The 144,179-nt window shown below is 35.3% G+C and overlaps 2 protein-coding genes across 5 annotated transcripts; one reads left to right on the forward strand and one right to left on the reverse strand.

Moving 5' to 3' along the window:
• Positions 1–19,019: 19,019 nt before the first annotated feature.
• TENT5D (terminal nucleotidyltransferase 5D) lies at positions 19,020–94,106 on the reverse strand. 4 transcript variants are annotated; one of them, XM_074277591.1, is made up of 5 exons: positions 90,428–90,606; positions 86,170–86,237; positions 82,135–82,187; positions 35,929–36,079; positions 19,020–20,403 (listed from the first exon to the last, which is right to left on the reverse strand). In XM_074277591.1, the coding sequence occupies exon 5, from the start codon at positions 20,381–20,383 to the stop codon at positions 19,211–19,213; it is 1,173 nt and encodes a 390-aa protein (XP_074133692.1). In that variant the 5' UTR covers positions 20,384–20,403; positions 35,929–36,079; positions 82,135–82,187; positions 86,170–86,237; positions 90,428–90,606; the 3' UTR covers positions 19,020–19,210. The 4 variants fall into 4 exon arrangements, with proteins under 4 accessions (XP_074133692.1, XP_074133695.1, XP_074133694.1 ...); XM_074277594.1 differs by lacking the exons at positions 35,929–36,079; positions 90,428–90,606 and adding an exon at positions 94,004–94,106; XM_074277593.1 differs by lacking the exons at positions 35,929–36,079; positions 90,428–90,606 and adding an exon at positions 91,240–91,351.
• Positions 90,890–116,049, forward strand: LOC141548587 (charged multivesicular body protein 1B2). Its single transcript, XM_074277595.1, has 8 exons — positions 90,890–91,085; positions 104,442–104,539; positions 108,776–108,922; positions 110,648–110,716; positions 110,811–110,918; positions 112,931–112,974; positions 113,216–113,288; positions 114,046–116,049. Exons 1-8 carry the CDS (start codon positions 91,070–91,072, stop codon positions 114,088–114,090), a joined length of 600 nt encoding a protein of 199 aa, XP_074133696.1. The 5' UTR covers positions 90,890–91,069; the 3' UTR covers positions 114,091–116,049.
• The last annotated feature ends 28,130 nt before the right edge of the window (positions 116,050–144,179 follow it).

Below are 144,179 nucleotides of genomic sequence, written 5' to 3' on the forward strand. Positions count from 1 at the left end.
CTGTTTGTTGCTAGAATGGAGGATTTCTCCTTTATGTTTTGTTTAGACAAAACCCTCCATGTCAAATTTCGTGTCCCTTTGGACATTTAGAGTTCATGTTTGTGGGTTGGTTTGAGTCAGGAGGAGTGATGACAAGAAGTGTGATCCCATGGCCTCTCCAGGGGGAGCATCTTGGGATAGATCATACATGTCCCAATCGACTGACCACAATGGCTTGAAAGAAACATACACAGAAGGAAGGATGTCACAAAAGAGCAACATGCTCCATGGTGGATAGAGATCGAAGAGGGATTCAGTATCTCACTGCCAGGCAACCAGCTCCAGCTCAGCTTGAGTGAGAACTGTGGGTCAGAATGTGGGCTGCAAAGCTTTGTTAGCATCACCTGCTGGTGGCCTGTCTACCTGTTCCCTGAAACAGAATGGGGAGGTCCCCAAATTGAGACCAAAGATTCTTAGCCTGTGAATCCCTCCACTCTTTCCCACCTTGAATTTGTAGACAAGCTTTGGTCTTCTTAGACATATTCAATTCAGTTCAACATTCTTTAAGATCAACTGCCTGATATATAGAAGGCCCCATACAGAATGTGTTTGGCTCTAACTTTTCCAGTGTTCTATTTACTTCTTTGACTTCTTTATCATTTATTTTGTGGTTTGATTTATCTAATTTTGAGAGTGCAAGGTTGACATGGATTTATTTTGTATTCTGCAACTTTGCTAAAATTATGAATTGTTTCTAGTAGTTTTTTTAGTTGATTATATAGGATTCTCTAAGTATATCATCATATCATCTGCAAAGAGTGATAATTTGGTTTACTCATTACCTACTCTAATTCCCTTAATCTCTTTTTCTTCTCTTATTGCCAAAGCTAACATTTCTAAAACAATATCGGATAGTAATGGTGATAGTGGCAACCTTGTTTCACTCCTAATCTTATTGGGAATGATTCTAGTTTATTCTCATTATATATGATGTTTGCTGATAGTTTTATATAGATGATATTGATCATTTTAAGGAAACTCCATTTATTCCTATACTTTCTCATGTTTTTAATAGGAATGAGTGTTGGATTTTATCAAAAAAAATTTTACATCTATTGAGATAATCATATGATTTTTGTTAGTTTTCTTATGCTAATGGTTTTCCTAATATTGAACCAGTCCAGCATTCCTGGTCTAAATCATACTTGGTCATAGTATTAATACACCTTGAGAAAACTTGTGTAATCTATTTGCTAATATTTTATTTAAGATTTTGTTATCAATCCTTCCTTAGGGAGATTGGTCTATTTCTCTGTTTTGATCCTACCTGGCTTACTACCAACATCATGTATGTGTCATAAAAAGAATTTGGTAGGATTCCTTCTTTCCCTATTTTTCCAAATATTTTGCACAGTATTAGAATTAATTGTTCTTTAAATGTTTGGTAGAATTCACATGTAAATCTGTCTGGCCCTGGAGATTTTTTTCTTAGGGAGTTGGTTAATAGCTTGTTCAATTTCTTTTCCTAAAATGGGATTATTTAAGTAATTTATTTCCTCTTCTGTTAATATCTGCAATCTATATATTTTTAAGTACTCATCCATTTCCCTTAGATTATCAGATTTATTAGCATACAGCTGAGCAAAATACCTCCTAATTATTGCTCTACTTTCTTCTTCATTGGTGGAAAGTTCACCTTTTCCCATTTTTTTATACTAACAATTTGATTTTCTTCTTATCTTTTAGTTTATTTTGTTAGTTTTTTCATAAAACCAACTCTTTTATTTACTAGTTTGATAGTTAAGTTTGATCAATCTCCCCTTTAATTTTCAGAATTTCAAATTCAGTATTTGATTGGGGGTTTTAAATTTGTTCTTTTTCTAGCTTTTTTAGTTGCAAGCCCAATTCACTGATCTTCTTTTTCTCTATTTTATGCAAGTAAGCATCTAGAGATATAAAAGTTCCCCTAAGAGTTGCTTTGGTTGCATCCCACATATTTTGGTATGTTGTCTCATTATTGTCATTCACTTGGATGAAATTATCAATTGTCTATGATTTGTTGTTTTACCAACTCATTCTTTAGAATCAGGTTATTTAGTTTCTAATTACTTTTTGGTCTACTTATCCCTGGCCATTTATTATATGTAATTTTCATTGTATCATGATCTGGAAAAGATGTATATATCATTTCTGCCTTTCTGCATTTGATTTTGAGGTTTTTGTCTTAATACATGGGTAATTTTTATGTAGTTTCCATGTACCGCCAGCAATAAAATATCCTTCTTTCTGTCTGCATTCGGTTTTTTACAAAGATCTATCATACCTAACTGTTAGGTTCTTACTAAGTGCTAATGAGATAATAAGATATTAGGTTCTCAGTTCTCATTTTTATGGAATTATTTTCCTCATTGAGCTTTTTTTTGTACCTCCTTTCCCAGTTGGCCAATTTGCTTTTTTTTAGGGCTTTTTTCTAAAATTGTATGTTTTTTGTCTTGCTTGATTTTTAAAGTCCCTTTGGAGCTCTTCCATGGCCTGAGTTGAATTCTTATTTTTCTTGGAGAGTTGGAATGTAGGATCTTTGACTTTATCATCTTCTGAATGTGTGTTTTTATCTTCCTTGTCACTATAACTTTCAATCATCAGATTTTTTGTTGTTGTTTTCTGCTCATTTTTCCAACCTATTACTCAGATTTTAAGTCTTTGTTAAAGGAGAGCTCTCTTTCCAGTATGGAGGGTGCATTGTCCCAAGCTTCAGGGGTTTTATGTAGCTGTTTTCAGAAATCCTGCTAGAAATCTGGCAGTGTTTTGTGCCCTGGAGCTGTTAGGTGTGTCCTCTGCCCCACTGTAACTGTCCAGTGCTGGCCTAAGTTGGGGCTGCACTGGGAATGAGTGCTGGGCTCCCACTCTACTTCCACAGCCCTTTTCTGATGACCTTCCAGGTCCTCCTTGGTGTCTCTGGGCTGAGAGGTCTGGAAGCCACCAGTACTGCTGCTGATTCAGAGATAAGGCTGGCCGAGGCTGGGCTGCACCAGGACTGCACACTGAACCTTTCTGCTGAGCTTCTAAGTTGCCTTCAGCTGGAAAATGTTTTACTCCATCTTTTGGATTAAAATTTGTTTAGAGACATCATTTAAAAATAATTTGAAGCAGTTTTGGGGAGAGCTTGGGCAAATTCCTGCCTTTATTCCACCATCATGGCTCCACTTTCCAAACAGAATATTTCAAATAGAGAAAATAACTAGATCATAGTGGACTCATATGAGACCATTTAGATAATTTATATGACTCCCTCAGCAGTATATAGCCTGAATATTTAGGTCAACTTATTATTATTATTATTATTAGTTAATCATGTCCATGACAAATGGCTATCAAAGAATCACCTCAAAATGTTAATATTTACTTGAAAGTAGGAATGCGGGTAGTGGATCATAACTATACATTTTGAGTATATAAGATTGGATTCTAATCCTAGTTGTGCTGATTACTCTATTCACTTCATCTGTAAAATGAGTCTAATAATAGCAACTACCTGCAATGGTCCGGTCTAGCTCCTCTGAAGGGCTCAGAATAAGTCCTTGTCAGGATAAGGAAAAGTCCTTGTCCCACGTTGTGGACGCCAATATGTAACATGCTGTTGTCTCCAGAAGCTGCCGATCGCTCTCTGGGAGGAGATCTGCTGTGTCAACTCAAATCTCTCGGACAGATTCTTCTTCCTGTAGAGAGCCGTTGTCTCCAGACAGTTACCGTTAACTCTTGTCCAGAGAAGTGATTTCCCTTCCTGCAGAGAGCCACGTCAAGCCTGGTCTAGAGCAAAGACTCCCTTTTCCTCCAGAGCTGCCCTCTTTAACCTCCCAGTGAATGGGCGTGGGATAATGCAAGGGCTTCTGGGAAGAACCACTTCAACCAATGAACTTGCTCCTCCCAAGCACACAAGCTCTTCCCCAGGAATTCACAAGTCAAACTCCCAGGAAAGGCCGGAACTAGAAAATTGTCAAGTACTGACTTAGCATTTAGTAAGAACCTAATATCTTATTATCTCATTAGCACTTAGTAAGAACCTAACACCTAACTTTTCTAAGATTCTATTTATCTGACTTTTTTTCTTGTTTATTTTGTGGTTTGATTTATGTAGTTTTGAGAGAGTCAGGTTGAGATCCCCTATTTGTATTGTGCTGTCTAATGCTCCTCACAGCTCTCTTAAATTCTTCTTTAGAAATTTGGATGCTATACCACTTGGTTCATATATGTTTAGTACTGATATTACTTCATTACCTGTGGTATTCTTTAGCAAGATGTAATTTCCTTCCTTATCTCTTGTAATTAGGTCTAGTTTTGCTTTTGCTTGATTTGAGATCAGAATCGCTACCCTTGCTTCTTTTTGACTTCAGCTAAAGCATAATAGATTCTGTTCCAGCCTTTTACCTTAACTTTGTATGTATCACTCTGTTTTAAATATATTTCTTGTAAACAACATATTGTAGGATTCTAGCTTTTAATATAATCTGCTATCCATTTCCATTTTATGGGAGAGTTCATTCCATTCCCATTCACAGTTAAAATGACTAACTCTGTGTTTCCGACCAAGTAATTTTCTCCAAGTTATATTTCTCTCTTTACTTTCACTTTTTCCCTCCTCCCCAGTATTTTGCTTCCAACCACCATATCCCTCAAATAGCCCTCCCCTTTCATAGCCCCTCTTCCTTTCTTATACCTTTCTCCTTGTACTTCTGTTCTTCCTTCTATTAGTATCCCTGTTTCCTTTCCCCTTTCCCCTCCTAGTTTCCTCTAGGGTGAGACAAGTTTCTGTGTAAAGCTAAATATGTCTGATATTCTTTCTCTGAGCCAAATCTGATGAGAGTAAGATTCACACAGTACTCATCCCTATCCCTTTCCCCCCTCAATTGTAATAGGTCTTTTTTTTTTTTTTTGCCTCTCCATGAGATGTACAATTTCTTACATTTTTTCAATTTTGGTTTTGTTTGATTCTTTTTTGGTGAACTTTTAAAAAAAATTTATTTATATTTTTGACAGTATATATGCATGTGTAATTTTTTTTATAACATTATCCCTTATATTCATTTTTCCAAATTATCCCCCGCCTCTACTCCCTCCCCCCGATGACAGGCAATCCCATACATTTTACATGTGTTACAGTATAACCTAGATACAATATATGTGTGTAAATACCATTTTCTTGTTGCACATTAAGTATTGGACTCCGAAGGTATAAGTAACCTGGGTAGATAGACAGTAGTGCTAACAATTTACATTCGCTTCCCAGTGTTCCTTCTCTGGGCGTAGTTGTTTCTGTCCATCATTGATCAACTGGAAGTGAGTTGGATCTTCTTTATGTTGAGGATTTCCACTTCCATCAGAATACCTCTTCATACAGTACTGAAGTGTACAGCGATCTGGTTCTATTCATTTCACTCAGCATCAGTTGATGTAAGTCTCTCCAAGCCTCCTGTTTTCCTCCTGCTGGTCATTTCTTACAGAGCAATAATATTCCATAACTTTCATATACCATTATTTACCCAACCATTCTCCAACTGATGGACATCCATTCAACTTCCAGTTTCTAGCTACAACAAAAAGGGCTGCCACAAACATTTTGGCACATACAGGTCCCATTCCGCTCTTTAGTATTTCTTTGGGATATAAGCCCAATAGCAGCAATGCTGGGTCAAAGGGTATGCACAGTTTGACAACTTTTTGGGCATAATTCCAGATTGCTCTCCAAAATGGTTGGATTCTTTCACAACTCCACCAGCAATGTATCAGTGTCCCAGTTTTCCCACATCCCCTCCAACATTTGTCATTATTTGTTCCTGTCATCTTGGCCAATCTGACAGGTGTGTAGAGGTATCTCAGAGTTGTCTTAATTTGCATTTCTCTGATCAGTAGTGATTTGGAACACTCTTTCATATGAGTGGATATAATTTCAATTTCATCATCTGAGAATTGTCTGTTCATATCCTTCGGCCATTTATCAATTGGAGAATGGTTTGATTTCTTATAAATTAGGGTCAGTTCTCTATATATTTTGGAAATAAGACCTTTATCAGAACCTTTAACTTTAAAAATATTTTCCCAATTTGTTACTTCCCTTCTAATCTTGTTTGCATTAGTATTGTTTGTACAGAAACTTTTTAGTTTGATGTAATCAAAATGTTCTATTTTGTGATCAATAATGGTCTCTAGTTCTCCTCTGGTCATAAATTCCTTCCTCCTCCACAGGTCTGAGAGGTAGATTATCCTCTGTTCCTCTAATCTATTTATGATCTCATTCTTTATGCCTAAACAATGGACCCATTTTGATCTTATCTTGGTATATGGTGTTAAGTGTGGATCCATATCTAATTTCTGCAATACTAATTTCCAGTTTTCCCAACAGTTTTTTTCCAAATAATGAATTTTTGTCCCTAATGTTGGTATCTTTGGGTTTGTCAAAGATTAGATTGCTATAGATGTACCCTTTTTTGTCCTTTGTACCTAATCTGTTCCACTGATCGACCGGTCTATTTCTTAGCCTGTTTGACTGATTCTTGATGTTTCATTGAGTCATTCCATAATATCTTCTGCTAGAAATTTATTACACTCAATATATTTGTAAGTTTTGTCACTCCAAAACCAATTCAGAGGTTTGATCTGGTGTTGATCTGAGGGATGCCAGGAAGAGTTTAGATAAATTCCTGTTTATTCTCTGCCTTCTTGGCTTCACCCCCTCCTCACTGTGCTGTATCTTAACCCAAGAATTTTCTTCTTTATGTGTTTGGTCTGTATTTTTTGTATTCCCCCAACACTTACCTTCTGGATCCTTTCCTCTTGCTCTTAGTTAGATTCCTCTGTTTGGGCCTTGAAGCTGACTCACCCTCTTTATTTTGGAAGATAAAAGAGTTTGATTCCCTGGGTTTCTGTCCTAGACATTCTCTTTGGGGACAGAATTAACCTCAGTTAAGTTTCAGTCTCTTTTATTATAAAATATAAGTTATATATATATAAAATATATGTGTGTGTATTTATTTATTTATTATAAGTAGCATGGCTATTTATCTTGACACCATACCCACTTCCTACTTGTACTCTCATCTTTTTCCTTGACATGAGTCAGTGTCTGCTACTTCTTGTGAGATCCGGAGGTATGGGGGTATTTGTATACAGTTACTATCATAGTGGGGTATCTCTATCCTGGGGGAGTCAGGCTCCACAGTTTTCAGAGCTTAAATATAATCCTGCTAGGGTGCATGGAGGGTTGATAGAGGAAGGACACTGAGTTTAAATCTACAAGTAAGTGTTAGAATCCTCCAGTTTTTTATTCATAAAGGATTTTATTTTATTGGAGGTTCCATCCCCTTCTTTTGTGGATTTAATTACACTACATCTAACATATATTTCCTTTGAAGTGGGCAGGGTGGAAGAAGTAACTAACCAACTATTTTGTGGACACCTCTGTAATTGTCTTTTGTGACCTTCCTGTTTGTATTCATCTATCTCCTTTCAAGTCTGTCCTTCACATATGTAGGAAGAATCTTTTTAACAGATATATCATTCTGATCTTATTCCTCGACTTCAAAGTTTAGAATAACTTTCTAATGCATACTGAATAAAATAGAAATGCCTAACTTGGGCACTCATACTTATATTTCCAGGTTTATCACAAACTAATCAGTTCCATGTCCTCCAGGTTTTCCTCTTATCTTTCCCCCTATCTTTGATCATGTAGCCCTCCATTCCTAAAATGGATTCCTTTCCCACTTTAGTCTAATAAAACCTTTCTCTTCCTTCAAGGTTTTCCTCAGGTGTCACATCCCCTGTGAAGCCTTCTCTTCCATTATCTCCTCCTCTTTTTTGTTCTTCCCTTCCAGATTATAAATGCTCTCTAGCTCTCAACTTTATCAAAACTCTTTGCCTCCATGTTTCCATTTTTCTCATCTTGAAAGGCCGCATGGCATAATGGATCCCATCCTGCTCCTGGAGTCAGTTGCTGCCTCTCATATTTGCCAGTTCTGTGATCATGGGCAAGTCATTTAAACTCCTTGATCTTCCATTTCCTCAGCTGTACAATGGGAATGTTTGTAGTGCTTAGCTCACAGAGCTTTTGTGAGATTCAAATGAGAATCTGTATAGTACACGCTTTAGAAACCTTCCAATTAATGTAACTGGAAATAAATTCCAGGTACTTACTTTCTTAGTACTTTTTAATATTACAGTTACTTGGGGACATGCCATTTCTTTGTATTATTAGATTGTAATCTCCTCAAGTACAAGGTCTATGTCTTATCTATCTTTATGTCCCTCTTTCCTAGTACCTAGAACCCTGAATACAATAGGTGATGAAATGATGGTGGCTGAATTGAATTTTGGGATTGAATGCAAAACACCGCTTAGGTTCCAAATGAAATGATCAGGAATAAGAGAAATGGCTTCAAGATGTTTCTGCTTTGGGGGGGAGCATACTTATTTTTTGATGAAATTTAAGCATACACTTCTTTTCCAAACATCCTGCTGAATTATACTGTTGGTAATGCTCATGGGGCTCTGAAAACAGCAACCATGGCAGCTGCCACCAGGGCCCCAAAGGTTAGGCTTCCTCTCTCATGGAAAGCAGCTGAACATATGGCCATCATAATGTTCTTGTTGTCTGGAGAAAGCAAGATTTACTCCACACCACGAATGTTAGGAAAATGTCTATGTAGGAAATTGGGGTGGGAGCGGGGTTTTTGTTTGTTTGCTTGTTGAAGGCAGGGGTGAACTCCTGCCAAATGGAACTGCAGCTGGGAAGCGAAGTGGACGTCGGAGAGAGATGCCCAGATGTCCATCATAGGACTTTCTCGCTAAGAGCCAAGGGCCGTTTCTGCCCTTTGCAGATCTGTCTGGTGAACATGTACTGCTACATGTGAAAGGGAAAGATATGATGGCAGATTTCAGGCCATATATAGGAAACCTTGCTTCCAGTTCTGTTTCTGCCCTTTGCAAAGCTTTGTAGTCCTATGAGATCATCTCCCCCTCTCTGAGCCTCAGTTTCCTCACCAGGAAAACGAGAACTAAAATACCATTTGCCCTCATATTCCATAGGATGTGGTGAGGAAAGCATTTCTCAAACACTACAGAAAAGGAGAATGGTGATGATGACAGGGATGACCAGCATGATGCTGGAATAAGTCAAACTTCAGTGAATGACCTGAAGACCTAAGGGAGTTTTGGTCCACAGATCAGGCAAGGCAACAGGAAGTTGCCCCTTTTGAATTGAATGGAGCCACTAAACAATTTCCTTGCTCTGCAGACATTTCACTAGCTTCCATGCCAACCCAATCTCTGGAGGAGCATAAACCTTTTCCTTTCCAGAACTACCACTTGGAGAGACCTGCTTTCTGGATTGGTTTTTACCTCAATGATCCACTACACCTAGTCCCGGGTCCCAGCCTTGCATCACTTTGCTCCCATGCTGAGAAACTTGGATCTCCTGCCTCCCTATTCCCACCTCACATAGACATCTTGATATTCAATTCTGGAGCCGGAAATCAAACCAGCTCTTATTATTCTGGGAAAGGGTGGCATTCAACTCTCCTAATGCCTCCAGTCACCACACCTGGAACTAGCTAAAACAAAATTATCTACCCCTTATATATGCTGTCTTCCGCCATTAAAATGTAAGCTCCCTCCTTAGAGCTAGCACAGTGCTTGGCACATACTGAACACTTAATAACAGCTAACCAATAGGCCCAGTAGAGCCACCTCAACCACTCCTTCCCATGCTTCACTGGGGAGGCTGGATTATTTTCTATGCTGACAGGGAACGAATGCTCCAGTTATATCTAATCAGAATCTCCACCCCAGCCCATTCCCTGCAAACCGACTTGTATGGCATACTGTTATTCTGTCCCATCTCACCATCTAGATAGCCCCCTTGCCCCCTCCACATAGTACACTTGGAGGAAGACCAGCGCTTTCCTTTCCCCCGAAATCAAATGACTCTCCCAGCTGGGGAGTAGAGACTGATCTTCCTTTGCTGCCAGAGGAAGGGTGATGAAGGGTGATCTCTAACTCTCAAGCTATTGACCTATCTGTCTCCTTCCTTTCATGATGAAATTCTTAGAAAAAGTGAAGTACACTAGCATTGACTTTCTCATCTCCAACTCAATTTGGCATCCTTTTATAATCTGCATTCGGAGAGGCTCTCTCCAAGGGTGATCTCTTAATTGCTAAATCTGATGGCCATTTGTCAGTTCTCAACTTTAACTCTTTAAAGCATTTGACAGGGTTGGCTTCCCTTCCTCCTGAATGAGTTTTTGAGACACTATTTGCTCCTACCTGGGCCACTCCTCCTCTTCTGATCCTCACCCCACCCTTTACATTTTGTCTTTTGTTTATATGTTGTTGTTGTTAGCCTTCTGTGTGTAATATAAACTCATGAAGGGCAGGCACTGTTTTCAAGTTTTCCTTTGTCACCCTGGCATGTTCTATAACAGGTGCTTAATATTTATTGAGCAGAGCCTAATTGACTCCTTTAGAATTTGTTCCCAAGTCCTCCATGCCTTGAACCTGATCTTCAAGTTCACCAAGAAGTAGTTAATTACTTTGGAGTACACTTCCTTTAGTTGCAAGCTAATGCAAGTCTTACCTTAGCAGAATGTGCCTGGTCATCTCTTAGGCAGAATGTGCTATTGGGGATCTTGAGTCAGGAAGATAATATAGCTGGAGATATCTTTTTGAAACCCAAAGTTCGGCCATCTTGCATCTTTGTGAGACAGCTCAGTTAATGAACCTGAGCTTTCCCCCTCCAGGGCCTGGCGAGCCAGCCAGCATAAGTAGGAGACACCTGGAATGGTGTAATCTGTGAGGTGTTTAGAAGGGGCTCCACCAGCCTTCCCAATGAATCTGAAATTCCCACTGTTAGGCTCTCTGGCCATGGGCATGTGAAAGGACTCACGGTATAGAAGTAGCCGTTTCACACATAAACATCTTTATTAAGATGATCTCGTTAACCCATCTTGTTAGGTCATCTCACTAACTCATTGGCAACCAGTGTCATCTAGTACAAAGTAGAGAGGGCTTTAAGGGACTGGCTTGCAAAAATGGAGGAGGGAAAGGTTTGGAGCATGAAAGCACTGGGCATTTGGGGGTGATAAGGGCTCTACTAACAAATCTGTAGAGAACAGAGTTCCAAAGACATTGCACTGAGGGCTGGCCCTGGAATGTCCTCCTCCCCCATTCCCTGTCCCCTCTCATTGCAGAGAGTAGGGATTTTTGTGTGAGGAACTAAGAACTCTCCAGTGGCTATGAAGTTTTTGAATGTCTTCAGAATGCTCATTATAGTAAAGATCACTCTCATGTGGAATATTTTCTTGTTTAATTTTCTTTTATTGTTTTGCTCCAACATTTGGAAGTTCCTGCTATTTCTTTCCCTTGCTATCTGCCTTGATGGAACCCAACTGAGTTTTCCTACAGTGCTTCTCTTCTTCACTACAGGAAAGAATGCTGGACTTGGAGCCGAGACACTTTTTACAACCGAACTCTGCCTTGTATCTTTGTACATGGTACATAATCTCTCTGGACTTCATCTGTAAAACAGGTGAGTTAAAATGACCTCACAGTAATCCTTAAGGTCCCTTCTGATTCTCCTACTCTATGATTTATATTTTCCTTCATGAAATCTGTACTGTCTTTCATGTGTCAAAATGTAGAAAACAATTGAAAAGCATGTGGGGTTCATTTCCCAAATGTACCAATTTACTGTCACAACTGCATTTAAAAAACATTATGTTTTAGTGGTTTCCAAGGCTCCTAATTGTGATTTTTAAAATATAGATTCTATAATGATATAGAATGAAAAAAAAAGATGAATGTGAAAGCAGCTAGGAAGAGCAATTTGTTTATCTAATAGTGTTTCATATGAAATATGATAGAAAATGAAATATACTGATTGTCATTATTCTAATGCTTTTAAATGCATTTGCCTCTTGGGCTCAGGGAATAAGAAGTACTCCTGCTGGGTTTTTAAGAAAAATGACCAGAATAAATTCAAGTACCTAATTTGGGATGTTACTGCAAAGAGCATTGGAGTCGCGTTTAGCTGGGAATGGCAAGTGTGGGCAGGGGTACAGGAAGAACCATGAACAAATGTGGTTCTGAAAGCCTCCAGGCCCAATGAGCACAGCAAATCCTTTAACAGAGAATTTCATTTTATGAGGGCCAGGGTTCCCTTAGCAAACGATCCCTATTTTGATGTCCAATATAATCAGTGGCGATATATTGCCCAATCCCGTGCTTCACTTTTATGAATAGAGGTGCATTTTCAACATGTCACCTTACTTTATTGTGTATTACATGCAGATTGTACTTTTGGTGGGAAATGCTGTCCAGGAGAACTACCATTGTTGTTGTTTTTTTTTTTCTGTTTGTTTATTTGTTTATTTTTTTGTTCTTAAAGGACACAAATGTTAAGATAAGGTTAAGATTTGGTTTTTCTTAAATACTTCTTTGGCATAGGGATAATATTAATGGCCTCCTTTGATATTACATAAAATGCTGAAACTGAATTGGGGGGGGTTGTATCAAAGTGGAGACTGTATCTAACTCTACTCAGCTTTTGTCACTCCAACGTGAATCCGTAACTAATATGTAAGAGAGAAAACATGATGAAGATGTCATTTGTAAAGGGTATTTCCAAACAGGATGACATTTAAGCTAGTCTTCAGTCTGTCATGTGAAGTACAGATTAGTATGGTGGAATTGGCAGGTTCTATATCCCCATACCCTTTGTCCTTCAAAATAAGCTTTCCGTGGTCCTTTTTTCCCCCTTTACAAGAAGACTTGCTGTAAACTGCTTGAGCAGATACCACGTTACAGCATTTGGGCTATTCACTTCTGATGTAGCTACCATCATGTTTATTGGACACCATTTGTGCTTTTGACAAACGTAAGATTAAATGAGTCCTAAGTATTGGTTATTTGGGTGAGCGAAGCAAATAAATAACACAAGTGTAAATCAAACCAAGTTTGGGAAGTAAATGTAACATGTGCCATTTATATAATTATGCTATGTGGAGAAGAATTATCTGTTGGTTAATCTATTATAAATGGTAAAATTAATTATTTAGAGCCATTAGACACTCAGAGGTCCGTTCCCCCGCTTATGTTCCCCACATCTGACTTCTAATGAAGTCAATGGGGATTTTGTCCAAATTCCAGGGGAGAGTTTTTCCTAAGTACTTTTCCAAAGACATTACACACATTTAATTGGTGGGCATTTGAAATAACAAGCATTTCATCCATTAAGTAGCTGACACATTGCTGCAATTTCACAGTGCTTTTATTTCAGAACTCATTTTAATACAATAACAGAGTCTCAACACAATTCACAGAAAAGCATAGAACACATCTAACCAAACAAGGGGTAAGTGCTATTAGATAAGAATATGCTTACAATGGTAGAAATTAGGTGTTTTGTTTTTTTTTAAATTGTGGTGATTTTTTTTTCACCACAAAAATGAGTTTTTGTATGACAACTTCTGTCAACAATGAAATAATACTTCCCAAAACAGAACATGCAATTCCTACTTAGATATAATAATCAGAAAATAGTAAAAGGACCACTCAAATTTTGATTATCATAAAGAATAAAACAAAAAGAACTAAATATCTTAGCCATCAGATTCTAAACATTTCATAATCACCTCACAGATGCTCTCTCCGGGATATCCACACAACTTTCTTTCACTTAAAGAATCATGGCAAACACTTGAAAACATTTCAAAATAATTGTAGTAAAAATGAAAAATTTGGCAACATAAACTACAGGATAAAGACACCTAAAAACCCTTATAAAGCTATATGAATGCGTTCTTTTAAACTATATGAATGCACTGCTCTTAAAACTATATGAATGCACTGCTCTCATCAACTGTTGTATATCATGTGAAAACACAGGTCTTCCTGATGTGACAATACAGAAAATCACAGGTCATCAGCAAACTCACTGAGGTTTCTGGGTAACTGATGTTTCTATCCCTTTTTATTCCATATAAACTATTCCTCACACTGTAATTATAACTCTCGTTTCCTGTATTTTCTTTAAGGTTAACCAACCTTAATCATCTCACTTCTTTACGTTGCTAGGTCCTTTGATATCCAAGACTAAATAAGCAGACCACGAGGAGCAGCACTTGGGTCACTTGTATAGTATCTTTGTGATCCGTCTTGATTAACATATGTGTGGATGGACTGTTTCAGCTACAGGGACTAAATCTGGGCCCCTTTTGCATCAAAAGATGTCCAACCTGTTTAATTTTTTGTACTCTTCTGAGAGCATATTTTATGTAGTTGTATCTCTTTTAACATTTAGCCTTTTGACACGACATTAAAGAGTAATAATGTGGTGTCTCAATTAGAAAAACAAAACTGCGACCACACAGGGCAGCTGTCCTAAATCAGAAACAAATATTCAGATTGAATTTGGTCACTTTGTCTTTATCTAGATGAAGCTGGAACTTCCAGGTACTGGGATGTCCCCCACACACACACACAAATAGGCTAGGCTGTCCAGAGTCAATTCAAACTTTGTTTCACTTCACTTTAGCATCCCATCACAGGCAAAAGCAAGTGTGTTTTTTCGGATGCATTTGAATTTTTTTTAAAGAGGAGCAGCAAAATGGTTTTTTTGTTTTGTTTTGTTTTTAAATTTATTTATTTACCAATTCTGAGCTCTCTATGTCACCTTTAGCTGTAATGTTAGTCATCTGTCAACTGGCATACCAAGCTATATCAACTGCATGCAAGTCAAGCCTGAAAATGTGGCCAGCAAACAAGTATAGCTCCTCCCCGGTTTGAGCAGGCTGAGGCAGAGCAAATTTAAGCAATGACAGAATATGGGCAATCTGAAGGCTCTCCTTTTAAAATACCTTGAACCCAAATGGACTACTGTTATAATCTGTAAAGGTACATTCGTTTTAAAAATAGTTTCATTCTGTGGGAAAGTTTATTTCAAAAATATTTTGTGAATTTTGACTTACACATCACAATTTTAATTCTAAACTAAATTTAGTTTTTTTTTAAATGTTTTAATTATTTAAAAAATAATTTTCTGAAATTTGCTTAAGATGCCAGCCCATTAACTCTTTCAACCCCTTCCCCTCAAAGTGCAATTTCACATCAATCTCAATTCTGGCATCTTTTTATTGAGCAATCAAATTAAGATATTTTCCTCCTTTAAAATGCCTAGAATTACTGCTTTATTCAGATTGAAAAGTACACATTCATCTTCAGAATTATAGTGAATTATATAGTGTGTGAATTATTAAGGCTATTGTCCAACAAGGGAAATTCTGAACAATCCGACCCCTCTTAAACTGGATTCTCCATCTATACCTGTGTGAAAATCTCTTTCAATGAATAAGACTGCCCTTCATATAATCAAAATCCTGCTTGACCCTAAGCAAGGATTGATGGTTAGTAGGCTAAGCATTAAGCACGATATAGATTTCTTTTAATTTTTTAAAGACACTGAGTGAGAATAAATGGAATTTCTCCACTCGGGGAGTGGTATCATTAATGTTGGCAGGTAGTAGGAAAGGTAAGAGTTCCTCATGTTACGAGAAGCAAAAATTATGAATGTTCAGTCTTGGGGTAAATAAGTGTCAACATGGAGGAAATTTAAAGATTATCTTAAAGATTTGGACACTTCTTTAGAGGTATTCTCATCAACTCAAGTAAATATGTGTTGGCTTTCATGGCTATAATGTACTAAATAAAGACATGCTTTTATGTTTCTAAAAATAAAAAAAAAAAACCTTCTCCGGCTCAGCTTCTGTTTTGGTATCTGTATTATTTACTCAAAAGATGATCATGTTTTTCACACTGAATTAAGATGGACTTAGGTTCATTTAAAAAGAATGATATTTGACCATTAAAGAGTTATGATTTTTTTTTTACAATCTCATATTTAAAGGGCTTTTGCGGTCATTGAGATAAAATAACTCCAACATAAAACAGATCTGGAGGAAACAGAGGTAGGGCTTACTCCATAAATTATCATTGTCTTTTGAAGTCTTATTTTTCTAGTAGAAATCATTGCCTTGGAGTTTTGGCTGTATGTGGGTCATAGGACTTATGTAATCCCTGTGGGAATGAAGAAAAGCATTCACGATAGCTCACTTATATTGCTTGATGCTCCTTCAAAGTACATACAAAAACAGGGTATTTTTCTTTGTTTCTAACACTTAATAGATCCATGAAATACTACACTGAACAGAACAACTCCTTGACAAAAAATGACTTCATACCTTTTATACCTCATCCTTCCCTGTGTGCATGTATGTGGTGGGTGGTTTTGATGTGTATCATGAGTTAAATTGTGGTAAGTAGTGTATCAGGATAAATTCTAGTTAGTCCCTTTCCTCAAAAGTCATCAAACTCACGTAAGATTGTTTTTTGTCATGAAGCATTTGAAAGCAATGCTGCCCCACTGCTGTAGCTCTTGTTCCATGTTGTAAAATGAACTCAGGTTACTTCTTAACCAAAAACACTTAATCATTTTTTATCCCAATTTTCTCTACATATTAGTTAAGGAAAGGTTTTTACATATAAGTAATAAATTCCACCCCGCCTCGGACACACATACAACTCTGCCAGATGATAATAGGTTTGAAAGTCATAAAATATAAGAACATTCTGGTACCAAGTACCCTATGTTTGTGGGCTACTAACATTGTTTTATCAAGTGAAATTCTACTACTAAACCAAGATGTTCTTTCAGATGGGTTTTCTGACAAGTCAATCTAACATAGTAAGCCTCAGCCTAGAATACATGCAAAGATGGTCATGGGTTGGGAAGTAACATTTCCCATTTCCTGAAATGGAATGAATTCTGTCCAATATCGAGCCAGAGTCTTGAATGATCGGTACTCCCTCAGGAGATCTGAAAGTCACTATTCAACTGTCTGAGTGAGAAATGTCCCAACTAATTTCTCAATGATCTGAAATAATAAGGCTTCCCAAAGCACTAGTTTACGCTGTATGAATTGCTTATACAGTAGGAGATTCTAATGTTCAACATATAACATATTAGGCAGATGGTTGGGCAGGGGAAACCTGAAAAAAAAAACAAGACCATTCACAATCCCCATTTAAAGATTGTCTCTCCATTAGTACCTTCTTTGTTTCAGGTGCAGGTTTCCACTTGACAGAAACTATGTAAATGCCAGTAAATTTTGTCCTCCAATGGAAAAGTACATTGCTGCCATCAAAGTCTCATAGAGAAGTTAATTTGCCAGGAGTAATCGTGGTCCCATCGATAACATCTTCAGCAGAAGATCTTGGGGATTCTTCTTTGTAGGCTGTAAGAAATTCGCATTAAGAAGCAGATAGATTCTTGACAGCTAGGTATACTCAAATACTTTCAAATGGTTAGGGTTCAAAGTGAAATGCTACTTGCAGATAACATATTCCCCCCTTCCAAGGCAATCAGGGTTAAGTGACTTGCCCAGGGTCACACAGTTAGGAAGTGTTAAGTATCTGAGACCACACTTAAACTCAAGTCTTATTGACTTCAGAGCTGGTTCTCTATCTACTGTATGCCACCTAACTGCCCCAGATAACATCATTTTTACTAACTCGTCATTATTATAATTCTTTAGATCTTGCCACAGAGAATTTTCATATGTGTTCTTGTCAAATGTTTCATAAACATATAATAAAACAAATGGCCCAATGATTTCAACTAAGAATATGCTAAGGGGAGAATATGACTTACTATCTTTCAATGAGAGTGAGTGTGTGTTAGTTGTGTAATGGTGTGAAAAATGTCAGATCTCAAAAATATTTAGTTGAAAATTACAGATGTGTGCACTTTGGGGTCTGGTACTAATAGAAAACAAAACCTTATTGAAATACTTAATAGTTTAAAATGAATATAAGATTTGTAAAAGAAAGGAGCATAATGAGTTTAACTGTATAACGCAATGTAAAATGGAGAACTCAGAATGCAAATCAGAAACAACAACAAAAAAAAAAAACTGTAAATCTTCTACTAGTGTTACATACATTCACCCTGGAGGATACCTTCAACTTCTCTGCATCTTCCCCCAGAATGTTGTTCCCAGGTGAATTAAGTATGTGAAGAGGGGGAAAAAAAAAACAAAAAAAAAATGTTATATCTCATAGGTAGATTTGCAAAAGATATATCCGATCAGGTAAGTAAATATCAGAGAATCCATCCTTTAGAAGGTCCACTTGTAGAATAAATTTCAGCGTTCAGGGGTAAACTGACACAGGGAGGTACTCAAGTGGCATGGGGGAAACTGATCTTTGGTAAAGACAAAAAAGAAACTCCAAATACTTCATTTCCTGTTCGTGAAGTCATCTGCTCCTATCCTATACAAATTTCTATCTCTAAGGAAACTGTAAATGCCACTATGAAAAAAATTTCCAAATGCCACAACCGTGGCTGGTGTCATTCCCTGTTTGCCACTTAGCTTATGTTTTAGTTGGACAATTATTTACAGAATGCTTCTGCATGTGGAATTTGTCATTTATCATTGAGAAAACCCAAATCACCTGCACAAGTATTCATCATATCTTTTGTACTGATGGTTTTTCATCTTTCCAGCCACATAGATTCGAAAAAGAATTTTGTCAACTCAATGATAAACGGAAATCTCATTTGTAAGATAATGAACAGCCCGATTTCTCAAAAAAGAACATTTGGACTATATAAGGTAGATTTGTGCATTTGACCCTATATTGATTCAAAGAAGATCCATGCTTGCTGCAGCCATCATCTTAGTATCTTCTGAATCTGGGATCTCTGAAATTAGGTAGTTCTATTTGTCAAACACTTGGAACATTTTCTTGACGTGGTAACTGAAAGGTTGAAGTCATACACATGGTTCTGGTAGTGTTTAATTAGGAAACTTCATGGCACCTGGCATCACTACGCATCTGTATTTGGAAACTAGTCTCTTCTTTTCCATCAAAGATGAAAACACTTCTGATTCATTTCTTAGGAACATTCAAAAGTCATTGTAAATGGTTAAAGTCACAGTTTTTTTTTTTTGTTTGTTTTGTAATTTGGTTTTTTTATTCTTGGCTGTCTTTATGGATGATAGATGATATAAATTGGGACTGATAGGAAATAACTGGTAAGCTGAAAAAAAAATCCTAAAATCAATGGGATTTGAAAACTTGCTTTCAGGAAGTCTTTATTTCAGCTGGTTCTCTGCTCTAATTTCACTTAACCCAGACCACCCTGCATTTGAATATGCAGGGGGTATGACTGGTAGATGAATGGATGTCCATGAGCCATGTAGTAATTGTTGAAATTTGTATCGGTGACATAGGGAGCAGGCTGGTAATAGCAGGTCACGTTGGCTGTGTTGGGAATGATGTTTTGTTCTCCAAGCACTTTTAGAGCCATGATGGTGATCATATTCAGGGTCTGTCTTCTTTCGTGTCCCATGAGGCAGACGGTGCTTTCGTTGACAACACCACGCAAGGTCATCAGGTAGTCATATTTGCTGTTATCTTCGCCTACGAAATGGTTATGCAGGTAGGACTCAATCTTCTTTTGTTGATCTGCCACATCAGGAAAATCAATGAAGAATCTGGAACACATGTAACGTTCCAGAGTTTTGATTTCGGTCTCACATGCTGGCTTGAAATCACGGACGAGTAGGTTGCTGTACTTGAGAAGGCCTCCACCTCTAATTTCTTCAGGATTTCTGGTGGAAATAAGCTTGCGGAGCAGATGATCCAGTGCTTCTTCGAAGTCTCCATACATGCTTTCGGCCACAATCACAGGGGAGGATTCTTCGGTCAATACATAATCGGCATCTCTGTAGACATCCAGAAGGTTGCTTAGGATTATCTGAAAGGAGTCGACGCTGAATTCAAATTGACGTCTGAGTGAATAAACAAACTTGAATTCCATATTCTTCCCAGTGTTGTTTGACAGAGAAATGAGACTCCAGCGATCATGTTCAGTGGAAACTTTCACCATCTTCTCAACATAAGCATCTTTCATGATCTGGACTGTGAGCTTTTCTTTACTGACGCCTTTTGGTAGGAAATCTTGCAGACAATTCAGAACAACTTCCTTGACAACGTGAAATTCATGCTCATCTAGATACGCAATACGAAAAATGATGTCGATATCTTTGTAAGTGGTTCCACACTGCCTTGCGAGGATGTGGCTAGCTGTTGAGCCATTCAGACGGATATCTTTGATGACAATTGCTTTTTTCTGGAGCTCATTTTGTACCACAAGGATGAAATCCTTGGTCTTCACATCCAGTGTTGGGAAATTTCCTCTTCCATGAATTGGTATTGCTTCGTTTAACACGTCATGTAGTAGTTTAACTTGATCCCAGCTGAGATAGCTGAATCTGCTCTCTAAGCTTTCAGCCATTGTTGTGTCTTTAGGGGTAACTAGAGATTAAAAAAAAAATTAAAAACAGGTTAGATTTAAGTAAGTTGTAGCATTATATTAAAAACTTGAAGGAAAAAAAAAGTAACTCCCATTACAGAAAATAAGTGTTACTTTGGGGCAGTAATAGGGATCTTAAATCTTAAAAGTGTGATTTTAAACTTGAATAGTAGTCACAATGAACTTATGAAAACCATTAAAATCCATTGATATATAGAAACAGCTAAATTTTCAAGACAATATTTGACTTCCAATAGATTTATAATTTATTGCTGGTGGTCTTCCTTGCACTCTCTCTTCAACTGGATTGATAATTTAGTTTATTTGGATGATGGTGTTCATCTAATTTGTGATATAGTAATAAAAGTATGCATTTGTGGCCCTCAAGTATTTTACAAACATTACTTATTCAGATAGAAATTCAATATGGTGACTCTACTAATGCTTGATTTCATAGGATAAAAAGTTCTAGGTAAAAAAAAAAGTTGAATCTCAGTAACACAAAAAGCATAAGTATTTATTTATACATAAGTATTTCAAGGATCCATCAGTTTGTAAGTACTCCCTACCAAAACAGCTCACAACCTTTCTGTGACTTGATCTTCAAGAGTTGCTCTGACTAAAAATTCATCACTTGAGGGCAGCCCTGGAAATGAGCTTATTGGAATTTAGGCTGGTCTCTGGTACAACAGTCTCAGAGAGTCTGTATTCAAACCTTTCTAGCCTGTTCGAACCTGCCATTTGGCAGATTCTGAAAACTCAGAACTTTTTGGAAGTGTGATACTCCTACCATTGTTGTACTAAACATAATAGGTATCCAATATGTATCTGTTGTCTGAACAAATGATTTCTACCTATTTGATGATGTCCTCCTTTCATAGGATGATAGATGAAGGACAAAGGTGTATTGTAAAAACAGTGTACAAAGAGTTGACCAAATCTGTCAATGCCAAGGATTTTTTACTCTTATTATTAGTAGGTAGTTTGAATAACTTAAAATGAATTACTAATATGTAGAATTTAGAGAATAGCCTTACTGCAAAGAATTCAAATGACTTTCACAAAAGCTAATCTTATTTATCTTTCCAACATCTGTAAGATAGCTAGAAAAATGACCTCCATTTTATGGAAAATTAAAAATGAAAGACAAAAAATTTTTAGACCCTTACAGTTATCAAAAAAAGGCAACACAAACACCAGCTACCTAAGCATTCAAAATGCTCAGTGCAGATGTGCAAGATGATCTCATGGAATTTCACAGGGGAGGGGAGGGGGGAGTATGCAATTAAATTTGTGTTATGTGTATGAACACCATGGATGCAATTAAATATAATTATACAATTAGGTAATTAGGTACAATTACAGTGATTACATGAATCTTCAAAGACTCTATTAAGCAGCCTGTGCCAAATAAGTCTACAAAAGTAAATAAAATGTACAGTTAAGCATGGAGTCTGAAAATTCAAACCACCAATTTGCCACAGGCTACCAAAAGCTTCCTTCTATCTTAAAGGCATAACCTGGGGCTGAGGCACTTTTAACCTGGGGCCTGGTTCACTCTTCTGACTATATATCCAAAGGGTAAGGAGTTTAAATGAAGCACATGAAAATGGTTATTTGGGCTATTTAGAATGATAGAAAAATCTGGCCATGTTCAAGACTGTTGTCCTTGTTGAATTTGAAGTCAGAAAACAGAAATTTGAATCCCGGTTCTGCTATTTATTACCTGGATGACTTGGGCAAATGACTCACTCTCTCTTTTGGGGCTTCACTTTCTCATTTGTAACTAATCTATAAGATCCCTTTGAATTCTAAATCTACGATCCTATCCCTGAACAAATATAGTATTTGAAACTAGGACATCTTTTAAGATCCTAAGTATTTTACAGATATGGAATTTATTAATGGCAGTACAATATAGTCTCTAAAGTGTCTCAAGATAATTTGAGAATGAGAAACCTTCCATTCTCTCTGTCTCTCTTCCCTCATATACATATATATACATATATATATATGTATATGTATATGTATATGTATATGTATATGTATGTATGTATGTATATATACACATACTTATTTATGTTGTCTCCCTCATTAAAATGTAAATTCCTTGAAGGCAAAGGCTTTGTGTCCTTTGTGAAGATCAATGAATTTCTCAAATAAAAGGTTCAGATATGTAAACAAAAAACATATTAATTGACTAAATAGCAAAAGACTCCAAAAAGATAGTTTTTTTTAAATGTTATTTCCTAGGTAATTGGCAGAAAGTGTAAAATAAAAATTGTAGAGATAATTTGCCCATTTTGGTTAGCCACGGTTCTTGGATTTGCAATACAAGCAAAATCCATACATTTCTTAAACTATAATTTTGTCTTAATATGCACATGGATTTTGTTCAATAAACTGTCACCCTGAAGACTGAAACATAGATATTTTCTAAGCCATGTGAGCAGAAAAAAGGATGAAAATGCTTTAGCAGTTTGTAGCTAAATTCCATTAATCTTCTCAAAGGTTATAAATGCCGCTCACTTTAAAAAACAAACAAACAAACCAACAAACCTTCCATCCCAACTCATGGATCAATTTTGTTATATTTCTTGGAAACTTTCGATTAAAAATCAGTAAAAAAAAACAATTTTATAAACTCAAAAGGTAAATTAACTTCCAGAAATAATAGAATAAAAATGACAGCATTAAGGGAATTGAAAAGCAGAATGTCCAGATTTTCTAAAATGATGATTTTAAACTTTCTTGCTCAGAACATACATTCAACTATATCGTAGTAAGTACTATTTCAATTTGATAATTACAAGGTCTAGCTTCTCTCTTGTTATAAGCAATGATCTTATAGCAGAAACTAGTTTTTCAATAAAATGATTCATACTGTTATTAGATTGGGAGCTAGACATGGAAAAACATATGATGAAAATTCATTTATTGTTCTGAAAGAGTTTTTGGCCAGGAGGAAAGCCGATGTAGAGAAGGGCCTGATTTCTTCTCTAGATCTGGAATCCTGATTGCTTCAGAAAACTGCCCCACCATCATTTTCACTCTTTTCATCTTCAATGTCCACATCTGCAGGGTCCTTCCCTGCTGCTTATAAACATGCTCAAGTCTCCTCAGCCATGTACCTCCCGCTGTCTCTTGGATATCTCAAAGTGCAGCTATTCTGACATACCACATTTCCAAAGATGTTAAAAGACAAAAGTATGAGTAGCTTTCTGGAGAGTACTTTACGCCTGCTTCTTGTCACCCTTAAGAAAACTACTCAACAATATGATAAAAAGGTTCATGTAATTTTAATGACACCCATATTTCATTATGGAGAATAAACTGATTTAATTTTAATTTTAAAAATCTTTTATAGGGCCATTTATTTTTTTGCCTTGAAAGGTAGCATGAAAGAGACATTACAATTCTGCCATGATCCCAAATCCTTTTTATTGGAGAAAAATAGAAATCAGTGCAAGTTTAGTTTTTAGTTCTTTAGACTCCTCCACATAGTTATCATGAGGCTCTATTCACTAAGCCCATCGTAATTATCAGGAATGAAATTTAAAGAGAACAAACTACATTTCAGCTATCAACTCTGAAAATATTTCCAAGAAATTACTGCAGAGGTTGAGATTTTCTGACTCAGACAATTCCCAAATGGGACAACTCCTACCATCGCACTGCCTTCTTAGATTCACCCCCTCACGTATTGTGAAGTATAAGCTCACAGGTTTCAGTTTGGATGAGGTGTTAAATAAAAGAAAACTTCAAGCAGCTCAAATTCATAATGGTATCATATTTTATCACCTACTTAGTTTAGAGAGCAGCAACCTGCCATAGCTTGAAGATGGGAATAAGATTTGAGTTTTGAGTTTTAAACACTTTTACTAACTAGCCGTAGTACTTGTGACAAATCATTTACCCTGTGTCTCAGTTTCTTTATCTGTAAAATTGGGCTCTAATTTTTAAAAAAAATACAAGCTTCTATCTGCCAGGAGAAAAGGGGTTTAGAAAGATTTTTGTACCCTCTATCACCCCCCCACTCTATGTTAGAACATGAACAAAGTTGGCAACCCTGAAATCTCAGGCCCAGTAAACATTTATAATTCTGATTTGTTTCTCCAGATTGTTCACTTTAGAACGAATTGTACAACTAAAAAAGCTTTAATGTATGGGTGGAAAATTTAAGTTTTAAATATGTGGTTTTTAGACTTATGTAGTGCTCACATAAATAAAAGACTTAATTTAATGGACTGAGAAAAACACATACTGTAGTTAGGTGATATGTACTGGTATTAATTAAACATTAGTACCCTACTTGAAATACAAACTGCCTTTTATATGCCTTGATTGAAATTAACACAAGTAAATGTAATTAGTCACTTTTTAAACACTACTACATCACATCTAAATTATTTGAATTGAATTTCAAAATCTTAAAAAAAGTATGGCCTTATTGTACTTAGCTAATCTATTCTTTGATCCTCAATCCACATCCGTCCTTCTGTCCAACAAAATTAAGCAATCATTAAATGTACTGTGCTAGGCACCAAGCTATTCGTGCTAAGCATTATATTGGTTTTTGTGGCAGAATAAAAAGTAAAAGATATAATTGTCTCTTCCCTCAAGTAGCTCACAATCAAGTAGATAAAGGGAATAAACATGAAATTATTAGAGAATGCTGAAATGTTATGTTTATGTATTTCAATTTACACGAGTTCAAAGAGGGAGTGCATAATTGTTCTACATTCTTCTTTTGTGGGAGAGGAGGGAGGACAAAAATGGCTACATAGAACTGAAAATAATATATATCCCTGGCTTTACAACAACGATGGTGCACTGCAATCACCAGGCACTTTACTCGACACTCATCAACTTGAGTTGAATACTCATTCATACATCAAAAATCTGCACCTCAGTAGTGTTTCCCCCTTGGGATGGGAATAACAACAGCGCACATTTTTGTGTCCTAATCAGAAACACTTCAAAGATACATCCTCCATAGCCAGCTGTTCTTTCATTAGGAGGAGATGTGGCTATCTTTGGCCCCTACTTGCATATTTTTGTTTTGTTTTTTTAATTTTCCCAAGGGGTATTTCTATTCTGAACTTCTGTTGCCTAGTATCAGTACAAAACAGAAGAGTCTCTAAGAGCCTCATTTCTTGATTTTTATACTTAGGGAAGCCTACTTGTGGAGCATTTCTCATTATTCAGTCTCCACTTTTGACTCTCTGGTGTTTTACTTGCTGAAGAAACAAGGTGTTATCTCTGGGCCCTCTGCTTCTAAATCTTCACCTTGAGAGTCTTGGACATTTTCATTGTTTTTGGGGAGAGGCAAAAAGGGAGGATGGCTTAGCTTCTGTCTGCTATCATTCAGATATGCGGAGCCGCTGCCCTCTGTTCACATGGCCTTGAGTCTTGTACAGAACACATGAGTCTGGGGCGGGAGTGGGGAATTCATAGGGAGGCTCCTCCAAAAATTCAAGAATGTGACAAGCAAAAGTATCATAAGTGTCCAATCCTAAGCACAATGGCTGTTTGTATAGTAGGCTCTTGATAAATATTTATTGACTGTGTCTGTGTGTGTACACACTCTTTAATACGAATATAGTCTTTGTGCTTGAACTCTCATCCACAGGAGTATGTTCTTTTATGTCAATCACACAAACAATCAGAACTCATGGCAGATTTAAGATTTACTTATCTGACTTATAATTTGCCTTTTGATGTGACTGCAAGCTCAGTATGAGCTGGCCATATGATATAGCAAGCAAAATGGTTAAAGTGACCTTAGGCTGCATTAAGAAGCATGGGGTCATGAGTTCAGAATGTCCCACTATTCTCTAGTCAGATCACATCTAGAATATTTGTATTGTACTTAGTTCTGGGCACCACATGAGGAAATTGGAGACTGTATAAGAAAGCAAGCAGAGTGCTAAAAAGCCTCATATTAATGCCAAATGAGAACTGAGGCTTATATACTCTGAAAAAGTAAGAGATATAGGGAAGCCATCTCTTTCTTCAAGTACTTGAAAGGCTGTCATATGTGGAACTTTATTAAACTTGTTCTACTTGGTCCCCAAGGTGTCAGACCCATAGATGAAAGTTACAAATTTTGACAACATATGGGAAAAATCCTGAAAAATCTGAGGTCATGAAGAAAAAGACTGGATGACCATTGATTAGGTATTTTATAGATTAGATTCTTATTTACATAAAGGGTAGATTAGATGCTCTTTGCGATTTTTGAGATACATTGAAATTCTGAGAGAAAAGTTTTAGTCCCCCAAGTAGGAGGAAAAATCTGACTAGATCTAATTTTACTTTTAAGACTGTTTTTAAATCTTAAAAAATACAATATTGAAAGTAATCCTAATTATAGTCAATTCTTAGTTATCTCATATATAGATAGTTACTTTTGCAATGATCTATGGTAGAATAGTTCAGTTCAGTTTCTTTTCAGTAGCCTCGTCTCGATTGTACAGTTGCTACGTGTCCTGGAAATGTTTATTGGCTGACTTGAGCTACAAATCCCAAAATATAACATCTTACCCACAAAGAACTTATATCCTGCTGATGAGGTACATCATGTATAAAGATAAGCAGATACACTCATCAGCTTTATTGAATAATCTAATCTAAATTTGCTACCCAGAACACAAAGACCAACTTCTGGTAAATGGGTAAGAAAAGAATACTAGTTTGTTACATGTTTTCTTTTCTATTAACAATACTTGGCTTTTAGTTAGTGTTCATAGCCCATTGGTGTGTGTTTCCTGAGCTAGTTGTGGATATGGATGTTTGTGGAAATGCAAAAATATTTTCAGAGGCTATAAGTCCTAATCCCAGCAAGAGCTCTTATTACAATGGCTCTATGACCCTATAACATGAACAATTTATCCCCAGAAAGTTAACAGTTTAAACAAAGCATAATAAATGAAATTACCTAACAAATTTTCCCTCAATATGACCACACACACACACACACACACACACACACACACATATATATATATATACATATATATATATATATATATATATATATATATATATATATATATATATATATATATATATATATATATATATATATTGCTGATCCTGCTGTCTGTCAATCATTTACCTCTGTCAGTCACCCTTTCCTTTCCTTCTTTAACACTGGCCATGATTCACATGGCTGAAGTAAACAGTGATGATGTGAAAAAGGTCAGGCTTTAGATCAACAGTTGCTACAACTTAAGTGAAAGTCTGGCAAATCAAGTCAATTTGCTGTTTTCATGTGAGGATATACAGAGATTGACCTGTAAGACTTGCTGTTTTGCCTTTTTTGGGGGGGGGAGGGGGGGCTGAGGCCATTGGGGTTAAGTGACTTGCCCAGGGTCACTCAGCTAGGAAGTGATTTGCTTTGTTTCTGGCAATCTAAGGACTGGGTGTCACTTCTACCTTAGGAGTGGGATAATTATGGCAGAAAACACAATTATGGTGTGATTACAATATTCTTTCTCAACCCTCAATCTTAATATCTATCTATATAGGAGAATTTTCTAGTCACCCATGGCCATTGGGCTATTATTTTTCTCTGTCTTTATTTATCTGTGCACTGTGCTTTCAGGGAGAATGTGAAAACACTTAGATTTACAATGGAAGGCCTTCTGCCAAATAATACCATTAATATGATGACAACAAAAAATAGGAACCATAATCTTGTCACTGATTAGAAACAAGAGCCAACCATGGGAAACTATAGGGGGCATAAAAGCAACAAGAGAATTCTTTTTGAAGAATCATATCTTAAGAGTAATCTCATTCACATAATAGCTATCCCCAGATCAGGCAGAAATCCTAGCAATAATTTAGTATGGAAACAGTGGTGATCAAGGCTCTGAAAAAATTTATGAAGGCAACTGAGTATTCTGGTCAGTCTTCCTGGCCAATAGTTTCACAAAAAAAGCTACATCCCTGCCATTTCTCAAAAGTGATCTTATAAAATTATAAAATTACTTCTTATGATGTAAAGAAAATTGCAAAAAAAGAATAAAATGTTATAAAGTTATCACTCAGAATCTCCCTTTCTTCACTTTGGTACCCAGCAAGCCACAGGACTGAAATAGGGCTTACAACATCTATGATTCTAGGACCAACATAAAAAAATTAGGTAGCAGGCCTTAAGGAAGATTAATGAGCATTGCTTTCCCCTATTCCCAATTCTTTTCTATTCCTTTTTTTGACTTCATGAGCCATTTTGTTCCCATGGCAGAAGGATGAATTTATATAGCTATAGGTACATACTTGGTCCATTGACTTAGTTGAGAAATTATAAAAAGGAGTATTATGGGTAGGATTAAGAGTGAATGGAATGGGTGAAAATTTTGAATCTACTGACATTTTGAAATGTAGCTTAAAAACTAATACAGATGATTTTAGGAGTTTGACAGCGAAGGGGAAGAAAAATACAATATAATAGTTTGAGGAATTGGCTAGATCACATGAAGGTATTTGGAATTTACTAGTTCACAACTTTTTCATTTTTAGTAAAACTTTCCTCTCTAAAGGTTTACCCTTGGTAACTTCATTTGCTTTCATGAGTTCAAGGATTGTCTCTATACAAATGACTTCTACATCTATCTATTTCCAGGACTTCATTCCCACACTCATCACCTGACTTGTTTGCTATTTACTACTAAATGTTTTGTTGACTTCTCAGTATGTCCAAAACAAAACTGCTTATCTTCCCCTGTAAATTCTGACATCAACTTCCCACCTTTTGTCTGGAGAATCACCTCCTTTTCAGTGTGCCAAGTTAAAAACTCTGGAATCAGTCCCTGACTCTTGCTTTCCTTTCACTCTCTCATTTATTACTGAGCTGCTAGATAATCCTTAACTGTACTTGGGCAAAATCTGGCTCCTTTTCTCTCCACTCACATAGCCAGTCTTTAAGGGCAAAAAATTGTTATTTTTTAAAATCTTTTTATTCCCAGTCACCAGCATAGTGTTGTTGTTGTTTTTATATAGTGGGTGTGGAATAAAATGTTTACTGCCATTGAACACTAATACCTCACAAAATCCTAGAACACATTTCAACTTGAAGTCAACCTTCACTTTTTTCTCACTCCCCCCATTCTGATCATTTCCAAATCTTGTTAATTCTACCTCCACATATCTTCAACATAAAGAAGATCCAACTCACTTCCAGTTGATCAATGATGGACAGAAATAACTACACCCAGAGAAGGAACACTGGGAAGTGAATGTAAACTGTTAGCGCTATTGTCTATCTACCCAGGTTACTTATACCTTCGGAATCTAATACTTAACGTGCTACAAGAAAGTGGTATTTACACACATATATTGTATCTAGGTTGTATTGTAACACATGTAAAATGTATGGGATTGCCTGTCATCAAGGGGAGGGAGTAGAGGGAGGGAGGGGATAATTTGGAAAAATGATTACAAGGGATAATATTATAAAAAAATTACTCATGCATATATACTGTGAAAAAAATTCTAAATAAAAAAATTCTACCTCCACAACAGATCACAAATAATAAATAACAGAATGGGGATTTAATACCGTTTATATAACAACATCTTATATAGAGGATGAAGCTAATATAAAGGAAAGAAATGCTTTTACAGATTTTTTTTAGCAGACACCATCTTCTCTCTCATAACTGAATGATATATTGAGAGGATATTAGATCCTTCTGTGCTTATTGGTTGATTGTAAGAAATATTTAAAGACTGCCCAAATAAGGTGCATTGAACACATTAAGATCATAGAACAATAAATGATATATGTTACCATAGGGAGAACTTTATTGAATCATTTGCTGTTTATCAACATGAAGTAAGGCAAAAAACAATAAGCAAAGGTGTCTATCAGTGTCATAAAGGATTGTCATATAACATTTCTAAGAGAAGGATTTTTTTTAATTAACAGTAATGACAAGGTTTCATAGGTTGATTTATAGGTGACAGTGTGCTTATTTCTTCCAGCTCCAGCACACTTTAAGATCTCTGCAACGAGATACATAATCACTTAACAAAGACTGTCTTAGTTATCATTGAAAAAAATAAAAATAAATGAAAAAAGTGGATGAAGACTCAGATTGCTCAGATTATGGCATGTAGCTAGACAGACAGCCTGTTCAGTTACCAGAACAGTATCCTGGATAGGAAATCTCAATGGACAATCAACTTGGCTCAGAAGTTTTAAAAGCAGAAACCAGTCTGGATAGATCACAATTAGGAAGCTTAACAGTATTTTCAAATTATCTTAAACTGTTTGTTGCTACCCATTTTAGGACCAATATTCTCTATAAACCTGTGGAGTATTGGAACACCACAATATCCAAAAAAATAAAACTTTTAGGCAACTCCAATGGAATCCAAATGGGAAGGTAATTGATGGCCTATGGTAGACTGTAGAACATTTCCAGTGATGGTGTGTGCATGAGAAATGATATCAAAAGCAACACTACATATTTGTATGATCAGAAAAGCAAGCAGGCAGGTCATGTAATCAGAGAAAGAGATAACAGAAAAAAATCCACCTGCTGCACTGGCATCCAGAAAATAGTAAAGGAACCAGAATAGACCTCCAGTACAATGGAATGAATCCTCTACAAAGAATTTACCAAAAGACATGAACAAAATTCACACAGGATAAGTAAGGGCATGGATTGGTCAGGAATTGCAATGATTAGAACACAGATGTATTAAAGTATCACGAGCCTCACTACTGTTATATGATTTTCTCTCCATAGATAGCTATTAGAAATTGATTAAGGATTTAGTTTAGATTTTTTGGGAATAGGGTTGCAGAAACAAAAACTTAATTATATTTGTGTCTCTAGTGATTCTGGATGAGTAAGAAATTTAAAATATCAAGGTACTATTTCAAAATGGCAACATAAGAAAATGTTGTTTTCTCCTTTTATTTATCTGGAATGCCATCTTAAATAGATCTTTCACAATAGTCACCTCAATTGCTGATGCTAATTTAGAATTAATAAGGATATTTCAAACCATGGATAATATCTATTATATCTATAACTATGATCATTACAGATGCATCCATCTTACAAAATAGGCATTTTCCTTTAAAAATCTATAAAATTTGTATTTGTCATAAATCAAATCACATTTTCTCAATGCATAAAAGTATAATTTTAGAGACTATCTTCATTTCTGTTCTACCACGATTTGTAGACATAAGTGATCATACATAAAAGTGAATCCCTGGTTCAACAGGCACTTTCAAGATGTTATATACATACATACAATATGCATATTTACATATGTACTTTAAATATACATATATGTCCACATTGTATATGTATATATGGACCATCCTTCTCCGTTGGAGGGGATAAGTGTCATGGCAACCCTGTCTCTTAACAAGAAAAGTCTCAACTAAGCCACCTGATTAGACCAAGCATTGTCCCAATTTGCCTCAGGACAAGACTCTACATGCCTAGATTTAAAGTACTAAATAAAAAGTAATTCATTTTCTACGTATGGCTAATTCTGTTGAAATTTGTCAGGCAAGAATACTACATACATACATAGAACTACATCTAAATATACACATGAGTATATGGCTGCCTATACATATAGTCACATACACATGTATACAGAATATCTTAACTCATCCATGTTGAGATCAGTAAGAGTAAAGGTGTTTTTACCTTTGCTGACATGAATGTGGTATGTTCACCAAGAGACAAAGCCCCAACACTGAACCAAGAGTGTGAGATATCGTCCAGAGGTCGGCTATACTGGTTTTTACTCTCTCACAAATAACGAGTATAGAGATGCATAAATTCAGGGAAATTAAGCCTCCTTGTCTTTGACTAACTCAAATCAGAGTCACTAAAGCATATACTGGGATATCAGGCCATCAATAAGTCAATCCCTGCAGGTTCAATGATAAACTGAGACAGAGTAGAAGTTTAACCATCTTCCCTTCACTATCACCTAAATTCCAAATCAGGCCACCATTTTGTAAAGCTCTGTAATCAGAAGAATATATACCATTTTGCGTTTTTTCTCTCTAAGGAAAAAGGTTGTCATGTCACATCCGTGGCTGGGCTATATAGAAAAAGCATATCCTTTTAAAAACCACCTAGTGGCATCAGGCAGAAAAGATATAGTGTTTCCCCACACTATCAGCTAAGAATAATAAGACAAAATCTTTTAACAGTCTACTATGACAGTATATACAATTTGAGCTGTAATATTGCAGACTTTCTTTGCATTCTTGTATATTTTTTAGCTAATTCGTGTCACAGAGATGGATATTAAAAATGGTAGAAGCAGTGAGTGCAAGAATGGAAGTGGTTGTTTTTTGTTTGTTTTGCCTAACAAGAGAGCTACAGAGCTTCATTTACCCTACTTCAGAGGAGGCAAATCAAAAATAGATATTCTTCTCAGTGTTTCTGATTATTAAAATAAAGGGTGTTGAAATAAATATTCTTTTCTCCTTTAACTTACCATGTCCTAAGGAATAATAAAGTACCTCAAGGTAATTCTCCAAGGCAGTAATCTCTTATAGATCACTGTTACCTTGAGTCTACAATAATTAGGTTTTTTATATATATATTTTCCTACATGTCTATCATATGATCTGTCGGGCATTAAACTGATGGATTGAATGATCATTATATAAGAAAATATGCCTCTTGTTGCATGAAGAGTCCTTTAAGTACATTAAGGACACACATTTAAAAGAGTCATAGATAAATACAAATAGATTTCATGTTAGTTTACTTACTCTTAAATTAGGAGTCTTTTGATGTTAAGATGCTGCACAAGCTTTAACCAGATACAGGTGTTTTCCTTGTGATTAGGCTGTGATAATGTCCAAATGCTATACTTGAACTTTTAATATATGTATAGTATTAAATGGAAACTAAAATCACACAGGACCAATTTTTAAAAATTCTTACTTAGAATCAAAGAGCTGTACTTTGATGGATAGAATGAATTTTGGTCACAGCAAAGCAAAAATAGATTTTTCTTGAATTAATCTATGGAGATAATTCTTTATTAAAAAAAATGAGTGCTGACACTGAGCTCTATGGACTTCTGATGAAGCATTTCTTTTATTTTAAGCTTTTTGTTTTTAAAACATATGCATGGATAATTTTTTCAACATCGACCCTTGTAAAATCCTGTGCTCCAAATCCCCCCCTTTCCCACCACCCCCTTCCACTAGTAATCCGATATATGTTAAACATGTTAAAATATGTTAAATCCAATATATGTGTACATAATTATGCAATTATCTTGTGATGAAACATTTCTTACAGATTCACAATATACCTACCAGTTCCTATGGATATACACTTATTCCTATTTTATAAATTGTTAGAAAAATTATCCTGAATAGAAGACATTTGTCATAATATAGTATCAAGTTGTTCTTTGTATGGATTTTATAAGGATTTTCTATATTTGAAGGATTTAATCACAAAGGCATATATCAAGTCAAAATCTGACAAACTACTGTTTGACTAGGCTAGTTGCCATTTTTAAGGAAAAGAATGAACTTTTCAAAGGAATGTTCTAAGTATATTTGCAAAGTCTTTTAAAATTTTTCATTAAAAACCACATTGTGCTTAATCACAATGTTCTGGCTTATAATCCTCCTTGACCTAAAGTACTTTTAAATAAAAAAAAAGTTGAAATAATCTGCACTGCTTAATTTATAATTAAAATGTAGCTATGTATTATTTGAAGAGTCTCACACAACAGAAAAAAAGGAAAAGAATGGGGTAGTCATAGCATTCATGCTAAGCTGTTATTTGCATACTTAAATGAAGCTTTTAATATCCTCTTGATGCAATTTTTTACATTAACTGGCCACTGTACTTAAGTCCTAGAACAGCACTTACACTACACAATATACTCTCATTTATGCCATATTCAATGGTGTTGTTAAAATAAGGTTACATACAATCTAAAGACTCAGAAGGAAGTTCGCAATATCTATTCACTTTCAAACATTAGTCATTTTCAAATTTGTTCTGAGGATTGAGTCACATCATTATTGAAGCTTAAACAGTTGCATTTTAGGTCAATTGCCAAAGTTCTTTCAATTACAATAAGGTTCATAAACAATACCCAAATAGATCATTTGACTTTTGTCCTAATGACAGAATAATAAATGTGTTCATCATTGTCAAGATATGGAAATCCCTCAAAAATTTACCCCTAGAGAATTGGGGGACTGAAATGAAAAATCTTTTTTATTTTTTATTTCCTTGAAAAATAATTTAACCCAATTTTGATCATTAAAAATGAAATTAACAGCAGACTCTTTAAACTAAAAATTACATGTTGCTCTTATGGAGCAAGCCTTTCTTTATCTTAGACCAAAAGATGATGAAAGTAAACATGGATATGTAAAAAGAAGCCTCTAGTCAGAACTTCAAGCACAATACACTTTCTACTCCAATATTTAAACCTGCTCCATCATTCCTTTCCCTTTATACCAGTAGATATATATATATATATATATATATATATATATATACACCAGTAGGTATTTCCAAATGTATATCTTAACCATCTTTCTAAGTGTAAGCAACCAGGAAATCTTGCAGACTTAGAATTTATCCACTTTTGTAACCCTTCAACTTGAACAATATGGAAGGAGAAGTAATATTTATTTGTGAAATTTCAAGACTTGGAGCAATGTCTCAATGAGGTCTTTAGATAGTGATCTAGGTGAACGATATGTCACAATTATGACTTCAAATAAGCATTATAACTTTTGAAAAATCTAAAAGATAGTTAAGAGGATAAACCTGCCCCAAATGGCAAGTATAGGATATTCAATTCAAAGGCTTATGGGGCACAAAGAAACTGAGAAGAGGCTGCCCTCCCCTGGCTGTAACTCACACCCTCCTAACCCCTAAAGTCAGTATAGAAATGTTAACATTTTTTTCCTCCTTAATGTCCCTCACTGCAAGCAAATGTAACAATTTTGCCTCCTATAAGATACCGCCTCTCTGCTAATTTTCCGTAGCATCAGATCCCTAGGATAGAGGAAGAAAGTACGAGCCAAAGAGGGTAATGAGCTCCACCTTTCAGTAGCTGTCCTATTCCAGACACATTTACCTCTTCCTAGAGGCTTTTCAAGTAGCAGAAAAGACAAGATTGTCCTCCCCCCGGTTAAAGGCACTGCTGAGGCCACCTACTCTTATAGCAGGAAAAGTGTCTCACAACTGAGGCTACCTGACTAAAATGAAATATTATGCGGGAGCCAAGATTCTACGTTCCTATAACAAACAGCAAATCGTAACGTTTTTCAGGCTTGAAAAACCTACAGTATCTCCACGTAAGAAAGTAATCCCGAAAAACTCAAAAGATCACGCGTTTTCAACAAACTGACAACTCAGATCATCCCTGTCAATACTACAAAAGAAGCTTACCCCTGGAAACTACTGGACACATCCAATACACTACACCCACAGCGCACGTACAGGCACACTGAGCTAAGAAGGAAGAAAGTAGACACTCACCCACACCGTCCAAAGAAGACCGAAGAGCCTGCTGCTGCTTTTCCACACACCAAGTCTTCCTCCTTTTTTCTCTCCTTACTACTCACTCAGAGCCTTCGCACAGGAGCTGGAGAGGGGAGATGCGACACCTTCCCGGCTCCTAGTCAGCTGCCTGGAATGGCATTCAGCAGCAAGATGGAATAAAGAGGAAAGAGAAGAGAGATGAGTAAGAATAGAGTAAAATTCTCCAGTCCCTTTCTGATGGTGTTTAGACAGACTGAGGAGTAAAAGTCAAGGAGAAAAAAAAGAGAGAAATAGGGAGTGAAAAGAGAGCAGGAATAAAGGAGAGAAAAGAAAGTAAGAAGCTGGGAGAGAGGGAAAAGGGTTCAAGAAATAGGGAGAGAGAAAACGCGCACCATGAAGCTGAGATGGGGAGACACCAGAGCTGTGGCCGCTGCTGCTGTCCAACTGCAGCCTAGTGCTGAAATGATTCTCACCAACACACCCCTCTGGTCCCCCTCCCGCCTCCCGGCTCATCCCCTTGTAGCGTAAAACCATCTCCATGGTAACATGTCGTCACACAATTTAAGGTGGTCTGTGGCAGAGAATCATTGTGTAAAGAGGTGAGGGGGAGAGGTAGGGGTAGACAGTAGGCCCAAGGGTAATACTACTTCTTGTGCCCCTTGCCCAGAAATCGATCTCCTTTTTTTTCCCCCAGGTTTCTCTTTAGTTGTTAACTTTTTCTGGTGGTTAAAGACAGCATTTACTTACTTCACATCAGAACAAAAACAAAACTATCCCATGCCTAAATATACCACTCACCCAAGCCCATTCCTAAAATAATTTCTCCCCCTTACACCTCTTCATATAAAATGTAAAAGTAAATTCAAGTTTATGCTTAGTCAATAGAATTCCCCAAACCAATACTTTTGGTGGTTGGGGGGGGGGTTGTTTGTTCTAAAATTAAATGAATAAACAAACAAACAAACAAACGCCATCCCAGGCTTCTCCTGAGTTGGTTGGCAAAGTTCAAATCTCAGTGTTCTCTAGTGCTATCTACTATTACCTCCCAAAAGTTAAAGTGGTCAAGCTGAGGGGAAAAATCCTTATAAAATAGCCTTGAATGCACCTTATATTTTTCAACCAACTGACTATAGATAGAGCAAGGAGAGATAAGCTCTCCAGCACTTAAAAAAGCAAGAAACGATTATTCCCTTAAGAAAATGAGGAAACGTGTCAATAAAAGGCTTGGAAGGTTTGGTAACCCAATGAATGGTATCTTTAATCATTCCCATTTCTGCCCCCTTTGACTTAAAAAAAAATCAACAACAACAAAGAAATCCCCTTTCATCACTCGAACCCATAATGGGCACATACTTTTTCATTATTAGTGGCAATTTAAAAGAAAAACTGTCTTTGAAAGCCAGTAATCTTAATAGCTCATTAAGCAGAATTGACTGAATGAAATCCATACATTATCTTGATATTAAATACATTCATTTTATTTTTGAACCTCCTTTATTTGCATGTAAGTGTTCAACTAGAGGTAAATAAAATGAGAGATAGTTTAATGTGCCCAGAGACCATGAAAAAAAAGGCACACATGTTTAGGAAAAGGATTAAGGGGGAAAAGAAGAAATTAGATTTGGTGTCACAATAACTCTTTGCAATGGACAAACCTGAAAGAAAAGGTTATGTTGATATTTTAAGCTACACTTACTTATGAATACGTAAGTGATTTTTAGTGTATATATTATGCTTTTTTGTACTTGTGGCCATCCTGTATAGTCTAGTGTTTTTAGTAAAACACAAAAAGATGAGCTTCATTTTATATTTTAGTAAGTCTACAATTCATGAGCTAAAAATTTAGCAGAATAATCCTAAATATATTAGACTACTTCTCTCATATTTTTCCCAAAAAGGAAAAGGATAAATTTCTAGTGGTATTCATGCTGGTATAGCATTTTTGACTAGTTTATTTCCAGGATTCATTTCTATTAAGTTCCTTCACTGGAAATGAAGTTAGAAACATTTTATAATCTACTAAAAGGTTAGGGACAGGTGACTACTTTCATGTAGGGAAGATTAAAAGAAAAATATGAAAATAATTACCAATGACAGATCATTGTATATTGACACACCAATTTCTTAATTGATTGTCCCAAGGAATTTTGTTAATCTCCTTTACCTGGAGGTCCAAATGAATATAACTTTCAGTATTGAATCACCATAATAGATATTCTATGTCTTTCAACTAATATAGTTCACGAGTCAGAAACTTAATTTCAAAAAGCATTTTTTATGTTTTATAGATTTGCTGACACGTTAACTTGTTTTGTATTTTACTAGTGCTAAGAGGAAAGAAGGGAAAAAGGGAAGGAGGAAGAAGGAAGGGAGAAACAGACAGAGACTAAGAGAGAGCTAGAGTGTGTGTCTATGTGAATCAGAGTGAAATCAGCACTGTTCAAAGGAAAGATGGCTAGATGTGGCGTTAGCAGACGTACATTTGAATCCCACTTTTGCTCTTTAATACTTAGGCAAGTCAGTCTCTCTGAGTCTCAGTTTCTCCTAGATAATATCTAAGTTATATTCCAGCTCCAAATCCTATTAAGATTCTATGTCTAATAAGTGCAGAGGAAGTTACACAGCTGGTAATACTAAAGATACAAACCCTGGGAAATAATTAGAGCTAGGAAGAATGATGAACAAATTCATGAATTAAGAGTCTTTTGGATACATCTAATATCAAGGGATGTAGTGTGATTAAAAACAGAAAGAACAAGGAACGTGGTATAGGGAAGATCCTGGAGATCATATAAAAACAGATGAAAGGACTAGGGATATTTAGTTGGAAAAGAGAAGACTTAGGGAATACATGATGATTATCTTCAATGACTTGAAGGGTAACTGCAAAGCGGTATCAGACCTGTTTGCTTAGTCCCAAAGAGCAGAATTGGAAGAGTGAGTAGAATTGCAAAAGGGGTGGATATAGTATTGATATAAGTAAAATCTTTTCCCAAATTAGAGCTATTCCAGAGTAGACTTAATTTATCTTATAATAAGGATGGTGAACACCCAGCCCTTGGACCATATAGGTCCCAGAAATCATTTGCTAAGGCAACTGCAAGCAATGATGAGCTGAAAGTTAGGCATGATGACTTCCTACTGCATCAGTACTACAAGTTGATCATTTTGTATGACCCAAGAATGGATGTTATAAATATCCAAAAGAACTTGGCAGAAAAAAGGTTCCCCACTCCTGTCTTAGGATGTAGTGGGTTCGTTCTCACTGGACATCTTCAATAGATAGATAATCACTATCAGGTGTATTGCTGAAAGTTTTCTTGTTCAGATACAAGTTGGACTAAATGGATTCTGAAGGTCCTTCCAACTCTGAAATTCTGTGAAGCTCGCCTCCAACATTTAGTATCTATGTGACAATAGGGAAGCCATTTAATCTTTCTGAGTCTCAATTTCCTCAGCTGCAGAATAAAGATAATATCCATACCACATACCTCACAAGGCTGTTATATCAAATGAGATTTTGTGTGGAAAAAGTTAAAGCACTATCCCTGCTAATACTGAACTGTACTGTTACAATGATACAATGCAACACTATTTAGTACATTAAATATTGAAAATCTCCAGCTTATCACCAGGACAGAATTCAAAACACTTTGCTGGGTATTAATTTTCTTATAAGTCATATGACATTTCTAAATTTAATCTCTGAAAATGAATGACAGTTGGAAATCAGGATGCATTTTCTATACAATCATTTATTTTTCCTTAAGAAATAAAGAATTTAAATAATCTTGTAAGTAGTCACTTTTCTTTCTAGGACAAGTGGTTATTGCTTAGTAGGGAGGGCTACCTTATTTTTTTAAAAGAAATTTCAAGTAATTATTTCTAAGAGAACAAGTTAAAATTTTTTCATCATTTCTGTAACTTAGTATTTCATTTTGGTTATGACAAAACTGATTTAAAGCTAGAAGGAGGTGTTAAAGATCAATTACTCCAACAGCTTATCAGTTTACAGTTAGGGAAACTGAGGTTTAGAGAAGTTAATCAGTGTGTTCAGGTTCACAAAAGATCTGCAGGATAAATCAAACAGGAAAAGGATTGGAACCCAGATAAGATTCTAACTACTCTCCTTAAATTACAGTATGCTACCATTCACTAAATCTTCAATTCTGTAGGACAGGGGTGGGGAACCTTTTTCTGCCAAGGACATTTGGATATTTATAATATCATTTGTGGGCCATACAGAATGATCAACTTAGAGAACTTGAGCAGCGGAAGGTTGTTTTATCTAGCTTTGAGCGCATCATCACCCACTGTTGCCTTTGCAAATGATTTTGCCGGGCCTTCTTTGGCCTGACATTCCCTACCTACCCCTACTGGTGGTGGTAGTGTTTGTCCTTCACTCTCGAAGCGAACCATATTAGGGAGGTGATGCTGTGACCTGCAAGTGAAGTGGATTGAAATGAGGAAGGCTAGATGAGGTCCAATGACTAGATACAGATCGGAATGACTGGAAATGGCCCTAAAGCACCCTATTATAAATAAGCTAAGGAACTTAAGCAGCCCACAGGAAGAAGTTAAGATATTTATTTCACACACAAAAAAAGGGAAAAAAATAGAATGTCAAGCTGTGACTGATTATAGAAATGGATTCTAGTAGCATTGTTTGGGTTTACATCTTCTCATTTACAAGCTTAAAAGAAGCCAAAGAAGTTTTTCATGACTCAAATAATATACTTGGGAAGAAAGTAAAGATTAAGACATAGAGAAGTGCAAATTGCAAATTCAGCCAGGTGATGTGAGTTGTCATCTCACCAGTATGAGGCCAAGTAGAACAGAAATAGCCAAGAACTGAGTCTGTTGATAGAAACCCCATTAATTTAATTCTAAATAACTCAATGCAATTGGTAAAGTAGAACACACTGGTGTTTTCTGTTCACTCTGGTTTCCTGTATGATATTACCTGATTTTCCGTTAATGTATGTAGTACTTAATGATTTAATTGTAAGCTGTTTTAGTATATAAAACACTATTTTAAAGGTGGGGAGGTGGTGCTAGAATTTCATAGCTTAATTTCTAATCAGGAAGCATTAAGTTTTCTCTCGTTGGATATCTTCAAGTAAATGTTAGATGATCTTTTATGAAGAAAGAGGATTAGGCAAGGATTTGACCTGCTACCCTCCAAGGTTTCTTCTCATTCCGAGATTCAGTTGGTCAATGATAGGATGGGCGAACAAAGCATAAACCACTCTCCTCATGGAGAAGCAATAACAATAGATGTTCCTTTTACCACTAAGGAAGCCCATCAAAAGCCAAAGTTTTGATGGCTGTAGTTATTCATTCTTTAATAATTTTCCAAGAGATGGTTCCCCTTCTGTTATGGCATTTTTAAATTTGCTCATATTCTTCAGCATTGCTGATCACCAAATAAGCTTCCACATCATCTTATCTGTATTAGACTAAATTTTGATAATTGCTCATGACCATCAGAACATCTCTGATCTTTCTCCCTTACCAAGCTGTGGAACTATTCTATGTCTTTTCCATTTATTATTCTTTCCTAACACAGTGCAACCTCCAAATCCTGGGTTGTTTTTTGTTGTTTTTTTTTGTTGTTGTTGTTGTTTTTTAATCAATTCTAGTTTTCATGCTCTGCTGGGTTCAGCATATCCTCCTTCCCATTTCTATTCACTGCCAATTCCCTGAGTTGCCTCTTCCTCCCAAGTGGCTGGGAAATGACCTCACAGTTGTTTCTAAGAAAGTAGTCATATGAGCCTTCTCATATAAATATAAAGGGATAAGGGAGAGAATTTGGAGCTGACAATAAAAGAGAAAGAGAGAGAGAGAGAGAGAGAGAGAGAGAGAGAGAGAGAGAGAGAGAGAGAGAGAGAGAGAGAGAGAGAGAGAGAGAGAGAGAGAGAGAGAGAGGGAGGGAGGGAGGGAGAGAGTGTCTTGCATTTTTATTGGGAAAAAAAGACAAGTTATGCTCACATTAGTATTAAAGTATCCACCATAAACTGCATTATTATTATGTTGGGTCTTTAGTTCAGTGGTTTTTGGTTGGTAGGTTGAAAGAGTAAGGTAGGACTTAAATAAAGGGGACCATGGAGCAGAATCTGGGAAATATGTTTCAAAGTATGGGGCTGGTGCTAGAAGGAAGAATCCAGTAACTTCTAATTAATTTAGACTAATACCTATATAATTTGAGGAAAGTTACTAAGTCCTTCTGGGCCTCAGTTTTCCTCCTCTAAAATATGAGGAGGTAGGACTAGGTAATCTCTAAATTCCATTCCAGTTTATAAATCCCTTATATATTTGCAGCAATAGCCATGTAATATCTTAATTAGCATCTTAATGAACAGCTAATTCAGGGAGAAAAAACATGACAAAGCTGCTTTCTTTCTAATGACTAGACTGCCCATTTGAGGAGAGAGAGTACTCATAGTAGAAAAGAAAGTTCCTGGGAATAAGAATAATTGGGATTAGGTCTAAAATAAAATAAGTTACCAATCCAAGATAGTCAATCTGGTACAGGATATGTGGTCACCCCTTTTAGATGGATAGTTAGACGGTAGGAGTTGGTTTGTGATAGAAAATGAATCAAGTTGTCATCACAAATCTTGTGTAGGCAACTGGCTGGAACAAACCTATCAGTTTCTCTCCTTTCTTCCTTCCTCTCTTCCCCCCTTTCTCACTCCCTTCCTTCATTCTTTCCTTCCCTCCTTCCTCTCTCTTTCCTTCTTTTTATTTAATCAATTTCTTCAACAAAGCTTATGGGAAAGAGTTTACACTTGTTTTCTTAGGTTTATGTGTGAAAACCTGCAGTAAGGATAGAATTTGCAAAAGTGTGGATTTAGATTTGATATAAAGGAAGAATTTCTGACAACTAGAACTATATAAAAATGGAATTAGTTGCCACTAGAGGTATGTATATATTCCCTCTAATTTAAGGTCTTCAAGCAGAGCCTGGATAGCCATTTGCCAGAAAAGTTGGAATGGAGACTTTAGGGGGAATAGGTGTTGAAGCAGATGATTCCTAAGGTTCCTTCCAACTCTAAAATTCTGTGATGTCATTTAGCATTCACCATATCCAATATCTATTGACTCTTCTAAAAGAAAGTACTTGGAATATACAGGTATTTTGTCTCTTGAGTAGCCTAAACTTTTGGACTTGTTCACTTCTGGATCTCAAAACATATTTTTCAACATACATTTTATTACTTACTTTATACTCACTTGCATACACCCTGAAATTTCTAAGCATCAAAGTATATGCAGACTTAATTTGAAGAATGTTCATAGAACTTCTCCTACCATTTCATTCTCTGCCTAAAATTCCCTTCCTCAACTTCATCTCCTATCTGCTTTCAAATAACAGCTATACCTTGAATAATAGATCTTTCCCAATTTTCCTTGCCTTCCCTTTCTATCTCCAACTGATCTTGTATATAACTTGTTTGAATATCATTGTTTGCTTGTTATCTCCATATCTGTAAACTCCTTAAGAGTAAAAGATGTCTTTCGTCTTTCTTTGTTACCCCCAGAGCTCATCAAGGTGCCTAGTACAGAACAGGTGCTTACTAAATGCTTGTTACCTTGACTTGACCCTGCATTGAATAATGATATTGTGAATTTTGGTTATTGCCATTATGGTTATCTATTCATGCTCCCTGTGAGAAATACAAACTTAAATGACTAAGTATACCATGAAATGATGTTTCTTGTTGCTTTAGGAACATAACAAAACCTTTATATATTTTGGCTTCCTTTATAACAAGAATGCCAAATTAGACATGATTTGTTTTTACTAGTAATTCTATGAGATGACAAATTTAGAGCTAAAAGGTATCTGAGAGATCATCTAGTCTAATTCCTTAATTTTTAAATGAAGAAATGGAATCTCAGAGACATTAGCCCAAGATCTTTACAAATAGTGGATATCAAAAATCAGATTTAAACCAACGTCTTCTTGGGACCAAGTCCAGTACTTTATTCACTATTCTTATTGGCCATTAAGCAAAAGGATACAGAGAATTAAGAAAATTTTATAGAGGTTTTAAGTTCTACCTCATAGTATTGTAGATGGAGAAAGAGAAGTTCATTTAGTACAGGAATTTCTAAACTGGGGATCACGATCCCCCAAAAGATGTATGCAGAGATTTCAAGGGAGTAATGAACTTGAATGGAAGAGATAGATATAGAGATATAAGTATGTCTGTATGAATATAGATATGCATGTAAACATATACAAATACATATATAAATTTTCACTAACCTCTAACTGAAATTTAGCATTTCCTTTATTTTGAAACATTCTGAGGATTCCATAGGCTTCATGAGACTGAAAAAGGGCCCACGATACAAAAAAGGTTAAGAATCTCTGATCTAATATAATTGTTTTATAAAGAAACTGAGACTAAGATAGGTAAAGTGATTTGCCCCATATCATGCAAGTGATAGAAGTTCCTCTGACTAAATTCAATGTTTTATAATGTACCTAATTGATTCTCCTTACTCCAAAATCATTTGACTAAGAGGATTTAAAGAAAATGATAATAAACTACTAAAACCTGGGAGATGATGGAGGTGTACCTAAATGAGAAAACAAACTTATTAAGAGTGGTTTAGATGTAAGTAAAAACTCCTTGACTTATAACAGCACTCCTTCAACACAATATGAATATAATAATAAGTCTATAAAACAATATAGACTACACATTCTAACTGTAAATTATAATGGAAACCACAATATGATAGAATAGGAGAACTTTTTTCAAAATCCAGCTTATTAATTTTGTACCTGCAGATAACCAAAAATTTAAATAAAAATCTCAATAAGTGGGAACCTCAGTTTTCTTATATGAAAAACTCAGATATTTAACCAGATGAAATCTGAGATCTCTTACATCTCAAATATATTATGCTCCCATAATTCTGTGAGCTTATGATTTGAAGTCTGAAAGAATGCTGATGTTGGTATTCCTGGCAGAAATAGAGGTCAAGATGATGTCAGTTTTGTTTTGTTTTGTTTTGTGTCGAAGTGGGGTGGTGAAAACAAGTTTGGTTCTAGTTTTTAACAGTACAGTGAATAGATTGTTGTTCCTATTCTTTAGAAAGAAGAATATCTAAATCAGCAGGAATTAACAACTGAGACATGAACTTTAATTATTACAAATATCAAGTTGCTAATTTTCTCAGGCAGCAAGTCATATACAGTTCTACAACTGAAACTGCAATATGAACTTTCTTACCTATTCCAACAATGTAGACCTTTTGCAAAAAGCTATTCTATTATTCAGTGTAGTATCCAGAGGCTTAAAAATCTATTTCTATCAAATAAAAAGTAAGCAACATATGGCACATAATATTTATTGCCTTTTTATTGCAATCAGGTTTCCATTTCACCAGAAACATCAGCAATCACAAAGTGTCTCCCAAGAATAAAAATAACAATGGCATCACATAAACATGCCTATATCTGTAATGAATCTGTAAATCTGATTTGAGTTTTTGTATAACTTGTGATTACTGGTTTCTACATTTTTTTCTTTGTAGAAATACTATATTTCACATTGATACAAAATGCTTTAGTAAAATTATCATGAGCTGTATTAACATGGTAGAAGCATTTTGGTCATCACATAAAATTTCAGAAATGAAAACAGCAAGAACAAGAGCAAGAAGGCAAAAGAAGGAAAAAATGGGTGAAAGGTCATCCAAACGGAAAATGCTGAAAATGAACATATTGAACAATTCCACTATTTGGATAAGTAAAAATACAGAGTTTAATTAGAAACAAGTAGAAACAGTGATATTTTCATTTACATCAAAGATACCAGTGAATCAATCAACAAATAACTGAACACAGGAATCAAAGTAGTTTGTCTGACACCAGATAAGTCAGGAAAAACACAGGTTTCTAAAGGTAGTAGCATCCGTTAGGAAGTTATGGTAATATTCCACATAGGAAAGCATAAACATTTTACCTAGGATGGTGATAGTGGAAGTATGAAACTTTATAAATAATAATCAATAGAATTTGATGATTAATATGCTATGGGTTTTAAGGGGAAGGAAGAGAATAAAAATCAAGGATGATTCACTTTCTCAATGTGGGCTAATCATTTAAACTCTCGAGAGGTCAGTTTTCTTATATTTAAATGAAAAAAAAAGAGTTCATCTTCAAAGTCCTTTCCAGATTGGAATTATATGATTCTATAATTCTGTGATTAAGACTTCAAGTTTGGGTGGTTAAGGGAATGATAATCTTATGGACAGGATGGAAGTCAGTATTTTAAAGTAGATAATGAATTTGCTTCAGATTCCTTTTATCTTCAAGCAAAAGATATCCAAGTGAAATATTCAAATGACAATAGTGTATAGGAATATAATTTAGGAGAGAAGTTGGAACAAAGAATGTAAAAAGAAAAGAACAGAGAGATAAAAATTAAGCCTGGAGCAGCAAGCAAAAAATTATGAAGACAAAAAGATACCAATTCAAATATAATTTCTGAGTCTTAATGTGAAATTAACCAGTTTGTAGCTGGGCTCTGCCCAAATTTGGACCAAAGTTTGGAGTTCAGTTTAAAATCAATAGCCTTATTGTCTACAACTCAGATGTAGAATAAACAATATTCAAATCAAATAAATGTTAACCTCCTAGTACCTTAAATATCTCACACATTCTTTCTAATGGTTTTATTTATTATACTTATCTTAAGTACAGCCAATAATAAAATTTTCTCAATGCCTCAATGCTCCAATTTGTTCTGAATGACTCTATATTTCTCTGCACCTGAGATTGGCCTGTTTGTAAAATACATATATGCCTACTTCCTGATCCTTTTGGAGTTCCTTTTCCCCCACAGGTCAGGGAGAAGAAATAAAGAGTTAAATAACTGGTACTGATAAATCACTGTTACTATGATAGAGAATCAAAATGAAACATAGCAATAAGCTTTAGAAATACTTAACTACTAAAGATATCAGCTTCAAGGTCTCTCCCAATTGTAAAAACTCATGTATCTACAAAAATATCTCATTTGTTCTTAAGAGGTATCACGTAAAACTAAGAAAACGTGGTTTATGTTCATAGATAAGGCATACAATTGCTTTCAGAAAGCAAATGGGAAGAAAAAAGTATCAAGCTCTATTGCCAGTCATCTCAATTTGTGCAAATTTAAGTTATGTTGAGTTTAAAAAAAAGTACACTCAAGATAAAAGAAACAATATAGCTTAGTTCCCTGAAAACCATTCCCTAAAAACAAAAATTTCAGAAGGGTCCTAGAGATTGTAGTGATCCCAAATAAGTAGTTAGAACAGTGGATCATTTTTCTGGCAAAAGATCACAAATATGATCTACAAGTAAGCAAACAGGGCTATGGAACAGGGGTAGGCCAGAATCATGGAACCAGAATTAGGAGCATAATAGGGTTACAGTACTATACTTCTGACCCTGAACCTCTGCAAAGTCCCAAACAAGTGCCCCTGGACTTAGTCCCTTGTGAAAATATGACCAGCATTGTCTTTCAAAGCCAAAAAAGGGATCATTAAAATGGTTATAACGTTGTCCTTTTAACCCAGAAGAAGGAAATCAAGGCTAAGCACACAGGTTTACAGAAACTTCCAGGCAGATGAAAAGGTGCAGAACTAGCAATTGCTTACCAGAGCTATACCCCAAGGTCAAGTCTGCAAATGTGTAGCCTTCACCCAAATTAGGGTCTGTAGCTTCTTGGAAAGCCCAGAACAGCTGTGATCAGATCGTGCCCTTGAACAAACCACATAAGTGTCCACTGGGACTCCCTGCTCTGTGCTGACTCTGTGATCCTTGAAAAATACAACTTAACAATATACGCAGAGAATATAGTGATAGGAAGCCAGATGAAACAGGACAGGCTCATATAAGACCACAACAACCCTGCCAAAAGTGCATAGAGCCTAGCCCAAGTACAAATTCCAATCCAGGAAATAATGCTTGAAGAATGAATAAACAACAAAAAAATAAATGTTAAGTTAGTATGAGGTCAGAGATGCCTCCAATCCAAAACCAGAAGAGGAAATAAATAAAAATATTTCCAAGCAAAGTCTCAAAGACAAAAAAAGAACAAGGAGAGATTATTTAAGGATACTGAACTACCTGGAAGGTTGGACCAAAAAAGGACTCTAGACATCATATTGCAAGAAAATAGAATCGTTCTCTACTGCCTTCTGAAAAAAAAAGTAAACTCCCAAGAATATCACAACCAAAATTCAGGTGGTACTAGTAAAAAAAAAAAAATTACATCAGCTAGATAGGAAGAATACAAGTATTTTAGAAAAGCCAGTCAAGATTTAGCAGATGCTACTATAAAGTTGTAGAGAGAATGGAATATGACATATTACAAAAGGCAAAATATATATATGTCTACAACGAAAAAATAACATCCAATAAAACTGAGTATAATCATACAGCATCTGAGATGTGCACTGTTACTTCAGAAGTTGTCTAAATTTACATATCTCTAATCAATAGTGATTTAGAAAAGTTTTTCATATGACTAGAAATGGCTTTAATTCCTTTGTGTGAAAACTATCTTTTCATATCCTTTGACCATTTATGAATTGGAGAAGGGTTTATATTTTTATAAATTTGAGTCAATTATATATATAGTAGAAATGAGGACTTTATCAGAACCCATGGATGTAAAATTTCCTTCCAGTTTTCTGCTTCCCTTCTAATCTTGTCTGTATTGGTTTTGTTTGTACAAAAATTTTAAATTTAATAAAATCAAAATAATCCATTTTGCATCTCATTATATTCTCTAGTTCTTCTTTGGCCATAAATTCCTTTTTTCTCCACAAATCTGAGAGATAGACTATCCCTTGTTCTCCTAATTTACTTATAGTATCACCCTTGTTTAAATGTTTAAATCATGCATCCATTTTGACCTTATTTTGGGATAGGGTGTTAGGTGTTGGTCAATATCTAGTTTCTACAATATTGTTTTCCAATTTTCCCAGCAATTTTTGTCAAATAGTGAGTTCTTATCTCAGAATCTGGAGTCATTGGATTTATTGAACCCTAGATTACTACAGTCATTGACTATTGTGTCTTGTAAACGTAATGTGTTCTGTTGATCAATTATTCTATTTCTTAGCCAGTTCCAAATGGTTTTGATGACCATTGATTTAAAATATAGTTTTAGGTCTGGTACAGCTAGGTTATCTTTATTTGCATTTTTCTCTAATTTCCTTGAAATTTTTGACCTTTTGTTCTTCAAAATGAATTGATATTATTTTTACTAGCTCTATAAAGTACTTTCTTGGCAGTTTGAGTGGCATGGCACTAATAAATAAGTAGACTAATTTGGGTAGAAGCATTGTTTTTATTGTATTAGCTCAGCCTATTCATAAGCACTTGATATTCTTCCAGTTGTTTAAATCTAACTTTGGTGTGAAGTGTTTTATAATTGTGCTCACATAGTTCTTGGCTTTGTCTTAGCAGGTAGACTCTCAAATATTTTATATTACCTATAGTTATTTTAAATGGAATTTCTCTTCCTATCTCTTGTACTTTGTAGATAACATAGAAATGCTGAAGATTTATGTGAATTTATTTCGTGTCTTGCAACTTTGTTAAAGTTGTTAATTATTTCTAGTTGTTTTTAGTTGATTCTCTAAGTTTCTCTTAAGTATATTATCACATTATTTGCAAAGAGTGATAATTTTGTTTCCCTATCACCTATTCTAATTTTTTAAATTTCCTTTTCTTCTCTTATTGCTAAAGTTATCATTTCTAATACAATATTAAATTGTAATGATGATAAGTGGGTAATCTTGTTTCACCCCTGATCTTACTGAGAATGCTTATATTTCCATTACATATGATGCTTGCTGGTGACTTTAGATGGTATCAATCATTTTAAGGAAAACTCATTTATTCCTATGCTCTCTAATGTTTTTAAATAGGAATGAGTGTTGAATTTTGTCAAATCATTTTTCTGCATCTATTAATATAATCATATGATTTGTTAGTTTGGTTATTGATATAGTCAGTTATGCTAAGAGTTTTCCTGAAATTGAACTTGCCCTACATTCCTGATATAAATCCTACTTGGTCATAGTGTATTATCCTGGTGAAAAATTGCTTCTAATCTCTTTTGTTAATATTTTATTTAAGATATTTGCATCAATATTCAGTAGGGAAACTGGCCTATAATTTTATTTCTCAGTTTTGACCCTTCCTGGTTTAGGTATCAGTACCAGATCTGTGGCATAAAAGGGATTTGGTAGGGCTCCTCCTTCCCCTATTTTTAAAAAATAGTTTGTATAGTATCGTAATTAATTGTTCTTTAAATGTTTGGTAGAATTCACTTGTAAATCCATCTGGCCCTGAAGATTTTCTCTTGGGGAATACATTAATAGCTTTTTCATTTTCTAAAATTGGACTATTTAAGTAATTTATTTCCTCCTCTTGATCTGGCAATCTATATTTTTGTAAGTACTTCATTCATCTCATCTACATTATCAGATTTATTGGCATATAGTTGAGCACTATAACTCCTAATTATTGCTCTAATTTCCTTTTCATTGGTGGAAAATTCACCCTTTACATTTTTGATACTGGCAATTTGATTTTCTTTTTTTCTAATCATATTAACAAAAGTTTATTTTGTTGTTTTCATAAAACTTAGTTTTCCTATTAGTTCAATAATTTCCATACTTTCAATTTTGTTAATCTCTCCTTTTATTTTCAAAATTTCTAATTTTGGAATTTAATTGGGGGGTTTTAATTTGTTCTTTTTCTAGGCTTTTTTGTCTGCATGCCCAATTCATTGATCTTCTCTTTTTCTATTATTTTCATGTAAGGATATAAAATTTCCCCCAAGAATTGCTTTGGTCACTTTTGGTATGTTGTCTCATTACTGTCATTCTTTTGGATGAAATTTTTGATTGTTTCTATGGTTTGTTGTTTCACTCACTCATTCTTTAAGATTACATTATTTAATTTCCAATTAATTTTAGTCTCTTTCCCCCTGATCCTTTATTATGTTATTTTTATTGCATCATGATCTGAAAAGGATGAATTTCTGCATTTGATTTTAAGGTTTTTAATGCCCTAATATATGGTCAGTTTTTGTGTAGTTCCATGTACTACGAAAAAACAAAGTATATTCCTTTGTGTCCCCATTCAATTTTTCCAAAGGTTTATCATACTAACTTTTCTAAAATTCTCTTTATTTCCTTAACTTCTTTGTTGTTTATTTTTGTTATTTGATTTATCTAGTTGAGGTTGAGATCCCCCACTAGTATATTTTTGCTGTTTATTCTCAGCAGAGGGATCTTGATGAGGTCTGCTTACCACCAGTGGCAGGAGAAAAGCATAAGTACAGACCAGTCTGAGCATCATCAAAACCTGTGGCAACAGGAAGCTAGTACAAAGAACTTTAAAAACAGGGAGTTTCAGGTAGGGTACAGGTAGAGTTTCAGATTCTGCCAATGTGGCACTAGTGGTCTGAGTGGGATAAGTGCCTAGGCAAAACCCTACCTTAGATATCACCAAAGACTATAGTTATAGGAACACGGTGAGAAATGGAAGCTGAGGAGCTCCAGGGAGGGGTCCTGTAAAGAGTCAAAGGTGACCCTAGAGATATATGCACAAAGACAGTAAAAGGCCCTTAGTATGGCCCAGCTGGAGGCATCTCTGAAGCCAGTAGCAAGAACCCATTAACAAGGTGGAAGAACTCTAAGCGGAGTCTAATAAAGAAACAGCTGGATAGCACAATGGAGAGAAGACTAAGTCTGGGGTCAGGAAAACCTTAGTTCAAATCTTACCTGTGATCCCTAGGTAGTTCACAATCTCTGTTGCCTCAATATCCTCATCTGTAAAATAGTACATACCTACAAGGATTGTTATGAGGATCACATGAGATAATATTTGTAAAGTGTCTGACACATATTAGGTGCTATGTAAATGGTATTCCCCCGCTCTTGTTCTTAAGGACCTCACAGTATAATAGGGGAGACAACATGGAACCAACTATGTACAAACAAGCTATATACAGAAAAATTTGGAAATATTCAGATACAAAGTACTGGAATTAAGGGGGACAGGCTTTCTGTAAAAAAAAAAATCCTGGATTTTGGCTGATACTTAAAGGAAGGCATGAAAACCAAATAGAAATACATGGCAGGAAAAAGGAGGGAGAGAATTCCAAGAATAAGGAACATAAGGTGAAAATGTCTGGAGCTAGGAGATGAAGGGACTTGTTTAAAAAAAAAAGCAGCAAGAAGGCCAGCATCACTGGATTGAAGATCCAGTGTAAGTGAGGAGTACAAAGTACAAGAAGATTGGAAAGGTGGTGGGGAAGGAGGAAGATAATAAAGGCCTTTCAATGGCCAAACAGATGATTTTACTTTGATCCTGGAGATGATAGAGAGCTACTAGAATCTAGTGAATAGAGGAGGGGAAATGGTCAGATTTGCACTAGAGGAGGGGAAATGGTCAGATTTGCACTTTAAAGATCACTTTGGGAGCTGAGTGAAGAATAAACTGGATTGGAGTAGGGAAAAGAAAGTAGGGAGAGTCCTGTGGCACAAAGACCTAAAAAGCAGGGTTAGGCTTAGGGTCAGCCCAAACATGGCATGATGAAGGTCTAAATGATAGTGTTGGCATTGTGAGAAGAGAGAAGGGGGAATATTTGAGAAATATTTCAAAATTGACAAGAGAAGTGGAGGATAACACCTAGATTGTAAGCCTGAGTGACTGAGAGGACAGTTTAGAAAAGCAGCTTTGGTGATTATATAGCAAAGCATGTAATAAAGTGGAAAAGAATTCCCTTGCCACAATAAGAGCCCAGTAGATTAAATAAAATAAAACTCTAGTATACCCAGGCACATGTTCAGCATCATACATGTGAACAGAGAAAGAGATGGCAGACGTAGGGAGTAATTCAGTGCTAAGGCTTGGCAAGGCAAGATCAGAAACAGGTTAAGACTCAAGGAAGACAAGGTAGAGTTGCACTGAATTACCAAGAGATCAAGATGAGAAAGTGAAGGGAATGTAACTATTGCAAAAATGATGGCCAGGAAAAGAACTGAGGGATCAAGGGATTGGAAATCATAGTAAGGAAGAACAGAGTTTGGGGTTGCATGGCAGATGGAGAGGGAGAATGATAGTAGATGGTGATCAGATTAGGGATTTCAGAGTCCATCCATATGGAAGTGGTGGATGTGTGGGTGATAGCAAGACTATGACCAGCTCTATATGTAGCTGAGATGAGATGGAGGACTGGGACACAGCAAATGAGCAATCTGAGAAACTGGAATAGGGTATTTGAGGAAGTATTGATACATATGTTGAACTTCCTTTGTACGAGGGCAGGAGTTGGGGAGGAGATAAAGATTTTGAAACAGGCATTGAGCTCACTGAGGAACAAAGACAGACTGTCCTGTGGGGAAAACAGCAGTAACCATAATCAAGTAAGGAAGTAACACTTCCAAAATCAGATAAAGGATTAAAAAACGGGAGTAAGGTATAGTTGAAGGTAAGTGAAAAAGAGGATGTAGAAATACAACTGACCTTAATTAGATTAAACAAAAATGATCATAGAGCAAAAATACTATCCAAAAAGAGGAAAGAATTAAAAAATTTCTAATGCAGAAAAGAAATCATAGAAACAAATGGAGGAAAACATAAATCAAACTCTCATAAGTTTAAGTGGGAATGGATTCAATAATCCAATAAAATGAAAAAAAGCAATTGACTGGATAAGAAAGCAAAACCTCACAAGATGTTATTTATAAGAAATACATGTAAAGGAAAAGAGATATACAGAATAAAAATGAGAAGCTGGAGCAAAACTTATTCTTTATTCGACAAACCCAAAAGAACAGGTGTTGCAATCATGCTATAAAATAAAGCAGAAACTAAAAATTATAAAATAAACAAAGATAAACAAGAAATTATGCTCAAAGGAACCAGAGAAAACAAATGAATTTATATGTTCCATATATCATAGCACCTACATTCATAATTGAAAATTTAAATGAATTTTCAGTAAGAAGATACAGATTAGTATCCAAAATAAGAATCACTTAACTTTAAAAAATATTTTGAAGATTGCTTTTCAGTATAACTGGTTTCCTTTTTGATCCTATGTATTTTTATGAATTAAAAACTACTTTTTCCTGAGGTGTTCAAAGGATAAACTAGACTGCCATGAGTCCATGATACAAAACAGTTAACTACTTTTTACATAGTAGTACAATAATAAAAGGAGATTAGAATGTCTTCAGTTTTGGACATATCTAACATAAAAATAATTAAAGGGAAATTTTAGGATTGAACAAATTGCTGGAGAAATTTGGAAATAAGCTCAAAAGCTAAAAATACTCATGGTATCTTTTGACAGGTACAGCTAAAAAACATATTTTCTAAGTACCATTTTTACCAAAATTGACAAAGCATTAAAGAACTGAGATATTACAAATAAATATAAAAAGGCAGAAATAGTAAACACCTTGTTTACAGAACATAATGCAACAAAAATAATCATCAGTTCAGGGAATACAAACATAATACAGACCTAAACAGATTCATAATAATGAAATCCTAAATGAGGAATCATTCAAAAACCAGAGAAACAATAATTACATGAAAAACAGTAATAATGAAACATCATTTCAAAATTTCTAGAATGCTACTAAAGCATTTCTCAAGGGAAAATATATCCCAACTATGTTATGAAATGATATATGTACATAAAACAAAACAAAACAGAAAAAATTGAATATATATCTTTTTAAGAATTAGGAATGTAACAAATAAAACAAAAATAAATAGAAGAGACTGAAAATTAGAGGATAAAGCAGAAACTAAAAACAATGAAAAATTGGTTCTCTGAAAAAATTAACTAAATTATAAAAATCTTTAGCCAACCTGATTAAAAAGAGGGCATATCATCAGATCAACAAAAAAACAAAGTGAAATCACAACTAACCTAGAAAAAAATGATAAAGAATTATCATCTATGCTAAGAAAATTGAAATCACAAAAGAAATAATTATCCAAAAAAAGGATAAAATACTCGAACAGAATAACAAAAGATTTAGAAAAGAATATAGAACTAGCTATTAAAAAAGAAAAAAAAATTGCCAAAGAAAAAATTCCTGGTCCTAGTGGGTTTGTAGACATCTATCAAAAATTTAAAGAATAAATTAAAAGGAAGATGTGGAGTAAGACCGGAAACACTGGGTCCTTCCACAAAACAGACAAAATATTGTCTCGTAATAAACTTTGAATGGCAGATATAAAAGTTGGGATAAAATAAATGTCTTGCTAGGACAATTTGGAAGGACCTTAGAAAAAGACCCAAACTCCTGGGGCAAAGGTTTGACCTGATTGAACTGCATATATCTACAGGCAGACTATGTTGAATCAACAAACAACAAGCACTGAGGGCAGCTCTAGCTTTACCTCATGATCAGTGGTGAGATTCAGACATGTGAACAGGGAAAAACTGAAAGACCCTTTATTGTCGTGAGATGCTCAGCCCAGGTATGCTAACTAGATGGGGTTACAAGCATGGCTCAAGTGGAGAAGAGTGCCTGAGGTTGAGTCCCAAGACAGAGTTCAGAAAATTACAATAGCAAAAACCTGAAGCCTAAGGTGCTATCCACCATACCTTGGGACTAGAACCTGACTATAACAAAAAAGCCACTAAAAATAATAACAATAATTAAGTAAAGGAGAAAGAACCTGACCATGGATAATTACTTTGGGGACAGAGAAAATCTGGGTTTATTCTTCAAAGAAGACAGTTTAATTAAAAAAAAAAAAAAACAAACTATTCCTACTTTAAAGAAAAATGTCAAAGCCACAGACCCAAAAAAGAGTTCTAGGAAGAGCTTAAAAGGTAATTTAAAATCAAATAAGGGAAATTCAGGAAAAATTAAGGAAAAAAATAAGAGCAATCCAAAAAAAATAAGAAAATTATGAAAATAGAATTAATTAATTGGAAAAGGAGATCCAAAAACAATTTAAATATTGTTGAACTATGGTCAGAATAACATAGCATCTTAGTAGCTTCTCCATTAAAATACCAAAGCACTTGCTTGCAACATGTTTGGAAGAGCAAAGGAGCTTAGTTTGCAACCCAGAATAACTTACCCAGCAAAGTTGAGTATAATCCTGAATTAAAAAAAAAATGAACATTTAATAAATTTAAAGACTTTCAAGGATATGTGACAAAAATGCCAGAATTCAATGGAAAATTTGATATATAACTATCCAAGAGAAACATTGTAAACATTAAAGACCAATTATAAGGGACTCAATAAGGTCAAATTGTACTTTTTATGTGGAAAAATGTTATCTGTATTCTTAAGAAAGTTATAATTACTTGGGTATTTTGAAAGAGAAACCAATAGAAGGCTTATGATTGCATTAAGTATGATGGGACAACTCAAAAAAATATCCCTGGGTAGGGAAATGTAAAATGGAGAAATTATCTCAAGCATATTAGGCATGAGTGGGAGAATTGTTACAGTGGAAACAGGTTGGATTGGGGGACTGGTGGTGCTGGAACTTTATTCTCAACAGAACTAAGTGAAAGAGTATATGATATACATTTAGAAGTATATTCTAAATATAAAGAAATAGGAGTGGGAGAGGACAATATAAGGGAGGGACTTTTAGAAGGGTGTATAAATCAAGAGGGATTCTTGGAGGAGTGGGTAGATTAACTAATAGGAGGGTAAGGAGAGAAGTAAAGAATCTCTCTTTAAAATGATACAGATTAGGGAGGTAGTGGTTAGATGTAAATCAGACTTACAAGGAGGAATAGGCTAAAAAGAAAGTGAGAATAATAATAGTAGGAGAAAAAATAGTTCATTTCCCTCCATACTATTTGAATTTGAATAGGATGAATTTACCCAAAAAATGGAAATAGATAACAAAATGGATTAAATATCAAAATCTGACAATATGTTGTTTACAAGAAACAATTAAGAATGAAAGATACACATAAAATTAAAATAAATGGCTGGAACAGGACTTATGCTTCAACTAAGGTTAAAAAAAATAAGGGTAGCAATTATTATCTCAGACAAAGTTAAAGCTAAAATAGATTTAATTTTAAAAGATAAACAGGGAAACTCTATTATGATTAAAAAGTACCAAAGAAAATGAGGCAACATCAATACTAAACCTATGTGAACCAAGTGCTGTAGTATCTAAATTTTTAAAGGAAAAGTTAAATGGATTACAGATGAAAATTGGTAGCATTACTATAACAACGGTATACTTTAACCTTCTCATCTCAGATAAAAGATAGATAAATCTAACCCCCCAAAAAAATAATAAGAAAGAAGTTAAGGAAGTTAAAAGAATCTTAGATAAGCTAGATAAAAAAGATATCTGGAGAGAATTTAAGGGGAATTGAAAGGAATATATCTTATCTGTGGCTGATGGTACCTTTAAAAAATTTACCATATATTAGAGCATAAAAACTTTATATTGTTAAGTGTAAAAAAGCAAAAATATCAGATGAATCCTTTTCAGATGACAATGCAGTAAGAATTATATTCAATAAGGGACCATGGAAACACACATTAAAAATTAATTGGAGACTAAAGAACCTTATCTTAAAGAATGAATGACTTAATGAATGAATTGTAGAAACAATCAGTAATTTCACGAAAGAGAATGACAATAAGACATATTAAAACTTTTTTTAGTTGCAGGAAAAGCAGAAATCAGAGGAAAACTTTTATCTCTAAATGCTTATGTCAATAAAATAAAGAGCAGACCAATAAATTGGGTAGATGTTTTTAAAAACTAGAGAAAGAACAAATAAACACCAAATTAGAAATTTTAAAAATTAAAGGTGAGATTGATAAAACTGAGTGTAAGAAAACCATTAGAGCAATTTGGAACTATGTCCAAAGGGCTATCAGATAACTGCATACACTTTGGGTCTATATCACAAAGAGACTGGCTTTTCTCAAGAATGTGGTGATTCAAGGCAATTCCAATAGATTTGGGATAGAAAATGCCGATCACACCCAGAAAGAGAACTATGAAGACTACAAGTGGCTTGAAGCATGGTATTTTCACCTTTTTGTTTGTGGGTTGGATTTTTTTCCCTTTTGGTCTTATTTTTCTTATTTTCTTATACAACATGACAAGTATGGAAATATGTTGAAAAGGATATAATATATTTAACCAAAATCAGACTGTTTGTTGTCTTAGGTAGTAGGGAAGTGAGGGAAGGAGGGAGAAAAATTTGGAACACAAAATCATACAAAAATGAATGTTGAAAACTACCTTTACATAATAAAATAAAATACTATTAAGAAGGGAAAAAAAAGAAAACCATTAAATTAACAAACAAAACTAGGAGCTGGTTTTATTGGGAAAAAAACAAAATAGGTAAACCATTGGTTAATATGATTTTTTAAAAGAAAGAAAACTAAATCATTAGTACTAAAAATGAAAAGAGTAAATATAATGAAAATAAAATCAAAGCAATTATATGGAGTTCTTTTATCCAACTATATGCCAATAAATGTAAGAATTTAAGTGAAATGGAAGAATATTTACAAAAATACAAACTATCTAGATTAACAGAAGAGAAGTAGAATATATAATTAAACCTATTTTAGAAAAAGAAATTGAACAGACTATAAATGAGTTTCCTGGAAAAAAAGGCATCAGGACCAGATGGAGTTACAAGTAAATTCTACCAAACTTTTAAAGATCAACTAATTATAATAATAAATTATTTGAATTAACAGGCAAAAGAGTCCTATCAAACTTCCTTCTTGAACAAATATGGTACTGATAGCTAAACCAGGAAGAGCAAAACCAGTAAAATAAAAGTATAGACCAATTTCATTAATGAATATGAATGCAAAAATCCTTTAAAAATTGCTAGCTAGGAGACTACAACAATATATTGCAAAGATTATACATTGTGATTAAGTGGGATTTATATCAGGAAAGCAAGGATAGTTTAAAATATGGAAAACTACAAACGTAATTGATTACATCAATAACAAAAGTAATAAAAATCATATGGTTACATCCAATAGATGCAGAAAAACTTGCATAAATGGATCTTTTCTTAAAATGATAAGAAACATGTACCTAAAATACATTTTTACAGCATTTGTAATGGAGATAAACTAGAAGTTATCTAGATAAACTAGAAATTATAGGGAAAGCAACAATGTTGAAAGAATGTGAAAAAATTGCAACACCAATTCACTGTTGGTGGAAATATGAATTGATCCAACCCTTTTGGAGAGCAATCTGGAATTATGGCTCAATGGGTTATAAAACTTTGACCCAACAATACTGCTATTAGTTCTATTTCCCAAAGTGATTAGGTAAAAAGTTATAAAATATTTATAACAGCTCCCTTTGTGGTAGCAAAGAACTAGAAAGTGAGGAGTAGCATCTCCATTTGGAGAATGGCTAAATAAGCTGTGGTCTATGATTATGATGGAATACTGCTTGTTATAAGAAAGGATGAACTTACTGATTTTAGGAGAACATAGAAGGACTTGCATGAAATAATGGAGAGTGAAATGAGCACAGCCAAGGGAATGTTTAACATCAATACTGTTCTAAGAACAACTTTGAACTAAGTCATTTTTGAGTATTATACTCATATCAACTACATAGGACCTATAGAGGAAGATGCTATCTATATTCAGAAAAAGAAATGATAAACAGAAGAATATATTGCATGTTCTTACACACACCCACATACACATATTTGTGTCTAATGGTAACCTCTTATGATGGGGTGAGGAGGGAGGGGAAAAAAAACAACACAGCACAGAACAAAAGAAAACTTAGGAAGCACAGAAAAGCAAGGTAGTTTTGAAAACTATGTATAGTATTTATTATATAGTTTTTCAAAAAACTGAAATGTGAAATGGAAATTCAGCTTTATATTAAATCCTCTTTTTATATTGTGCTGTATACATGGAAATGTTTTTGCTCTTTTGTATTTAAGCTCAAAATTAATTTTTAAAAAGATCTTTTTAAAAAATTAATTTTATTTTGAACTTAAGAAACAAAGCAAGCATTTCTATAACAAAGTAGAATAGAAAAACAGAATATTACATTTGAAATTTTGGATCCATTATATACAATGTGCTATTCTTTTCAAATATACAAAAAAAGTCATCATGTAACTTTCTTTTTCCCCTCCCTCCAGTCAAGATGACTGCCATTAGACAAATATGTATGTGTGTATACATACATACATATATCGATCCTTTCTCTGTATATAAGCAGCATTTTAATCATTAGATCTTTCTAATTAATCTGAGTATTTTTAACAATCAGAATGACTTGGTCACTCAAAGTTCTTAAACAATACTGAAAAAATATTTAGTAACAATACAATTTTTTTCTAAAAATTAAGAAACCACTCTACAAAACTCCTTTTATGAGACAAATATAGTTACAATATCTAAAGCAAAGGACAAAATTATTCCATCCTCCCTACATTATGTTGCTGTTTGGCTTACACGTGTCCTTCCTAACTATGCCCAAACGGCTATCAAACTGTGCATACCCTTTGATCCAGCAATATCCAGCTGTAGAAGTACAGGGGTCTGTATCCCAAAGAGATCTTAAAGGAGAGAAAGGGACCCCCATGTGCAAAAATGTTTGTGGCAGCCCTTTTTGTAGTGGCAAGGAACTGAAAACAGAGTGGATACCCACCAGCTGGAGAATAGCTGAATAAGTTATGGTATATGAATGTAATGGAATATTATTGTTCTATAAGAAATGATGAATAGATTTGTTCATCATGACAATGGTAAGTACCTAAACTGGGACCTGAATCCAGGTCTTCTGGCTTCAAATCTAGTGCTTGTTCTACTATAACACAACATTTCCCTAAGAATTCATAGGATTTTCAAAGTTAATATGTAAGTAAGTGCAAGGGATAATGTGGTAAAAAATTACCCATGCATATGTACTGTCAATAAAAAGTTATAATACAAAAATAGAAGTAAAGATAGCTTTCAATATTCATCCTTTGCAAAACCTTGTGTTCCAAATTTTTTTCCATCTCTTTCCCCCTCTCTCTTCCCCTAGACAGTAAGTAATGCAATATAGATTAAGCACGTTCAATTCTTCTACACCTATTTCTACATTTATCATTCTGCACAAGGAAAATCAGATCACAAGGGAAAAAATGAAAAAAAAAAAAAACCACAAGCAGTAACAAGAAAAAGGTGAAAATACTATGTTGTGATCCATATTCAGTCCCCACAGTTCTCCTCAGGATACAGATAACTCTTTCCATCATAAGCCTATTAGAATTTACCAAAATCATCTCATTGCTGAAAAGAGCCACGTTTGTCAGAGTTGGCCATTGTATAATCTTGGTGTTGCTGTGTACAATGTTCTCTTGGTTCTCCCTTCACTCAACATCAGTTCATGTGAGTCTCTCCAGGCCTCTCTGTAATCGTCTTGCTGATCATTTCTTATAGAACAATAATATTCCATTGCTTTCAAATACCATATTTATTTTTCCATCCCCAACTGATAGGCATCCACTCAGTTTCCAGTTCCTTGTCACTACAAAATGGCCTGCAACATTTTTGCACTTGACTCCACTAACTTTTAAAGACCTTTAAAATCTCATTGAACATTATTCTCTAATTCTATACTCAGTGATGCAAACAAAAACTGCCTTTTCTTTCTCACATATAACATTAGACCTCCAACCACCATTTGTGATTGCAATACACTTTCTCCTCATCTCTCTCTTCCTTCAACATGCAGTTTAATTACCATGTTGTACATAAAGGTTTTCCTAATCCTTCCAAATCCTACTGTAATCTTCCTCCTAAGCTATCTTATATTTAAGTATTTTATATTTATTCTCATTATATCTATTTTGTATATAAAGGGGAGGGATCACCCAGAATTCTCAAATGTATCAATCAAAAGCATTTCAATCATATGTGAAAGGAATCTACTTGGACTGGTTCAGCTTTTGGATAAAACCAAAATGCTAGTTTGAACTCATTGGGTTTTCTACTACCTAGTTTTGGTTCCTTTTAATGATCTTTTCCTTTTATTTTCCTAGTAATTTTAGATATTGTATTCTTTGTTCTGTTTGTGCCACTCTATACAAAAGCCTTCCCACATTCCTCTGTATTCTTCTTACTGCCCAAGTATGTTCTATCACATTCATATGCCAGGTTTTTCAGCCATTACAAATTTTGCATCCATTTTGTTTCCACTTCTTTGCTATCACAGATCATTGCTATGAAGATATTTTGACATATATTGCCTCTTTGTTTCTAACTTTGACTACTTCGGAGTATATGCCAAGTAGTGGTATTGCTGGATCAGAGTATGGCCAGAAAAGTTAGATCACTTTTATTTCATTATTGTATAAACATTTGGACCACTTTATAACTCTACCATCAGTATATTGTGTGTGTCTTTCTTCCAACACTGACTTCCCATTTTGTCATCTTTTCAATTTGCATGGTATGAGTTGAAACCTCAGAGTTGTTTTAACTTCTTTTATTATTCATGATTCATGATTTTCATATAGTTACTTGTAGTATGCCATTTTTCTTGAAAATTATTTGTTCATGACCTCTGAATACCTGCCTATTGGAAAATGTTAGATATTTATGATATTTCCCTGACTGTTTTGGTTATCAAATTGGCATTGATGATATTTGAAGAAAATGTTTTCCCACTCTGAAATTTCTCTTTTAACTCCTTTTTCATTGACTTTATTTGTCCAAAGGGTTTTTTTTTTTAATATAATGTAACCAAAACTATTAACCTTACCTCTTATGACCTCTATTACACACCATGGGCAGCTAGGTGGTACAATAGATATAATGCTAGCCCTGGAATTAGGAAGACTCTTTATGAATTCAAATCCAGTTTCCAAAGAAACAGAAATGAAAACAACTCTCCATTTCATATCATAGATTGAAAAGATAACCAAAAATGAGAAGCCTCAGACCCTTCCTAGCAGGGTAACCATAGATGACTCACTTCACCCTTTTTGCCTCAGTTTCTTCATCTGTCAAATGAACTGGAAAAGGACATGGCAAACGACTGAAAGATCTTTGTCAAGAAAGGCCCAAATGAATATTATTGTTCTGTAAGAAATGACCAACAAGAGGAATACAGAAAGGCTTGGAGAGACTTACATCAACTGATGCTGAGTGAAACGAGCAGAACTAGGAGATCATTATACACTTCAACAATGATACTGTATGAGGATGTATTCTGATGGAAGTGGATATCTTCAACATAGAGAAGAGCTAATCCAATTCCAATTGATCAATGATGGACAGAATCAGCTACACCCAGAAAAGGAACACTGGGAAATGAGTGTAAACTGTGAGCATTTTTTTTTTTGTTTTTCTTCCCAGATTTTTACCTTTCGAATACAATTCTTCCTTTGCAACAACAACAAAATTTGGTTCTGCACATATATATTGTACCTAGGATATACCATAAGATATTTAATATGTATGGGAATGCCTGCCATCTAGGGGAGGGGATGGAGGGAAAAAACTCGGAACAGAAGGGAGTACAAGGGATAATGTGGTAAAAAAAAATTACCTATGCATATGTACTGTCAAAAAATGTTATAATTATAAAATTAATAAAAAGAGAGAAATGGCAAAAAAGAAAGGCCCAAATGGGGTCATAAAGTCAGATACAACTGAAACAATAAGATAATAAATATTCTACTACCTTAGATTTTTAAAAGGTAAAAGAAGTTAGGAGCAAAAACAGATAGCTCAGGATGGATACAAAATAATGGTATGATCCTATAAAAATTAAAGTACTTTTTAGTAAAAGTACTCAAACAAAATAAGCTGAGGCTTATTTTAAGCCTTATTATATTTATGTTGTGTTATATTACATTAAGGTGGGGCAAAGTTGGTTAGCTATACTGAAGGCAAAAGGAAGATCAAAAGGAGGGGACCACAGCTTAGAGGGAAAGGGATTATGAAGAGAAGATAAAGCTGCTCAATTCCTTATTATGCCTCTGTTTTCACTACCAAGATGATCTTCAGCCTAAAGATGAAATAAAAAGTATAAAAAGGGAGTAAAAATCCAAGGTAAAGAGATGGTAAGAAAAAAATTGCCCTCAATGAGTTCCAAGTCACCAAACCTAACAAAACTACAACCCAGGATACTGACAGAATTAACGTTTATTCAATAAATCTTTGTTAGCTGATGAATTCCAAAAAGTGACTCTGTAGAAGTACAAATTTTATTATTACTGAGTTTACAAAAGGATCCTCAGTTAATTCCCAGAGTGGAAGCTTCCTCTACCATAACATTCTATATATAGTTTAATAAATAGATCCTGTCAAGTTTCCTAAAGCATACAGAAACTGTGATTTGCCCAGAATCATATGTTGGTAATTTTCAGTGGTAATATTTGAATCCAGATCTTCCTGACTCCAAATATATAAAAAATGATTAAATGAGATGGAAAAAAAGATATGAGTTAAAGAACTGTGAACTCATTGGCCTCAAAGAGCAAAAGTTTAGAGATTTTTAAGTATATTTAGAAAGAGAAGATACTGAATGTTCTCAAGGTCAAACTCCCTCAGAAAACAATTAGAAACATTCTTGGACATCTTGGTCTCCTCTAGAAGCAGCACTGTTTGTACTTTCTTGGATATGGAGAGGAAATAGAAGATTGAACAGATACCTTAGAACACTGCCTAGTGACATAGTAGTCTGGACTTTTTCTTGGATTACCTTATTCTAGCTCCCCTCCCCTATACCTCACCACTTCCATAAAAAGAAATGGACTTAAAATGAAGTAGGAAGTCTAGATTAGACAAAAGAAAGGAACTTCTTCACTGTCAGTGTGATAGTAGGCCAAGGCTAGGCAAGAAAAAAAGAAAAAGAAATTGTAGAATGCACTATTTCATGAAATCTTTAAAAGGAGAATTGCCAGTATTGGTTTTATTGTCTAACTATTCAACTATGAAGAAGCAAGAGACTAGATCAGAAAGGTTCTGAAGGTCCGTACCAGCCCTCAGACTATACAATTCTAAAATAATACTTGTTTAAATAAAGTAGGCTTCACAACTTCTGCAGATTATGAACCGATCCTTTTTTTTTTTTAAATTACTTTTCTGAGTTGCATTAAGTTATATAATAAGCTAGGGAACTCAAGCAAATGGGTTTATTGTCAATGTTCATTTGTAATCTAAGTCTGTTACAATATTGGTAATATTTCGGATCGCTTATTCTTAAATCAGGAGTGCTTTCTCTCTCCCTCCCTCCCCCCTTCCACATAGCTCTGAACCTTTTTGTGTTCTAATCATGTGCTCTGATTCCTTCAGGTAATTCTTACATTCTTTTGGGCCAAAAAATCCCCAGATAAATCTAGGAAAAATCTAGGTACCTCCTAAATGTGATTTATCTGCTTTACTAACCTATACTTTCTTCTCAGGTTACCAGGTTCACATGTCTCTCAGATTTTTCTTATCTCTAATTAAGGGTATTGTTGTCTTCTGCAAAAGCACAAGTCCAATTGTTGCTGGTTTCTTTATTTTCTTTCCAGGGATTCTGGATCTAATTCCTTCTGAGTCTTAAGCATTTCAGTGTTTTTCCTTTTTTTTTTTTTTTTTTTGCACCCTAGCTCTAACTTTGCTATTCCCCCATTGTCTTCATTCTTTTAGTTCCTTTTCTGCTCTTTATGTATATGTTTTGGGTAAATGCTCACCACTGCTTTAGAAAAATTTTTGTTCTCCTATTGACACCCTTCATCTCTGTTGTTTATAATAACAACTGGTCCCTCTGATCTCAATTCTGAATCTTTGAACATCTGATCTCTAGACTCTCTGGGTCTTGAATTCCCCCCCCCCCACTATTACTCCTTCTCACTCTGAAATATTAGTATTTCTGGTTCCCTCGATATATGAAGCACCCCCCTTTTTGTCTAAAAAGCAGCACTGTTTTATTAAATGTATTTTTCAATTCTTTGATATTCTCATTACTTAATAGTTGTTAGCTTTATACTATGGTCCTTATTTGTGTGCTTGCCAATTTTTCCCCCCATCATTCTTTAAAAGCAGTTCACACACAAAGATGCACAAAATGTGAATTATGAAGAATATATAGTTATACAATCTAGCATTTTCCTGAGAATTTCCTTTTTAACTGCTATCACCATTATCCATTATGCCTGTGATGCAGTATATTACAATGCTAATCAGAGAAATATAATGTACTAAAGAAAATACAAGATGTCAGAAAACCTAAACAACTATCTCACCAGCAATAATTTATTAAAATTCAAAAGGTACAGGATAGAAAAATATGCCTGCTTTGTACAAATAATAAATAAATCCAAAAGTTAAAAGCATAATAACTTAAATGAGCATCATTGCAATGCATTGGGGGGAATGCTAAAAAGATTGTTCAAAAATTTGCCCTGTTTTCATCAGTAAGTAAATCATATTAAAGATTTCCTTATTTTTTTATAGGTGCTAAATGTGATTTTATCTTATGTACTTTTTAACTTTAGTTCATTGGTGATGGAAAGGATAAGATTTTAAATAGGCATTACTATGCATTTTGCTTATTCAAAGGGTAACCACCACATTATGCATAAATAAATTTATTAGAGATGCATGAAATCTGCAAGGAAGTTAGAAAATATTTAATAACCTTTAAATACTTAATAAGTCTTCCTATAAATCAAAAGGAAAATTATGAATTAATAGGAATACACATAAGTAAAATATAATATAGTATATCATGTCATATATATGAAGATGGATCTTGCTAGTGTCAAAACTGAATGGGGATACAGAAATACCAATATGCTGGTATACATAATCAAGGCTGAATTGTCACTGTAAGGGATATTTTAAAATTCACAACATGGTTTAGGGCTGTTATTATGATTAGTACCTCCTGAGAAACGCTTGATTGCTGCCAATTTTTACCAAATTATTACATGTGCTAAGATGCAAATTGACTTCATGACCTTTTGTAAGAATTATCTTTCTTATCTTCACTAAGATTGGCAAATTGTTGTTTTTGATCCACTTAAAACTTGTACCTTTGGTAGGTAGAAGAAGTAACCATGAAAAGTGTTTTTGTTTTTTTTATTAAAGCATGAAGTTATAAACTACATAGCTTGTATCCTACCTTTTCTTTAGAAGGTGCCACTACATAGACAAAAGAGTTTCAGTGCATTACAAGTAAAATGCACAGTGCTAAAAATATTCTTTATATAGCATTTAATCTTAAGGTGTAAGCAACAGCTCTTGGACAATTTGAAGGATACATTTTACTGTTTTCCTGTTAAATTATCCTTTTACTTAAGCTTTAAAATGGAACTTTTTGAAAAAAGATTCAGAACAAACTTGTTAATAAATGTATGAGGAAAAACATTATCCTTTAATAGCTGACAGTTTCAGTAGTTTTTAATTGTCACAAGTATTCTTTAACTGTCAGAGCAATTTTCTTGCAGTTGTAAACTATGAGGCTGACATCTATGACAATTTATTTTTATGTATTATGGAAACTGCTAAATGGCACATGCAACAGTTAGGTAGAAGGATGTATTAAATGTTTGGTAAAATATTTTCCCCAATTGCAGTAGAGTAGTAAACACATCAGTACAACCAGACACATCTATATGTCTTGTATTCTAGGAATTTTGTAAAAATTCTATTTTAGGAGTGCTAAATATTTTGTAGAACCCATATTAACCTTACATTTTCTTTCTCTGCATCATATTTTCAAAGATGAACACTGACATTTCAAGAACTTCTGAATATTATCAATTTACCTGTTTATAAACCAATAAAAACAGTACAAGGCAAATGAGCCCATTCCCTCTATAAAATGAGTATTGTTGGATTAACTTATTGCTATTAATATCTACTCCCTGAGCATTTATTAAAAGGCAGTGTTATATAGTGAAAACAGCAATAAATTTGAAATCAGGAGACTTGGATTCAAACATAAAAGTGACATTTTTAGCTGTGTGAGGCCAGGCATGGACACTAGTGATAAATGGCTTAAGTTTCTTGAAGTCAAAGCCAGTCTTCTTTCTACTATATCATATTACTTTCCAGTATTAAATACATAGTACACACTCAAGTACATCTGTGATCTTATCAATGTAGGTACTCCCTCTAAAACTTGCAGATTGCTACCTATTCACACTCTCTTACCCTGTAAGAATTTTTTTTCCTATCCTTCTGTAAATTTTTCACAAGAATTCCATCCACTGTGCTAGGAGACCAATTTCTTCACATTATATGGAATTGGAGTTTAAAAGATAGGTTTTAGTTACAGAGAAAAGTATAATTACCTAATTCAGCCTAGCCACCTCTCTTTTTCCTTTTTCATCCTGGGTCCAGTTAATTATTGATCTATAATGTCTGCCCAAGGACTAAGTAGTAATGGAAAAGTTCTGTATCATAGATACTCCTCATCTACTCGATTTTTCTTGTGTATAAGGATAGCAAAATCAAATATTTAAAATTAGTATTAATCTCATTTAGTAAACTCTAGAGTATTTACTCTAAAGCATTTACTGGCTTGATCCAGTATGTACAGTGTCATCTGTGAATAGGAGAATCTGGAGGAACTCATCATCTTCAGGGAATCCCTCCTTTAATTGTACTTCAAAAGGTACCTTGTACTACACCTCCAATATAACATAGGTAAACACCTTTGACAAAAAAAGTTTCCCTTTTTACGCATTGCTTCACGTTAATAAGTGATCGGTGAACAAAAATATCTCTGTTGTAACATCTCTCAAGGAACTTTATATAATTCTGATACATATGGCAGATATTTTCTTGAAGGAGAATCTTTAGAGCAGCATTTTGCTCTACCAAATAAAATGCTTTTAAATCATTTTAAAGGAAAAACAAACACAATTAGTGCTTTGTGGTCTTTGCAATCTTTCAACCAAGGGGTTTACTATAAAGATATGGTTGACTGTAAAGTATCATTTATAAAAAATATGCATTTGTGGATTTCTAACAAGATGGCAAAATAATAAAGAAATCAAGAGTATGTATATAAGCCTAGCTACCACTATTGCTACCTCAAAACCATAAGAAATGTGTGAAAGTAATAAAATGATAAGTGGAGAAACATTTCCTCCGGAAAATAATTGCTAAAGAAAAAGAGATACCAACAGAAAACTATGCTATTAGCCTACTATACCTAAGCCAGAGCTCAATGTTCCCACTCACCTCACACAACAGTATCAGTTTTCTTCCAGCGATGTTTCACTTTGGTCAGCTGAAGTGCACAACACAACAAAGCAAGGCCACTACATTCACTTCGTCTTGAATATCAAGAAGGAAAAAAAAAAATAGTAGTGGGCGGGGACAAGTTTCAGTAGTGGGAGGGCCTGATACAAATCTCTGGAACATAAAGGTTTTGGCAAGAAGACCAAATGAAAAAATTGTTAGTAAAGCTCAACCCTCATTGAGGTTTATAAACCTGCAGTGTGAATGGGGAAAAAAAAAAAAAAAAAAAAACAGAAAAAAAAAATCTGCAAAATCTAGAGAAAGTACACAATGAAAAATAAATAAAACAGAAAAGGCTAACAACTTGAAAATGAAAAGGAAGGCAAAAAATTCTCTAGGATAAAACTAACAATGTAATAACGCCAAGAAACAGCAGAATGCATCACAAGAAGATAAAAAATATGGTATAAAAATGGTCATTCAGGGAAAAATCAAATATATCTAAGAAGAAACCTAAAACATGATCAAAATAATAAATAATTTAGAACTTATCATCAAAAGTCTCTAAAACAGTAGAGGCTCTGAAAAAGAAAAAGGAAATAGCAGACTTGGAATTCAAAAATACTAAGGTGAAAAAGAATCCAGTGATAGCAATACTAGAAGAATACAAGTATCACAAAAAGTTGTCTAATCTTGGGGGAGGGGGAAATGTGAGTTTTAAGATTTGAAATTTCTGATCAAAGTAGTAAACAATCATAACTTCAGAAGACTTGGTAATGAGGCTTGCCTCCTGACTCTTGGCAGAGAGGTGATAGAACTAGAGGAACAGAATGAGTCATACATTTTAAGAAATGAGCAGTGCTGATTTATTTTGCTTGATTAATTCTGAGGTGAATATTTCCTTTTATGGATGTAGGAGGAAGTAACAAATCAAAAAAAAGCATCAATAAAACAAAATGTTCAGAAGCAGAAACAAAGCAAGTTATGACCTTGTTAAATTTCATATAAACTTTTAAAAGTGTACATATCAGAAGTTTACAGTTTCATATAAAATGTTCTTTTTTTGTTATTTTTGCTAAGATAAAATGTTTGTGTATTAGTTGGTGATTTTTTAAGTTCATAATAAAAATACAAATCAAAACACCTCATACCTGTCAGATTGGCTAATGTGACAGAAAAGAAAAATAACAAATGTTGGAAGGGAAATGAAAAAAATTAGAATACTAATGCACTGTTAGTGAAGTTGTAAACTGATCCAACCATTCTAGAGAGCAGTTGGGAACTATGTTCAAAGAGCTATAAAATTGTGCATATCCTTTGACCCAGTAAAGCCACCACAATGTATGTATCCCAAAGAGATCAAAAAAAGGGAAAGAATCTGTTTGTACAAAAATATTTAAAGCAATTCTTTCAGTGGTGGCAAAATATTAGAAATTGAGGAGATAATCATTAACTGGGGAATGGCAGAACAAATTGTGATATATGATTATAATCAGTACTATTGTGCTAAAAGGAAAACCTGGGAAGATTTACATGTACTGATGTAGAATTAAGTGAGCAGAACCAGGAAAACATTATACGCTATAACATCAATATGATGATTAACTATTAAAATATGATGACTTAACTAGTCTCAGTAATACAGTGATCTATGACAGTTCCAAATGACTCATAATGAAAAATGCAATCCACCTCCAGAGGAAGAACTGATAAGAGTCTGAATGCAGATTGAAGCATTTTTCACTTTCTCTATTTTTTGTGATTGTTTTTTTGTTCTGTGTTTTCTTTCACAACACGAATAATATGTAAATATGTTTCGTATGATGCCAATATATAACCTATAACAAATTGCTTACCATCTCAGAGAACAGAAAAGGAAGAGAGGAAGGGAGAGAATTTGAAACTCAAAATGTTAAAAAATGAATCTCAAAAATTGTTTCCACATATAATTGAGGAAAAAATAAAATACCATTCAAAAATCTGCCCAATTCATATTTTCTTAATTATGACACAAAATATTCTTTTATTTACATATACATATATATGCACCAAAATTTGTTTAGCTACATTCTTATTTCTAGAAACTATGCCTACATTAAATAAATCAAGAGCACATTAGCTCTTTTGAACATATCATCATATTGCTAAGACTGGGTTTGCAATACACTAAAAAATACCTCAACTTTTTCTGACAAATTTAAGTATTTTGTATTTGTGAAGTTGATTTTTTGATTCATGCAAATCTTACCATTTATCCCTATTAAATTAAATTTTATCATTCACTCAGATGTTACAGTCTGTCAAGGTACTTTTGGATGCTGATTTTGTGATCCTATGTGTAAGATGGCTGATCATAAGATTAACTTGATGTTTTCTTGAAGCTGTACTGACTCTTTTGTGAATACTGCTTACCTTTTTTGGCACCAGTTTACTGCCTCTAACAAAATCCTCTCTATAATTTTACTAGGAATTGAAATCAAGTTCATTGGTCTATAGTTTGAAGACTTTATACTCTCACTTTAAAAAAGTTACAGACAATATTTAACCTTTTCCAGTCCTATGTTAGCTCTTTTGTCTTCCATCATCAGCAATCACAGCCAAAGTAATTCATCTTGATCAAGTATATTCAAATCTTAGCTTTGCTTCTTGCTACCTGTATGAGCTTAGATAAGTCAAGCACTCTGGTCTGAAATTTCCTTATCTGTAAAATGAAGGCATTTGACTGGTTAGCTTCTCTTAGTTTCCTCCAGCCCTAGATCAGTGATTTCATGACTGATTGATTCATCAGAGGTAAGTGATCTTTTGCCATCTCCTCACTGTTCTTGGGAATAAGCCATTTTTCGTTGGTCATTTCCAGTGCTAAAGTCATTCTCTTTGGCAGCAAAACCAGAAGAAAAGTAAGAATCAAGTAGTTCTGCCTTTTCTTTATTCTCTTTTATCATCATTCCATCTCACAGAATAGTAGGCCTATCCCTTTTTAAAATTTCTTCTTCTATGCGTACAACATAGATTAAACCAAAGAAACATTGCATCACCTCCAGTTTTCCTTACAAATCTAAAATCACTCTGAACTTTGGCATTCCTGACATTATTCTCACAAGACCACAGGCATATTTATATTACTTGTCCTATATTATCTGTACTTGGCTTTTATCTTTATATATCTTTTAAAAATTAAAAAACTTGGCTAAGTTTTGTCCTCAAAAGACACCTTCATGGGTGCTTTCAGACAACTTCCATTTTTCCTTCTCATTGTAAATGTTCCTTTTTGTGTCCACAGAATTTGATTTTTGAGAGCTTCCCACATCACTGGACTGACCTCCCCAAGCAGAATTTTAGAAATTAGCATCCTACATGTTTTTCCTCTGAACTCTTTGAAATATGCTCTTTTAAAATCTAAACTAGCCTAATACCAGAAGGATCCATTTATAAGTAAATTCTACTAAACATTTAAAGTACAATTAATTATTTAGAAAAATAGGCAGTCCTATGTTTTATGAAACAAATATGGTACTATTACCTAAATGAGAACAAGCAAAAACAGAGAAAAATCCATAGACCAATTTCCCTAATGAATACTGATGTAAAACTTTTAAATAAAATAGTAGCTAGGAAATTACAACAATACATCACAAAGACCAAACAATATGACCAATTGGGATTTCCCTCACAAAATACATGATTGGTATCAGCATCATAATTGATCATATCAATAACAAAAATCATGATTATATCTTAAAGATGCAGAAAAAGCTTTTGACAGATTACAACACTCATTTCTATTAAAACACTAGAAAGTGGAGAAATAAATGGTGCTTTCCTTAAAATGATAAGTAGCATCTATCTAAAAACATTAGCAAGAATTATCTGTAATCATGTTTAACCTACATCAGATTGCTTGCTCTTCTGGGAAAGTGGGAGAGAAGGAGAAATATTTGGAACACAAGGTTTTGCAAAGTTGAATGTTGAAAACTATTTTTTGCATGTATTTGGAAAAAATAAAATACTATTTTAAAAAAAGAATGATCTGTAATGAAGATAAGCTAGAAGCTTTTAAGTAAGATCAGTAATAAAGCAAAGATGATCATTATCACCACAGTACTGTACCAGAAATATTAAATATAGCAACAAGACAAAAAAAGAAAATGAATGAATTAAAATGGGAAAGAGAACTATTACTCTTGCAGATATGTTATACTTAGAGAATCCTAGAAAATCAACTAAAAAAGCACATGAAGCAATTAACAACTTCAGCAAAGTAGTAGGATATAAAGGTCAAAAATTATCAATATCTTTATATATTAGCAACAAAGTCTTGCATGAAGAGACAGAGCAATTCCATTAAAATAGCTGCAGACAATAAAAATACTTGGGAGACTACCTGCCAAGACAAACCCAGGTACTATATAACACATTTACAAAATACTTTTCACACAGATAAAGACAGATCTAAACGATTAGAAAAACATTCTTGAAGCTTAAAAAACAATTCTACCTAAAATCATTTACTTTTTTCTTTCCATGCACGACACAAAACCACCAAAAAATTTTCTATACAGCTAGAAAAAATAATAACCAACTGTGAATGACAGCTTTTCTAATAAATACAATGATCAGAGACAATTGTGTAGAACATGATCAAAAATTTTATCCACTTTTAAAGAGATAACTAATGGAGTCTGTGTGCTAACTGAAGCTTTTTTTTTTTTGCCTTTTTTTTATAACATGGCTAATATGGAAATAGAACTGCTAAGTGACATAGTAGATAGAATGTTAGCCCTGCAGTCAGTAGAACTTGAGTTCAAATCTGGCCTCAGATACCTACTAGCTGTGTGACTGTGGGCAAGTCACTTAACTCTGCCTCAATTTCCTCATCTGTAAAATGGAAATGGCAAATCACTGAGTATCTTCATCAAGAAAATCCCAATTGAGGTCACAAAGACAACTAATCAACTATACAATAATAACAGCACCGAATATAGGAATGTTTTGTATTATGGCATATGTAAAACTGATAATCTTATTTCTTGCCTTCTCAAGGAATGGGGGAAGGTTGGGAGAGGCAGAGAATTCAGAACTCAAATTTTTTTAATGAATGTTCACAATAAATAGTTTTTTTTGCAAATAAAAAATAACAAAAATGAAAATGCTGTCCATGTAAAAAAATTTCTAAGATAAATATCAGACTATTCTTGGCTTTCCTTTCTTCAATCATAAAGATGAAGTAATCACTTTCCCCTTAAATTTCCCATCATTTCCAACCCAGCAATCAGAATTTAATCCAATACAAAATAAAACTTAGTTTAAGGCACTGGATATATGCATAAGTATAATAAAATCCAATTGCTTTAATATTCCGCTAAATGTTCTATCATCTAAATAATGACCAATTTCAACATCTCTTCCCAAGCATTCAACAATTAGGCTTTTTTCCTATAAAAGAAGGAAAAACTGAGTAGATATAGGTCACCAATTAAAAGATGCAATAATAATAATAATAATATATAATAAAAGCATAAAAGAAATGCCATATATTAAAGTTAAAATATACAAATTTGCTTCCCTCCCCCCCAAAAAAAATCAGCATGAGTTAGAGGGGAAAATTTTAAAAAAGTAAACGTTGTAGTTGTATTCATACCACTGAAGATGCAGTTCCAAATTAGATACAAATCAAGGCTGTAATGCCACATTGAAAGATTTTGTGGCGTGCATATGAGGAAATTTGGGGTTTGTGTTCATTGTTTTCTAAAGTTATTATCATTACTCAAGCAAATAGAATAACTGACATTATAAAATCAGTAATTTATATCAAAATGTCATGGTATTTAATTAACAAAAAAAGTCAAACCTATCCTAAACCTGTCAAGAATGTGAAAGCAGAATTCTAGGTGGTTAAACTAAATGTTAAATAAGAGTCTTTAGCACCTTTTCTTTTTTAATTGTCATGGTTTAGTACTTAGTAACACCTTTGAAATTCATGATTATAATTATATAGCTTTTATTAAGTAGCAGCTGTGGCAAAGTATAACTCATATATAGCATGACCAATTTTAGCTTATAAAGCATTTCAATGTTTTTCTATCTGTTAATTTTCTAATAACAAGACTCAAATTTCATTATCTTATTGTTTCCGGTATAAAGAAATGATTTTCTAATAATGAAAAACTATGAATACATAAAAAGTGCATCTTAGATTTTAAGTAGTCTGCAGCACATTGCCAACAGTGGCTTAAGTGGAAGAAGTTACAGGAAAAAGTCTAGAAAATGTATAATTGAAAAAAGAAGTGAATTGGTTACAAAGGGTCAATGAAGAATAATAGATAACAGTTCAGATATCATACTGGTACCCACAAAATATATAAATGAATAGAAGATGATCAATGTGTTAAGTGAATCTTTTCTGGAAATTGATCTTGGAAAAATAGGGATAAGACCCATATTTGGTGAAAAAGCATAGAGGGATTACAATTTAAACCATTGGAGAAATATATAAATTAATGAGATAATGAATCCATTGCCGTATTTTATTATTATTATTATTTGATTATTCTTTAAAAGAAAGTGAAAAATAGTATGCTTTATCTGCATTCAGAATCCATCAGTTCTTTCTCTAGAGGTGGATAGCGTTTTTCAGGATGAATCCTTTTGAACTCTTAGATCACTGTCTTGATTAGAATAGCTAAGTCTTTCACAATTGTTTATCCTTACTATATTGATGTTATTGTGTAGAACATTATTCTGTATCAGCTCATGTAAGACTTTCCAGGTTTTTCTAAAATCATCCCACTTATGATTCCTTATAGCACAATAGTATTCCATTATAATTACATATCACAACTTGTTCTGCTATTCCTGTTTATGGTTATCCCCTCAATTTCTAATTCTTTGCCATCACAAAAAAAGTTGAATAAATATTTTTGAACAGATAGGTCCTTTTCCTTTTTCAAAAAAAAAAAAATCCCTTTGGGATACAGATCTAGTTCTGGTATTGCTGGGTCAAAAGATATGCAGTTTTATTGCCCTCTGGACATTGTTCCATATTGCTCTCCAGAATGGTTGGATGAGTTCACAACTCTACCAACAATCCACTTAAGTAATGGACACAACGTTTTGACACTTTATATTCTAGAAGGCCAGCCAGGACAATTACATTACATATTAAATAAAAAACACTGACAGATTTTGCCAATTAAAATACCCTGTTCTCTTAACCCCAATAGAGATTACTCTCTAAACTAAAAAGAATAAGAGATTATTTTAATTAATTTAAGGTTGGATTCATCTTCTAATCTACCCTAAAGATTTTCATTGGCAATACAAACCTGAAAGCCATACAATATAGTATACATTGTCTCTTGTATAAAGGAGGCTCCCATTGTAGAGAGGAAGACCTCCAACCAAATAGACTCCATGACCAATTCAGAAGGGTAGGAAATCTAGGATGAGTGAGAGTATTCAGGGAACAAGTCAGGAGACATAGACAGCATGACATAATGGAAGGGTGTATAATCAAATTCAAAAGACATAAGTTATAGTCCTAATTCTGCTGCTAGCTTGCCAGAGAGAAACCTGGTACAAACATGTATAAACTGATGCTGGGTGAAGTAAGCAAAACCAAGAAACCAATTTTTAGAACAATATTTTTAAGACAAATAACTTTGACATTTTTTAAAACTCTGATCAGAGCACCAGGATTCCAAATTGGTTTCTCTGAAAGAGAAAGCTGATAAGACTCAATTTGCAGAATGAGACATGCATTTTTGAATATAGGAAAAATATGAATTTGTTTTGTTTGGCTATGCATATTTGTTAGAAGGGTTTTGTTTTGTTTTTCTCATTAGCAGGGTGTCTGAACAAGGCATCTAGGCCACATATTCCCCCCCAAAAGAAAAGGGAGTCACTGAAAACTATTTTTAAAATGCAAAGAAGTGAACAGAAGGAAGACCAGAATGAGTAAAAAAATAAAAAAATAAAAAAAGGAAGATAGCTTTGGGAATAAGATGTCAAATTTATTATGTACTTTTAAAAAAAGCAAAGTATAAATTAGAGATTTGCAGTTTCATGCACAACTCTCTCTGTTCTACTGTGTACATGGAAGTGCTTGTTTTAATTAATTTTTTAGGTTCCTAATATTAATGACCCAGATCTCTACTCTGATCTTCATCATGCTGTGTAGAGCTGAGCCAGAGTTCTCTGAGGCTGTGCCAGTAAAGCAGAAACTTGGGCAGATCCTTCCAAGCTGGAAAGTTTTCAAATTAGAAAAACCCAGCATTAGAAATGGCTGTTATACAAAGACCTTTTTAGCTAAGTTCAAAGAATTTCATCATCAGAAGACTGGCTACCAGGTGCTAATTTTTTCAGCAGAGCAACTCATATCTCTAATAAGGTGTGGAAGGGTTGAATGTGCATTAATACAGAAATGACCCCTATTAATGAACTCACTCATCAGCTAAGTGCTGAACTGCAATATCTCAAAATAATCTTTAAACTAAATCTCAACTGACAGTGTGATTTCAACTCTGGTTTGGGTCCAGCTTTACTCTTCTTACCAAGTCTTCTGGCACCTGATAGACTATTTTAAAAAGTAATGTTATTTTAATATTTATTTAAAAAGATTAATAAAGAAAACACCTTTAAGTACCACCCAGAATCCAAATCTTATTATAATTTCTTCACTATGTTTCTGCCTAATAAGCTCTTTAGTAGTATGAGGATATTACAGTCTTTTTTGTGTTAATCAACATTAGTAAAATGTGATACCATAGCTGTAGACAGAGAATGACAGGATATAGGTATGATGCTTCTGCAGAAATACAGTAATTTTCCCTAAGTGAACCAATAAGCAAGTTAATGATTAAGAGTCTAACTTAATCTTGTTTTTTTTTCCTAATCTATTCAGTTAGCTTCTATAAATTTATTTTAATATCCCACAACTTTGAGATAGCTGTCATTTCTTTTAATGCACGACCAAATAGTGCTTTAAAACCAAATCAATTGGAAAAATAATGCTAAAATATAATTAATACAAATATAAATAATTATCTAATAACATTTTCTGTCAGTGAATATATCAAAATCATAGAATCTAAAACCTAAAAGGCCATCAGATACCTAGTTTAACAATGTTGTTTCATCTGTAAAATGTAAAAATATTGAGGCAAAAGACAATCTCTTCTCTCAAGAAGCTTCACAATCTGATGGGGGAAACAACCTGCAAACAACTATGTACAAAGATAGGTAAATAAATAATCTATTTTTGTGATTCCATTGGTATTGGGAGCTCCTTTAGTGTGTAAATTCTCCTTATTGCTGCAGGTTAGAAATTTGTCTAAAATTTACAATGTCAGAGAGTTTCGTGCCAGTAAGTGCTGGCAAGAAGTTACTTGTACACGGTCACACAATCAGTATGTATCAAAGGTAGGACTTGAACTGGCCCTGACTAATGTCTTTTTTTTTTAACAATACCTTTTCCTTTCCTTTCCCCCTCCCCTTTCTCATATTTTTAGAAAGCATTCTCACAGTTGTGGAGACTATAAATACATAATAAGCTTGACCTTAAAGTCTCCTTGGTAGTGACTAACTTAAAAAGAAATGCACAAGAATGGTGTGTGAATGTGGGGTTTAGAGAGAAGAAAAACAAAGCAAAAGGAAGAGTAAGAAAAATCCATTGACAAATTATAGTTTACCAAAACCAGAAGAATTTTCAAAGAAATAATATCATGAAGATGTGAAAAATCAAGATCCAAAAACCATGCCTTTTTTGAAAGTTTAAAAGCTGTTTATTAGGAAATATTCTCTTTACTAAGATAATCATAGAGGATTATGAAAGGAAGTTTGTTGCTTTACTTTCTTACCCCAAAGATCATTCCTTCTACACAAATTCATATCATCTTAATTATCTGCCCAATGGAATGAAAACCTAGAAAGGCTAATATCAACCCCATATGTAATATTCTTCAGGAGACAAAATTAGGGCTGTTTTGTGACTATCTATTCAACAACAGTTCAGTTTAAAATTCTCTAGCAAAACTATATGAAATATTAAAAGGTTATTGGGGGTCTTTGAAGTACTTCTTTTTCCAAAGAATTAAGAAATTCAGAGTTCCTAAAAGTAGAGGGATAAAGTTGGGACAGGAATTTCCTATCCACTAATGTATGGTCAGTAATTAACTTCTGGTTCTGATTAATTATTATTCTAAGACTTTACAAAGATCAGTTATCATAGCAACACATTCTCAAGTTTCAAAGGCAACCAAAATGCTAAAAATCTGGTGGCAGATGCTAAAGGGAAGAATTTATTAAATAAAATTTTAGCTATTTTTCAGGTGAATCAAGAACTTGAGACATAATATGGTCAACCACTTTGACCATATTATGTCTCAAGTTCTTGATTCATCAAGCAATCAATCAATCAGCATTTATTAAATTACCTATTATGTGTCAGGAATTGTGCTATGGCAGAGATACAAAAGGAGGAAAAAGAAAAGAATTGCTAAAAATACTGAGGAGCCTCAAGAAGTCACTTCTTTAAGCACTTATTCCTAGATGACAAACCCACCACATGCAGATTATCAGTCTCTACCACTTGCTTTTTGATCCAGTGGCACTGGCCTCCTGGCTGTTCCATGGGGGGAAAAAAAAATCAACTACTCCATTTCTTGTCTCTGGGCATTTTCTCTGGCTGACCTCGATGCTTGAAATGCTCTCTTTCATTCTACCAACAGTCCTGGCTTCTTTTAAGTCCCAACAAAAATCCCACCTTCTTTAGGAAATCTCCCCCAACTCCTCTTAATTCTAGCACCTTCCTTCTGGTAATCATTTCCTATAAATCTTGGATATAGCTTGCCTGTGTCATGAGATCAAAAAGGTGGTGGAGAGTAGTATGTGAAAAGACTGGAAAGACAGAGGAGAGATCAGCTATGAAGGCTTTTGAATGGCAAACAGTGTGCCATTATTGATCCTGGAAGGTACAGGATTATCTAGATGAAAAGTTCCATAAAGGGCTAAGGAGTTTGATGATACCAGTGTGGTAGGTTTCTGTCATTTAGGAATTAGTACTCAAAGGGCTGACTTATTAAAGCTCCCCAAGTAATATTTTTAGTAATTCTTTTCTTTCCTACTTTATCATTAAAGTTTTGTCAACATTTTAATTTAATTGTATATATTCATTTCTAATTTCATGATTGATAAGTAAATTTTTCCTCAAAGTTCTTATACTATCAAATACCAATATTAGAAGATGAACAAATGTATGGAATCATAATTTTTAAATGTGTTTCAATCTAGAGCAATAGTTAATTAGGATATTTGGACAATGTGAAATTCAAAATTGATGAAAGTTGCAACAAAACTATGACCTAACCCTTAGGTAAAATCAAGCACAAACTCTTTTGTTCAATATATTTATTTACAAAGGCTCATGATATCATTTTCTTCTGGCTAAATAATAATGTTTACATTAGACTTTTAAGTTTACAAAGTGCTTTACTACCTCATTTACGTATATTATCTCCTCCAAACAACCCTTTTGAGGTAGGTGTTATTATCCCCTTTTTATAGATGAGGAAACTGAGTATGAGAGAAGTTAAATGACTTGTCTGGACCATAGCTAGTAAGTACTACCAAAAATAGGATTTGAATTCAAGTTTTACCAAGTCCAAGTCCAGTACTTTAACCATTACACAACCTCAATAGCTTAGATAAATGATCCAACTAAATGTACTGTCTCTGACAATGGCACAAAGACATTCTTTGTGGCATCACTGGCTTCCATGACTTCAATTTCAGTCATTAAGGATGCATTCCCCAAGATTCATAGCTGGAATGGGCTTTAAAGATTTATCTAGTCCAACTCCCTCAATTTACAGATGAGGAAACTAAGGCCTGATGAGGTTATTCTCCCAAAGTCAGAAAGATGGTGAGTGTCAGAGCTGGGATTCTACCCAGATCTTCTTGCTCCAAATCCAGGTGATTTTTTCCCCATTAATAACTTCATGTATCTATGAAGAAGACTTAATAACTATGGTAAATTTTCAATTCTATGATAACAAAAATTCTCATTATTAAGTGTGAATCTGTAGAATTCAGTTTCTGTAATATCAAACCATGATGCTTTGTTAGAAATAAAGTTCTAAGAAAATATTACCATTTTTACTTTAGTTATTGACTTCCCTCTATATCATCCACAAATTTATCTAAACCCTCATTGAAATTTAAATTGACACTATTAGAAATGAGTTCCATGTTGCTACTATCTCCTAAAACTTGGAATCATGGGATCATAGATTTGAAGCTGTGATGTAATTTGAAGATCAGATAGTACAACTTCCTTTTATTAATGAAGAAAGTAAGGTCCAGAAAAGTGATGTTTTACCCATTGTGATAGACCCACTACTCCTAGTGATGTTCAGTATATCAAACTCCCCTATAGTACCTCACTAATTGTGTTCGCACCTATCCTGTATTCTTGTAGTTCTTCACTACTGATTCAGAAAGACCCCTATATGTCTTTCTACCCCAGACACCTTATCAGGGATTAACACTGAATTTACCCAGCTCTCCTAGCATTTCTTTTCACTCTTTGTTAAACTATACAGGAGAAAGACGACAAATAGGAAGACCTGTATTCAAATTCCATCTGTGACACATACTATTTATGTGACCTTAAATTCTCTGAACCTCAGTTTCTTCTTCTATAAAATGAGGTTGGACTAGAAAATTCCAAGTTCCCTCTCAGCCATAATCTATGATCATATATTACTCAATATGACTGTGGGAGGAATGGAGCAGAATATTCTCTTGTCAATACAGAAGAGGAGAGCCTTGCCAAGTAATGGCAGAAAGAAAACTCATGTATTCATGGAAACATTTATTTGCAAAAAATTCTTTACAACAATTAAATGAAGAAAAACGCAAAGTTAACAATTGTTATTTTAAATCTAAATCAGTTACACTTACCAGTAAGATGAAAGGGACTGGCAAAATAGATGAGAGCAAAATCCAAGAATTTCCTGCAAACAGGAAACACATTTAGAACATAAAAGACACATAACAAAAATTCAAAGCTGAAACAAAACCTACTGTGCTTTAGATAATTCCAGAAAAACAAGAGTTGCAATCATAATTTCAAAGAAGGCAATATTAAAAATGGAAAATACTAATAGAAATCACCTAAGTACCCTGGTGTGGCATCTAAATCAAGGGCAAAGCTAAAAAAGTTGTAAAAAGACACTGACATTTGTAGAAAATTTTAATACCCCCCATTTCAGATATAGACTCATTTTACATAAAGACAAACAAGAAAAATATCAAGGTGAACAGAGTGTTAGAAAAAAAAATCAGATTTCAAAGGTTTATAACTTTCTGAATAAGAATATTCAAAGATATACCTATTTATCAGTTTCACGTTAACACTGTACAAAGTACTAAAGAAATTATACATAAATGCAGAAATTATATATAAAAGCAGAAATAGTAAACATATTGTTCATAAAGAAGTTTTAAAGAGCCAAGTAATTGATATAATTGTTGTTGTCTTCATTCTCAAAGAGGACCAAAATGACATCTCTGTGTTGGGATTGTGTGTTCAAATGTGTCTGATCAGGTATTTTACTAAATCAAGGAACAACAAATCCCCAAATAAAATCCACAAGAAAATCAGAGGAGAAATAAACAAAATTAAAAATTGAAAAGATATAAAAATGATAAATTTGAGTTTGTTTTTAAATATTAAGAAAATCAATAAACCACAAACTTGATTTTAAAAAAGAATGGAAAATCAAATTACCAAAATAAAAAATAAACAAGGTAGATTCACAACAAATTAGAAAGGAAATAAAGAGAATTATCATGAAGTACTATAAACAATTAAACATTAGAAAAGCTGGGACGGCTAGGTGGCACAATGGATAGAGCACCATCCCTGAAATCAGGAGGACCTGAGGTCAAATCTTGCCTCAGTCACTCAACACTTCTTAGCTGTGTGACCGTGGACAAATCACTTAACTCCAATTGCCTTAGCAAACAAACAAACAAACAAACAAACATCCACACATTGGAAAAGCTGAGAATTTAAAGGAAATGAATGAATACCTAAACAATAAAGTAACCAAAGTAGGAAAATAAGAAATAAATCTTAGCCAAATCTCAGAAAGAAAAATAGAGGATGCCATAATGTAAATTACCAAAGGGGATGATGGGGGTGGGGAGACGATGTGGTTAACATGGATTTCCAAGTGAATTCTATATTTAAAAAACAATAATTATGCTATAAAAATTGTTTTTAATGATCAAGAAAGAAGGCAAGAATTCTACTAAACTACTTTTATGAGGTAAATATATATATTGATTCTCAAAGAAGAGTGAGATGAAATTGAAAAAGATGTTAGTTATAGGCCAATTTCATTATCAAATATTGGTTGATGCAAAGGTGTTAAGTAGCAATAGTTGACAGTAATATAAAATGCACTTTAAAAATATTATCTGATTTTTCCTGACAAAAACCTTAGGAAGTAGATACTATTAGGTACTATTATTCTTCCCCATTTTACAGATGAAGTGAGGCAGACAGAATAAATTGCTCAATGTCATGCAGCTAGTACATGTCAAATCTGGATTTGACACAAGGATTTTTTACTTCAGGTACAGTGTTCTATCTACTTCACTTAGCTATTCCCAAATATTAACAAATATACACAACTAAACCAAAAAATTATTCATTCTGGCCTAGCTGGATCTGTAGAAGGAATATTGTAGACAACATTGTAAAGACAACTTAGGAAAGTAATTAACATAAGTAACCATCTGAACAAATAGAGATCATTATATCAACAAGTACAGAAAAAGCCTTCAACAAAATATAATATTCATGCATGAAAGGATCTTCCTTTAATATGATCAAAGGTATAAATTTAAAACCAAGAGCTAACATTATATGCAATTTAAAAAAAAAAAAAAGTTTTGGAAGCTTTCCCAGTTAAGTACAATGACCAAGCAAAAATGTCCAATCTCTCCAATATTATTTGATGTAGTATTGAAAATTCTAGCTATATCAGAATCAGAAGATCATAACAAGATTATGTGATGATCAATTGTGATGGACTTAGCTATCCTTAGCAATACAGTGATCTAAGACAATTCCAATAAACTTGGGATAGAAAATGCCATCCACATCCAGAGAGAAAACTATGGAGATTGAATGAGGATACTGTTTTCACCTTTTTTTTGTTTTTTTTGTTTGCTTTTCCTTTCTCAGATTTTTCCATTTCATTCTGATTTTTCTTTCACAACATGACTAAAATAGAAATATGTTTAAAATGATTGTACATACATAACCTATATCAGATTGCTTGCAGACTTGGGGCAGGGGGAAGTAAGGGGAAAAAAATTTTTGGATCTCAAAATCTTACAAAGATGAATGTTGAAAACTATCAACATATAATTGGAAAAATAAAATAATACTGAGAAGGGAAAAAAAGAAAATGCTAGCTATAACCATAATACAAGAGAAAAATTCAAGTTCTAAACATTGACAAAAAGAAGACAAAATATCCTCATTTTTGGTTGGCATTATAGCTTACTTAGAAAATACCAGGAGTCACAGAAATAATTAATTGAAACAATAGCATCAGTAAAGTAGAATATGGAATCATTAACATAATTGAATAAAAAAGTAGTAAGTTCTAGGAAAAGAAGTTCTATTCAAAACAATTTATAATTCATAAAATATTTAGGTAAAATTTAGCCTATCATACTTAAGTCTTATACAAATACAAAACAATTTTTTAAAAAGAAGATTCAATCATTGAATTCCATATTCATGTTTGGGCTACCCACAATATTAAAAAATATATCAATATTGCCTAAATTAATGTATAGATTTAGCACCATACCAATTGGCCTTGCAAGCTATTCCTTAAATGAATTAGAGAAAATAACAATTCATTTGAAGAAATAAAAGATCTACAATCTTAAGGGAAACAGTGAAAAAAGAAATTAAGGGTACCTAGTTTTATCTAATTTCCAACTATATTATAAATTATAAGGGGAGGAAAATGTAGAAAAAAACTAGATCAGTAGAAGACAGTAGCTAAGAAAATCCTAAATGGAAGTGAACACCAAAGCTCTTGTGTTCAGCAAACTCAGGTACCCAAAGGAGTACAGGAAAGCTTTTCTATTTAACAAGAAATTTGGGGGAAACTGGAAAGCTTTTCTGCAGAAAATAAGTTTAGATTAGCACCTTGCAAATAAACAACCTAAATGCTTTAAAAGTCCCTAAAAATACTTTGAGGAAGCAGAAGGTACCTTTTATAAGCAAACCCCAAAGAAGGGTTAGAGATCACAAAATAGAAAATGGATGATTTCAAATATATGAAATGGCAGAGCTTTTACAATTTAGATAACTAGAATAAGAAAAGATGTTAGAAAAAACTTTTTAGTTAAACATTTCTAATAAAAATTTCATTATCCACTACAGAACAAACTGGCATAAATATTAAACTTTAATAAGTTAAAACATCACTAAATAAAAGATCATACATTATATTATATTTAAAAGAACACCCTGTATGAAATAGTCATTCATAGATAAAAAAGTAAAGGATATGAAGTTTTCAAAAAGGAAAAAAAAATTATCCAAATCACTAATAATAGAAATTCAAATTTAAAGAACTATGAGGTTTTACCTCACACATATTAAATTGGAAAAGATGATAAAAGACAGGTTTTATGTCCAAAATTCAAGGGATTTATGAACTACATAAAAATCATGTCAGACTTTTCTATGGCCAAATGCCCAAGTAAGTGAACTCATGGAAATAACTTGAAAAGGTCTTTATCTTCAGAATCTAGATAAAGAGTTACTACCAAAACTGTGAAAAAAAAAATCCCATCCAGTACTTTGACATTGAAGTTTATGTTTTGGGGTCAATGAAAAATGGGATCGGGTGGGAATTTTAGAAATATAGAATAATGAAGTCTCTCCAAGATTTTTACCTTATAGTCTTCACTCCAAATGTAAATTGTTCTTCACACAAACGATTTCTTCATCAGAGGTCTTGGACCTTAAAATAATAAAAGGAAAGGAAAAAAAGTTAATTGTAAATGAGTTTCTTTTTGAGCAAATATTTCTGTATGGAAAATTCTTTATATACCATGTTATAAAGGTAAGTTTTAAAGTGTTGCTCAAGGCTCAGAGAACTTTGGTGACATGTTCCTGGTCAGAGAGAGAGAGAAACACACACTGTGTGTGTGGGGGGGAGGGAGGGCAGGGCGGGGCGGGGGATTTGAATCCAAGCCTTGCAAATTATAATCAGCACTTTATTGAATGTCACAATATCTCATATACACAATCCAAAAATACCTGAAAGGATGCTCAAGTGTGAAGATATACCTACTAATAGAAAATGCTTGGTTATTTTTCCTCATCATATCACCTAAGAAGAAACAGTCAAGCTCCGCTGATAGAAAAATATAATTTCAATTTGATTATTCAAGTTTCTAAAAAAGTTTCATGGCAGAGGGAAAATAAAATTCTAGATAACTCTACTAAAAGTATATGAGGGCAGCTCGGTGGCACAATGGGTAGAGCATTGGCCCTGGAGTCAGGAGGACCCGAGTTTAAATCCAGCAAGAAACATTTGACATTTACTAGCTTTATGATTCAGTAAGTCACTTAACCCCAAGTGCCTCTCCAAAAAAAGTATAAAGAGACTGTTCTAGACATTTTAAAATCATAAAGATTTAAGTACTATTTTTAATCCAGACTTTTCCTCACTTATTTATTTATTTTTTTCTCTCATATTAGTAATGAGGAATCCTATTTAATTCCTACTTTCAGGTTCCTTTTTCTGTATTTCTTTTCCTCCTAATTAAGGTGAGGACTTATCTAAGTAACACAATACAACTATATAAATCCATTCCTCTTGTCTTTAACTGAACTTCCAGGCTTTGCCAGCCAAAAGCTAAATAAAAAGCTGAGTGAAGCTAGCAATTTTTTTGCCTTTGTTTACCTAAATCATCTTGCTGGCGCCTTTTTCCTAAATTCCGGGAGTGATCTCTATTACAACAAACAGAAAAAGTTCTCAGTCTATACCTTCCAAGAATCTTCAAGGACTTCAATTTCCCTTTCTTCTCCAGCCTCCTAAAGGGAAAACTAGCCTAGCACTACTATAACCTCAATTTCTTCCTTTTGTTTTTCTTCACTATCATTTGGGATTACAAAGTTTTTAATAGCCTTGTCATTCTACAGTGGATGTAAAAAAAGAATCCACATTAGAGTGAGACTTGTAGAGCTAGAAAGGACCTTTGAACTCACCTAATTTACTGCAACCTAACACAGGAAATATGTAACTGGGATTCTTTGAAGAATTTTTTATTTGCATTTCCATAGGAAAAATAACTATACCCGAATCTTCTAAATTCATCTATATTGTGGCTCTGTGATACACTATTTTCGGTAAACCTTTAGATTCAGCCTTAATATTAGCAAAAGACAAATTGAAATATAGAACCTATCTTGAATTATTATTACCCTGTTTTAAGGATAGGATTTAAAGAAGGTGCCTATTTGGGAGAATGTGTGTGTACCAATGTATGTGTTCTCAATCTGTTAAGGCTAAACTACAGCAGAGATTCAACCACCACATATAATAATGAAATGGATGTGCCTATTGCTAATACACACACACACACACAAAATTTAAAATATCCATTTGGATTAATATATGTAATCCCTATTAGTTCTGTGGTACAATAATGAGCAAGATATGTTTGGAATTTAAATATATGGATTATAATCCCAGTTCTGAATTTACAAACTATACTAATTGGTCAAGTTATTTAACCTTTCTAGCCTTAATTTCTTCATATAAACTGAAAGGGTTGGACTAGATGATTTCTAAGGTTTCTGCTCTACTTAAATGGTACAAAGCAAATTAAAAGTTTTATATATACACAGAATGCCAAGTTAAGGTTTTAATGAAACAAACTTATCATTAGTGTATTCCAAGATCATCCTTAAAAGTTACTTTCAAAATCTTTCTTTAATATACTGCATAATTTAAACTTTTGACAATATAAAACTTTGGTGCTATAATCAACTTTTCTGAAATTAGAAACTGAAGAAAATATGCTACTTTTACAACCAAGGTTAGACCAACCAGCTTTGAAAGTGATGACATAGAAATGCTTTCTATTTCCTTTGTCCTTAAATTAAAAACATTAATAACAGAAAGTAAATTAATCCATTGAATTGATATTTCCATTTCCCTACTGGTATCAAGTGATACAACAAAAGGAGAAATTATTTCCAAATATAACTGATCCAAATCTTTAGCATTATTAATACATTTATAGTATCATGAATCCTTTCCCAAGAATTTCTTCTGGGTGGATTCCAAAGTTCTTCAGTTAAAGTACTATTCTATGATAATTGTGGAAATATGTATAGAAGAATTGCACATGTTTAACCCATATTGGATTACTTACTGTCTAGGGGAGGGGGAAAGGGGTAATGAAGGGAAAAAAATTGGAACATAAATTTTGCAAAGGTGAATGTTGAAAATTATCTATGCATATGTTTTGGAAATGAAAAGCTTTAATAATTAAAAAAAATAAAGTACTATACTATGAATCACCCATATACAGCACTACCAACTAACCTATGGGAACTTTGGTTCCAAAATTCTAGCAACAAAATGTAGTCAAAAAGCATTTCTTTCCTTTCTATATGTGAATTTTCCATAAAGTAGATTTTGCTATGTTGGGAATCTTAGAAAGACTGAGGGTTTTTGTTTTTGTTTTTTTTAATCTTAATGCCAAAATAGTGTCTCAGAAATAGAAAAAAAAATATTCTTCTACTTCAGAAGTACAGAACTAATAACTATCCTTGTCAAATTTGCCAAGTTAAGTTTTACTGTCATTGTAAAAATAAATATTTTAGCCCAGAAATGGATGAGATAGTACTAAAAAGACTAAAAATATTATGTAAATAGCTTCATTCATATAAGTTTTCCCAAGAATGCATTTATTATAAGGATTATTGTCAAAAATGTTTATCTTTGAAGCATTAAAGGTTCATATTTAGTCCACAAAGTCTTAACTTAGATAATTAATACAATCAATTTTCGAACTGGTTTTGATTTATCAACAAATACATGCCAAAGTAAACAAATTCAGCTTATCTAAATACATTAACTATGATCAAATAAACTTCAATACATAGTGAAATATTCTGCTAAAAGAAATTAAAAGTAAGAAAAGTCAAGTCAAACTGCCTGAGGACACAATTTTATGAGAAGAACATGAAGATTATTTTCAAAGTACTACTTCCATGGATGTTGTTTCTATGGCAATTTAGGAGCCAGCACTTCTGATCCCACGATAGGGGAAATTTCGATATTTCTCTATTCCATATCCTCAATTAACAGATGAAGAAACTGAGTACCAGACAAGTTGAGTGATTTACCTAAAGCGCATTGTGATGTTTACTTTCCTACCCAGTCTACTAAACAAAATTTCATCTCTCTTGTGAATCTGGCTCCTGATAGGCAGACAACCCTGACTTCTGCTGTATTTTAATGGTCATTTGATCGTTGACCAAGGAGCCTCCCGTTTTCCCCAATTTCTATTTTCCAATATTGGACCAATTTCCTAAGAAACAATAGAGCATCACTGATACAGTACCAAGAAATCCCTAAAAAAAAAAATGCCAGCAAATCCTCAGAATCTTTCTTTGCTTTTTGGGGGCGCCACTATGGTTTGATCGCAGAACAACAAAATGGCGCCGAATAAGAAAATGGCGAACCACCCCGATATTTCCGCCAAGCAAACTCCAAATGGGATCAGCAAGGGTCCGACCTGACTGAAAAGTTGCTGAATAATATAACATGGTTTGATTGGCAGAGAATTTTTCAAGATATCTGAATTCGGGCCATTATTTGGGACCTTTTTGCGGTGGCGTCCCCGCTTAGGCCTCAACTGAGCGAGCTGCTCCCCCGCCCCCTAATGCTACCGCCAATGCTACCGCCACAGCTATCACCAACGCTACCGCCACAGCTACCACCACCGCCACCGATGCCACGAGGTCCGATGGGCCTCTCCTGAGAATCACGCCAGACCCTTCCCAGTTAAGCTCGCGTCCCATGTGGGTGGCTTAGCTGCCCAAACTTTACCCGATGACTCAACTTTTGCCCCCCCACCAGTCTTTAATTTACATCTAAGTTAAGAAAAATACTTAATGGTCTACCTCTACCTTTCTTCTTCTTCCGAATGACTTTTTTGTATCGAGGAAAGGGAACAGAAGAAAAGGGAAAAGCGCCCTGTTGAATCTGGACAGGCACAGGTGGAGGCCTGTGATGCTGAGCAACTGAAGGGCGAAGAAGGCCGGAGAGCGAGGGTGACACGCAGTAGCTACCCAGGCAAAACCCGACTGAAGAAAAAAAAAGTTCGAAGCGCCAATTTAAGAGAGAAGGAGCGCGTGCAAAAAGAGGGAGGAGCCAGAAGAGGGTAAGGGTGGGAAGGCAAGAGCACCAGGAACTATGGGAAGGGAGAGGCACGCGGGCGCCCCCTACTGGTCCCTTTGTGTATACCTAGAGGGTTCTCCAAGCGCCCCTATCGGTAGCTCCCGGAGCGGCCCAGCTGGCGGTTGGGACGCTTGGAAGGCTTGGAACGGTTAGAGCGCTTGGGCCCCGCCCCTCAGGCGCCTGACGCCTCCACCCGCCACCCCGCGCGGCTGCAAAGCCGGAAGTGGGTTCCCCAAACAAACGGGAGGCGCAGTCGGCTCGGTGCTAGTGGAAGCGCGATAGCTCCGGTGATTTGCAGCCTACAGCCCGCGTAGCTCCTGTGCCCCATAGCCTCCCACCACCACCCCACCCCTGGGAGAAGCGGCAGGACCATGTCGAACATGGAAAGTATCCTTTGCCTTGGGCCGACCGGGGGTGGGGGTGGGGGAGGGAGAAGGCTCTGCAGCCGCGGCCTAGGAAGCTGAGCTGGGTGTGGTAGGGCGGGGCTGCCAGGAGGTGGGGGGGGGGGCGGGAGGGGGCCCGAGGAGAGGACAGCACTGACTAGGAGTCTGCGACCGCGGCCCCTCCTGGGTCGGCGCCGGCGCCTGCTGGGTGCCTTCTCCGGGAGCCGCCGTCTCTGCCTTCCTCTGTGCCCCGGCGCAGGTAGCTAGGTAGGCAGGTAAGGGCGGACGGAGAGCGAACTCGAACTGAGAAGCTTTCGAGTCGCAGGACGCACGCACCGGCTCAGGAAAAGTCCCGGCCTCTCCCCCTCCCCCCAGTCCCCTCACCCCCTAAGCTCCGACTCCGGGCTCTGATCCAACTGGCCCCAGCGTGTCCGCTCGTTTATCAAGTGATTGGGGGGGTGGGGGGAGGAGAGTGGGAAACTTCCAAGGACTAGAGGCTGGGATGTGCTTTGGGAACGCTGGGCCGGCTGATCAGTATCTCGGGAACTGGCCTACCTCCCCCCATGGCCCCCCTTCCTTGTTTGCGGTTGGCAGTAAAGCCAAGAGTGTTCGGCCCAGCCGCCCACCCCCCCAAATACACGGCGTGCAGCCGGCCCCGGCAAGAGCTTAGTTTGTTGTTGTTTTAAAAAAAATACATGAAGCAACTTGGACTTGGAGTTCCTTCGAGGGTCACAATTCATTGGTTCTACTTCCGTGAACCCCCCCCCCCGGGGGGGGGGAACATAAAATAAAATGCAGATGCAAAAGAGATATTTTTTCTGAACTTTCCTCCCGGGTCCTATTGAGGCTATGGCCAATAAAGTCAAGTATGTCACTGGCAACCCTTCCTGAATACGCTTCGTACTTTGGGATAATTCCTTAAAGGGATACTTTGGTTTCAACTCTCTCTTGGCACTTGATCAAAGAGAGACCCTGTGGCCTTAACTAAACTGCACGAGAAAATAAGTTGGAAAAAGTTGACTTTTTGCCCCCCTAAAATTAGTGATTTTCACAAGGTGAACTGGTGACATAGCACACTAGCTTGGTTTGTTACCCCTCTAGGGAAACCAGGCAACATCTCCTAGTGTAGGTGGTGAAAAATAGTTTCTTAGATTCTTCCTGCAGCATTTATCCTCATTATTAGTGACTTTGACCTGAGCGTAATCGTTCAGGAAAGGTGGAATCCCCAGTCAGACTCAAGGCACTGGCCCAGGTCAAACCAAGCCTTTGCTTTAAGTGAGAAACTGCAAGGGAAAAGTCCTGTTATGTTCAGGGTTGATTATTCCCTGACCAAAAGTGTACTTTCAAGTTCTGGAACTTTTGTTTTTAAAAGTTCTTCTGGCACTGAAAAGGGTGGTAATATTTGATATCCCTTTTCCATCCAATTTGGGGAAGCTATGACTGAATCTGTGCTTTTCCTCACTAGGTTAATGCAGATGATTATTTTAGCATTGTTTTGCTGCTCCCAGGCCAGGCACCTGTTTTGGTTTCCTTTTGGGGGAACTCCCTCCTCCCATCCCCCCCAAAATATAGTTTCTCAATACTCTCAAATTTAATAGTGCTGTTGTCAGGAGTTGAATATAAAATGGCTTGTTAACTTTCCTTTGTGTCTAAGGTGAATAGGATGAAAGTCTGACTTGATTCAGACCATCTGGCAATGATTATTTCCCTTGGGTTATTTTCTGTCGAATCTGAGCCCTTTAATTGGTTCGTATGGAAAAAACACATGACTCAGACCTATCTTTCATAAATGGTTAACTTGAACTAAGATTTTTTTTAAGTTATATTTATAATCTACTGCATTTCCAACATGCAAAGAATGTGTCTTGTAAGATTAAATGTACTTCCAAGATTCGTTTATCAGCCATTTTGTTTAGGGCATTTTGGGGGGGTTTGCTTCTTTGTCCAGAACATTGATTTCATAGATCTCAAACTCCTGGAAATGTCTCTTAATCCCTTGAAATTGGCACCTTTTCTGTGACTTATACCCAGGTCTTCCTGATTCCAAAACCATCTCTCTACCCACTAAGACAATTGTGTCAGGACATTGAACCTTTGTGATAGGGCCAAAAAGTATAGGTCAGAAATCATCTTGATATTCTGAAGTACATTGCTAGATTTGTAGGGGCTTCCTCTAAAAGGAATTTTAAAATGAAAATAATTCTATGAACCCATTAGATGCAAAAAACAAAACATACATGTAAGCCTTCTAATTCAATCCCTTTCCTTACACAAACATGGCTTTGTGTCTTTGGTTTTGGCAAGTGATTTTAGGAATTCATGGGGCTTTGGGAATGAAGCTGATTATTAATAATTTAGAGGTGGAATTTGAAGACAATAAAAGGAATTAAAAAATGAAAATAATGCTGTGAACCTATTAGGTCCAAAAAATTCATACATATAAGCCACTCACCTATCTTTATCCATTCCTAACCCAAATCTGGCTTGCTTTCTTTGATTTTGGCAAGTGATTTTAGTAAATTGTGGGGCTTTGGAGATAAAGGTGATTAATAAGTTAGAGGTAGAATTTGAGAAGAGTTAAAAGGGTAATTTTGCGCCTGGGTTGAACAGTTGACCTATGAAGAATTCTCTTATCTTTTCCAATTTAAATAGCAGAGACAATTCTATCAGCAACCTGTTAGCTCCCATTCAGTGCCACACAGTATTTTCCTGAAAGGTTTTGGAAAAGTGGGTTATCATAAAGCAGATCTATCTGTTCAAACTCTCTTGTCACTGATATTGTCACAAAAGCAGGCAAAAGTGATTAAGAAATACCTACTACTCTGAGTTAGTAAGCATGTAAGTTAACATCTACTGAAGCTGTTATTGTTAGCATGATTGAAAGGGAAAGAAATGATGGCCTGTAGTACAATTTTTACTTACCAGATCTCCAGTGCGTCCCTGTTCTTGCTCTGAGTTAGAAGATATTTCTTCAGCCCTTCTATATAAATAGTGTGTATCAGACAGGAAGGAGCTGTGATTTTGTCAATGTGGGGAACTCTCAGTGTGGGGAATTTGTTCTGTCAAGCAGATCAAAACCCATCTGTGATTTATCAGATAAGTCCCTGGGAGTTAACTAAAAGGTGGTATAGGAGTGCAGAAAGAACTGGACTTGAAGTTCAAGAACTGTACAGTTCTTTCCTCTGATGGAGCTGTGTGCCCCTAATCAAATCATTCAATCTCTCAGAGCCTTACTTTCCTCATCTGTAAATAAGAATTATTGTGAGGATCAAGTGAGAAAATATGTCTCTATAAAGTGCTATATAAATGTTAAGTATTATAATAATTGCCCGAGACAACCAAAGATCAAGTGCTTACTGATAAATACAAATTGATTTATACAGAAGTGAGTAAAACCAGATGAAGAATTGAGACAATCACCAAAATAATACAAATGAAATAGCTTCATAAAACTCAGAAACTGTCATCAATGCAGAGACCTTGGCCTTGGAATACTGATGATGAATTGTGCTTCATACCTCTTGACAAAATACTGAAAAAACTGCAGAAAAAGACACGTTCATAAAGATCTGGCCAAAATGAGCTTTGTTTCCTTGACTCTACTTATTAGTTGCAAGGGATAGCTTTTTAGGAAGGGTTGGAGAAAGTAGGTAGATTGCAATAGTGGTATAATAGAAGAAAAGGAGAAGAGCATCACAGATTTTTTTTTAAATACAGAAGGGTAGAAGGAAGTTCAGAAGAAGAGAATAAATATTTCTATAGCACTTTGCTATTTGTCAGGCACTGTCCTGAGCCATTTACAAATATCTTCTTTGATCTTTACAACAACCCTGTAAGGTACTGTTATTGTCCTATTTTACAGATGAAGAAAACAGGAGACAGGCAGGAAAGCAGGACAGTTTTGTTACTATTGCATTCAATTTAATAACAAACATTTATATTGCATTTACTATGTGCCAGGCAGTTTTCTAACCCCATTACAGATATTATCCCTTTTAATCATCCCTCCAACCCAGGGAGGTAGGTGCTGTTCTCCAAATTTTACAGAAGAAACTGAGACCTGTTATGAATCGCTTGCTCAGTGTCCTACAGCTATTGAGTGTATGAGGCTGAATTTGACCTCAGCTCTTCTTGACTTCGGCCCACCACTGTGTACTGTGCCACCTGCTAATCATTAAGTTTAACATACATTTGAAAAATGTATTATGAAAATTCAGATTTATAGTCCATCCTTCTCTGTGTTCATGTAGGTTGACATAGATTCAGATTTTTAAAAGGGACAATTCAGTGGCAAAGTGGATAGAGCACTAAGCCTAGAGTCTGGAAGACCTAAGTTCAAAACTGCCCTCTGGACCAGTTAGCTTTGTGATGCTGGGAAAGTCACTTAATCTCTGTTTGCCTCAGTTTCTTCATCTGTAAAATGAATAATAGCGCCTAACTTCTAGAATTGATGTGATGTCATAATTGTGAAGTGCTTAACAGTGCCTGGCACATATTGATCATTATACAGATGTTATCTATCTATTATTTCTTTAATGTTTTTCAGTCCAAAATGCAAACCCAAGATCATATAGCTGGCTAGGATCAGAAGTAGAATTTGAACTTAGGTCTTCTTGAGTCACAGCTTAACACTCTTAACTGCCTTTCTACCTCTTAAGTGTTTACACAAATACGTGGGAGAAAGGTCTCTGATTTTTGTATTTCAGTCTTAGTCTCAGTCCATCCAAATAAATTTCATAGACATGAACCAGAGAAAGCACACATTGTACAGGAATTAATTTTTTAGAAAATATGTAACCAAATCTAGAGCAGTGTTAAAAAGCATGATCCATTGTGGTATAAAAATAACTTTGATAAGTAGGATTATTTTTTGTAATATTTGCTTCAGTTGGATTTTAACCTTACTGTATACTGTCTGTTGAAAGGAGTTGGAAGGAAATTGTGTAAAAAAGTACTTACTGGCTTTTTTAGCCTTTTGGTTTTTCTTCTAGAATGTTCTTACACTAATAAGAGATTAGAGCAAATATGGTGTTGCTGAAAAGTAGGATTTGTACAAACTGTTTTGATACCATATTGTTGTTCCAGGTTTGTCAACTTTAGGTTTGCAATCTAGGAGGGTAACTAGAGCGGAGTCCCTTGGCGCTCTCCTCATGAGAGAGCTAATTTTTAGCATCAAATATGGAGAACGTGTGTTATATGCCAAGTGTTGTAGAGAAGAGGAGGTATGAGTGAGGACCCTTCTTGCTATAAAACAAGTTTCAAATTAAGCTGGTCTTCACCAAAGCAAGTTAAAATGTCACTGGGAAATGTTTAACAAAATTTAAAGAAAATATAATGCAACATAAATATTGGGAATTTATGGTTTTCTAGGGATCCCTTTCATTTTGAGTTTGATGCTGATGCTGAAAAGCTTTAAAAATCCAACTGAGGAGGCGGTATACCTACTTTTGTAGAGAGACAATAGAAGAAGGCATATGCTAAGCCCTAGATGAGTGGTAGTGACTAAATGCCCAGCAAGTTGGAAAGACCTGACAAAGGAGAAATGTTTAAGTATTTGTTGATTGGTTGAAGGAAGAAGAAATATCTGATAAGAACTAGAGTAGCATCATTGGTTCATTTTATAGTTATCCAGAGAGCCAAGAGAGAATGTTATTGCAATCTAAGATAACATTGACTATACAGTATGCTGAAAATAACAGTATATGTAATGATAGCTTGTCATTTGAAATCACATAGCTATACGACCAAGAGAATGTCAGAATATCTGAGACTTTTAGGAAAAGATAAATAGAATATTTATATTCTTTATATTCTCTATATATTCTACATATATTCTATAAATACAAATAAATAGTTTGGGGCAATAATATCAATACATGGCCTTGCTCGTGGGATATCAGATTGTATAAGAAATATTAAGTGGATTGGTAAGGAATATAAATATTCCTTATTTAAGTAAGTGTGTGTGTAGTACATTATTTGGTACCTTTTGCAGAGCATTTTTTCAGTAATTCGTTATGAAAGTTAAAATTTGAGTCTGAAAAGTGAGAATAATTGACCTAAATTTGATATAGTGGTTCTTCTGTTCAGTAATGACTCTTCAGCTCTCCTTATCCTTTCCTCTCTAAATTTCTAGTTTATCTCCACACCCCCACAAGGAGACAGATTCAGGAAATAAAAGGAAAAAGAAAGTAAAGAAAATCTCTTTTCTTTACTCATGTATGCACAACCTTTATGGAAATTAGTAGGTATAAGTTTTATTGAGAGAATTGTTAGAAGCATTGTAACATTTCCCACCATATTGATTTTTTTCCTGAACCTCATTCTATTTCCTATTCCTTTTTCTTCTACTTCCTTTCCTTTGACCTATCAGTGACATTCAGCATTTCTTAGGCCTACTTGTGGCACTGAAGACCACAAAGATGATAATTCTTAACTTATTTGTTACCTATAATTTCCTTTTTACTTGATAATATACATCCTAATTCAGAAATGGGGAAGTGAGAATGAGATTTCTAGCAGCGTAATCAGTATGACAAAATTCCACTTCAAAAATCAGGTTGACTCTTTCACTTAAAAGACTTCTTCATCAGCAGGACTTTATTACACTTTAGAAATGGGTTAACTGCAAAAGATTGATCCCTTTAAAGCACTTATAAGAGGTTAAGATAAATAGCCTTATTGATAAGCATCCCCTGTAATTCTGTGTACTCACATCAGTGAACAAAGCAAGACAGGGCATCTGCCCTTAAACGATTTCAACCCAGTTGAGAGAAAGAAGCAATTTTTGTCTTGCCATTCCAAGCTTTTGGCCTTCCCAAGACCATTCTGACCCAGGCCACTACAAATGTATGTTACATAACTTTAACTGGGCCCTTACTGCTGCTAGGCAATCCTGCATACTAAATTTTCCTGTCCTAAAAGCTAAACTTCTCAAAGTTTCTTTACAATTAGTTGCCTCCATTTTCACTCTTTTCTTAAATCCTTACAATTTGACTCATCACCTTATTCTATCAAAACTATTCTCCAAAGTTACTAATGAACTTAGTTGCCCAATATAGTGCTCTTTTTTCAATCCTCTCTGCAATCTTTGACATAGTTGATCACTATGTCCTTTGATATTCTCTTTCTAGGTTTCACTCTTTCCTGGTTGTCCTACCCATGTGACCACTCCTCTATCTTCCTTTGTTGGATCTTCTTCCAGGCCATGGCCTCTTAACTATAGGTATCTCTCTAGATTGTGTTCTGGGCCCTCTTTTCTTTTTCCATTGTTCTACTTCATTTGGTGATCTCATCAGTGCCTATTAATTAATTACCATTTCTATGTTGATGATTCTCAAATCTCTCTCCTTTCCCAGTCTCTCATCTCTCATTGCCTTTCAGACACCTTAAATAGATATCTCAAACTCAGTATGTCCAAAACACAACACAGTGTCCCTTAAATTCTCCCCCCACATACCTTCACTATTACTGTAGAAGGCAATACCATTCTCTCAGTTCTTCATACTCAATCCAGGAAATCATTCTGGACTCCTTACTGTTTCATCTCCTGTTCCCTTTCCCCTTCCCCCATTCCAAGCTGTTGCCAAGGCTCCTCAGTTTCACCTTTGCAACCCTCTTCTCTCCTGACTCTGCCACCCCTCTGATGAAGGCCCTCATTACCTTATACCTTCATTATTACAATAGCCTGTTGGTGGGTCATCTGCCTCAAGTCTCTCCCCATTCCAGTCCATCTTCCATCCAACCACTAAATGATTTTCCTAAAGCACAGGTCTCATCGTGTCATGACACTACTCAGTAAACTCCAGTGGCTCCCCGTTGCCCCTGGGAGCAAATACAAATTGCTTGCAGAGAACATTTTTTTTCCTTTGCTAAGGGCCATTTCAATATATTTATAACATCATTTGCAGACCAAACAAAATAATCAATTTAAAAACTTAAGCAGTGGGAGCTTGTCCTACCTAGCTTTCACTCAATATCCTCTTCAATTGCCTTGGCAGGGCTAGACCAAATGATTTCCAAGGCCTTTTATACAGCCATATGTTCCCCATCTCTGTTCTACAGGTAGCTTTCCCCAACCCCTCTTAATTCCAGTGTCAAACCTCTATTAATTATTTCCTATGTACCTTATATATAGCTTGCTTTGTATATGTTTGTTTTCGTGTTATCTCTCCCGTTAGAATGTAAATTCCATGAGGGCAGTGACTATCTTTTGGACTCCTTTTGTATCTCTAGCAATGCTCAACACAGAACCTGGCACATCATAGGTGCTTAGGAAATATTTATCAATTGAGTGCATAGTTCCAGGGACTCAGTTTATCAATTCTGTATTCTCTATCAGAAGAAGCACTTGGCTGAGAACGAGGCTGTCCTTGTATTGTCAGAGAATACCTGAGGCTAACATTTGGAGCTTATTGACTTTCACTTTATACACAATTCTAACAACCTTACTTATTTGATTTCTCAGACTCCCGTTGTCATCAGGAGTGACCAAGGCAAGCATGGGGACAGCTAACAGGAAGAGACAAAAAAATTACTGTAGCACAGCACAGTGTATTAAATGATGGTGGTCATAAGAACTCAGGGTCATCAAGGAAAAGTCAGATTTTGTTCAGAGCACCTTGTTTTAAGGAATCTGGGAAGTGTAATATATTCATGAAAGATTTTGATTTAAATGGCTTTTTAAAATGATACTTTTAAAGGATATGCTTCAGTTATCTGGAAAATTCATTTCTGTGGAAGACCTCATTCCCTGGGGATAAGAGATAAATGAGGTGTTACAGTAGTAGAAAGCCAATGAATCAGTAGAAAAATGACTTTCAATAAATAGAATTTCCCTCTACAGCCAAGGAGGGTGGGTGGGTGGGTGGGGAACACATCACTAGTCTGTATATAGAAGGTTATCTGCATAGCCCAGAAGCTACAATGCTAATGTTTTTCGGAGATCAATCTTATGCCTGCAAACAGAAACAAAAGGATCCTATCTGACTGGAAGCTAGCTTTTTACACTTGGGTACTTTATATACACACACGGTGTTGGATTCCCTAATGACTGACACTATTGAAATCAGCTTCCTTCACAGAAGTACTTACTATGTCATAACAAAAACAAAAAATAAGACAAAGAAACTTTTCAGCTACTAAAAATAGCAATAATTCACAGCTACCAAATGGGGCTAGTTAACCAACCCTGTGTCTTTTATCTAGTTCTTCATTCTATGTACTTTGGACATTTTAGTTGTAAGTTTTTAACTCTTAGGCTAGTTTTTTATTCAAGGAAAATTGTGCTGCTTTTACCACACTTCAGAATGATTTAGTGTAACTGTCTCTCCTTTGCTAATGAAAACCTTGCTTTAGTAAACAACTGTCTTTAGTAGACCAAGAGAATCTAGTGGAAAAAACCCTTCTTGAAGGCTCAGCGTTACACTGTAATGTGTTTCGATGTTGCTTGTACCCCTTTGAATTGACCCAGAGCTTTTGGAAAGGGGCATGATTTTCCTATTTGCCTAAATGTTTTTTATCCAAGATGCCTATTCTTAAAATCTAGGCTAAATAAATTTAGCATTACCCTTCTTAAATGGTGAGAGTCAGCTAGACTATTTTTTCTTTCTTAAAGTGATGTTTGTTCTGGCTTTGGGATTGCCCGGATTGTTTATCTTCATGAAGGAGAAAGAAGTACTCTAATGATAGAATATGGTTGCCTGGAGCAGCTGCATTTGATTTAATCGATATTCCCATGGTACCGTATTTTGCTAATCATTGTTACATTCTGTAAAGTACTTTGAATAGTTAGAATGTTTTTGCTGCCAACCAAGGTCAATTCCTTTGCAAACCAAACTCATTATGATCCTTGAAACTGTAATTCCTAAGTCTGTTCAAGAGCATAAAGTATTAAAATACTTGTTAAAACCCCAACACTCAAAAGAGAAAATGATTCCCCTCCTGCTGGCAGGACCTTAGCAATAATCTGATTATGCTAATAAATGGATTATCTGATTCTAGGGCTACTGTTGAAAAACAAACACTGAAGAATTGGCTTACTTTTCACTTTTGAGCACTTTGTGCAGGTAGGCCCCCTTGACTTTTTCAGCACAGTCTATTAATTAATAATCGGCTTTCTTCATATAAATACCTAATGTGGTATAGTCCAAGTGAAGGAAACCACTTATATAATACCTTGCATGTAGGTACTCAATTAAAAAACTATATTTGCTTTGCTATTACTTTCTCCAATTATGTACAACTTTCAGTTCTTTTGGGGAAAAAAAAATCAAATAGCTCAATGCCTTTTGAAGGAAGGATTTCAAGATAGTAACAGATTGGACAAGCCCAGATTGGATGTTGTTGGATGCCTGTTCAGCAGGTTTATGCAAATCTTGGGACTGAATGAAAGGCTTGAGGAATTTAAGAAGGAAAGAATTCCAGATCTTACTTATCGTAGCAGAGGGCATTCCCATTCTTAAGTATATCTTGGCAAAAAATTAGAAAAAAGATCAGTGGGGAAAGATAGAATGAGAAGAAAAATCTCATAATAGGTTGAAATGCATTATGGCTTTGATTTGATTGTTTCTCTAATATATGAAATGGATTGCAGTTGAAATCATTGACTAAGGCTTAAAAATTCCAAGATTTGGCTCTTGAGAGATTCATTCTGTTACTTTTGCCATCAGAGCAAAGGGGTCACCTCTGTGTTGTAATGAGGCGTTGGCTTGGGGCTATGGTGTAAAATGGTCAGTGACAATATTTGTACAATAGTTGTTAAATGATGATTATAGAGTATTTTAAAAGAAATTTATTACAAGTATTTAAATGGAAACTTGATGCCACTTGTTAATGTTCTCATATATATATTCAGATGTTTTTGGTAGCTAGGACAAGGTGTTAATGTGAGGTCTACTTTTCATAGTACCAAAAAAAAAAAAAAATTCCAAAACAGTGAGTAAAAAAAGCATTGACAGAGAAGTCCAAAGATCTGTTTTCCATCTCATCTCTGCTCTTGACTATCTTGGACAAGTCCCTTAAACTCTTTATTTCCCAGGGTCTCTCATCTGTAAGGTGACCCTAGATGTTCTAATAGTAAGAAGAAAATTTTATCTTATGGGTGTCGCCAAGATTTGATACAAGTGGAACCCCTACCTCAAATCTTGTTCTGGAAGGACACACTTGAGAGCAACAGGTGAATGGTAAGAGAGAAAATCATAGTAGCCCTAAGCAGGAGAGAAAATTTAGAAACTTGCAGGGAAGAACATTTAGATATGCTTATTCGCCATATACTGTAGAGCACTGGTGTCATACTCATATAGAAACAGATTCCTATGGAGAATATTGACTTGGAACACTGCAAACTAACAATGTCTAGGTTGTATTGTATTTTTATTGATTTTGTGGAACATTTCCCAGTTACATTTTCATCCAGTTCTGGTACATCCAGTTGAAATTTGACACATACGATATAGAATGCCTAGACTGAAAGAAGAGATGAGTGAGAAGTTCAGAAAATAAATCATGTGCCTGGCACAAGGGCATGAAATGGTGATGATGGGTTGAACTATCTAGACCTCTGGGGCAATCTCTATGCCAAATGAAGAGTAGCCAATGGTTTGGTTTGGCTTGCCTTGCATTCTTCAAGTCACTAGAATAACTATTGAAGGTTGCTGCTGAGCTGGGAAGGAAGAAAAGTAACATTTCCATCTCAGAACTTATGATAGAGGTGAGGAAAGTTGGGCACTCTAGATTGTAGGGATTGGGGTAGGAAGAAAGGAAGGAAACTGGTATCTGTTAAATACCTACTATGTATCATTTACTGTGCTAATCACAAATTTTGCAAATATCTCATTTGATTCTCACAAGAACCTTTGGAGGTAATACTCCTGTTATCCCCATTTTACAGATGAGAAAGCTGAGACAGATTAATTGGCATATCCTAGGTTTCACAGCTAGCATGTAACAGGCCAAATTTGATCTCGGGTCTTTCTGGCTCCAGGTCCTGCAGGTTGACATCTCTACAAACAAATTCAGGAATAAGATAATCTGGGATCTAGTATTCTCAAATTCACTTGGGGGAATTGACCCAAGATGAATGGGCAACTCACAACAACAAAATGCACAAAAGTGGATGTAGCTGCCCTCTAAGATTTGCATAAGGACTGTGAAAGTTCTGAAGTTGTTGAGGATGGTAGTGTACCTATACCCATAGAAGGTTTTTTTGTTTAAGTATATCTTAGACCAGATGCCCTCAAAGATCCCGTCTGGTGCTGTGTTTCTGTTTTAACTTTGAATTCTCGGGACCTGGTGCAATGCCTTCTATGGTAGCTGCTTAATAAATGTCAATTGAATTAAGTGATTTGTAAAGACTTGATCAATCAGGCTAATTCCAGTGGTCTTATGATAGAACCGTTTGCACCTAGAGAGAGGATTAGGGACTGAGTATGGATCACAACATAGTATTTTCACTTTTTTAATCATTGTTTGCTTGAGTTTTGTTTTCTTTCTCATTTTTTTCTCTATATTTCTATATATCTGGAAAATAGGTATAGAAGAATTGCACATGTTTAGTATATATTGCTGTCTAGGGGGAGGGATGAGGGAAAGAGAAAAAAAAAAGTTTGGAACACTGGGTTTTGCAAAGATGAATGTTAAAAACTGAATTTTTTTTGGCATATGTTGTGAAAATAAAAATCTTTTTTAAAAAAGACAATCAAATTCCTATGGATTATTGCTATATATTAATTTGACTGAAGTTTTATCACGAGTTATAAAGTGGAAGGCCACTCAGTTATTATGAGCATTTAACCAAAAATCTCAAGAAAGCTGTGCTCTAACAAACTGAGGTAACTTTTATAAACATACTTGTCTTTTTATCTTGAAATAGTTAATAATTTATCTTCCAAAAATGCATTGTTTACTCCTGGGGAGAGCTGAATTGAAAATACCCAATAGGAAGTTTATAATCTTTTCTGGAAGATAAGTTTGTTCTCTCTTGGATAATCAAAAATATATGGCCTATCTTTTGAGTGTGAAGAGGAAGAAAAAAATTTTATTTCTTTTCAAAAACAAAATCTTTCCTATTCTGGAATTAAAACTAAGAAATGTGACCTTTTTTCCCTGCTTTTTATTTTGTACTATGTTTTAAACACCACACTAACGTATCTACTGTATGTTATTGGTACATTTTAAATGCCAACGCCATCACATCCATAGATCTTTGAAGTGATTTCTCTGAGCTTGTACTTGGTAACATATGTGTATACAGTTCAGGGGAGGGACCAGGAAATTTCCTTTTTTTCTCATTTTCCTCCTTTGCATGGTGGGCCTGGTGGGAACGATGCCTTTGTTAGAAGCCTTAATGTATATGTTTTAGAGCACCTATTTAACCTGAAATTTGCTGCAAAAGAGCTTAATAGGAATGCCAAAAAATGTGATAAAGAGGAGAAAGCTGAAAAGACCAAGATTAAAAAGGTGAGTGTAATTTTTAAACTTTTCATATATAGCTCACTTGAATTATGACACAGTGGATATTTTATTGATGTTTTCTGTCTTTTCATCAATTATCTCCCTCCTTCCCTCCGTCTAGATTGTGACAAAGAAAAACAATTAAGCAAAAAATAGGTACTCTACAGACTACATATGACAATGAATGTGGTATTTTAACCTCTGCTATAAAGGAGGCCCCATGTGACATCATGCCTCTTTGGAATCTTTACAATTGGTGGTGATTTGGGAGTTCTTTTGGCTCCTTTTAAGTGATTTGAGTTTTTGTAGTCACTCTTTCTTGGTTGTGCTTTCTTTGTTCTAAATTATCAGTTCATGCAACTCTGCCCACGTATTTCTGAATTCTTCATATTCCTTATCTCTTATGATACTGTAACTACATTATACCATAATTTGTTGGTCTTTTTTAGCTATTTCCACAGTCATGAACACCCACTTTATTTCCATTTTTTTTTATTTTACAGAATGTTCCTACAAATGTCTTTGTTAGCCATTTTCTTTGATAATTCCAAATGAAAACCAAACAGAATACTTTGCTATTTCAACAGATTATCAGCATGCTTGTCTATTGTTAGACATTCCAGCATTGATTATTCCTGTAGGGTTTTTTTGTTGTTGTTGTTTGATTCTGCCAGTTTCAATATTGCGAGGTGAACTTTGGTGGTTAAATTTTCATTTCTCTTACAATTTGTGATGTGTATTGCATGTTTTCTTGAAATCATTATTTTCCATTGTTTTGAAAAGTATTCATAATAATAAAAATGTGGGTTAAAAATTCAAGTTTTTACTGAACACCCAACAGCTTGACCAAGATGATAAAAGATGATAGTAGTTAAGGTGTGAGCCATGAAGAGATAAATGGATGAGTACACCTCTAGTGGAGTTGTAAAGTGGTTTGGCAATTCTGGAAAGAATTATAAAACTAAGAAAGTGGCTAAAGATAGCCATTATTGGCCAAGAGATCCCATGAGTTGGCATATACCCTAAAGAAGGAGTATCAGAAAAAGAAAAAAATAGAAAAATTAAAAATTTTGTAGCAGCACTTTTAAAAATAGCAAAAACAGGAAACTTAAGTAGATGCTGATCAGTTGGGAGATGACTAAACAAATTATAGTATATGAATGAATGGATTATTACTGTGCCATAAGAAACACTGACTATAAAGAATGGGAAGACTTCTGTGAAGCAATACAAAGTGAGATAAGCAGAACCAGGAAAATAATGATATGAGGACCATATTATGGTAAGTGGAAAGAACAGCAACAAGAAGAAAGAAATGAAATGCTGGGAAATTACAATGATCCTATTTGGCTCCAAAGAAAAGATGAAAACATGTGCTGTCTCTCCTAGAAAGAGGTGGGGAGGATGGGGATGACTATAGGTGTGGAACATTGCATATATTGTCATTATACATTAGTTAGTTTTTCCTTCTTCCCTCTCTCCCTTCCTCCCTCTCTTCTTCCCCTCCCCGCCCCCCAGGTGTAGAGGAATTAGGGAGGTGTATATTTGAACATGAATATGATATAAAAACAAATGACTTTTTAAAAATATTCCTTTTCTTTGACTACTTCTGTTGATGAAGGACTCTTGCTATTATAAAATTCTGTCAATGCTAAGGTTAATACCTCTTTTGAAAGACATAGGCATGTATTTTATATAAGTATCTATTTCCTCCTTGGCCTTCTCCATTTCTTAAATGCCTCAGTTAATACATTTGATTGCAGTTGAAAACAACATACCTTATCTATCTGGCCTTGGCTTTTCTTGGCATTCTTTACAAGTTATTACGTTGTAACTCTTCAAAACGAGAGCACTAGATATTACCATTTTGGCAGTGCCCATGACTAATCCAGTGTTAGGCTGTGCTCAGTTGTTTGTTTAGGTGATATTAAAAAATTATACACAGCTTAGTTGGAGGATGAGCCACTCTGACTCTGTTGGACTATCTTCTTAACTGGGATGATGGTAGGAGAATTAAATTTAGAAAAGGAAAACTGTAGAATGGTGAATTTGAAGCAAATTTTCCATGTCTCATTGTTGAGTTAGGGTTTTCTTTTTTCAGACAAAACAAGAAACAAGTTTATCTTTTGATCAGAGGATAAACATGTAAAAGTCTTTTTAATGAGGCCTACCAGTATGTGTGTGAGAGAGAATGTACGTTTAATTGAATGGTTGAAACTAAAGGCTTACACTGGTGTTTAATTAAAAAGAGCTAGGAAATTTTTATTATGCTATACCACTTCTGGTGACAGTAGGACAATGAAGTGTAGTCTCTTGTCTTTGTATAAAATTAAATTCCCCTCTAGGATAGTGTATTCACTCTGAGACCTAGGTGAATGTCTAGAGTGCTTTATTGTTGTTGTCTTACCTCTTCCTACTCAATCTCCAATTTCTTCTGTTCTTTACCTTTAGCATGTTTCACTACTATATATATATATATATATATATATATATATATATATAATCAATTTGGCAGATTAAAAAAAGTTAATGAAATCTGAGGCAGCATTGAGAGAGGTATAGTGCATAGAACTAGGAAACTGCCCTTTCTTCAGACCACATCTAGAGTGTGGTGATCAGTTCTGGACACGTTTTCACGATGTTGATGATCTGGAGAGGGCCAAACAAAAATAAATAAGGAGGATAATGAAGAGCCTTGAGATGATGTCATATGTGGATCACTTGTAGAAATGGGGCATTTAGTTTGGAGAAGAGGAAAACGAGTGGGAACATGGCAGCTGTATTCTCATAATTGAAAGGCTATCATTGGAAAAAGGGATTTGCCTTGTTCTGTTTGGCTTTAGAGGGCAAGCACAAGTCACAAAGAAGCTACTTTAGGCCTGAAGTCAGGAAAAAATTCCTAACCATTGGAACCATCCTGAAGTGTAATGACTGGGCTCTGGAAATCCTGGGGCTTTTTCACTAGGGGTCTTTCCAAGCAGAGAATGGGTGACTCCTTGTATGTTGTAGAGGGGCTTCCTGTTCAGATTTTGGTTAGCATAGATCTTAGGCTGATAGGGTTCAGTCTGGAAAGGGTCTTAAATTTGACCCACTTGTTTTACATTTGGGAAACTTGCCAAGTAGTAGGTAGTAGGTATCAGAAGTGGGATTTAAAGCTAGATTTTCTGGGTCCTTTGTTCTTTTCCTCATACTTTGGTCCCTTACAAATATGAGATTATGTGATTACTTTCTTGGTTTGTCCAAAATGGCAATTTAGCATTCTGTGGTCTCTTCTTGCTGTATCTAAGACCTCCTGCTGGTTCTTTCCGGGATTCTCTGGTTGCTCTCAGCATGCTATCTTCCCTGATAGGATTGTGAAATAAGAGCCACAGCTTTCTGACTCCAACCTCAGGGAGTCTGAGGCTGTTGGAGCAGCTCCTGCTGCTAAAACCTTCCCTACTTCCTTGGGCCTTCCTCCACTTGGGAACTCACTAATATCCAGAGCTGACTGAGCACACACTGATACAATCAGGAGGAGGTGAGAGCCTTCCTGGTAGTTAGGGATTTTTAAAGTCTTTTTTTCTTTATCATTTTAGGTAAGTATATAGGCCACTTTAGGTAGAGCTTAAAGCACAAAGACAGCAAGTTTAGGATGATGATTTCTCAAATGCTTTAATATTCCCAAAGTGCTTTCTTCACAACAATCCTGTGGCGGTCTATGTATGAAAAGTATTTCCTCTGTATTACAGTTAAGGGAAATTAAGTCTTACTCATTACGATTAGGTGACACCGTCCCTGGTCATACTAGAAATGTTGAGACATGACACCAAGTCTCCTGACTTTCAAGTCCAGTGCTCTTTTTCTCTTACACTCTAACAATATTAGTCAAAGGTAGCTAATCTTAAAAAACAAACAACAAAAAAAAACCACCTCATTTTAAAATATAGATTTTGGATAATTGTTCTCTCTTCATGGACAAGTAAGTGGTTAGTGGATACAGCTTCAAACCTGGAGTCAGGCTCAAGTTTAAATGTAGTCCCAGTCCCACACCAGCTGTGTGTCCCCAGGCAAGTCACTTAGCCCTGTTTATCTCAGTTTCCCCCTCTGTAAAATGAACTGGTGAGAAAATCCTAAATGGGATCACAAAGACTTGGACATGTCTGAAAAATGACCAAACAACAGTTACAATCTCTCTTCTTAACCTACGGTTTGTTATATGTGTCTCAATTTTCCTGTGGTTACCTTTTTTTCATTTTCAAACAGGCCATTCAGAAGGGCAATACAGAAGTTGCACGAATACATGCAGAAAATGCAATCCGACAGAAAAACCAAGCAATTAATTTCTTGAGAATGAGTGCTCGAGTAGATGCTGTAGCAGCTAGAGTTCAGACAGCTGTGACAATGGGCAAGGTAAGAAACATGCTATCTGAGTGATGGCACTCTGCACAGTTCCTACCACAGCTGTTAGTTTGGAGATGCAAAAAATCCCCATTTTTTTTTTAGCCCTGCCTTCTTTATTTTCACACTGTAACCCTAATCTATTACTTTGAGAATATCCAGCATTATATCATTATAACCTTGAAATTTTCCTTCCTCAAAATGAGTGGAAAGAAAGAAAATTGGAAATTAAGGGGTACTCTTAGAACACTATTTCATATTTGTTATTGCTTATATTTCACTGGTATTTCTGGCAATATACTGCATTGCAAGGACTAGTTTAGCTAGTATAGAGAGACAAGCTGACCACTGTGATGAATTCTTTTGCCATGGCAACTCATAAAAAGAGTAGGAAATGACATCTTGTGCAGAGATGGCAACAAAATGGCAGAACGGAGTTCTCAATAAGAAAGGAGTACTAAGAATCATAGGGTTATTAGACCTGTAGGTTGTTACAAAAGTGTGTGTGTGTACTCAGTCACTTAAAAAAAGGAGGCTTAAAAGACACTTAAGCTTTTGGGATACCGTGTATTGAAATAATAATACTCTGAGATGGAAGCAGAGAATAGCAAGTCACAGTGAATAGAGCCAGCTTTGGAGGAAGAGACACCTCTGTTTAAGTCTTGTCTCTAATAGACTGGCTATGTGACATTGGGCAAGCTGTTTAAGATCTCAGGGCCCCTATGAAGTTTTAAGTTTCCCCACATTGATGAAGTTACAAGCCTGGTCTGTTCCCCTCCTTCTTTCTCTCCTCCTTCCCCCCCCCAAAAAAAAAAAAAAACCAACAAAAACAAAAACCTTAACAACAAAACACCTTCTCCAATTCATTTGAACTAACACTGCAGGAACTGAGTCATATCAGTCTTGACATTCTTGCTATAAATGGAGCCAGAAAAGATAAGGAAATTGCAGCTAAATGAGAGGATGGCTCATAGCCTGTCCTTGGAGAGGCAAAGAAAATGATTTCATTATGTGTTCAAGGCAACCAAAAATACCATTCCATGGGATCATTGGGGTAAGGGACCAGAATGTACTACAGACAAATTTGATGACAAAAGGAATAAAGTAGGGCGTGAGAAGGAACTGGTAGTGGTATATGATGTTCAGGGTTCCAATAATAAAGGTTTTGAAAAATTCATATCATGAGATTGAATGTGATGTTGAGAAGAGGTATTAGTTGTGTAGCCCCTAGGAAACCAAATCAGATTGAAATGTAATTGGGAAATATTTAACAAAATAAAATATATACATAATGTTAATAAGTGGTTTTCTAATTGAATATGCAGCCTGCAAGAATTTTTATGAATGATTTAGTGACCTCTATTTCTTTTTGAATTTGACGTCACTGCTCAATATCTCTCAAATCCATCCTTTTCTCTCTAGTGAGATGGACCTAAACCTAAATAAGGTTCTCATCACTACTAGTGTGTGGACTATTGCAGTATAGCCTCTTTAACTGGTCTCCTTAGTCTGTCTCCCTTTTCTAATTCTTATTCCCAAAACATAAATCTCTCCCTCATGTAAAAATCTTCAATAGTTGCCTCTTATTTCTGAGATAAAATGCAAAGTCCCCAATCTGTCCATTTAAAATGAGGTAAAATTCTGTGTAACCCAACTCATTAGTAGAATATTTACAGAAATTGGATGACTCATTATACTGTGGATTGGTTAGCTCTTTGTTTCTTATTCTCCTAATAGGTAACTAAATCAATGGCAGGTGTAGTTAAGTCTATGGATGCTACATTGAGAAGCATGAACCTTGAGAAGGTAAAGAATTTAGTCCTTTAATATTTTAATTATATTTCTAGTTCATGTATTTTTCTCTTGGTTGTAATTCTTTTTTGTATCTCTCTGTTTATAGATATCTGCCTTAATGGACAAATTTGAGCACCAGTTTGAAACATTAGATGTTCAAACACAACAAATGGAAGATACTATGAGCAGTACTACAACACTAACAACTCCACAAGTAAGCAGGGTGAACATGTTAGGAAGTCAGCTCCAAAATTGGGCCTTCAAGGATACTCATTTTGTCCTTTTGAACACAATTACCCTTTTAACTATTACTTTCTAGACCCCAAACCTTCCCTTCTTCACTCCATTCCAAGTCACCCAGGCAAGCAAATGAGGGGTTATCCTCCACAAAACCTTTTATAACCCTGGTTTTCTCCCCACACACACTTTTTTAGTTTTCTCAAACCTCAGACCCTCAGTTGATTCAGCCTACTCTCTCTTATTTTGCAATCCAATGCTGCTGGCTTCTTGGTTGTACATAAGACTGCTCTAGGCATTTTCTCTGTCCCTCATGCCTGGCATGTTCTACTTCATCATCTTGGCCTCTTGACTTCTATCAAGGCTCAGCTCACATCTCACTTCTACAAGAAGCTTTTTCCAGTCCCCCTAATTTTAGTGCCTTTCCTCTCAGTTCTTTCCATTTTGCCTTGGATATAACTTGATTGTGCATAGTTGTTGGGATATTGTCTTGTCACTTAGACTGTGAGCTCGTTGAAGGAAGTAAGTTTTTTTGTTTTTGTTTTTTTGTTTTTTATCCCCAGCACTTTAGCACTGTGTCTGATTTATAATTGGCACTTAATAAATGCTTTTCTGGTGACTAACCGAGACATGAATGGATAGTCAATTACAGGCTTGATTCTGGTTCAGAAAATTCAGATTGTTTCTGGAATAGTTGTTTGGATAAAAAGCAGGTACATCAAAGAAATAGAATCTTGCAAACCAACTTGCTTTTAAGTGAACCACAAATGAAATGTTGTGAGATTCAGAATATCCAAATAGAGAATTTTTTTCTTTGTTTTTAAACAAAAATTACCTTTTAAAAATACTTATGCTGAAATAATACAGTAGGAAAACCTGATACCCTCAGTCAGAATTATTTTTTTTTCTGCATTCTGCTTTATTTTGAGGCTTCCTTTTTAAATAAAAATAGATGCATTTCCATCAGCCTTATGTCTTAGCTCCATTCTTTTAATAAAATCGCAACTCATTTTCATAATGGCGCAGCATGGTAGTGTACAGGGCATTGGATTGAGTCAAGAGCTCTAGTCTCATCTCTAACTCACTATATGGTCTTGTGTTTTTCCTCCCCGGGCCTCTTTCCTCATCTTGAAAAGACAGGGAAGGTTAGCCTTAGCTAATGAATTAGGTTCCTTTCAGCTCTTAACATTTTATAAAAAGGAAGACCCTAAGATTCCACAGGATCACTTATCACTAGAGAGATTGAATTATGTCCAACCGACTAGACAGAAAAATGAATTCATTTTATCTTTTAGAAATTTTTTCTAACTATATCTTAATTCTCCCTCTTCCTTTGTGATCCAGGACAGGTGATTTAATTTTGGTGGGCTTCAGTTCCCTTACCTATTTATTGATGTTGAACTAGATATATTCTCTAAGATCCCTTTTCTTCTACTTTTAAGATTATAATGGTCTTAAATTTGATACAAAAAGTGGTTAATCTATGATTAATTCAACTAATAAGAACACCTGTTTGCTAAAAATTCTATATTTGATAAATGTTTTAACACTTTTAAAAATTTTATTCTTTATATATTAAAAGTTAATGGAATACTTGAACCAATTGGTGGTTAAAAAAAAAATGGATCCCACTAATTTCATTTTAAAGTAAAATTCCTGTAGTAAAGTTGCAGCAGAGTTCCAAAAACTCTTTTCAGAAAAAAGGCCTGATTTTTAGTAAAAGATATAACTCAGAAAACATTAAGTCATTATTTAAAATAACATGCCAAAATGTAGCCAAGGTTACTTGTATAGTTACATTTTCATTTCTGAAATTATTCTTAAGGGAAATGATGTACTGAAATGATATAGCTCCCTCTGGTGGCAAAAGTTAAACAATGCTTTCTAAGTGGAAGGATTTGCTTTGAAAATTATAGATGACAATCCCCCTTAAGATAGAATAAAGAAATAGCCTGAAATACTATTGAAAAAGCATTCTTTTTCTTCTAGAACCAAGTAGATATGCTCCTTCAAGAAATGGCAGATGAAGCAGGGTAAGTATAAGACAGAACTCCATTTTATTGTATTAAAATTAAATCAAGAGTCAGGTAAAACTGTCCATAGAGAATATTTCTATGACTCCTGTTTTGCTGAAAGTGGCAAACTGCAAAAATTCAGGATATAATATTTATTTTTGCATTTGAGACCACATCTAAATTGTTACTTAGTTTGACATAATTTAATGTTCTTACAAACCCAGGTTTTGTTTTTGTTTTTTGTTTTTAATAATTGTAGCCTTGATCTCAACATGGAACTCCCACAGGGTCAGACTGGTTCTGTTGGTACAAGTGTTGCTTCAGCAGAACAGGTAAATAAATATTGGATTGTAGCTTGTTTGAATTAAACTTGCTATATCTTGGGCCATTAGGAAATGTAGAAATGTATATACTTCATTTTCATCATTGTGATGGTTAAGCAAAGCAGGCCTTTGTCTCCTTTCCAAAGGCTACCCACACTTCATTTGCATGTACATTTGAAATCAAGATTAAATTTTTTCCTAATAGACTAGCTGCAAATCTGGTCTGTTAACAAGTTCTCTCGTCCTTATAAAAGTTTTGTTAAGCAGGAGGTTTTAGCTTTTTTTGGTGTCGTGGTTCCCTTGGGCAGACTGTGAAGCCTATGAATCTCTTCTCAGAATAATGTTTTTAAGTACATAAAACTAGATATATATGATTTCAAAAGAAAAGGAAATTACTTGTATTAAAGATGTAAATTTTTTTTCCAGTCTTAAGTTTGTAGACCCTTTCTCCCTCTTGAATATTCTCTAGGAACCCTTTGTGGATCCATGGACCCCTGGATAAATAGATCCATTTTAAAGTATCATTCAACAAGCATCAAGTATTAATCAATCGATCAACATTTATTAAGCACATACTATGTGCTGGGCACTATGCTAAGCACTGAATAAAGTATAAATCTTAGTGTTGATCTTACATATACATTTTAGTCATTTTGGACACGAGTTTGATTAAGTATTGTTGAAAATGTGAGTTATTCGCAGTGAATATTTTATGCCTATGAGAATCTTCATGAGACTTAGTGACTTAAAAATTTGCCTTCTCCAGGATGAACTGTCTCAGAGACTTGCCCGCCTCCGTGATCAAGTGTAACACAAAGAACATGATGCTGCTGTTCACTACACTTACTTCTGAATCCTCCTGTGTGTATATCTGTGTGTATTGTCTTTGGAGAGAGAGAGTGTGTGTGTGTGTGTGTATGTGTGTGTAGATATATATGGAATGTTCAAATACTCTTGGTAGAATAAGATAACTTTGGGCATACAGTTCTTTATAAATATGATAAGAAGTTCGAGGGAGCTAACACTCTTACTGGACTTTGTAACTCTGAACAGCATGGGTTGAAATGTGAAGGATATCTTTTATAAGTGTCTTATGTTGAAACTAGAGTTTAACTCATTCTGTTTGAAACATCTTCATGAAATGTTGAATCAGAATTCCAGTACCACAATACTTTATTTCCTGTATAGAATTAAGTTGAAACATTTTAAATCCCCAAATCATTTTTATCTCTATAGAACTGAGGTGATTGTGTTGTTTTTTTTTAAGTGGAAATGGAATAAGACAGGGGAATCTCTCTCTCTCTCACTCTCTCTCTTTCTCTCTCTCATTTGCTTATGTACCCCAATACACATCATTCCCCATTTTGGGATGAACCGTACTGTGTGCATGTTGGCTTGTTTTTAGTCTGTATTCATAGTTTAAGCTTATATTACCATAGGCATTTTCCCATCATATTCTGACTGTGTATATGTGTGTGTGTGTATTGCATGTGTGCTCTAAAATCTTCATGAGATGATCTTCATCTATAATTACCTGGAAAAAAGTGACACATTACTTCATTTGCAGGAAATATTTAGACTCATTCACATTTGCTGTTTTCAAGATCTGGTAGTTAACTCACAGCCATATTTGGACTTCCCTATTTCTCTCTTCGATGAAATGACAAAATTGAGAAATTGGCCTGCCAGATTTTTATTAGCCAATATTTTTATAGTAATTTATGTGAAACTCTTACCATGCACATTCCCAGGGACTGTTGTTGATTTATTTGGGGGGAAAACTCTAACCTGTTGTTTTTATTTTTTTTTTCAAACAAGAATTTCAAGAACAAAGAAATCAGCTATCCTTGAAACTAAATGCGTTAGTCCATTATGTCTTAAAGCTGCACCTCATTACTCATTGGGAATCTAAAGTGGATCGGGAGATTTTAAGTTTGGCCATACAAGCAACACACTCATCTAGTCAAATGGAAGTTTATATAGTTTGAGGATATTTTGAGTAGGAGTGGAAGATGACTTACTCACTGAATTTGGTTGCCCAGGTGTCCATTCAGCCTCTTAGAATGGCTGATTTAATTTATTGAAATGTACAATCTTAACGGGTATTTTTGTTGTTTTAATTTAATAGTCACAAAATGGTGGCAAAACCAGTCAGTTACTGATACCTTGTTGCAGGTATATAAATGAAAGTTGAATGAATACGTGTTGGGGGCGGAGCTTATCCCTCTAATGAAAGATTTCCATATAAAAGAATTCCATTGATGGGCTTTTGTTTTGTTTTTTCCAAATAAAGTTTTATTGAGGACTAATTCTCCCTGTTGTTAGTCAGGAAGGCATTCAAAGTGCAATTATAAGAACCTTTTGCCAGACCTTTCTTAGCCAAGTATTACCCATTCATACAGAGTATTTTCCACTGTGAGTGTTTGAATGAAAAATTTATGAAGTAAATGCAATGAGAAATAACTGGCTTGTTTGTTGAGCATTGTACCCTGTGTATGCAAGCTTCTTGGTATGTGACCAGTGTGTTTCTGTCTCCATGTGGACAAGCCTATATTTTGTTAAATGAGTGATGCTTTTTTTCCCCCTCTGTATGAAAGTAGTTGGTGTGTTTGTTTCTATTGAAATATTCTTGGGAGCCAGAGAAGAGAATTATCACAGACCGAAATGCCTATGAAGTATAAACTCTCCTTATTTTCCATTATTGAAGTATATAACTTGTTCTTTTGACTTGGACAAAAAGATTATAATTAAAAATCTGTTAACTTGTGGGTAACTTCTTATTTGAATCTTTAAACTATCCATCAAAAAGTGTGTGTGGTTTTTTTTTGTTGTTGTTGTTTTGTTGTTTTTTTTTTAATGTTGGGATGCTCTTTTGGTGTGGTATTTAATAACTGAGTCACTTGTAGAGTTTAAAAGCCAATCTTTAGTTATTTAGAATTAAATATTTAACTAATCGTTTCTGATAGCCACCAAGCTTGCCTTTTAGATTCATATATTGATAGCTAAGAATATGCTGTAAGTCTAATACATTTCTAATCTTAGAATTTACTCTTAACAACATATGTATTTTACAGGACTTTAAGTTTGTTGTGTTTCCAATCTGATAAGTGACTGGAAAATTAAGCTAAAAAGTAATCCATGAGAGAATTATGCTATAATAATGAGCTAAAAAGAATGCTTATTTATTTTCAGTTTTGATACTCTGTCCTATCTCAGTCTTTCTCTATTTTTCCCCCAGTATTTGAAAGCCATGTTTGACTTGGTCACAAATTCAAATGAATCCTTTTTGCCTCTCTTATCTAAATTTAAAACATCTTTCAAATACTTCAGTTCTATTTCAACATGGCTCATGTAGTCATTTGAAGGTCTTCCAACAGCTCCCCCGAGTTAACACATTTACTCCTCTCACCTATCTTGATACCCCAGATTCTCAATTTTTGAAGGCCAAGTACATTGTCATCCAAGGAATTGGAATCCCTGAGCTTTCCAGGAGGAATGAAAGCCCTGGAAACAATAGGATAAGTAGGGGCCATGACCCTGGAAGTCCTTTTGGCACAAGGAAGAAAATTTTGCTGGAGTGGAGGTTCTAATTCTTGTCATTGGGGACCTCTGACAAAAAAACTGCTGAATTGGGAGGCAGGATTTGAAGCCAACTTATTAGGAAGTGCTGAAGCAAGCCTTATCTCCTCCAGTTTACTTGCCCAATGGGCTTGGGCCTGTCAGGAATCCTTTCCATTGTTTTATTTCTATGACAAAAAAGAAAAATTGGCACTTAAAAAAAAAATAAAAGCGAGCCTGTGCATTTATGGAAGAAATATCTGGTTCCCTTTTTATTAGTAGTGTCATTCTTATAAAGTTTCACCTCATCTCACTGTTGTGGATAAGGCTAAAGAAAGAATGAGGATAAAAAGCTGTGAGAAACCTCACAGCTGAGATGGGGATGTTTCCCAGGTACAGTGGTCAAATAGTAGCAGACAATGAAAAAGCCTGTATTGGGAATCAAGAGAACTCCGTAGTCCTAGGCCCAGCTCTGGTACTCACATGGGGTTTTAACATAAATATAATCAGTTCATAGGATTATAGGTCTAGAGCTGGAAAAAAAAAATCTCAGACTTTGTGCCAATCACTCATTTTATAGATAAGAAAACTGGGCAGTTAAATGATTTGCCTAACTTGTCTACTTAAATGCCAGTAGGGGCAATTTAAACCTGTATCCTACGACTAAAGTCTTTTTTTGGCCTCACATTCTGCCTCATAAAATGAAGGGTTAAATTTAAACTAAATGAATGGGAACCATAGCCAAGGGATTCCACAGTCTTTATGTTATGGATCTCTGATGAAACCCTATGCACATCTTCTGAAAATCATATTTTAAATATCTAAGATGACAAAGAACTTTTTAATTATAATTTTTTTTCCATTTTGAAAAGCAAGGTCATAAGACCCTAGGTTAAAAATCTATGTCATATTATCTCTTAAGAGTCCTTTCCTAGATCTGACATTGAGCAAAAATAGATTGTTTCTACTCTTAAAGAGGGTCCTCAACTAGACTGGTTTTTGCTATACTAATCCAGCTGAGTTCTGTTGGTTATAAATAAATATTATGATCTTTTGTATTAGTAGAGAATGTATTTTCCAATTTGGTGCCAACCTTGGGCAAAACTAGAATTCATATTTGGTGTCTTCAACTCTCATAATCATTTCTCTACTTTCGCTGTATCTTATCTGCTCTCTTACCTCCACCCCTACAGCACACATACACAATGCCTGAAATATAAGAGATTCTTAATAATGCTCATTCATACACAAAGACAATGTTTCTTAAGACACTGCTCTAAACTATGGATATACAGACAAAAATGAAACCTTCACTTTTCACTAGAATCTTACCTTCTAAGGGGATGGTGGGGAGAGAATGGTGTATTACATATGACCTAAGGAGATGGAAGGAGGAGGATATCAATTGGCAGGAACAGTGAAGACCTGTTACAGAATGTAGCAGTTAGATCAGAGTTTTGAAGGATCAGACATTTGGGTATACTCCCAGGATTATCTGCGTTTTTTAGGGTGACCCAAGGTAAGAGGCACTATACTTGTAAAACCAGTTCTTTCCCAGCTCTCTCTGTTACCTGATATTTTTCTTCCATGTTTTGAAAAATGTTAGTCTCCAAAGGGCAAGACCCATTGCATACTATCATGAGCACTGAAGCTCCTTGGAATGACTTATCTATGTTGGCAAAAGATTAGGCAACCGTGGAACATCTTTGAACCTACTGTGAACATGGATATCCAATCTGTTAAGCAGTGACAGAACTTCATGCCTATTTCAAATTATAATTTGTTTTCTATAGCAAGGGGTAATTGCTAGACAAACCATTGGCTCCATTGGAATTCTCAGTGTCTAGAGATGGGCCCCTAGCACCTTGGATGGATACCCTGTGCAGAAATTAAAGGAAAATATGGGCAGAGTCCCCCCAGGATGGGCAAGCATGAATGGGTTAGGATTTTTGGAGTTGGAAGGAGAACCCACTTTAGAGGGGAGAAAGCTCAGGCTCAAGAAAGATGGAATTTGTCCAGTGTCATAGCTAGAATCAGAGGCCATAGTTTGAATCCAGCCCACCTTCATGATTCATCTCAGATCAGACTTAACATTTAACAATCATACACATTTTCTTGGGGTGGAAATACAGATACCAGAACAAATATATTAAGAGATAAATACTTCTCCAACCATCTAAGATAAGTCAAAGAAAAAATGGTCTTGGGTTTTTTTTTCAGCCTCTGGAATATTTGCTATTGATTGCATAAATATATTAAAGATTGATGAGCAGGGGCAGCTAGGTGATACAGTGAATAGAGCACCAGTCCTGAAGTCAGGAGGACCTGAGTTCAAATGTGGCCTCAGACACTTAACACTTCCTAGCTGCGTGACCTTGGGCAAGTCACTTAACTCCAATTGCCTCAGCAAAAATAAAAAAGATTGATGATCAGTAACATCTTTAGTGTGAACTAGTTCATCAAAGATTAATAAATTTATCTTCCTTATAAGCCTGCTTCCCTTGTTTCCCCAGTGCATTCCAAGTAGGTGTTGATGGAATAAGAATGGGTACAATACTAGTGCCCTGTGGAAAAGATGTTGTATCGTGGACAGGACAGAATGGTTAGGAAGATGGTCTCTGAACAGGATCTGAAGCCTGGACATTTTTTTCCCCAGGCTAAACTCCCTTTGTCAGTTGAAAACATTTATCTCATCAATCATGTTGGAAACCACCTTCATTTTCAACGCTTTTCTGCAGGAGAAAAGAATCAGATGGTTCATAACCATATGAAATTTTTTTAACCACCAGGCAGATGGCATAACCTTGCTATGATGACTTGTCCTGTAAATTCATCTCTCAAGAAAGACATCCAAATTATCAGGGGAGGCAAAATGAGACCAAATACATTGAGGGGAAAAAAAGTTTCCCAACATAATTTAAAACTCATGTCTTAAAATTAAGATTTTGCCTTTTGAAATGGCCTTGATTCAATGTAGTGTGATTGTTCCCAGGTATATGTGACATAACTGAGCCTGCTCTTTCCAGAGAAGCCAAATTGTCACCCTCTCTTATTAACTGCCTCTAATGTGTCCCAGGGACTCCCCTCAGCTTCTAAGTGCTTTCTCTTTGCAGTCTATCTGTATGCAACTCATCAGGAAGTTTAGTAGGTGCCCAAGGGCCTGTAGATGGTGTAATTTGAGGGGATACCAGACAAACCCCCAAATACTTCTACTCCACTTGCCATATCTGAAAATCTACTGTGGGTGCTTAATTTTTTTTTGAATCTTAAAGGTTATTTTAAAATATTAGAAGAAATCCAAGAGGGGCAGCTAAATGATACAGTGGATTGAGCACCAGCTCTGGAGTCAAGGAGACCTGAGTTCAAATTTGACCTCAGTTGCTTAACTTCCTAGCTGTATGACCACAGGCAAGTTACTTAACCTCACAAAAGGAAAAAAAAATTATATATACATATATATGTGTGTGTGTGTGTATATATATATATATATATATATATATATATATATATATATATATATATATATATATAGTATATATATGTGTGTTTGTATGTATGTATATACTAAGAAATCCTGGAAGGAGGTGGTCCTTAAGCCCATAGGTTAATGTTTAATGTTTTAGAATCTTAGAATTTTAGAGCTGGTAAGACACCTTAGAAGTCATTTGATCCAACTGTCTCATTCATTCAATAAGGCATTTATCAAGTGTCTACTGTGTAGGACAAAAGTAAAGATTTTCTGCCATCAAAGGGCTGATCTTCCAAGGGGTCTTGAATGGTAGACTTAATTTTGAATCAGTTTTATGGCCTTCTAGAGAAAAGCAACATAAATTAGTTGTTAAAGAGCCAGACTCAAAACCAAGAAAACCCAGATTCAAGTCCTGCTACTGGCAGTATTGCTTGTGTGACCCTGAGCAAGTCAACTCTTACTACTTTGTGTTGCAGGGAAGGCTGGTACAAAGAGTTTCTTCATCCACATTTTCTATTCTAAAGAAACTGGCAAGCCCCTATCCAAATTGAGGAAATTTTCAGTCTAATAATGAGTATGGGTATTCACATAGATTTAAAACCTCTCTGGTTTTAAATGTCACTTTAGTATGGCACCTTTAACCCAAGAAATTCAGAAGCTAGAAACCTGTTGTTCCAGGGATGTAAAATAGCTCCCTGCAGCAGCTAAGACAAGGGAATCTACCTCCTCAAATCCTTGAGTTTATTTTGAGTGGCAAATTTCGACATGTTACTGAATCTGTAATAGCATCCTAGAGCTGAAGGGAACCTTATCTAAACCCAACTTCAGGCAAATGATTTTTTTGTTGTTGTTCTTCGTTTCACAGATACAGAATCCAAGGCCCAGAGAGATGATTTTTCTAGAATAGTACAGCAAGTGTGAAAAAAAAAGTAGTTTGAAACCAGGTCTTCTTCCTGTTTGCACAGTATTCTTTTGACTACCATATGTGGCATAAAACTGAAGCCCCTGATTGCTAGAGATTGAGGTAAGAAGATGTAAAGAAGGGATCTAGGAGATCTTTTGGTCTAAGCCTCTCATTTTACAGATGAGAAAACTGAGGCATTAAGTAGCAGTGCCAAGATTTAAACTAAGCATTTTTTGTGTCCAAATCCGGTATTTTCCTTTTCACAGGAGGATAAGTTTTCATCTAGGCCAGTGCTGGATTACTCTGTTTTTGTTTTTTTTTGTTGTTGTTGTTGTTGTTTTGTTTTGTTTGTTTTTGGTTTGGGGTTGATTTGTTTTTATAAACACACACACACACACACACACACACACACTCATTCACTCCCACCCACACTTCCCCAAGCAGGAAGATTGTGCTGTCACACATCATTAAACAGGTGATTTCCTCCTTTCTAGAAACTTATCTATAATCAACTGAGATATTCAGAAGGATCTGTACAGTACAATTTGTGCAGCTCAGGAACTGGAGAAGAAATGATATACTATTTTTAACAATATTTTCTTGACCCCATGCAAATAATACACGTTGGTTGGCCACCTGTGGATTATTTCAATGTTTCAAGAATCCATAATAAAATTGGTATGGGTTCTCATTCCATTGACAGATCACAAGTTTTGTTTTTTTGTTTTTGTTTTTTTTACCATATTTGTTTTATAGAATTTTAGAGGTAGAAGTAATTTAAAGACTAATCTAGTTCAAACTATATGTAAGTGAATTTCTATTACAACATTCCTGGCAAATGACTTGCTTCACAAAATAGCTTGCTCCACCCAGGGTCATCTCTAGGAAGACTTTCCTAACATCACGGATAAATCAACCATTTTTCAACTTCTACCTATTGCTCCTCATTCTATCCTCTGGGCCCAAGAAATGCCCAAATCAGCCCTTTTCAATGTGGCAACCCTTTTCTGAGCATACTAGATTTGAAGTTAGGAAAACTGGGTTACAATTCTGCCTCTCACTCACTCAGTAGTGTGACTCTGGACTAGTCACTTACTGTCTGGCTCTCGGATCCCTTGTTTATAAAAAAAGAAGTTATTGGACTAGATGACCTCAGCTTTATATGTATGATATAACTCTTCCTGAATATTATAATTAAACATAGCTATCACATCTGCCCTGAATCTTCTCCATTGTGTTAGCTGATCCTCATGACTCATGGTTTTCTTTTCTTTTTTTTAGGATTATACATGTATGAACATATTAAACATGTTTCCACATTAGTCATGTTGTGAAAGAAAAATCAGAACAAAAGGGGAAAAAACACAAGAAAAAAATAAGTGAAAATAGTATGCTTCAATCTTCAGTCAGCCTCTATAGTTCTTTCTCTGGATGTGATCAGCATTTTCTATCACAAGTCCCTTAGAACTGTCTTGGATCATTGTATTGCTGAGAAGAGTTAGATATGATAGAGTTAGTTATGATAGACTTAGTTCTGTCATAGTTGATCATTGCACAATGTGGATGTTAGTTTGCACAATGTTCTCCAGGTTCTGCTCACTTCGCTCAGGCTTAGTTCACGTAAGTCTTTCTAGATTTTTCTGGAGTCCACCTACTCATCATTTTTATAGCACAGTAGTATTTCATTCATATACCACAATTTATTCATCCCCAAATGATGGGCATCCCTTTAATTTTCAATTATTTGCCACCACAAAAAAAAGAGCTGCTATAAATATTTTGGTACATCTAAGTCCTTTTCCTTTTTTGTGCTCTTTTTGGGATACAGACCTAATAGTGATTTTGTTCAAAGGATTTACACAGTTTTATAGCACTTTGAGTATAGTTACAAATTGCTCTCTGGACTGGTTGCATGAGTTCACAACTCTACCAACAATAATTAGTGACCCAATTTTCACACATCCCCCAGCATTTATCATTTTCCTTTTCTGTCATAAATCTGTTAGCCAATATGATAGGTGTGAGATATTACCTCAGAATTATTTTAATTTGCAGTTCTCTGGTCAATAAATATTTAGAACATTTTTTCATATGTTTATAGGTAGCTTTAATTTCTTTATCTGTAAACTGCCTGTTCATATCCTTTGACCATTAATCAATTGGGGTAAATTTGACTCAGTTCTCTATATATTTAAGAAATGAAATACTTTGTATAAAAGTTTTCCCTTAGCTTTCTGCTTTCCTTCTAATGTTGGTTTTATTGGTTTTGTTTGTACAAAACCTTTTTAATGTAATCTAATCAAAATTATCCATTTTGTATTTTATAATGTTCTCAGTCTCTTGTTTGGATATAAATTCTTCACTTCTCCATAGATCCGACAGGTAAACTTTTCTTTGCTCTCCCAATTTGCTTATTATACCACCCTTTATGTCTAAATCATGTACCCATTTTAACCTTTTCTTGGTATAGGGTGTGAGCTGTTGGTCTATGCCTAGTTTCTATCTATTATTTTCCAGTTTTCCCAAAAGTTCTTGTCATATAGTAAGTTCTTATCCCAGAAACTGAAGTCTTTAGGTTTATCAAAAGTAGATTACTATAGTCATTTACTCCTGTAACTTGTGTACATAACCTATTCTATCCACCGCTCTATATCTTAGTCCCTACCAAATACTTCTGATGGTTGCTGCTTTATAATATAGTTGTAGATCTGGTACAGCTAGTCCACCTTCTTTTGCATTTTTTTTCATTAATCTCCTTGATACTCTTGACTTTTGTTCTTCTTTATTGTTTTTTCTAGTTCCAGAAAATATTATTTTGTTTATTAGTTTGATTGGCATGGCACTAAAAAGTAAATTAATTTAGGTAGAATTGTCATTTTTATTGTATTAGCTCTCCTCTCCATGAGAAAGTGTTATTTTTCCAATTGTTTAAATCTGAGTTTCTTTGTGTGAAAAGTGTTTTGTAATTGTGTTCCTATAGTTTGAGGTTGTTTTGGCAGGTAGACTCCCAAATATTTTACATTGTCTACAGTTATTTTAAATGGAATTTCTCTTTCTATCTCTTGCAGCTAGGTTTTGTTGGTAATATGTAGAAATGTTGATAATTTATGTGGGATTATTTTATATCCTAAAGCCTTGCTAAATTTGTTAATTATTTCAAATAGATTTTAGTTGATTTTCTAGGATTCTCTAAGTATACCATCATATCAGTTGCAAAGGGTGATGGTTTTGTTTCCTCATTGCCTATTCTAATTCCTTTTTATTTTTCTTTTATTGATAAAGCTAACATTTTGTTAAATTAATTAATTTCTTTTCTTATAAAACCATCTTGTAATTTTATGTATTAGGTCAATTGTTTTTCTATTTTTAGCTTTGATTTTCAGTATTTCTAATTTGATATTTAATTGGGGAGTTTTAATTTGCTCTTTTTCTAACTTTTTTAGTTGCATGTCCATTTCATTAATGTGTTCTTTATCAATTTTACTCATGTAAGCATCTAGAGATATAAAATTTCCCCTAAGAATTGCTTTGGCTGCATCCCATAAGTTTTAGTATGTTGTTTCATTATTGTCATTCTCTTTGCTGAAATTATTGATTATTTCTGTGATTTGTTGTTTGATTGACTCATTCTTTATGATTAAATTATTTAGTTTCCAGTTAATTTTTGGTCTGTCTTTCCATGGTCCTTTCTTACATGTAATTTTTATTGCATCATGATCTAAAAAAGAAAATTTTAATATTTCTTTCTTTCTGCATTTGATTGTGAGGTTTTAATGCCCTAATACGTAGTCAGGTTTTTTTTTTTTAATAGGTGCCATGTACTGCTAAGAAAACGTATATTCCTTTCTGTTCCACTTAGTTTTGTCAACAGGTCTGTCATATGTAACTTTTCTAAAATTCTATTCACCTATTTTGTGGTTTTATTTATTGAGCTCTGATAGGAGGAAGTTGAGGTGTCCCCTACTACTATAGTTTTACTGTTTATTTTTCGTGTATTTCATTTAATTTCTCCTTTCAAAATACCTCTTGGTGGATATATGTTTAGTATTGATATTACTTTATTGTCTATGATACCTTTTAGCAAGATGTAATTTCCTTCCTTGTCTCTTTTAATTAGATCTATTTTTGTTTTTGCTTTGTCTGAGATCAAGATTTCTACCCCTGCTTTTTTTTAACTTTAGCTGAAGCATAATATATTTTACTTCAGCCTTTTTCTTTACTTTACTGTGTGTATCTCTCTGCTTCAAATATGTATCTTGTAAACAACATATTGTAGGATTTTGGTTTTTAATCTGTTCTGCTCTCCGCTTCTGTTTTATGGGAGACTTTATCCTATTCACATTCAGAGTTGTGATTACTGTGTATTTCCTCCATCCTATTCCCACCCTCTGCACTGTTTATTCTTTCCTCTCTCCTTTTGCCCTATCCCTCCTCATCAGTGTTTTGCTTCTGATCACAGCCTCCCTAAATCTACCTTCCCTTCTGTCAGCTCCCTCTCCATTTTCTTTCCCCTTTCCCCTCCTCTTCCATATGAGGTAAGAGAAATTTCTATATTCAATTGAGTATATATGTTACTCCCTCTTTGGGCCAAATTAAATGAGAATAAGATTCAATATTCACCCCTCTCCTCTTTCCTTCTCTGCAATTAGTCTTTTGTGCCTCTTCATGTGATATAATTTACCTTCTCCCTTTCCTCTTCTCCCAATACAATCCTTTTTTACCACTTATTTCTATATCACCACATCAGAGTCAATTTATGTTTATGTATACTCCTTCTAACCACCCTAATAAAGCTTCCCTTCTAACCACCCTAATAAAAATGTAGTTCTCAAGAGTTTTAAGTTTCATCTTCCTGTGTAGATCCAGATATAAAAATTTAACCCTATTGAATAACAAGGTTTTTTTTCACTCATGTTTACTTTTTCTGTTTCTCTTGAGTCTTGTATTTGAAGATTTAATTTTCTGTTCAGTCCTGGCCTTTTCATGGGGTAAGTTTGACAGTCACCCATTTCATTGAATATCCATTTTTCCCCTGAAAGATTATGCTTAGTTTTGCAAGTAGTTGATTCTTGGTTGTAATCCAAGCTCCTTTGCCATCCAGAATTAACCTATTCCAAGCCCTCTTATCTTTTAATATAGAAGATAATGAATCCTGTATAATCTTGACTGTGGCTCCTTGATATTTGGATTTTTTTCTGGCCACTTGGAATATTTTCTTCTTGGCCTGAGAATTGTGGAATTTGGCTACAATATTCCTTCAAGTTTTTCTTTTGGGGTCTCTTTCAAGCAGTGATTGGTGGATTATTTCAATTACTATTTTATTCTGTGGTTCTAGGATATCAGGGCAGTTTTCCTTGATAATATCTTGAAAGATGCTGTCCAGGCTCTTTTTTTGATCATGAATTTCAAATAGTCCAGTAATTCTTAAATTCTCTCTCCCAGATCTATTTTCCAGATCACTTGTTTTCCTAGTGTGGTATTTTGCACTTTCTACTAATTTTTTCATTTAAAAAAAATTTTTGTTTGACTGATTTTTGATGTCTCATGGAGTCATTAGCTTCTATGTGCCCAATTCTAATTTTTAAAGAACTATTTTTTTCAGTTGGCTTTTGTTCCTCCTTTTCCATTTGTCCAATTCTACTTTTTAAGGACCTGTTTTCTTCAGTTGATTTTTTAAAATTTGGCCAGCTGTATTTTTTAAGTAATTGGGTTGTGGTTGTTTTCAGTCAATTTTTTCCTTCCTTTTCTAAGCTGTTAACTCTCTCTTACATACTTTTTATTTCTTTCCCCCATTTTTCTTCTTTTATTTTATTTTTAAACTATTTTTGAGCTCTTCAAAGAAAGCTTTTTGGGCTTCATACCAATTCATATTTCCTTTTGGAGTTTCACTTGTAGGCATTTTGACATTGTTGTCCTCTTAGAAATTTGTGTTTTGATCTTCCCTATTGCGATAGTAGCTTTTTTTTGGTCAGGAGTCTGTTTTGTTTCTAGCGCTTGTTTTAGCTTATTTCATGGTTTTTAAAAATTGAACTCTGTTTCTGAGCACAGAAGGTGCTGTCCCAAGCTTCTTCTGCTGGACTGGGTCATTGATTTTATGTCCTAGGACCTCAGGTACTGGCAGCTTGCCCACTGCACTGTGGTGGCCCAGCCTAGTTGCACCTGTTGTTACCTGGATTCTGAGGCTGGCAGTTTGCCTTCTGTGCTGGAACTGGAGGATTCACAATTAGCCTGTTGTGCCACTAGCCTGCTAAGCCAGGATTGAGGGCCCTCAGTTGTTCATCTGTGCTGTAGCTATGAGCTTGGTGCTGTCTTGCCCATATACTTCTGGGCTGGGCTGCACTCCCCTTTTATCTAAGTGAGACAGATATTTCCTGAAGTCTAAGTTATCTTAAGGTGGAATATTGTTTCAGTCTATCTTTTTGCAGGTTCTTTCTCTCTCCAGAATCTGTTTAGAAGCTTGATTTTGTATTGTTTCGGAGGGAAACTGAGGAGAGCTCAGGCAACTTCCTAGCTTTTCTCCACTATGTTGGTTTTGTTCCAACCTTTGGTTTTCTTTTTTCTTTTTTAAATGGTATTTTATTTTTCCAAATACATACAAAGACAGTTTTCAACATTCATCTTTGCAAAACCTTGTGTTCCAAATTTTTCTTCCTCTCTTTTCCTTCCCTAAAAGAGCAAGAAATCTGATATAGGTTAAACATGTGCAATTATTCCAAACATATTTACATATTCCTCATGCTGAGCAAAAAAGTAATCAGATTAAAAGGGAAAAAAGAGAAAGGGAAAAAAACAAGCAAGCAAACAATAACAACAAAAAAAGGTGAAAATACTATACTGTGATCCACATACAGTCTCAATGTTCTTTCTCTGGATGTGGATGGCACTTTCCATCACAAGACCATTGGAACTGGCCTGAATCACCTCGTTGTTGAAAAGAGCCATGTCCATCACAGTTGTTCATCACATAATCCTGTTGTTACTCTGTACAGTGTTCTCTTAGTTTTGCTCACTTCTCAACATCAGTTCATGTAAGTCTTTTCAGGCTTTTCTGAAATCAGCCTGCTGCTCATCATTTCTTGAAAAAAAATCATTTGATAAAAAACTACTCCAAACTTAAGACTCAGCTTTGAAATTTGACTAATAACAAAACATGCCTGAATCAATGCATTCTTGATTCCACATCTCTCATTTCATCAAATTTCCCCCTCTTTTGTTGCTATCTTCTCTCTGTATAATGGCCCCTTCCCTGCTATTTACAATCATACTCATGTCTCCTCCATCCTTAAAAAGCCTTCATTTGATCCACTCGTCTCTGCTAGCTATCTTCTAATATCTCTCTTCCCATGCTCAGCTGAATTCCTTAAGAAAGCTTTCTACCCTAGATGTTCCCACTTCTTCTCACTCATTTCTAAGCCTGCTGCAGTCTGGCTTCCACCATCATTTTTCAACTGAAATTGCTCTCTACAAAAGTGCCAGTGATTTCTTAATTGAGAAACATCTAATGATTATTCTCAATATATAGCCTTCCTGTAGCCTCTAATGTTGATAGTCACTATTTCCTCCTAAATACTCTCTTCCATGATGATACTTATAACTTATTTTAGAATATATTTATTATATATTACATAATATATTGTATTACAACATAATAGAATATAGAAATCAGAATATTTCTCATTATTATGGTATTTAGAAGAAGTATATACAGATACATGGCACAAGTGTGAGTTAAGTATGAAGGGATAATATCTTTTAAAAATGATGAAATTAAGGGATTAGAAAGGAATGTTCTAGGAGAAAGGGAAAGGGAGAAATGGAATGGTATAAATTATCTGCCATAAAAAAAGAGGCAAGAAAAAATGTTTACAGTGAAGGAGAAGAGGGGGAAAAGAGAGGGAGTGAGGGAACCTTACTCTCATCAGAATTGTTCAAAGAGGAATTAATATACACACTCAATATGGGTATAGAAATCTATCTTACCCTACAGGAAAATAGGAGGGGAATGGGGTATGGGAAGGGAGGTGATAAAAGAGAGGATATATTGGGGGAAGGACTGATTAGTAGCAAAACACTTTTAAAGATGGACAGGGTGAAAGGAAAGAGAGTAGAATAAATGGGGGGAAATACAGTTAACAATAGTAATTGTTAAGCAAGTTTATCTGATAAGATTCTCAGAGGGAACTGAGTCAAATTTATAAAAAAGTAAGCCCTGCCCCAACTGATAAATGATCAAAATATATAAACCATGCCCAAAAGGCTATAAATTCATGCATATCCTTTGACCTAACAGTACCACTAGTAGGCATGAATTCCAAAAGAGATTTTTTTTAAATGAAAAGGGCCTAATATACATAAAATATTTATAGCAGCTCTCTTCTCTGGGCAAAAAAATTGGAAATTGAGGGAATACCCATCAATTAGGTAATGGCTGAACAAATTGTGTTATGTGATTGTGATAGAACAGATAAAACATAGAAAGTTCTCCATGAACTCAAGCAAAGAAAAATGTAGTGAACACAAAGAAATAGCAGTGTTCTGGGATGACCAGCTATAAATGATATGGCTATTCTCAGTAGTACAGTAATCCATGACTACTCTGAAGGATTTATGATTTAAAAAATCCTATCCATACCCAGAGGTGGAATTGATTGTGTCTGAATGCAGACGGAAACATTCTCTCTCTCCTCCTCTCCCTCTTCCCTTTTCCTCTCCCTCTCTCTGTATTTCTCTTCCTCTCTCTCTTTCCCTTCCCCACTTCCCTGTCCTCCTTCTAACTTTATTTTTATTGAGGGTTTTGTTTTAATTAAGGTAGAAGATCTATGTTTTCTTTTACGACATGACTTTTATGGAAACGTTTTACATAATTTCGCATGTGTTTTCTTAATGGGAGCTGGAATTGGGATAAGGGAGAGAATCTCTAATTCAAAAGTTTTAAAAACAAATGTAAAAAAATTGCTTTAAATGTGACTGGGGAAAATATTAAATAAACATACATACATACATGCATACAAACATAAATAAATAAATGGAAAAATATTCTTTCCCATCTAGGTTTTTCTAACATTGTTTCTGCTGGTTCTCCTCATGCCTGTCTGATAGTTCCTTCTCAATCTTCTTTGCCAAATTTTCATATAGATCATACCACTATCCCATAGATCACACCCACTATCCATGGGTATCCCTCAAGACTTTGTTGTGGGTAGTCTTCTCCCGCTCTACCATTTCTCTTAGTTATTTCATCATCCACTAGTTCAATTACATCTCTGCAGATGGTCTCCAGAGCCTTATCTCTCATCTAGCCCTCATCTGTCCCTTGAGCTCCAATCCTACCTTACCAACTATTTCTTAGATTATCTCCAACTATCTTTCCCTTAGGCACTTCAAGTTCAATGGCCTAGTCAAAAGCAAAGCTTTTTATCTTTGCTTCTTAGATTTTTTCCTCCTTTCTCAAATTATCTGTCTAAAGTACCATCATCTTCACAGTTACCCAGATGCCTCTCCTTGGTATATTGTTCAACTCCAGTAGAAATTACCTCTCTCACCTAGATTGCTACAATAATCTTCTCATCAGTCTCTCAAGTCCTTTTCCTTTCCAGTCCATTTTTAAATCAGCTGCCAAAGTGATTTTCCTAAGATGCATGTGGAACCTTGTCACTTTGCCGATTGAAAAAAAAACAAAAACAAAAACATAAAACTCCTTTAGATCTCTATTACTTCTTGGATAAAATATAAAGTCATCTCAGACATTTCTAATTCTTTACAAACTGATTCCTTCCTACTTTCCCAGACATCTTAAATTTGACTCCTCTTTATGGACTCTTATGATCCATCTCTACCAGCCCACTTGCTTTTGTTTACACACAATGCTCCATCTTCCCTCTCTCTGCCTTTGTATTGTAAGAATTTTTAAGCAAGTTTCTCTGATAAAGTCCCATATCTAGGATGCTCTCCCTCCTTATCTCCACCTCTTAGCTTTCCTTCCTTATTTCAAGATTAAGCTCAAGGTTCACGTTCTACAGGAAGTCTTTTCTGGTTCCCATCCCCACTTCTTTCCATCTGAGATGAACTTCCATCTTCTCTATATCTTGTGTGTTTTTAGTTATTTACATGCCATCTCCTTGATTAGCATGTGGGCTCTCTCTCAGCAGGGTTAATGTTTTTGCCTTTCTTTGTATTTATAACATTTAGCCCAGTGTTTGGTACATAGTAAACATTTAATAAATGCTTTGTAAATGACTAATACCAAGTCTCACTCTTGCCCAATTCCCAAGATGTATTTGCTGTTTGACACTTATTTACAAACATACAAAGATTCCATTTTTCAATGTTTTATTTTTCAAAGTACTTGTAAATATAGTTTTCAATGTTAATTTTTATAAAACTTTGTGTTCTAAATTTTTCTTCCTCTCTCCCTTATGCCCTTTTAAACATATTTTCATATTTGTCATATTGTGTAAGAAAATTAGACCCAAAAGGGAAAAAAACATGAGAAACAAAGCAAAAATTTGAAAATATTATGCTTCAATCCACATTCAGTCTCCATCATTCTCTCTCTCAACGTGATTGTCATTTTACATGCCAAGTTTATTGGAATTGTTTTGAATCACTGCATTGTTGAGAAGTATCAAGTCCATCACAGTTGATCATCACATAATCTTGATGTTGCTGTTACAATGTTCTCTTGGTTCTGCTCACTTCACTTAGCATCAGTTCATGTAAGTCCAGGTTTTTCTGAAAGCATCCTGCTGATCATTTGTCATAGAACAATAATATTCCATAACATTTATATAACCATATCTTATTTAGCCGTTCTCCAACTAATGGACATCCACTCAGTTTGCAATTCCTTTCCACTATATAAAGGACTGTCACAAACATTTTTGCACATGTAGGTCTTTTTCCCTTTTCTATTATCTATTTGGGATACAGACCCGGTAGTGAGAATGCTGGGTAAAAGGACATGCACAGTTTTATAGCCCTTGGGGCATATTGTTCTTAAAAGTGGTTGGATCATTTCCCAACTCCACCAACAGTTCATATTCCTGTTTTCCCGCATTCCCTCCAAATTTTATCATTATCTTTTCTTACCATCTTCGCCAATCTGAGAGATGTGAGGTAGTACCTAGAGTTGTCTTGATTTGCATTTTTCTAATCAATTATGATTTATAGCATTTTTTCATATGATTAGAAATGGCTTTAATTTCTTCGTCTAAAATTGTTTATGTGATTTCATTTTTTTTAATTCATTTTTCCAAATTATCCCCTCCCTCCCTCCACTCCCTCCACTCCCTCCCCCCGATGGCAGGTAATCCCATACATTTTACATGTGTTACAATATAACCTAGATACAATATATGTGTGTAAATACCATTTTCTTGTTGCACATTAATTATTAGCTTCCGAAGGTATAAGTAACCTGGGTAGATAGACAGTAGTGCTAACAATTTACATTTGCTTCCCAGTGTTCCTTCTCTGGGTATAGTTATTTCTGTCCATCATTGATCAACTGGAAGTGAGTTGGCTCTTCTTTATGTTGAAGATTTCCACTTCCATCAGAATACATCCTCATACAGTATTGTTGTTGAAGTGTACAATGATCTTCTGGTTCTGTTCATTTCACTCAGCATCAGTTGATGTAAGTCTCTCCAAACCTCTCTGCATTCCTCCTGCTGGTCATTTCTTACAGAGCAATAATATTCCATAACCTTCATATACCACAATTTACCCAACCATTCTCCAATTGATGGACATCCATTCATCTTCCAGTTTCTAGCTACAACAAAAAGAGCTGCCAGAAACATTTTGGCACATACAGGTCCCTTTCCACTCTTTAGTATTTCTTTGGGATATAATCCCAATAACAGCAATGCTGGGTCAAAGGGTATGCACAGTTTGACAACTTTTGGGGCATAGTTCCAAATTTCTCTCCAGAATGGCTGAATTCTTTCTATGTGATTTCATTTTTGAAGAGTAAATAAGTCATAGGATTTGGAGCTGGAAGGCATTTTGAAGATCATTTTTTCCCACCCAATTATTTTGCTGATAAGAAAACGGAGGCCCAGGGGAAGTAAAGTGGCTTTAGCAAAGTCAGTGTTGGCACTATTACTTTGGCCTTTTAAGGGTACTCTTGTGCCAAAAAAAGATGACTAGAGTGTTACTTGAATGGCAGTTTGAAGGTTTTCCTGGCCAAAAATATTCCCCATCAGCTACCACTATCTCATTTTAATACCGGGATTTAACCATTAGGGATCCTGTTTTGTGTGAAGGCCATTGATGTACGGGAATATCTTTTTTAAAATCTATCCCTTCCTCAAACAACAGCAGAGTATGCTGTAATCATCATAAGGAGCAAAGGATCATGGATTTAGAGTTCCAAGGAACTTGAAGGGCGTCGCGGCCAACCCCTTTACTTTACAGATGACATAGAGAATATAGCCTGCCCAAAGTCCGTAGGAGTCAGAGCTGAGATTGAAATCCAGGTTGTCTGATCTAAATATAGCATTCTCGTCACTATTCCATACTATCTATGAGGGTAGAGGAGAAGAAGGGGAAGAGACAGGTAGAAGGGACTGGCTATCTCAGAAAGCCTCAGTTTTTCCAAAAGAGAGTTGGCCAGACCACCCCCTCCAGTAAAATTTTGTATGATCTCAGAGAAGTCACTGAGCTAGTTTTTCTGATATGAATTATCTAGTCAAATGTTGAAAGGTTATGTCACCCAAAATGGAAAAGAAGAGAGCCTTGGAACATGCTGTCCCCAATCGGAGGAAGGATAGATTTGGCCAGGGAGTTTCTGGATGGATAGCCCAGCATAAGGACATTTAGACCCTGGGGATATGAAACCAGGTGCAAATGGGTACAGAAGGGGTGGTGGGAGAAACATCAAAAACTTAGTTTGCAATTTACCTGAGGGCAAACTCTGTTCAGGTGTTGCATTAATATGCACACAGAAATAATGTAAGGAAAAGAACACTGCACCTGGAAGGCAGTAAACTTGAGTTAGTATCTCTGTTGTACCAGCGACCACTTGTGGCACCTTGGACAATTTGAATCCTCTCTCTGCGCCTCAGTTTTTTCATCTCTAAAATGGAAGGTAATCACATTTTCGATACTTTATTTCCCAGAGCTATTTAGAGAATTGTGTCAGATGTACACGATATTACGAATCCCCCTGCTCTGGAAACATTAACAATTATCTATTCTGTAAAAGCAGTGAAAGGCTTCCAAGTTGGTTGCAAGTAACAAACGTGAACAAGAAGAATTCCCTTAAAATTTATGGGAAACTCCAGTTTGCTCATCCTCAGTGAGACCACTTAGTTCCAGTCTGTGAGCAAACACTGAGATGAATTGATATGACCTGGAAGTTGATAAAGTCTTTGACAGTTACACCGACCTTTTCTTCAATGACTTGACAAATGTGCTCCCTTTTAAAGGCCCATATGGGCACCAATCTCTTATTCTCTGGTGACAGAGCCCTGTTTCCCAGATGAAGTGCTAATGATTCTCCAGCTTTCTACTGCTTTGGGGCAGGAGGAGCCTTAATTGATTAATGCCAGAAACAAGGCTGGATATTTAATAACCAGAAGTGGGGTCCTGCTAGAAATCATATTTCAAAGTTGTGACTTCTCCAGTTACAGCTTCCTAATCATCTGACCACTGCTTAATCACTCCAACTTTGTAATGGAAAGCGACATTTCCAAAGACTTCTGCCTGGGAAGAAAGTGAGTTAAAAGAAATGCAATTATAAAATACCCACGTTTTGATGTTGCAGAATTAAAATGCCTGGTTGATGCTTGCTATTGACTGTTGAATGACTGAATTCATTAAAGTGGAAGAGCAGATCTAATCACTGCAGTCAATATGCTATGGGAAGGAACTCTTCCTTTTATCTATTTTTTTTTAATTTATTTTCCTGAGCAATTGGGGTTAAGTGACTTGCCCAGGGTCACACAGCTAGGAAGTATTAAGTGGCTGAGGTCAATTTTGAACTCAGGTCCTCCTGACTTCAGGGCTGGTGCTTTATCCACTTTGCCATCTAGCTGTCCCAGGAACTCTTGCTTTTACGAGGAATACCAACAGAAATCTTACAGGGCAAAGGCAGTTACTGAAAGCAGAGGGAGAAATGGTATTGCTCCTGGTGTCAGAGTGCCAAAAAGTCTAGTCCTACCCCTGCCAACAGTTACTTTTGTGACCATGGGGCAGTTGTTTCCCCTCTGAGCCTCAGTTTTCCCTGTGTGTCAAATGAGGATAATCACAGCTACCCTCACTTTCCCTCTCTATTTCCAAGACCAAAGTGTTGAATGAGACTCCAAGTAGTGATAGTGATCTGTGAGGTGAAGCAAACCAGTTTCTTTCTTCGCCTCAAACCCAACATCTAGGTAGGGTAAACTTGCTGTCAAGGTAATTGGGCTTCTTTTAGCTATGAAATTTTTTGACTCCATGAAAATCCCAAGTTCAAAAAAGGATATAGACAAGGACAGTGTTGATACTTCTGTGTTAAAAGAACACCAAACTGTATGTAATAGACACTCATAGTTTTATACAGAATCCTCTTTTTCTGTTATTTGAATATAGAAATGTACATGTGTATTTATTTTTCACCTTACTAATAAAAGAAATTAAAGGAAATAAAATAGAAAAGCCATTCCATGGGTAATTTTCAGGTAATGAAGTTCTTATATTTGTAGAGATATCATGTACATTTGGACAGTTTTACAACTTCTCTTTCTTTCAGCTTTCATTCTTTCCTTATTAAAGTAGGGGGCTTTAGATGGTTTACAAGCCTTCCACAACCCACTGTCTTGTTGGAGCCTCATAGCAACCTAGGAAGGCAGACAGGACAGGGATCATAGTCCCCTATGTCACAAATGAAGAGCTGGAATAGATGAGATGATTTGTCCATTGGCAAACAGCTGCTAAGTGGCAGGGCTCAAACTCAAGCCTTCTAACTATGTCCCACTATGTTTTCCCCTATCCACTACCACTACCTCTGTAGGTTTTTGCGTTTTTTCAAACCAAATCACAGCCAGAGAGCAAAAAACAATTGCACAGTGGGATTTGGGCACAAAGTTAACGTGAACTCTTATATTACTTCTATTTTCAAATTATAAAACTTGTACAAATTTAAAACTTGTTTGCCCACTGTGAAGAGAATTCAGCCTTTGTGTTATCTGCTGACCTTTATTTCCGGGAAAGCAAACTAGAGAACTACAACTTTCAAGGGAAGCATTCCATCTTCTAACCTGAGGAACATCACAGTTTCCAGAAAAAAAAAGATAGTCTTCCCAGAAGAAAATGACATGTTTGGATTTGGGGGGTTGGGTTTCTTTCCTTGCAGAAAAAAAAATGTTAAGAAACCTCCTTGAAAAATATGGAAAGTTTTCTGTGTTATACCTTTGACTTCTCGGCATTAGAACATTAGAGCCGAAAGCGGGTTTCAAGATCGTCTAGATAAAATCCTTGCCAGAATCACAGAATCTCTGAGTTGAGAGGAACCTATGAGACTGTTTAGTCTTACCCATATGGGAGCAAGAATCTTCAGCAATTGGTCCCCAAGAATCTCCCAAATGCAGCCCATTCTATTTTTGGACAGCTGTAATTGTTAGGAAATGTTTCCTTACGTTGAGCCAAAATCTGCTTCTACAACTTTGACCCATTGCTCTGACTTCTGCCCCTTGGAAGCAAAAAGAATAATTCTCATCCCTCTTTCACAGGACAACCTTTGAAATACTGTATTCTCTTCTCCAGGCTAAACATTTCCAGTTGCTTCACCCAATCTAATAGCATAATCTCAAGACCCTTCACAGTCCCAGTCACCCTTTTCTTGTTCCTTTCTGGCTTATTCAGGCTTTTCCTAAAAGTTGAATTTTTGTATTCAGTTCAGAACTGAATGATATTCCAGATGAGGTGAGGTCAAGACAGAGTAGTACACTGGAATATTACTTCCTTTGTTCTGGATTCTTTGTCTTTCCCAGTGTAGCCTGAGGTTGCATTTGTTTTTTGGATGCCATATCACACTTTTTGACTCTTGTGAGTCCACTCAGAATCCCAGATGTTGTTCAGACAAATTGCTCACTCTGACTACCTTTTTCTATACTTGTGAAATTGAATTTTTCAGTCCTTTCAGTTTTTAGACTTTACATTTATTCTTTTTAGATTTCTCCTTAGTAGATTTGCCTTAGTATTGTAACCTGAGATCTTTATTTACTTCTTCTTCATGATCCAGAAGAAGAAACCAAAGTCCAGAGAGGTAGCAATTATTTTTTCTCTTTTTGATTTTGTCTTTAGTCCAGTCTATGAACATGAAGATAAATGATTTCTGTGGACATATGGGATTCAGATGGCCAGTTGGAAGGTGCCATGGACATATAGCATGTGACCAAAAGGTGAAGGGCCATCTATTCAAAGGTTTGAATTTTATCCTCTCCAACTAAGCTGTTTTGATAAAAGAAGTAAACTGTTTACTTTTACTCATTTTGAGACAGGTTTTTCTGGATGCTATGATAGTTCCAAAATAGGTTGAGCATTCTCAATTCCATCTAGTGAAGTTTCCTCACCCGAGAACATTCAGACATGTCAAGGCTACCAAGATTTTATGAAAAACACGATTCTATTTAAGAAAACTAGAAATTCATGAAATGGTTCTTAGAAGTTCACCTGAGAATCTTCATTCATTCAACATATATATTTTTTTCCTGACAAAAGCAGTAAGAATGAATTTTTTTTTGTATTCATTTTTCCAAATTACCCCCCCTCCCTCCCCCCGATGACAGGCAATCCCATACATTTTACATGTGTTACAATATAGTCTAGGTACAATACATGTGTGTGAATACCATTTTCTTGTTGCACAATAAACATTAGAATCAGAAGGTACATGCAACCTGGGCAGACAGATATTAGTGCTAACAATTTACATTCACTTCCCAGTGTTTCTTCTCTGGGTGTAGCTACCTCTGTCCATCATTGATCAACTGGAAGTGAGTTGGATCTTCTTTACATTCAACATATATTTATGAAGCAAAGGCCTAGGTCCCAGGACAGTGATATAATGAAACATTTACTTATTAAGCACTTACTATGTGCAAAACATTGTACTAAGTTCTGAGATTCCAATAATCCTGCTTTCAGTGAGTTCACATCCTAATGGGTGGGATAACACATATGGAAGGTTTCAACTGAAAGTTGAAAAAAAGCCTCATGATCAAGTTGGAAAAGCTACATGGCTCTTATAGTATAGTGGCAAAGCTACTAAGAGGGTAGGTAATGCCTCTGCTTTAATGATAAAATCATCAATTCCTGGTGTGGACTCATTTGCCAATCCCAAGGACTTTAGTGGTAAGAGCTTTCCTTTCTGGAGGTTTAGAATGTATCATTCCCTTCAGGAGCAGCTACCCTCAAGAGCTCTCCTCAAGGATCGCTTCTCCAAATGATGGCTGAGGACACTGAGCTGAAAACATGACTATTCCAAAGTCTCTTAAGTCTAGGGTCCTGGGACATCTCCATTAGCTTTGGAAGGAACACACTGGTCAAAGTGGTGCTGATGATTTGACTTGTGTGACACATATGGCCTCCTGTCTCTCCCTCCGAGTGTCTCTCTGTTTCAGCCAGGCTGGCTTATGTATCCTGGGTGTGGAAGTGGGTTAGCATTTGATGAGAATGTTTGGCCTCTGCTTCACAGCATCGGCTTCCACTGATGATGGCAATGAGGGCTGAGCTGGAAGTATGATCGGTGGCAAGGGGGAGGGAGAGGGGAGGGTTCTGTCACTCCCAGTAGTATCATGCCCCTCTGATCTTTGGTGGCAGTTTGTCAGCAGCTGTTGTGGGAGGTTATGAGGTCAATAGGCTTTATTATTGCCACAATGATTTCTCTCTTCTGTGATGGCTGTGGGGAGCTAAGTTAGAAGTGGATCTGTTGGTTTGAAGACACTGCTATTCCCAAGGTGCTTGGGTTAAAGGCCCTGGGCTATCTCCTATCAAGATCTAAAGGAATATGGTAGTTAAGGTGATAGTGATTGACTTGCCTGGCACATGCTGCCTCCTGTCTCTTGACTTAAAATACCTTAAAATGCAACATAAGAGATAAGAAATCTCTACTACTAGCATTAAACAAAACAGGCTGTGTCCTTTGAGAAGTATGGACAAAATAGGTGACTCAGAAAAAAGATCGAATGATCTGAGAAGGCTTCATGGAAGAGGTAATTACTGAACTGGCACCTCGAAGGATCCATCCACAAGATTTAAAGTTGATCACCTAATCCAAGCCCCTCATTTTCAGACAAGGAAACAAAAGTGCTGGATTTGATGGAAGAGGACTTGGGATTAAATCCCAGCCCCACTACCATCTTTGTGACCTCACCCCTCTGAACCCTGTAAAATGAAGGAGTTGGACTAGAGATTGATATCCCTTCCGGTGCTAAATCCTGTAATCTGAATTCTTTCTATAGTCACAGTCCTGTTATTCAACACAATGCACTTTCCAAGACACCTTATTTCAACAGAGATTTGAACCTGAAGGGTTGAGGGAAGGAGGTAAAGATTTTATTCACAAAGATGTGGAAGAACTTTTGGGCCTGTGCTTCTCCAGGAAGTGTTTGGTATGCTTTTGAAGGCAGATTCAATGCCTGCCTTCTTCTTTCCTCCCCATGATTGTCTGACCAGTGCCAAACCAATGTCTAAGTCAGTGATGTACCCACAAGTAGAAGGAGCAGAGCCAACACTCAGTCCCATCAGTGAAGCCTTAGTTTTTTTTTTCAGATAGATTCTTGTTTAGCTAAAAAGATACGTTCTGTGTGATTAATTTCTCCTTTTCCAGATTTCCTACCAAATAGCAATCTCAGTGGGTAAACCTGACAACAAGCTACTGGCAAGCTAGTCATAACTGAGCAGTTGCCATCTCCAGTGCTTAACTCTCATAGCTCCCATTCCCAGTGTAGAGAGAAGACAAGCAGGAAAGGTGGAAGAGAAAATTACAAGGGGAATTTAGCCCAGGGAAAAGGATGGACCAGACTGTGAATGAAATCCCAGATCCTTTGGAACAAGTGTATTCCCCATCCCCTAGTTTATTCTGGATCACCATAGGGCAGCCTTTCATTCGAAACCCACAAACTACAGCACGTGCAAGTGATTGATTATTTGAAAATGTTATTAATGGCATGGGGATCTGTAGTCTAAAACCAAGAGATTCCATTTCACTTGTATGAGAGTGAATCCCTAAACTGTGGTAGTAAAAACTCAATTAGTGTCACCTTTTTTTTTTAGTTCACATTGTGTTGATGAGAAAGTTCAGACAAAGGTTTTCACAAGTCTCAAGCAGCCATCTCACCTAACTTCCATCTTAAGATTGTGTCTTACAACCCTTATGAGAAACCAGATATCACCAGACATAAAATGTCAAAACATGGTGTGCCTGTTGAGTGACCTTGGTGACTCAAAGTTTCTTTGTTTGATCTTTTCCTTTTAAGAGAAACTATTACAACCTTCCCTTTATGTAAATTCAAATTACTATTGTTCCAATAATGTCCTATAAAGGTGGATTAAGAGTCTTAGGAGATGATAGATTTGCCACATAATTACTTTGGGGCCTTTACACAGAGGACCTATTATTTTAAAGTTCAATGTGAACTAGCTATACCTTTGCTTTTATAGAAAACATGGGAAGTCAGGAAAAGTTAAAGGTTTCTCTAGCACTTTGGGCAGTATCAAAACACTAATAAATGTCACCTGATATTTAGACAGTATCATTTAACTGGGTGGAACTGCTGTAGCCTTAAGGTGGGTACCCATCACCACCACCCAGGTTGTCTTTGCTCTTGTTTTGAATAGGAACCCACATGTTTCCCTCTCCAACAGTTCTGGTGTAGGCCTGCCTATCATGTGCTTGATGTGAACCCTTTTCCAATATGATAGGAATTTTAAGGGTTAAGGGAGAAAGTAAGTAAATGAATAAGAACAAGCAAAAGAAATCAAAATCCATTTCATGAGCATTTATTAAGCTTCTGCTATGTGCATGCCCATTCCAAGCTTGTATTGGTCTGGTCAGCCACAGTTGGACACACTGTAACTTGACTCCAACATAGCCATATCATTTTGGTCCTCTTCAAGAACAAAGGACAATAACTAACCATGTGTACTGTGTATTAAACAATGGAAATACAAAGACAAATTATAGGATTTAGGGCTAGAAGGACTAATAAAAATCATCACTTTGGAAAAGAAGTTGAGGGATGAGAGAGAAATTTACTTGCTCGAGGTATTCTTAGGACCAATATTTGAACTTAGGTTTTCTGATTCTAGAACTAGAACTTTTCCCATTGTGCCACAAGAAAAAGAAGGAAGAAAAGAAGAACAAAATTGGGGGCTTAAAATAGTTCTTCCATGCCTTACTGGGCCTCCTCCATCAGTGCAGATTTGGATAGAGAAGAAGCAGAGGGGCAGCTGGTAACTGTATTGAACACGGGGTAGTTAGTCACACCAGTGGTGTGTTAATTGAATTACCTTTGACAGTGAAGAGCAAACCTAGTGGGCGATCTCCTAAAGAAAATTGATGAATGGGTTCCCGAAAATCAATTACCATCTTGGCGGCGTTGAGCTGCTGCAGGGACAGACACATCCTGCTGCTCTGTGGGAAGACCAGCAACTGGTTGGAGTGATGGCAACAAATGTGAGATGGAAGGAAAGCGTACAACCCCGACCGTAGCTGACCGACCTCTGCTGCCCAACATAAAAGAGAAAACAGGAGTCAAACAGGAGCTGTAAGAATGACAGTAAATCACTAGAGCTCTGTTTATAGCATTGATATAGGATGCTTTCCAAATGCTTCATTAATCCTTGGCAGTATATTAAAAGGAGGCACAGAAAAGTCGATGGCTGGTCGTGAAGCTGATATAGCACGACTGAAGAAAAGAGAACATCTGCTAGCTCTCGTTCTGTTTGGTAAGGTGTCGGTAGTGAATTCCATGGGTGGGGGATGGCAGAGAAGAAAATGATCTGTTTAGTATGGGATATAGTTCTCTCCCCTCTTCTGTGGACAGTTTATCATTACAAAGGGTTTTCTTTCCCCCTCTTTGACTGTTTGTTTCCTATTTGAATTACTTATCGCCACCCTTAACCCCATCTAAAAAAAATAACTTGACCTCTGTCTCTCTGCAATATGATTCTATGAGCGGCAAAAGGAAACCCATGTAATAAGGCCCAGATGCTATAGATAGTACAATTCAGTACCCCAAATTATATTTGAGTAACTTGAAGGTCATAGTATAAACCTACAAAAGCTAGGAAATACCCTGTTGAGTCTGCTTTTCCTTGCTTAGCCCTTTATTGGATTCAAAAAGAAAAAAAGAGCCCAAAGTGAATATTAAGAAGTATTTCCTTCCAGTTTGGTTCTGACCCTAAGGCTTAGCCTTAAATGTAGGCCTAAAGGTTACTGAATCCATTATACAGAAGAAGAAATAGAGGTACAGAGAGGAAAATGACTTGCCCATGGTGAACAAAAACAAACGCCCAATGTGGCCCCAGGTAAGCAAACTTGAAGTAGCAACTGATTTTTGAGTTACTTGTTCAGTCAGCATAACCATGGACATTGATTTTTAACCTATCCATGGGAATACTTGTTACCATGCATTCCTATGAATAGATAACATAGCACAATAAATATTATTTTTCCTTTTTAACAGATGAAGAAACTGAGATTTAGAGCATTTAAGAGACTTGCTCAAGTTCACAAAGATATGAGGTCATAGAATTTGGAGCTGATAGAGCCCTTAGAGAGTATCTAGTCCAACTTACTTTTACAGATAGGAAAACCAAATCTAAGAAATGTGAATTATTTTGCCTAAGATCATGATGGTGTTGAATCGCAATAACAGGACTCAAACCAAAGTCCAGTTCTCTTCCTCCTAATGATATAGTGCTGACTTATAGATATGTCATCTTTCCCAATGGCTTCAAAGCTAGCAGAGAATTGTGTTCTCATGAGGTATGAGCAAAAGGATTTGATTTAATTAAATCAAAATTGAGACTGGGATACATTTATTAGAAAAACAGAAAGGAAGTGCCATTCAGTGATGTCTGTCCCTGAGGGGAAACTGTGGTGAAATAAGGAATCAAAATGCTTTAGCTCTCCATGCTGGGTCGTCATATTGTTGGAAGGATTTGTTTGTCTTGTGTGGCGTTGGAGCTGATGGAAGGCTTAAAGGTTATCTAGTTGGAGAGTCTATCCCACTATGAATACAAGGGACAGCATAGTCTAGAGGAAAGAAAATGGACCTGAGAGGTAAAAGTTCTGGGTTTGAGTTCTGGCTCTGTCACTGACTAGCTTTGTGATCTTAGACAAGTTATTCAGTGCCTTAATTTTCTCTGTGTTCTTTAGGAGGCAACAGAGGGACAGTGTTTATTCCAAGGAAGTGAAGCACTAATCATGAGATTTCAGACATTGTGATGGTAGTCATGAAGATAGCAGGATTTAGAGTCCAGGAATCATAGCTTTTAAACCTTCTTTACTCTGGTAGATAACTTATGGTCTCTTCCATCCATGGGAAAGGCTGGCCTTACTTCTCTGAAGTATGGACGTTTTCCTCAGTAGCCCATGAAAGCAGTATTATTCTAATGTGGGCTGCCATCCCAATCTAACCTCAAAGTCCTTCACTGATTCTACTCAATATTAGAATTGTCTTTTTCCATGTGTCCTTGTAAGGTGTGAACTCAACCCAAAAGGCTTCAGGAAATGATGCTGTGTTGTAAGGGCTTCTTATTAACCACACATCTACAAAGTGTCTCCTGTGTTCGAGGTTCTGTTTTAGAGTTGGAAAGGGACACTGTCCCTGTATTTTGAATGCACAGCTAGCACTTACCATAGTGCCTGGTGCTTCAAAATCTGACCCCAGCCTACCTTTCCAGCCTTATCTCACCTTTTTCCCTTGAAAAAGGAAATCGAAACTCCAGCCAAACTCATTTTCTGACCTTCTGCTGTCTC

The sequence above is a fragment of the Sminthopsis crassicaudata genome, chromosome X (assembly GCF_048593235.1).
Source record: "Sminthopsis crassicaudata isolate SCR6 chromosome X, ASM4859323v1, whole genome shotgun sequence".
In the NCBI taxonomy this organism is placed as follows: Eukaryota; Metazoa; Chordata; class Mammalia; order Dasyuromorphia; family Dasyuridae; genus Sminthopsis; species Sminthopsis crassicaudata.

What these genes read in the sequence shown, in the direction of transcription:
- TENT5D (XM_074277594.1), bottom strand. Translation starts at nt 20,383, where the DNA reads ATGGCTGAAAGCTTAGAGAGCAGATTCAGCTATCTCAGCTGGGATCAA.
- LOC141548587 (XM_074277595.1), top strand. An exon ending in CAACACTAACAACTCCACAA is followed by an intron (nt 110,919 to 112,930) that starts GTAAGCAGGGTG and finishes TTTTTCTTCTAG; the next exon opens with AACCAAGTAGATATGCTCCT. An exon ending in GAAATGGCAGATGAAGCAGG is followed by an intron (nt 112,975 to 113,215) that starts GTAAGTATAAGA and finishes TAATAATTGTAG; the next exon opens with CCTTGATCTCAACATGGAAC.